The sequence below is a fragment of the Chamaea fasciata genome, unplaced genomic scaffold, assembly GCF_029207755.1.
Source record: "Chamaea fasciata isolate MVZ Bird 193981 ecotype frontalis unplaced genomic scaffold, bChaFas1.0.hap1 SCAF_11, whole genome shotgun sequence".
In the NCBI taxonomy this organism is placed as follows: domain Eukaryota; kingdom Metazoa; phylum Chordata; class Aves; order Passeriformes; family Sylviidae; genus Chamaea; species Chamaea fasciata.
Genome location: NW_027094096.1, coordinates 26,584,065 through 26,728,243, shown reverse-complemented (window position 1 = coordinate 26,728,243; position 144,179 = coordinate 26,584,065). Strand labels below are relative to the sequence as shown.

Below are 144,179 nucleotides of genomic sequence, written 5' to 3'. Positions count from 1 at the left end.
ACCTTTGATTTTGAGGCATCTCCGAGGGCCGTTGCTCTGGATTTAATTTCTGTGAGGGGAGGAGCGCCTTGGCTTTAATGCTGCCGACGGGTGATGTCCTCAGGCTGAAAGGGAGGGGATTTGGGGGTGGCCAGGACATCCCTGGCAACTGTGTGGGAGCTCCGGGAGGTGGGAATTGCTGTCTGAGCCCCTCTGCAGACAGCCCGAGCCGCCGTTCCCGGGCAATGCCAGCTGTTCCCCGGGGAGCTCTTGGGCTGTGGGTGCCTCTGTCCGGGCTGCAGCATCTCCCCGTGCCCGGCGGGAGCAGCCCCTGGCCGAGGAGCCGCGGCAGCCCCGGGGGCCGTGTCCGTGCCAGCCCCGAGCCCGGCCCCGGGCCCTGCGTTTGGCCGCCGCTGCCACGGGCGGGGCCCCGCAGGCACAGCTCCTCCCTGCACATCATCCCAGGGCTGCTGGCCCCGCTGGGGGCTGCCGGCCTCCTCCTCCTCCCTGCGCCTCCGGGCACCCGGGACACCTGCAGGAAACCCCGAGGGACACTGCAGGCGGCACGGGGGGGGCACCGAGGCCTCCGGCCAGAAAAAGCAGCCCCGGCCTCAGCAGCTGCCATCATTTTGGCCCGGCAACACTCACCTGCAGGAAACGCCCCCTGTGCGGGTGGGACCGGCCCTGCCTCTCTGCAGAGCTTTGGCCGTGGAAGAAGGGAAGCCTCAGGACTTGTCCTGCTCCTTTCCGCCCGGAAAGAGACTTTGTGTGAGTACTTTTACGGCAGCTGTTGGGTAAATCCTGGAAAGGACAGGAAATCAGCGTCACTGGAAGAGCTTTGTGCTGTCGTGAGCTGCCAGCCACTTCTGCCCTCGAGCCATTCCAGGGGCTGGTGTGTGAAGCAGCTTTGGCAGAGAAGGCGGCACTGCACTTACCTTAGTGGGGCCAAGCGTTGCCATCCTATGGAGGTCCATCCGCATAATGCAGAGACTGGTTCAGCTGCTTGGAGCAGAGTCCGGGTAATGCCAAGGTGCTGAGTTCGATTCTCAAACGGTCCGTCCGCTTGAGAGTCAGATTTTAGGATCCCTCTCAGCCTCAGTATATCCTGTGACCTGGAAATAAGAGGAAAATTCTCGGCTGAGTTTTAAATAAAACAGCTTTTGCCATTGCAGGGGTGTGAGCTGCACTCGGCGATTTTCGGCCGCGACCGAGCCCCACGGAGCCTTCCGCCCTTCCTTGCCGCCATCATGGTTGCGTCTGAGGCCACTTCCGGTCCCGCCGGCATCTTTTTTGCGGCACCTCTAAGGCCCCCGGCAGGTGTTTACACAGACGCCTGACTAAATCCGCGAATCCGAACGCAAGCGCGGCGCGGCTGAGGCACACGGCCCCGTGTCCCCACACCTGGAGACGCCGCGGAAAATTGCGCCCGGGCGGCGCCGTAGTCGGGATTTCGTTGCAGGCATCTGGCTAAACGCCTATAGGGTCCTTATTTTTTTCGCGCCATTTTGGCCGCCCTTTTTGGGAAGGTCGGGCGCCTCGCGCCTGGGCGCCATTTTGTGAGGGGCGTCGCGTGACTTCCGCTTTTGCTCGCCGCCATCTTGGCTGCGGCTGAGGCCACTTCCGTCCCGGCCGCCATGTTCTTGGCGGCTCGGCATAGGCCCCCGGCAGGTGTTTACACAGACGCCTGACTAAATCCACGAATTTAAAAGCAAGCGCGGGCGCGGCTGAGCACACGGCCCGTGTCCCCCACACCTGGAGACGTCGCGGAAAATTGCGCCCGGGGGCGCCGTAGTCGGGGTTTCGTGCAGGCATCTGGCTAAACGCCTATAGGGTCCTTAATTTTTCCCGCCCTTTTGGCCGCCCTTTTTGGAAGGTCGGGCGCCTCGCGCCTGGGCGCCATTTTGTGAGGGGCGTCGCGTGACTTCCGCTTTTGCTCGCCGCCATCTTGGCTGCGGCTGAGGCCACTTCCGTCCCGGCCGCCATGTTCTTGGCGGCTCGGCATAGGCCCCCGGCAGGTGTTTACACAGACGCCTGACTAAATCCCCGAATTTAAAAGCAAGCGCGGCGCGGCTGAGCACACGGCCCGTGTCCCCACACCTGGAGACGCCGCGGAAAATTGCGCCCGGGCGGCGCCGTAGTCGGGGTTTCGTGCAGGCATCTGCCTAAACGCCTATAGGGTCCTTAATTTTTCGCGCCCTTTTGGCCGCCCTTTTTGGAAGGGTCGGGCGCCTCGCGCCTGGGCGCCATTTTGTGAGGGGCGTCGCGTGACTTCCGCTTTTCCCCTGCCGCCATCTTTGTTGCGGCTGAGGCCACTTCCGTCCCGGCCGCCATGTTCTTTGCGGCTCGGCATAGGCCTCCGCCAGGTGTTTACACAGACGCCTGACTAAATCCGCGAATCCGAACGCAAGCGCGGCGCGGCTGAGCACACGACCGGTGTCCGCACACCTGGAAACGCCGCGGAAAATTGCGCCCGGGCGGCGCCGTAGTCGGGGTTTTTGTGCAGGCGTCTGGCTAAACGCCTATAGGGTCCTTATTTTTCCCGCCCTTTTGGCCGCCCTTTTTGGAAGGTCGGGCGCCTCGCGTCTCGCCGCCATCTTGGTAGTGGAACCCACTAAAACGCCCCCTCGGCTCCTCCCACAAGCGCCTGACTGAATGGACTGCAGCCCGCGGCGCCGCTGCGCCCCCATCCCGTGTCCGCACACCCGCAAACGCCGCGGAAAATCGCGCCCCGGACGGCTCCGGGGTCCGGGTGGCGCGCGCAGGCAGCCGGCTGCCACGCGCCCGGGCTCCTTGCCTTTTTCCCTCCCTTTCGGCCCCGAGCTGCGGGCGGGCGGGCGGCAGCGCCGCCCCCGAGCTCACAGTGCGGGGCTGCCACGTGCCTCGGGGACGGGCGGGGGGGACAGCTGCACTACCGCTCTTTGGCCACAGGGTGGCAGCATTGCCACACAGATCAGGCGGGACGGGCGGGGGGGGGACAGCTGCACTACCGCTCTTTGCCCACAGGGTGGCAGCATTGCCTCACAGATCATGACGGACGGGCACGGGGGACAGCTGCACTACCGCTGTTTGCCCACGTGGTGGCAGCACTGCCGCGCGGCGGCGCGGAGCGGAGCCATAAACGAACGTGCCCAGGAATGCCCTGGCGAACAGCCTCCGGAATAAATGGCCCAAAAGACCCCCGAGCACACCTGCGAGAGCCCCGCCAGCAACCAGACCGAAACAAAAAAGCCTTTCGTTCAGGCTCTATTTCAATATTTTTTATCTTTGTGATTCTGATATTTACATTCATCATTACAATTCATCTTTTATATTATGTACATTATACATCATGTATTATGTTTATTATACTATTATATTTATTATAGATATTAAATATAGAAAGTTATATATAAAATAATTTATTTATTATGTAATGTTATAAATAATAATACATTTCATTTAAATATGATTATGTACATTATAGATGTTTATATTATGTATATTAAATATATTTATAAAACGTGTAGTAAGTAATAATATATTGTGTATTTTTTATTGGTATTATTTTTCATATCCTATACTTTTTGTTATTTTTCTTTTTCATTATTTTTTTAATTTGTTTGTTTATATTTTAAACGATATTTTACACTAGATGAATTCATGAACCTAACACATCAGAAACACAATTAATTTGAATTAAATGAGCCTGGTTTTCTAAGGGGTAAAGTTTTAATCTTTATTTAGATAATATGGGCATATTTTCTCTATCTGTATGGGGTTTTTTTGGTGGGTTGCGGGGGATTTTATTTTGGGGGTTTTCTTTTTTTGTTCGCTTTGTTTTGGATTTCTTTGCTAATAAACAAGCAGGGTCGGAGAGTTCAAAATAAAACGTCTACTTTGTTTCTATTGCTCCCTCTGAAATACGCCTCGACAGCCTGGACAGCAGGCTGCTGCTGGTAACACTGTGCACGGGTAGGAGGAGACCTGGTCGGGGCTGGGAAGGAAAAAACGGCACCACGGTGGTCACAGCTTTCTCCCTTCAGGAGTTTTATGGAGCAGAAAATACAGAGCTTTTGCCAACTGCGCTCTCTATGACATCCCGACGTCCAGCGGGCACCGAGGTCATTTCTCATCTTTCTTGCCAACAGCCAAACCCCCAGGCGCCCGGGGGAAGAAAGAGTATGGGGAAAAAAAAAAAAGGAACAAAGAAAACATGAAAAAATAAACCAAAACTATAGAAAATAATAAATAAAATTAAAATACCAAAAGAAAAAAATTTCAAAGTAACAAAAAAGTGGAAAAAAAATTTAAACAAAAAATTAAAATAAAAAAACGAAAAGTAGTTTTAACAGGTAAATAAATAGCTAAAGAAAAAAAATAAAAATTAAAAAACTGAAGAAAAAGTCTTTGAAAAACCACAAAACGCAACATGAAAAACCACAACAAAAGAGCACAAAAATACAAAAATAACAAAAAATAAAATACAAAATTAAATAAACGCAGCTCTCACCTCCTGCCACTGCCTAAAAAAGCGCCATGGCTTTCCTCAATTATGCAGCAATAAGGGAAACAAACCCAGTGCCCCCCAGAACAGAAGGTTTTCTAGACAATTCCCACTTCTGCTTGGAAACAAATTCTATTGTAGTGGGAAGCTCATTTTGGACGAATATCCAAATGTGCCAAGGTAGGAAAGAACCAGCCCCTTGTGTCCAAGGAACAGCAGCTAGGCCTGGATTCAGGTTTTAATGGCATTTATGTAATTAAAAATGCAGTAAATTGAACTTTACAAAGAGACAAATCGTGGCAAATAAATACTTCAAAGTTTTTTTGGGAATTCACAGAATTTTGTGGAGATGGTGCTGGACAATTGCTGATTTACCAACATTAATTGGGTAAATTTCCTTAGAAATGTGCTCTACAAGGTACAAAAATTCCAATTAGGATGGAAAATTGGAATAAATAAATATTCCCTTACTAAAATCAGAGAGAAAATCAGAGTTATTCCTTCAATTAAAAGGAAGGAATAACATCCAAATCCAAGCCTGCCTGGAAAACAAGCTCAGGAATTTCTAACATTGAAAACTTTTGCAAGAGTCATGAAGTTGGTGAAAGTTCATGGAATGATGATTTAAAATCTGCTTCCTCTGCACTGATTTAAAGGGAAGTGGGAATTCAACAGGTCCAGTTACTCCCATCCAACCTTGGACTGGGATAAGGCCTTCCAGTGGCTTCACTTCCTACTGGCTCTCTCCTTTTCGCCAACTACCTGCAAGAGGAAAAGCAACAGGAATAAAGTCTCAAACAGGATGGCCTTGGTCCAGGCAGACTGAGGTGCAGCTCCCAGGGAGGGAGGCCAGGCTGTGCCTCGGGGAGCTCCGGGAATCTGGGATTGCCCGTGGGATTCAAGGGCTGGAAAAGCACACCCACCTGCCAGGTTCAGTGCTGGGACAGAGCAAGGCCGGGGCTCGGGGGCAGCAGTCAGAGCTGGGACTGCAGGAGAACACCCCAAACCCGGGTTAAACATCCGGCACGACACGCAGCACGCTCCGGGAGAAACTCGGGCGGGAGAAGCCCCGGGATGCTCCACGTTCCTTGCCCTTGGCAGCTGTGCCAGGGCCTCCCTCAGAATGCTGACCTCACCGTGCAGCTCCTACAAAATAGGAGAACTTATGGGAATCGCCCAGAATCCCTGGACTTCCAGTTATTAAGAACCACAGCTGCAGCGAAAGGTGTACAAACGCTACTGCAAACCAGTAGGGCTGAGGAGACGCAGGGATTTATTCCCGAGGGGACACAAGGATCCCTCAGCCAGCCAGGATTTCTCCCAGGCTCTTCCCACTGCTCTCTAAGGACACAAACAGCAGTTTTTCCCTCGAGTTCCCCTTTCCATCAATGCCAAGACTCGTGTTCTCCTCCAACCCCAGGTTCAGGAAGGAAAGTAGGAATATTATCACTGCACAGACTGTCCAGGAGGGTGTGACTGAGGCAGCAGCACCAGCTCCCACTCCACTGCTGCTCTGGATTCCTGAGCAGCTCCTTTCCATCCTGCCCTTCCCAGCACCATTCCCTGGGTGCCATGTCCACAGACACCTTCTCCATGCCGCTTAAAACCCACAGACACCAACAGAAAGGAGATCAAAAATCAATTCACATGTTGCTAGTCAGAGAGAATGGGAGAGGCCTAAAAATCTGCATTTATTTTAGAACACTAGAGCAATTTCTTCATGACCCTGACTATCAGTGATGGGCAGATAAACACCTTCTTTAACTTACTACCTGCAAAAACATCAAGTTTCAAGTTTAGTAAAGATAAAATTTTGCTGCAAAAATAAAAGAGGTGGGATGTTGGTGTTAGTGCTTTAACCTTCGGACATTAGCGGCTATTTGTAAAACAAATTCATTATTGAAGCAGCTAACTTGAAAATAAGGGGTTTTTACAATAAAGTTGACCAAAAAAGAGTCTCAAAATTAAGATATAGGCTGCACAAATATTTAAGAAAAAAAAAGTTGTCTTTCGTGCGTATAACCTGCCAGCCTCTCATGTTTTCAGTCCTTACCATTTATTTTTACCAAGGTGATGATTAAAACCTTGTCAAAAGCTCAAAAAAAAAAATTCCAGGACAAGGCAGGTGTTTTCCCAAGTACCCTCAGTGTGGAGCTGTGTCAGCCACAAGTGTTTGCTCCCGCAGCCCAGCCCGGAGCAGGCTCCAGCTGCTGCCCAGGGGGGTTACCAAGGGACTCACCTGTTTGAAGCTGTAAACGCAGGTGGCCTGCACTGGAGTGCCAATAAATGTGAAATGTGTGACTCTCACCTTGAATAGCGATCGATCTTCTCAGGGGAGCCCTCTCACCCAGGATGGGGGGCTCTGCCACGGATTTCATCTCTCTGCATCTGAAACAGAGTCAGGACAACAGTCAGAGTGCTGCAGGATACCTTGACAGCTCCAGACATCTTGTGGCAATCTAGGAATACCCTCTACAGTCTAACCACACCCCACATCACAAATTTCAAGCCCCCAGGACTATTACCCTCGTACCCCTACACCCAGACTGAGCAGCAAGGCAGAGCAGCTCCGGGCCAAACACACACCAACACCCGTGACACAGCACAGGACAAACGAGGGGACGCAACAGGGACAGAAAACTCTGGGCAAGAAGAATGACCCTGAGGGTCCAGAGAACTCGGAATGAGATGACCGAGGTGAGACGGAAGGTGAGCTGGCCAGGCTCAGAGAACCCTGCAGGAACAAGATGCCATCGGGATGACTTATCCCAAGAGACGCAGAGATGGATGCCCGAGAATCCTACGGTCAGAATCCTTGACCTGTCTTTGCATTCTCACAAGACCTAACCCGCCGGAATGGATCAGGGCGGTGCACGGCTGTCAGTACAGCTCAGAACAAGACCTGAAAAGGCATCGGACCGGATGCTTGTGAAGAGAGATGGATTCTGATGAGTGTCCGAGCAGCTGAGACAAAGGCACCTGGCTGAGGAGCACAGAGATCAGAAATGCTAAGACTGATGCCAGGGGTTTGGACAGGCCCCTGAAAGGACTAAAGGAAAAGACAAGACACCAAACAGACAGAGTGCACAACAGACAAGTGACACAACACACACCAGGACTGCTCTGCCCTGCACACCTCAGCACTGACATGAAAAATGAGACTTTCCCTTCATGTAGCCTAAGGGGTCACATCTTGGTGCCCCCAACTCCAAATCTGACTTAAAAAACCCCTCCCGGTGATCCCTGCCCTGGCATCCTGCTTTCATCCCCTCTGTGAGCCACAGCCCTCCACTTATCTCTCAGGCATCCAGGGAGGCAAATCCCTGCCAGGTCCAAAGAAGGCCGCCTCTGCCTCAGGAAAATTCCTGCTGTCGCCGGGCTGTTGTCTCTTAGTCAGCTACAACAAAGAAAACCAAACATGAATGCGTGATCTTAGCAGCCCATCACCCAAAACCCGACAATTCTGCTACTCACCGTCTCCTAAGCTTGCCTGTGTCCTCGGCCCCGCGCTTCAGCTGCGCTCAGAGGCCAACGCCGGCGTCGCAGGGTCTGCCTGGGTAAAGAGCAGACAAGGTGACGTGGCAGCGCTGGAACTTGAGGGGACCCTCCCTCCTCCTCCTTCTCCTCCCTGACTCACCTCAACTCCTCGGCCGTTATCCAAGCCTACCTGGATGGGGCCTTCCCAAGGAGAAGATCAAGGCTCCATCACAGACTCCTGGAATGCTCCCTGAGGGCTCACGGGTGAGGTGACCCGGGTCTGTCGTCCCGTTGGTGAGAGGGGAGCTCGGCCTCCTGCGAGTGGACTCCCTAAAACACACAAGAACGGAGGCTTAGAGTTGCACCAGCGAGTGAGGCTTGAACAATAGCAACGGCTTCTGTCCACCCGTCACTGCTCACCTCGCCCACGTCAGCTTGACTGCTGAGATCCGGCTTCACCACCTAAAAATAAAGACAAAGAACAGAGCTGTAACACAGCCATCATTTACACCTCCCCTGCAAACAGAAACAGGGACTGACCTTCTCAGGGGAGCCCCTCACCCAGGATGGGGGGCTCTGCCACAGATTTCATCTCTCTGCATCTGAAACAGAGTCAGGACAAAAGTCAGAGTGCTGCAGGATACCTTGACAGCTCCACACATCTTGTGGCAATCTAGGAATACCCTCTACAGTCTAACCACACCCCACATCACAAATTTCAAGCCCCCAGGACTATTACCCTCGTACCCCTACACCCAGACTGAGCAGCAAGGCAGAGCAGCTCCGGGCCAAACACACACCAACACCCGTGACACAGCACAGGACAAACGAGGGGACGCAACAGGGACAGAAAACTCTGGGCAAGAAGAATGACCCTGAGGGTCCAGAGAACTCGGAATGAGATGACCGAGGTAAGATGGAAGGTGAGCTGGCCAGGCTCAGAGAACCCTGCAGGAACAAGATGCCATCGGGATGACTTATCCCAAGAGACGCAGAGATGGATGCCCGAGAATCCTACGGTCAGAATCCTCCACCTGTCTTTGCATTCTCACAAGACCTAACCTGCCGGAATGGATCAGGGCGGTGCACGGCTGTCAGTACAGCTCAGAACAAGACCTGAAAAGGCATCGGACTGGATGCTTGTGAAGAGAGATGGATTCTGATGAGTGTCCGAGCAGCTGAGACAAAGGCACCTGGCTGAGGAGCACAGAGATCAGAAATGCTAAGACTGACGCCAGGGGTTTTGACAGGCCCCTGAAAGGACTAAAGGAAAAGACAAGACACCAAACAGACAGAGTGCACAAGAGACAAGTGACACAACACACACCAGGACTGCTCTGCCCTGCACACCTCAGCACTGACATGAAAAATGAGACTTTTCCTTCACGTAGCCTAAGGGGTCACATCTGGGACATCCCCATCTCCAAACCCGACTCGAAAAATCCCTCCCAGTGATCCCTGCCCTGGTACCCCACTTTCATCCCCTCCCTAGTTCCGAGCCCTCCACTTATCTCTCAGATGTCTGGGGAGGTGAATCCACGCTGGGCCCCAAAGAAGGCCGCCTATGCCTCTGGGAAATTCCTCCTGTCACTGGGCTGCTGTCTCCTAGTCAGCTACAATAAAGAAAACCAAATATCAAAGCATAATCTTAGCTGCACATCAGCCAAAACCCAGCAGCTCTGCTACTCACCGTCTCTTAAGCAGGACCGGGCCCTCAGGCCCCGTGCGTGCTTCAGCTGAGCTCGGAGGCCGACGCTCGCAGCGCCAAAGCCTTAGAGGCATTACTGGCACCGAGCCCACCCACCGTGGCCTCCATTAGGGCTGTGAGCATCCCCGGTTAGAGCAGGACAGGAACGCAGGGTGGACATCCCCGGTGAACCTCAACCCTGTGGACTCTGCCCCACCACGGTCACTTCCTGCCTGGCCCTAGCTTAGGGCTACTGCCTGCACCTCTCAGGACTTCTGGCCTTGTCTTGCGTTAGGATTGCTGCCGGCACCTGCTCTCAGGGAAACGGTGTTGGCAGCAGCGCTGTGAGGGCCGGGATGCCTGTACTCTGACTTGTATCCTAGGCTGTACCCCTGATTTTCACTGTGTGTTCTCTAGTCCTTGAGTCCTTTACCTCAGCCTCTGTGTGTATCACTGTAACCTCCCCCCTTCTGAACCCTGCTTCTTCAGAGCCCTAGACCTTGCAGCCGGGGACGCTCTGCACCGTTAGGGTCCCAAGAGCTGTCCCGCACGCAGGACAGGTACATCCACAGTTGTTCCCTGCCTACCCTAAGAAACGTGGCCCTGAGACAGGGCAGAGGCTGACAGAGCCGAACTCTTTGCGGTGGCAAAAGGCACGAAGCCTTACCAACCGCCGCCTCGAGAGGGAATCAGGAGCACTTCCACCGGCTGCGGAGAGACAGGGAATCCCAGGGTGGGTGGGGCGGGAAACCCCCGTTATCCCCAGCCCTGTTGGATCCTGCTCCCCACTATCGCTTCCTGCCTGGCCCTAGCCTGACAGTGTCTGCACAGGTCAGAGCTTCTGGTGTGTTCCTGCACTAGGGCTGCTGCCTGCACCTGCTCTCAGGGGAAGTGTGCTGGTAGCAGTGCTGTGAGGGCCGCTACACCTGTACTCTGACTTGTATCCTAGCCTGCTCCCCTGAGTTTCACCGTGTGTCCTCTAGTCCTTGAGTCCTTTACCTCAGCCTCTGTGTGTGTGGCTACACCTCCCCCCTTCTAAACCCAACTTCTTTAGAGCCCTGCACCTCGCAGCCAGGCCTTCTGGCATTGTCCTGCATAAGGGCTCCTGCCTGTACCTGCACTCAGGGAAACGGGCATGTCTTTAGGGCTACTCCTTCGGGTCTGGGGTAGGGGTGGGGTCGGGCTGGTACACCTGTACTCTCAATTGGCACATCTTGGACATCCCTATCTCCACACCTGACTCAAAAACCCCTCCTGACAAGTCCTGACCCAGCACTCCACTTTCATCCCCTCTGTGGCTCTGAACCCTCCACTTATCTCTTGGACGTCTGGGGATGAGAATCCACGCCGGGTGCCAAAGAAGGCCGCCTCTCCCTCAGGGAAACTCCTGCTGTCGCCGGGCTGTTGTCTCTTAGTCAGCTACAACAAAGAAAACCAAACATGAATGCGTGATCTTAGCAGCCCATCACCCAAAACCCGACAATTCTGCTACTCACCGTCTCCTAAGCTTGCCTGTGTCCTCGGCCCCGCGCTTCAGCTGCGCTCAGAGGCCAACGCCGGCGTCGCAGGGTCTGCCTGGGTAAAGAGCAGACAAGGTGACGTGGCAGCGCTGGAACTTGAGGGGACCCTCCCTCCTCCTCCTTCTCCTCCCTGACTCACCTCAACTCCTCGGCCGTTATCCAAGCCTACCTGGATGGGGCCTTCCCAAGGAGAAGATCAAGGCTCCATCACAGACTCCTGGAATGCTCCCTGAGGGCTCACGGGTGAGGTGACCCGGGTCTGTCGTCCCGTTGGTGAGAGGGGAGCTCGGCCTCCTGCGAGTGGACTCCCTAAAACACACAAGAACGGAGGCTTAGAGTTGCACCAGCGAGTGAGGCTTGAACAATAGCAACGGCTTCTGTCCACCCGTCACTGCTCACCTCGCCCACGTCAGCTTGACTGCTGAGATCCGGCTTCACCACCTAAAAATAAAGACAAAGAACAGAGCTGTAACACAGCCATCATTTACACCTCCCCTGCAAACAGAAACAGGGACTGACCTTCTCAGGGGAGCCCCCTCACCCAGGATGGGGGGCTCTGCCACACATTTCATCTCTCCGCATCTGAAACAGAGTCAGGACAAAAGTCAGAGTGCTGCAGGATACCTTGACAGCTCCACACATCTTGTGGCAATCTAGGAATACCCTCTACAGTCTAACCACACCCCACATCACAAATTTCAAGCCCCCAGGACTATTACCCTCGTACCCCTACACCCAGACTGAGCAGCAAGGCAGAGCAGCTCCGGGCCAAACACACACCAACACCCGTGACACAGCACAGGACAAACGAGGGGACGCAACAGGGACAGAAAACTCTGGGCAAGAAGAATGACCCTGAGGGTCCAGAGAACTCGGAATGAGATGACCGAGGTGAGACGGAAGGTGAGCTGGCCAGGCTCAGAGAACCCTGCAGGAACAAGATGCCATCGGGATGACTTATCCCAAGAGACGCAGAGATGGATGCCCGAGAATCCTACGGTCAGAATCCTTGACCTGTCTTTGCATTCTCACAAGACCTAACCCGCCGGAATGGATCAGGGCGGTGCACGGCTGTCAGTACAGCTCAGAACAAGACCTGAAAAGGCATCGGACCGGATGCTTGTGAAGAGAGATGGATTCTGATGAGTGTCCGAGCAGCTGAGACAAAGGCACCTGGCTGAGGAGCACAGAGATCAGAAATGCTAAGACTGATGCCAGGGGTTTGGACAGGCCCCTGAAAGGACTAAAGGAAAAGACAAGACACCAAACAGACAGAGTGCACAACAGACAAGTGACACAACACACACCAGGACTGCTCTGCCCTGCACACCTCAGCACTGACATGAAAAATGAGACTTTCCCTTCATGTAGCCTAAGGGGTCACATCTTGGTGCCCCCAACTCCAAATCTGACTTAAAAAACCCCTCCCGGTGATCCCTGCCCTGGCATCCTGCTTTCATCCCCTCTGTGAGCCACAGCCCTCCACTTATCTCTCAGGCATCCAGGGAGGCAAATCCCTGCCAGGTCCAAAGAAGGCCGCCTCTGCCTCAGGAAAATTCCTGCTGTCGCCGGGCTGTTGTCTCTTAGTCAGCTACAACAAAGAAAACCAAACATGAATGCGTGATCTTAGCAGCCCATCACCCAAAACCCGACAATTCTGCTACTCACCGTCTCCTAAGCTTGCCTGTGTCCTCGGCCCCGCGCTTCAGCTGCGCTCAGAGGCCAACGCCGGCGTCGCAGGGTCTGCCTGGGTAAAGAGCAGACAAGGTGACGTGGCAGCGCTGGAACTTGAGGGGACCCTCCCTCCTCCTCCTTCTCCTCCCTGACTCACCTCAACTCCTCGGCCGTTATCCAAGCCTACCTGGATGGGGCCTTCCCAAGGAGAAGATCAAGGCTCCATCACAGACTCCTGGAATGCTCCCTGAGGGCTCACGGGTGAGGTGACCCGGGTCTGTCGTCCCGTTGGTGAGAGGGGAGCTCGGCCTCCTGCGAGTGGACTCCCTAAAACACACAAGAACGGAGGCTTAGAGTTGCACCAGCGAGTGAGGCTTGAACAATAGCAACGGCTTCTGTCCACCCGTCACTGCTCACCTCGCCCACGTCAGCTTGACTGCTGAGATCCGGCTTCACCACCTAAAAATAAAGACAAAGAACAGAGCTGTAACACAGCCATCATTTACACCTCCCCTGCAAACAGAAACAGGGACTGACCTTCTCAGGGGAGCCCCTCACCCAGGATGGGGGGCTCTGCCACAGATTTCATCTCTCTGCATCTGAAACAGAGTCAGGACAAAAGTCAGAGTGCTGCAGGATACCTTGACAGCTCCACACATCTTGTGGCAATCTAGGAATACCCTCTACAGTCTAACCACACCCCACATCACAAATTTCAAGCCCCCAGGACTATTACCCTCGTACCCCTACACCCAGACTGAGCAGCAAGGCAGAGCAGCTCCGGGCCAAACACACACCAACACCCGTGACACAGCACAGGACAAACGAGGGGACGCAACAGGGACAGAAAACTCTGGGCAAGAAGAATGACCCTGAGGGTCCAGAGAACTCGGAATGAGATGACCGAGGTAAGATGGAAGGTGAGCTGGCCAGGCTCAGAGAACCCTGCAGGAACAAGATGCCATCGGGATGACTTATCCCAAGAGACGCAGAGATGGATGCCCGAGAATCCTACGGTCAGAATCCTCCACCTGTCTTTGCATTCTCACAAGACCTAACCCGCCGGAATGGATCAGGGCGGTGCACGGCTGTCAGTACAGCTCAGAACAAGACCTGAAAAGGCATCGGACTGGATGCTTGTGAAGAGAGATGGATTCTGATGAGTGTCCGAGCAGCTGAGACAAAGGCACCTGGCTGAGGAGCACAGAGATCAGAAATGCTAAGACTGACGCCAGGGGTTTTGACAGGCCCCTGAAAGGACTAAAGGAAAAGACAAGACACCAAACAGACAGAGTGCACAAGAGACAAGTGACACAACACACACCAGGACTGCTCTGCCCTGCACACCTCAGCACTGACATGAAAAATGAGACTTTTCCTTCACGTAGCCTAAGGGGTCACATCTGGGACATCCCCATCTCCAAACCCGACTCGAAAAATCCCTCCCAGTGATCCCTGCCCTGGTACCCCACTTTCATCCCCTCCCTAGTTCCGAGCCCTCCACTTATCTCTCAGATGTCTGGGGAGGTGAATCCACGCTGGGCCCCAAAGAAGGCCGCCTATGCCTCTGGGAAATTCCTCCTGTCACTGGGCTGCTGTCTCCTAGTCAGCTACAATAAAGAAAACCAAATATCAAAGCATAATCTTAGCTGCACATCAGCCAAAACCCAGCAGCTCTGCTACTCACCGTCTCTTAAGCAGGACCGGGCCCTCAGGCCCCGTGCGTGCTTCAGCTGAGCTCGGAGGCCGACGCTCGCAGCGCCAAAGCCTTAGAGGCATTACTGGCACCGAGCCCACCCACCGTGGCCTCCATTAGGGCTGTGAGCATCCCCGGTTAGAGCAGGACAGGAACGCAGGGTGGACATCCCCGGTGAACCTCAACCCTGTGGACTCTGCCCCACCACGGTCACTTCCTGCCTGGCCCTAGCTTAGGGCTACTGCCTGCACCTCTCAGGACTTCTGGCCTTGTCTTGCGTTAGGATTGCTGCCGGCACCTGCTCTCAGGGAAACGGTGTTGGCAGCAGCGCTGTGAGGGCCGGGATGCCTGTACTCTGACTTGTATCCTAGGCTGTACCCCTGATTTTCACTGTGTGTTCTCTAGTCCTTGAGTCCTTTACCTCAGCCTCTGTGTGTATCACTGTAACCTCCCCCCTTCTGAACCCTGCTTCTTCAGAGCCCTAGACCTTGCAGCCGGGGACGCTCTGCACCGTTAGGGTCCCAAGAGCTGTCCCGCACGCAGGACAGGTACATCCACAGTTGTTCCCTGCCTACCCTAAGAAACGTGGCCCTGAGACAGGGCAGAGGCTGACAGAGCCGAACTCTTTGCGGTGGCAAAAGGCACGAAGCCTTACCAACCGCCGCCTCGAGAGGGAATCAGGAGCACTTCCACCGGCTGCGGAGAGACAGGGAATCCCAGGGTGGGTGGGGCGGGAAACCCCCGTTATCCCCAGCCCTGTTGGATCCTGCTCCCCACTATCGCTTCCTGCCTGGCCCTAGCCTGACAGTGTCTGCACAGGTCAGAGCTTCTGGTGTGTTCCTGCACTAGGGCTGCTGCCTGCACCTGCTCTCAGGGGAAGTGTGCTGGTAGCAGTGCTGTGAGGGCCGCTACACCTGTACTCTGACTTGTATCCTAGCCTGCTCCCCTGAGTTTCACCGTGTGTCCTCTAGTCCTTGAGTCCTTTACCTCAGCCTCTGTGTGTGTGGCTACACCTCCCCCCTTCTAAACCCAACTTCTTTAGAGCCCTGCACCTCGCAGCCAGGCCTTCTGGCATTGTCCTGCATAAGGGCTCCTGCCTGTACCTGCACTCAGGGAAACGGGCATGTCTTTAGGGCTACTCCTTCGGGTCTGGGGTAGGGGTGGGGTCGGGCTGGTACACCTGTACTCTCAATTGGCACATCTTGGACATCCCTATCTCCACACCTGACTCAAAAACCCCTCCTGACAAGTCCTGACCCAGCACTCCACTTTCATCCCCTCTGTGGCTCTGAACCCTCCACTTATCTCTTGGACGTCTGGGGATGAGAATCCACGCCGGGTGCCAAAGAAGGCCGCCTCTCCCTCAGGGAAACTCCTGCTGTCGCCGGGCTGTTGTCTCTTAGTCAGCTACAACAAAGAAAACCAAACATGAATGCGTGATCTTAGCAGCCCATCACCCAAAACCCGACAATTCTGCTACTCACCGTCTCCTAAGCTTGCCTGTGTCCTCGGCCCCGCGCTTCAGCTGCGCTCAGAGGCCAACGCCGGCGTCGCAGGGTCTGCCTGGGTAAAGAGCAGACAAGGTGACGTGGCAGCGCTGGAACTTGAGGGGACCCTCCCTCCTCCTCCTTCTCCTCCCTGACTCACCTCAACTCCTCGGCCGTTATCCAAGCCTACCTGGATGGGGCCTTCCCAAGGAGAAGATCAAGGCTCCATCACAGACTCCTGGAATGCTCCCTGAGGGCTCACGGGTGAGGTGACCCGGGTCTGTCGTCCCGTTGGTGAGAGGGGAGCTCGGCCTCCTGCGAGTGGACTCCCTAAAACACACAAGAACGGAGGCTTAGAGTTGCACCAGCGAGTGAGGCTTGAACAATAGCAACGGCTTCTGTCCACCCGTCACTGCTCACCTCGCCCACGTCAGCTTGACTGCTGAGATCCGGCTTCACCACCTAAAAATAAAGACAAAGAACAGAGCTGTAACACAGCCATCATTTACACCTCCCCTGCAAACAGAAACAGGGACTGACCTTCTCAGGGGAGCCCCCTCACCCAGGATGGGGGGCTCTGCCACAGATTTCATCTCTCTGCATCTGAAACAGAGTCAGGACAAAAGTCAGAGTGCTGCAGGATACCTTGACAGCTCCACACATCTTGTGGCAATCTAGGAATACCCTCTACAGTCTAACCACACCCCACATCACAAATTTCAAGCCCCCAGGACTATTACCCTCGTACCCCTACACCCAGACTGAGCAGCAAGGCAGAGCAGCTCCGGGCCAAACACACACCAACACCCGTGACACAGCACAGGACAAACGAGGGGACGCAACAGGGACAGAAAACTCTGGGCAAGAAGAATGACCCTGAGGGTCCAGAGAACTCGGAATGAGATGACCGAGGTAAGATGGAAGGTGAGCTGGCCAGGCTCAGAGAACCCTGCAGGAACAAGATGCCATCGGGATGACTTATCCCAAGAGACGCAGAGATGGATGCCCGAGAATCCTACGGTCAGAATCCTCCACCTGTCTTTGCATTCTCACAAGACCTAACCCGCCGGAATGGATCAGGGCGGTGCACGGCTGTCAGTACAGCTCAGAACAAGACCTGAAAAGGCATCGGACTGGATGCTTGTGAAGAGAGATGGATTCTGATGAGTGTCCGAGCAGCTGAGACAAAGGCACCTGGCTGAGGAGCACAGAGATCAGAAATGCTAAGACTGACGCCAGGGGTTTTGACAGGCCCCTGAAAGGACTAAAGGAAAAGACAAGACACCAAACAGACAGAGTGCACAAGAGACAAGTGACACAACACACACCAGGACTGCTCTGCCCTGCACACCTCAGCACTGACATGAAAAATGAGACTTTTCCTTCACGTAGCCTAAGGGGTCACATCTGGGACATCCCCATCTCCAAACCCGACTCGAAAAATCCCTCCCAGTGATCCCTGCCCTGGTACCCCACTTTCATCCCCTCCCTAGTTCCGAGCCCTCCACTTATCTCTCAGATGTCTGGGGAGGTGAATCCACGCTGGGCCCCAAAGAAGGCCGCCTATGCCTCTGGGAAATTCCTCCTGTCACTGGGCTGCTGTCTCCTAGTCAGCTACAATAAAGAAAACCAAATATCAAAGCATAATCTTAGCTGCACATCAGCCAAAACCCAGCAGCTCTGCTACTCACCGTCTCTTAAGCAGGACCGGGCCCTCGGGCCCCGTGCGTGCTTCAGCTGAGCTCGGAGGCCGACGCTCGCAGCGCCAAAGCCTTAGAGGCGTTACTGGCACCGAGCCCACCCACCGTGGCCTCCATTAGGGCTGTGAGCATCCCCGGTTAGAGCAGGACAGGAACGCAGGGTGGACATCCCCGGTGAACCTCAACCCTGTGGACTCTGCCCCACCACTGTCACTTCCTGCCTGGCCCTAGCTTAGGGCTACTGCCTGCACCTCTCAGGACTTCTGGCCTTGTCTTGCGTTAGGATTGCTGCCGGCACCTGCTCTCAGGGAAACGGTGTTGGCAGCAGCGCTGTGAGGGCCGGGATGCCTGTACTCTGACTTGTATCCTAGGCTGTACCCCTGATTTTCACTGTGTGTTCTCTAGTCCTTGAGTCCTTTACCTCAGCCTCTGTGTGTATCACTGTAACCTCCCCCCTTCTGAACCCTGCTTCTTCAGAGCCCTAGACCTTGCAGCCGGGGACGCTCTGCACCGTTAGGGTCCCAAGAGCTGTCCCGCACGCAGGACAGGTACATCCACAGTTGTTCCCTGCCTACCCTAAGAAACGTGGCCCTGAGACAGGGCAGAGGCTGACAGAGCCGAACTCTTTGCGGTGGCAAAAGGCACGAAGCCTTACCAACCGCCGCCTCGAGAGGGAATCAGGAGCACTTCCACCGGCTGCGGAGAGACAGGGAATCCCAGGGTGGGTGGGGCGGGAAACCCCCGTTATCCCCAGCCCTGTTGGATCCTGCTCCCCACTATCGCTTCCTGCCTGGCCCTAGCCTGACTGTGTCTGCACAGGTCAGAGCTTCTGGTGTGTTCCTGCACTAGGGCTGCTGCCTGCACCTGCTCTCAGGGGAAGTGTGCTGGTAGCAGTGCTGTGAGGGCCGCTACACCTGTACTCTGACTTGTATCCTAGCCCGCTCCCCTGAGTTTCACCGTGTGTCCTCTAGTCCTTGAGTCCTTTACCTCAGCCTCTGTGTGTGTGGCTACACCTCCCCCCTTCTAAACCCAACTTCTTTAGAGCCCTGCACCTCGCAGCCAGGCCTTCTGGCATTGTCCTGCATAAGGGCTCCTGCCTGTACCTGCACTCAGGGAAACGGGCATGTCTTTAGGGCTACTCCTTCGGGTCTGGGGTAGGGGTGGGGTCGGGCTGGTACACCTGTACTCTCAATTGGCACATCTTGGACATCCCTATCTCCACACCTGACTCAAAAACCCCTCCTGACAAGTCCTGACCCAGCACTCCACTTTCATCCCCTCTGTGGCTCTGAACCCTCCACTTATCTCTTGGACGTCTGGGGATGAGAATCCACGCCGGGTGCCAAAGAAGGCCGCCTCTCCCTCAGGGAAACTCCTGCTGTCGCCGGGCTGTTGTCTCTTAGTCAGCTACAACAAAGAAAACCAAACATGAATGCGTGATCTTAGCAGCCCATCACCCAAAACCCGACAATTCTGCTACTCACTGTCTCCTAAGCTTGCCTGTGTCCTCGGCCCCGCGCTTCAGCTGCGCTCAGAGGCCAACGCCGGCGTCGCAGGGTCTGCCTGGGTAAAGAGCAGACAAGGTGACGTGGCAGCGCTGGAACTTGAGGGGACCCTCCCTCCTTCTCCTCCCTGACTCACCTCAACTCCTCGGCCGTTATCCAAGCCTACCTGGATGGGGCCTTCCCAAGGAGAAGATCAAGGCTCCATCACAGACTCCTGGAATGCTCCCGGAGGGCTCACGGGTGAGGTGACGCGGGTCTGTCGTCCCGTTGGTGAGAGGGGAGCTCGGCCTCCTGCGAGTGGACTCCCTAAAACGCACAATAACGGAGGCTTAGAGTTGCACCAGCGAGTGAGGCTTGAACAATAGCAACGGCTTCTGTCCACCCGTCACTGCTCACCTCGCCCACGTCAGCTTGACTGCTGAGATCCGGCTTCACCACCTAAAAATAAAGACAAAGAACAGAGCTGTAACACAGCCATCATTTACACCTCCCCTGCAAACAGAAACAGGGACTGACCTTCTCAGGGGAGCCCCCTCACCCAGGATGGGGGGCTCTGCCACAGATTTCATCTCTCTGCATCTGAAAGAGTCAGGACAAAAGTCAGAGTGCTGCAGGATACCTTGACAGCTCCACACATCTTGTGGCAATCTAGGAATACCCTCTACAGTCTAACCACACCCCACATCACAAATTTCAAGCCCCCAGGACTATTACCCTCGTACCCCTACACCCAGACTGAGCAGCAAGGCAGAGCAGCTCCGGGCCAAACACACACCAACACCCGTGACACAGCACAGGACAAACGAGGGGACGCAACAGGGACAGAAAACTCTGGGCAAGAAGAATGACCCTGAGGGTCCAGAGAACTCGGAATGAGATGACCGAGGTAAGATGGAAGGTGAGCTGGCCAGGCTCAGAGAACCCTGCAGGAACAAGATGCCATCGGGATGACTTATCCCAAGAGACGCAGAGATGGATGCCCGAGAATCCTACGGTCAGAATCCTCCACCTGTCTTTGCATTCTCACAAGACCTAACCCGCCGGAATGGATCAGGGCGGTGCACGGCTGTCAGTACAGCTCAGAACAAGACCTGAAAAGGCATCGGACTGGATGCTTGTGAAGAGAGATGGATTCTGATGAGTGTCCGAGCAGCTGAGACAAAGGCACCTGGCTGAGGAGCACAGAGATCAGAAATGCTAAGACTGACGCCAGGGGTTTTGACAGGCCCCTGAAAGGACTAAAGGAAAAGACAAGACACCAAACAGACAGAGTGCACAAGAGACAAGTGACACAACACACACCAGGACTGCTCTGCCCTGCACACCTCAGCACTGACATGAAAAATGAGACTTTTCCTTCACGTAGCCTAAGGGGTCACATCTGGGACATCCCCATCTCCAAACCCGACTCAAAAAAATCCCTCCCGCTGACCCCTGCCCTGGTACCCCGCTTTCATCCCCTCTGTGGCTCCAAGCCCTCCACTTATCTCTCAGATGTCTGGGGAGATGAATCCACGCTGGGCCCCAAAGAAGGCCGCCTATGCCTCTGGGAAATTCCTCCTGTCACTGGGCTGCTGTCTCCTAGTCAGCTACAATAAAGAAAACCAAATATCAAAGCATAATCTTAGCTGCACATCAGCCAAAACCCAGCAGCTCTGCTACTCACCGTCTCTTAAGCAGGACCGGGCCCTCGGGCCCCGTGCGTGCTTCAGCTGAGCTCGGAGGCCGACGCTCGCAGCGCCAAAGCCTTAGAGGCATTACTGGCACCGAGCCCACCCACCGTGGCCTCCATTAGGGCTGTGAGCATCCCTGGTTAGAGCAGGACAGGAACGCAGGGTGGACATCCCCGGTGAACCTCAACCCTGTGGACTCTGCCCCACCACTGTCACTTCCTGCCTGGCCCTAGCTTAGGGCTACTGCCTGCACCTCTCAGGACTTCTGGCCTTGTCTTGCGTTAGGATTGCTGCCGGCACCTGCTCTCAGGGAAACGGTGTTGGCAGCAGCGCTGTGAGGGCCGGGATGCCTGTACTCTGACTTGTATCCTAGGCTGTACCCCTGATTTTCACTGTGTGTTCTCTAGTCCTTGAGTCCTTTACCTCAGCCTCTGTGTGTATCACTGTAACCTCCCCCCTTCTGAACCCTGCTTCTTCAGAGCCCTAGACCTTGCAGCCGGGGACGCTCTGCACCGTTAGGGTCCCAAGAGCTGTCCCGCACGCAGGACAGGTACATCCACAGTTGTTCCCTGCCTACCCTAAGAAACGTGGCCCTGAGACAGGGCAGAGGCTGACAGAGCCGAACTCTTTGCGGTGGCAAAAGGCACGAAGCCTTACCAACCGCCGCCTCGAGAGGGAATCAGGAGCACTTCCACCGGCTGCGGAGAGACAGGGAATCCCAGGGTGGGTGGGGCGGGAAACCCCCGTTATCCCCAGCCCTGTTGGATCCTGCTCCCCACTATCGCTTCCTGCCTGGCCCTAGCCTGACTGTGTCTGCACAGGTCAGAGCTTCTGGTGTGTTCCTGCACTAGGGCTGCTGCCTGCACCTGCTCTCAGGGGAAGTGTGCTGGTAGCAGTGCTGTGAGGGCCGCTACACCTGTACTCTGACTTGTATCCTAGCCTGCTCCCCTGAGTTTCACCGTGTGTCCTCTAGTCCTCGAGTCCTTTACCTCAGCCTCTGTGTGTGTGGCTACACCTCCCCCCTTCTAAACCCAACTTCTTTAGAGCCCTGCACCTCGCAGCCAGGCCTTCTGGCATTGTCCTGCATAAGGGCTCCTGCCTGTACCTGCACTCAGGGAAACGGGCATGTCTTTAGGGCTACTCCTTCGGGTCTGGGGTAGGGGTGGGGTCGGGCTGGTACACCTGTACTCTCAATTGGCACATCTTGGACATCCCTATCTCCACACCTGACTCAAAAACCCCTCCTGACAAGTCCTGACCCAGCACTCCACTTTCATCCCCTCTGTGGCTCTGAACCCTCCACTTATCTCTTGGACGTCTGGGGATGAGAATCCACGCCGGGTGCCACAGAATGCCGCCTCGCTCTCTGGGAATTTCCTGCTGTCACCGGGCTGCTGTCTCTTATTCGGCTACAAGAAATAAAACAAACATCGATGTATGATCTCAGCAGATCTGTTGGCCAATCGGTCAGGGTGTAAGACAAGTAGACCACCTAAAACACACAAACAATAACATATGCTGAAGAGTTACATCAGAAACACCAGCACACTTAACTGCATAAATACATAAATTTTCAAACAGACAACCCCAAAAAAATTCCAGCAAAAAAAGCCAACTCTTATCACCCCTAGTCAAACTACTGAATATAATAAAAACAACACCATGTCCAAACCCCTTAATAATACTCCAGAACATATACTCAGAGCCCCCCCAAAGTTAAAGACTTCCCCCTAGCCAAATAAAAAGGAAAAAGCCCATGTCTTGCAACCCATATTAATTCATTAACTTAAAACTTTAAAAATAAACGTTAAAGTTTAAACCTTTAGACAACACTAGCACACCATAGACGCCAATCCCATCACTACATGCCAAACCAAAACTTATTTCAACCTTTTGTGCTGCTGCTGCTGCTCGGCACAAAGGTTTGTCCCTCAGCACCTCCTGAAGTAATGTTCCACGCCCAAGGCCTCCCCCAGCCCCTGTGAGATGAACTCACCATCCTTCCATGAGCCTCACCTGGGAGCCCAGCATAAACCCCTCTCCTCCCGCAGCTCCGTGCCAAACTCAGCTCGGGCTCCCCTCTTAAAGCAGTGCTGGCAGGACCCGCCCCCTCGTTATCCTTTACAGCTTCCACCTGTCCCCTCATCAGTGTGACAGCTCTCACCTGGGGCTGCTCTGTCCCCTCATCAGTGTGACAGCTCTCACCTGGGGCTGCTCTGTCCCCTCAATCATCCTGTGACAGCTCTCACCTGCAGCTGCTGCCAGTCCCTGCTGCTCATTTCCTGGACATTGCACTGTGTGCACTGACACGCTGGGGCACCGGGCTTTCCTTGCTGTGAATAAGGACCCCTCTGCTCCTGCACGTGCCCAAGGCTGAAACTGGGATTCCACCTCCTAAATTCCGTTTGTGTGAGGTTCACAATTCCTAAGGAAATTTCCCAGCAATCGTTACCCTTCATTTACATTTTCTCCTTTGGAATCATCACTACCTTGTCTTTCTGTGCAAGGGTTCCAAACGTTCATTGGGAGTTCAGTAGCCGGGTTGGCTTGTTTATAACTTAGCTGACAATCCCAGGCTAAATCCAAACACCCAGAGATACAGGGAAATATGGAGACAGTTTATAAATACTGCCCACCTCTGACCCTGAATTCTTCATCGCACATCCTCGGAGCAGATTTACTCCATCCTTTCATCCCAGCAGCACCCCTCCAGCACAACTCTCACTTCTCACACCTGTTTCTTCCCACAAACCAAACAGAAATCTACTACAGGGCGAGGCGGGGAGGGGCGAGGCCGGTCTCGGGGCAGAGCCCCCGGGCCCTCAGGGCGGGCCGGGGGGACCGGAGCAGAGCCCGGGCCGGGTTGGAGCCGGAGCCGGTCTGAGGGCGGAGGCCCCGGGCCCTCAGCGCGGGCCGGGGGGCGGGGGCGGTTCCCGGGGCCCGCTGTCCAATCAGCACTGCCGATGCCTCAGCGAGCCCGCCAATCGCGGGGATTCAAAAGGGTGGCGGAAGTAGCTGCTGCTCTATGGGCTCGGTGAGGAACGCCCCGGTGGGGTCCCGGCGCCGTGCACTTGGGACCCGCCCCGCGCCCCTGAAGCCGCGCCCCCGGTACTGCCCGGCCCCGGCTGCCTCCGGGCCCCGCCTCACAGAGCCCCGGCTCCGCCCCGAGCCCGCCCCGGCTCCGCCCCGAGCCCGCCCCGGCTCCGCCCCGAGCCCGCCCCGGCGCCCCGCGCTGCCCGGGATGGGGGCGGGACCATCGCCCGCGGCCCCGCCCCGCCCCTCACAGCTGAGCCGAGCCGAGGTTGCTCGCGGCCCTGCGCGGAGCCAGGCGGGGCCGGAAATGGGACCGGCCGTTCTGGTTCGGGTCCTGTCAGTGTCGGCTGCGGCTCCCGAGCGGTGCGGCCCCCCTCGGCGGGCGGGCTGTGGGTCTCGGGGCCGGAGGACCAGGGGGGCGTTGCGATCGGGATCGGGACCGGGATCGCTGCGGGCGGCAGGAGCCGCTCCTGCTCCGCCTGCAGCCGGAGCTGCGCTGGGGTCCTGGCGGGGCTCTGGGCACGGGAGGACGGCGGCGGCGATTTCCTCTGATAACCTCTGATATCGGCCCCCCCACAGCATCATTGATCCCCACCCGAGTGTCACTGACCCCCCCCAATGTCATTGATGCCCCCCCAATATTCCACTGATCTTCCCTCAGCGTCGCTGACCCCCCCAAAATTCCAGTGATCCCCCCCACTTGATCCCGCCCTTTTTCTCCCCTCACGTTTCCCGCCCTTTTTCTCCCCTCACGTTTCCCGCCCTTTTTCGTGGGGAACGATCCCTGAGGGGGCCTGTGGAGGGATTCTGGAGGTCCGAGGGGTGAATTTGGGGTTTGGAGGGAGGTTTTGGGGGGTCCCAGGGATGGATTTTGGGGTTTTTGGGGGTCCAAGGGATGGATTCGAGGGTCCCGGGGTAGATCTGGGGTCCTGGGGAGGTTTTGGGGGGTCCCAGGGGTGGATTTGGGGTTCATGGGGAGGGGTTTGGGGGTTTTATGGCGCCTCAGGGGTGAATTTAGGGTCCGGGGAGAGGTTTTGGGGGTTTTTCGGGGTCCCAGGGGTGAATTTGGGGTCTGGGGAGGGGTTTTTGGGGGTCCCTCACCTGCAGGGCGTCGCGGGGGTGGCAGGGGGAGGGGGCAGCGGGGGGGGCCCAGCGCCCACCCCCCCTTGGGCTTCAGGAGGGCGTCGATGAGACCGAAACAGCTCGGGCGGGGGGGTCAAAAACGGGGGGGGTCACGGGCTGGAACCCCCCAGTGCCCCCCAAACCACCCCCAGGGCCCTCCCCGACCTCCAGGAGCCCCCAAAACCCTCCTCAGGTTCCTTTGATGCCTCAAATGGGCCGCCCAAACCTCCCGAAGATCCCCCAAAAACACCCAAAGCAGCCCCCAGGACTCCCCCCAGACCCCCCACAACCCCCCAAACCCCTCCAGGACAACTCGGGACCCCCAGGACCCCCCAAATCCGCTCCCCCGTCCCCCTGAGGCCTCGTTTGACCCGCTCCACGTTGCGGACAGGCACCAGCTGATCAAGCCACAAGCACCAACACCTGCGGGACTGGGATGGACTGGGAGCACTGGGAGGGTGATCAGAGAGAACTGGGATGGACGGGGAGTGGACTGGGATGAACTGGCAGGTGTGTGGGGGTCCGTGGTGGGCACACGGTGCCTAACTGGTCTATACTGGGATGGGTCTAATGGCCCCAGGGGAGGGAGTGTGGCCACACTGGTCCAGACTGGGAGGGGTGTCACCGTGGCGCCGGAGGCGGAGTCGAGGATTCGGGCGAGGCAGGGACACCTAGGGGACAGCCAGGGCACTCCCAGGGACACCTAGGGGACACCAGGGCACCCCTGGGTACACCTAGGGGACAGCGAGGGTACCCCTGGGTACACCTAGGGGACAGCGAGGGCACTTTTGGGGACAGCCAGGGCCCCCCCAGGGACAGCCAGGGCACCCCCAGGGACACCTAGGGGACAGCCAGGGCACCCCCAGGGACACCTAGGGGACAGCCAGGGCACCCCCAGGGACACCTAGGGGACAGCCAGGGAACCCCCAGGGACACCTAAGGGACAGCCAGGGCACCCCCAGGGACGCTTAGGGGACAGTCAGGGCACCCCAGGGACAGCCAGGGAACCCCCAGGGACACCTAGGGGACAGCCAGGGAACCTCCAGGGACACCTAAAGGACAGCCAAGGCACTCCCAGGGACACGTAGGGGACAGCCAGGGCACCCCCAGGGACACCTAGGGGACAGCCAGGGTACCCCCAGGGACACCTAGGGGACAGCCAGGGAACCCCCAGGGACACCTAAGGGACAGCCAGGGCACCCCAGGGAGAGCCAGGGCCCCCACAGGGACACCTAGGGGACAGCCAGGGCATCCCCAGGGATAGCCAGGGCACTACCACGAACACCTAGGGGACAGCAAGGGCACCCCAGGGACAGCCACGGGACAGCCAGGGCGACCCCAGGGTCAGCCAGGGCCCCCCAGGGACACCTAGGGGACAGCCAGGGAACCTCCAGGGACACCTAAAGGACAGCCAAGGCACTCCCAGGGACACATAGGGGACAGCCAGGGCACCCCCAGGGACACCTAGGGGACAGCCCGGGGACCCCAAGGTGCACCTAGGGGACGGCAAGGGCACCCCAAGGGACAGCCGGGGCACCCCAAGGGACAGCTAGGGGACAGCCAGGGCACCCCAGGGACAGCCAGGGAACCCCCAGGGACACCTAGGGGACAGCCAGGGCACCCCTGGGGACACCTAGGGGACAGGGAGGGCACTTTCGGGGACAGCTGGGGCCCCCCCAGGGACACATACGGGACAGCCAGGGCCCCCCCAGGAACAGCCAGGGGACCCCCAGGGACCCCCAGGCACAGCCAGGGCACGCCCAGGGTCACCTAGGGGAGACCTAGGGCACCCCCAAGGACAGACAAGGCACCCCTAGGGACACCTAGAGGACAGCCAGGGCACCCCAGAAACAGCCAGGGGACCCCCAGGGACACTTAGGGGACAGCCAGGGCCCCCAAGGGACACCTAGGGGACAGCCAGGGCACCCCCAGGGGTTGAAGGGGCCCCCCCGCTCCAAACCCAGCACGGCCGCCTGCGTTGCGGCCCCCCAAAAACCCATGGCCGCCCCCCGAGCTGATATCGACCCCCCCACAGCATCATTGATCCCCACCCGAGTGTCACTGACCCCCCCCAATGTCATTGATGCCCCCCCAGTATTCCATTGATCTTCCCTCACCGTCGCTGACGCCCCCCAAAATTCCATTGATCCCTCCCACTTGATCCCGCCCTTTTTCTCCCCTCACGTTTCCCGCCCTTTTTCTCCCCTCACGTTTCCCGCCCTTTTTCTCCCCTCACGTTTCCCGCCCTTTTTCGTGGGGAACGACCCCTGAGGGGGCCTGTGGAGGGATTCTGGAGGTCCGAGGGGTGAATTTGGGGTTTGGAGGGAGGTTTTGGGGGGTCCCAGGGATGGATTTTGGGGTTTTTGGGGGTCCAAGGGATGGATTCGAGGGTCCCGGGGTGGATCTGGGGTCCTGGGGAGGTTTTGGGGGGTCCCAGGGGTGGATTTGGGGTTCATGGGGAGGGGTTTAGGGGTTTTATGGCGCCTCAGGGGTGAATTTGGGGTCCGGGGAGAGGTTTGGGGGGTTTTTTGGGGTCCCAGGGGTGAATCTAGGGTCTGGGGAGGGGTTTTTGGGGGTCCCTCACCTGCAGGGCGTCGCGGGGGTGGCAGGGGAGGGGGCAGCGGGGGGGGCCCAGCGCCCACCCCCCCTTGGGCTTCAGGAGGGCGTCGATGAGACCGAAACAGCTCGGGGGGGGGGGTCAAAAACGGGGGGGGGTCACGGGCTGGAACCCCCCAGTGCCCCCCAAACCACCCCCAGGGCCCCCCCCGACCTCCAGGAGCCCCCAAAACCCTCCTCAGGTTCCTTTGATGCCTCAAATGGGCCGCCCAAACCTCCCGAAGATCCCCCAAAAACACCCAAAGCAGCCCCCAGGACTCCCCCCAGACCCCCCACAACCCCCCAAACCCCTCCAGGACAACTCGGGACCCCCAGGACCCCCCAAATCCGCTCCCCCGTCCCCCTGAGGCCTCGTTTGACCCGCTCCACGTTGCGGACAGGCACCAGCTGATCAAGCCACAAGCACCAACACCTGCGGGACTGGGATGGACTGGGAGCACTGGGAGGGTGATCAGAGAGAACTGGGATGGACGGGGAGTGGACTGGGACGAACTGGCAGGCGTGTGGGGGTCCGTGGTGGGCACACGGTGCCTAACTGGTCTATACTGGGATGGGTCTAATGGCCCCAGGGGAGGGGGTGTGGCCACACTGGTCCAGACTGGGAGGGGTGTCACCATGGCGCCGGAGGCGGAGTCGAGGATTCGGGCGAGGAAGGGACACCTAGGGGACAGCCAGGGCACCCCCAGGGACACCTAGGGGACACCAGGGCACCCCTGGGTACACCTAGGGGACAGCGAGGGCACTTTTGGGGACAGCCAGGGCCCCCCCAGGGACAGCCAGGGCACCCCCAGGGACACCTAGGGGACAGCCAGGGCACCCCCAGGGACACCTAGGGGACAGCCAGGGAACCCCCAGGGACACCTAAGGGACAGCCAGGGCACCCCCAGGGACACCTAGGGGACAGCCAGGGAACCCCCAGGGACACCTAAGGGACAGCCAGGGCACCCCCAGGGACGCTTAGGGGACAGTCAGGGCACCCCAAGGACAGCCAGGGAACCCCCAGGGACACCTAGGGCCCCCCAGGGACACCTAGGGGACAGCAAGGGTACCCCTGGGTACACCTAGGGGACAGCGAGGGTACCCCTGGGTACACCTAGGGGACAGCGAGGGCACTTTTGGGGACAGCCAGGGCCACCCCAGGGACAGCCAGGGCACCCCCAGGGACACCTAGGGGACAGCCAGGGCACTCCCAGGGACACCTAGGGGACACCAGGGCACCCCTGGGTACACCTAGGGGACACCAGGGCACCCCTGGGTACACCTAGGGGACAGCGAGGGTACCCCTGGGTACACCTATGGGACAGCGAGGGCACTTTTGGGGACAGCCAGGGCCCCCCCAGGGACAGCCAGGGCACCCCCAGGGACACCTAGGGGACAGCCAGGGCACCCCCAGGGACACCTAGGGGACAGCCAGGGAACCCCCAGGGACACCTAAGGGACAGCCAGGGCACCCCCAGGGACGCTTAGGGGACAGTCAGGGCACCCCAAGGACAGCCAGGGAACCCCCAAGGACACCTAGGGGACAGCCAGGGAACCTCCAGGGACACCTAAGGGACAGCCAGGGGACCCCAGGGAGAGCCAGGGCCCCCACAGGGACACCTAAGGGACAGCCAGGGCATCCTCAGGGACACCTAAGGGAGAGCCAGGGCACCCCAGAGACAGCCCGGGAACCCCAGGGACACCTAGGGGACAGCTAGGGCATCCTCAGGGACACCTAAGGGAGAGCCAGGGCACCCCCAGGGACACCTAGGGGACAGCGAGGGCACTTTTGGGGACAGCCAGGGCCCCCCCAGGGACAGCCAGGGCACCCCCAGGGACACCTAGGGGACAGCCAGGGCACCCCCAGGGACAGACAGGGAACCCCCAGGGACACCTAGGGGACAGCCAGGGAACCCCCAGGGACACCTAAGGGACAGCCAGGGCACCCCAGGGAGAGCCAGGGTCCCCACAGGGACACCTAGGGGACAGCCAGGGCATCCCCAGGGACAGCCAGGGCACTACCCCGAAGACCTAGGGGACAGCAAGGGCACCCCAGGGACACCTAGGGGACAGCCAGGGAACCTCCAGGGACACCTAAAGGACAGCCAAGGCACTCCCAGGGACACATAGGGGACAGCCAGGGCACCCCCAGGGACACCTAGGGGACAGCCCGGGGACCCCAAGGTGCACCTAGGGGACGGCAAGGGCACCCCAAGGGACAGCCGGGGCACCCCAAGGGACAGCTAGGGGACAGCCAGGGCACCCCAGGGACAGCCAGGGAACCCCCAGGGACACCTAGGGGACAGCCAGGGCACCCCTGGGGACACCTAGGGGACAGGGAGGGCACTTTCGGGGACAGCCAGGACACCCCCAGGGACAGCCAGGGGACAGCTGGGGCCCCCCCAGGGACACATACGGGACAGCCAGGGCCCCCCCAGGAACAGCCAGGGGACCCCCAGGGACACTTAGGGGACAGCCAGGGCACCCCCAGGGGTTGAAGGGGCCCCCCCGCTCCAAACCCAGCACGGCCGCCTGCGTTGCGGCCCCCCAAAAACCCATGGCCGCCCCCCGAGCTGATATCGACCCCCCCACAGCATCACTGATCCCCACCCGAGTGTCACTGACCCCCCCCAATGTCATTGATGCCCCCCCAGTATTCCATTGATCTTCCCTCACCGTCGCTGACGCCCCCCAAAATTCCATTGATCCCTCCCACTTGATCCCGCCCTTTTTCTCCCCTCACGTTTCCCGCCCTTTTTCGTGGGGAACGATCCCTGAGGGGGCCTGTGGAGGGATTCTGGAGGTCCGAGGGGTGAATTTGGGGTTTGGAGGGAGGTTTTGGGGGGTCCCAGGGATGGATTTTGGGGTTTTTGGGGGTCCAAGGGATGGATTCGAGGGTCCCGGGGTGGATCTGGGGTCCTGGGGAGGTTTTGGGGGGTCCCAGGGGTGGATTTGGGGTTCATGGGGAGGGGTTTAGGGGTTTTATGGCGCCTCAGGGGTGAATTTGGGGTCTGGGGAGAGGTTTTGGGGGTTTTTTGGGGTCCCAGGGGTGAATCTGGGGTCTGGGGAGGGGTTTTTGGGGGTCCCTCACCTGCAGGGCGTCGCGGGGGTGGCAGGGGGAGGGGGCAGCGGGGGGGGCCCAGCGCCCACCCCCCCTTGGGCTTCAGGAGGGCGTCGATGAGACCGAAACAGCTCGGGGGGGGGGGGGGTCAAAAACGGGGGGGGGTCACGGGCTGGAACCCCCCAGTGCCCCCCAAACCACCCCCAGGGCCCCCCCCGACCTCCAGGAGCCCCCAAAACCCTCCTCAGGTTCCTTTGATGCCTCAAATGGGCCGCCCAAACCTCCCGAAGATCCCCCAAAAACACCCAAAGCAGCCCCCAGGACTCCCCCCAGACCCCCCAAAACCCCCCAAACCCCTCCAGGACAACTCGGGACCCCCAGGACCCCCCAAATCCGCTCCCCCGTCCCCCTGAGGCCTCGTTTGACCCGCTCCACGTTGCGGACAGGCAGCAGCTGATCAAGCCACAAGCACCAACACCTGCGGGACTGGGATGGACTGGGAGCACTGGGAGGGTGATCAGAGAGAACTGGGATGGACGGGGAGTGGACTGGGACGAACTGGCAGGCGTGTGGGGGTCCGTGGTGGGCACACGGTGCCTAACTGGTCTATACTGGGATGGGTCTAATGGCCCCAGGGGAGGGGGTGTGGCCACACTGGTCGAGACTGGGAGGGGTGTCACCATGGCGCCGGAGGCGGAGTCGAGGATTCGGGCGAGGCAGGGACACCTAGGGGACAGCCAGGGCACCCCCAGGGACACCTAGGGGACACCAGGGCACCCCTGGGTACACCTAGGGGACAGCGAGGGCACTTTTGGGGACAGCCAGGGCCCCCCCAGGGACAGCCAGGGCACCCCCAGGGACACCTAGGGGACAGCCAGGGCACCCCCAGGGACACCTAGGGGACAGCCAGGGAACCCCCAGGGACACCTAAGGGACAGCCAGGGCACCCCCAGGGACACCTAGGGGACAGCCAGGGAACCCCCAGGGACACCTAAGGGACAGCCAGGGCACCCCCAGGGACGCTTAGGGGACAGTCAGGGCACCCCAAGGACAGCCAGGGAACCCCCAGGGACACCTAGGGCCCCCCAGGGACACCTAGGGGACAGCCAGGGAACCTCCAGGGACACCTAAAGGACAGCCAAGGCACTCCCAGGGACACCTTCGGTACAGCCAAGGCACCTCAGGGACACATAGGGGACAGCCAGGGCACCCCTGGGGACACCTAGGGGACAGGGAGGGCACTTTCGGGGACAGCCAGGGCACCCCAGGGACAGTCAGGGCACCCCCAGGGACACCCAGGGCCCCCCAGGGACACCTAGGGGACAGCCAGGGAACCTCCAGGGACACCTAAAGGACAGCCAAGGCACTCCCAGGGACACGTAGGGGACAGCCAGGGCACCCCCAGGGACACCTAGGGGACAGCCAGGGCACTCCCAGGGACACCTAGGGTCAGCCAGGGCACCCCCAGGGACACCTAAGGGACAGCCAGGGCACCCCCAGGGACGCTTAGGGGACAGGCGGCACCCCAGGGACAGCCAGGGAACCCCCAGGGACACCTAGGGGACAGCCAGGGCACCCCAGGGACAGCCAGGGCACCCCCAGGGACACACAGGGCGCCCCAGGGACACCTAGGGGACAGCCAGGGAACCTCCAGGGACACCTAAAGGACAGCCAAGGCACCCCCAGGGACACCTAGGGGACAGCCAGGGCACCCTAGGGACAGTCAGGGCACCCCAAGAGACACCCAGGGCACCCCAGGGACACCTAAGGGACAGCCAGGGCACCCCAGGGAGAGCCAGGGCACCCCCAGGGACGCCTAGGGGACAGTCAGGGCACCCCAGGGACAGCCAGGGAACCCCCAGGGACACCTAGGGGACAGACAGGGCACCCCAGGGACACCTAGGGGACAGCCAGGGCACCCCCAGGGACGCCTAGGGGACAGTCAGGGCACCCCCAGGGACAGCCAGAGCACCCCCAGGGACAGCCACGGGACAGCCAGGGAACCCCCAGAAACACCTAGGGGACAGCCAGGGCATCCTCAGGGACACCTAGGGGACAGCCAGGGCACCCCCAGGGACACCTAGGGGACAGCCAGGGAACCCCCAGGGACGCCTAGGGGACAGTCAGGGCACCCCAGGGACAGCCAGGGAACCCCCAGGGACACCTAGGGGACAGTCAGGGCACCCCAGGGACAGTCAGGGCACCCCCAGGGACACCTAGAGGACAGCCATGGAACTCCCAGGGACACCTAGGGGACAGCCAGGGAACCCCCAGGCACACCTAAGGGACAGCCAGGGCACCCCAGGGAGAGCCAGGGCACTCCCATGGACACCTAGGGGACAGCCAGGGCACCCCAGGGACACATAGGGGACAGCCAGGGCGACCCCAAAGTGCACCCAGGGGACGGCAAGGGCACCGCAGAGACAGCCAGGGCACCCAGAGCTCCAAGGGCTATCCAAGGGATGCTCAAAACCCTTACCAACGATTGGCTTTAATAAAGCAACTCACACAAAGTCACCAACATCACGCGGACACAGCACCATTCTTTTGTTGGTCTGTAACGGCTGCAACAAAATACGCCCTCCTGGAAGCAGTTCAGCACTTACTGATCACTTCTTTGTTTTGGCACTTCCCAGCCAGGGCCTGCGGGGCCTCCTGCAGATGCAGGTCTTCGCTGACAAGGCTCCACTTGTGCAGCAGCAGCAGCAGGAGCAGCAGCAGCAGCAGCTCCCTGAAATTTTAGAAAATATTAGAAAAATACAGGCAAAAATCTCACCTCTGTCCTCCCCTAAGAACATCCCCAGGACATCATCCCAGTTTTTCCCAGCTAGGAGCTGCAAGGAATTCAGGCAGGGGAAATGACATCAGGGAACAGCTTTGTAAAGTCAAAGGCAGAAAGAGAAGATCCACCAGCAAAGGGCAGGAAAGGGGAAAGGTTTCTGAAAACATTTCTGCAGTCTAATTAATAATTATTTCCGCTTCCCCAGCGAGAAGAACACAGACTCACAGCCATTCAGGCCTGACAGTCCCCTGCAGCCAGAGCTCAGCACACATCCACAGAAGCAAGTCCAGCATCTGAAAGAAAAAAAAAAAAAAAACAAAAAACAAACACAACAATCAAACCAGTAGGAAAAGGTGATTTCTTTGGCTTCAAAGTTATTTCAAGTTCTTAAAGCCCAACACAGCTGCTAGGAGAAACAGAGTCAGGGCTCCTGGCAGACAGAGGGTGTTTTCCCCCCCAGGGGACTGCAGAGGAATTGTCTGGGACTTGGACTGTCCCTCGGGGTGACACCAGTTGCTGTGACTTCTATCATTCCATATGTTTGACTCCCAAAACTTCCCAGCCCAGGGGCTTGAGCTGACAGGGCAGCACAAAGATTGTTCTCTGTGTGGTGCCCAGATTTGGGGTTCACTGTCACCTTTGCTAGTTTAGATGAATTATACCCACGGCCCCGAATTCCCTGCTCAGTTCCCGCTGCAATAACCTCACAGTGCCTCACGGAGCACGGATATTCCCACGCAGAGCTGCTGCTTGAATGCCAGACGTGTCAGGAACCAGCAGAGCTTCCAAGGAAGCTCAGCAGGATGGGGACAGGATAGGTTTCTATTCCATAGATTTGGTTAATTATAACCCTCACCCCCTGGGGGTCACCTGTCAGATTTCCCTGGAATTCAGCCACCCCCCTGAGCTCGGGCTCCAGGTGATGTTTCAGAGCAGGAGAAGGCACTGGCCGGCCTGTGCTGAGGCAGCCCCTGTGCCCTCGGGAGGACACAGCTCCCTGCAGGAGCTCAGCTCCTTTCCGAGCCCCAGCAGTGGCCTCTGCAAGTGCCTTTCCCTCAGGCAAGGGACGCCCATCCCTGCCTTCAGCACACCTCCAGTGGGACCCACCTGCAAAAGCTTTCCATCGCTTCTGCACTCCGGCCGGCTCCCTGGAAAAGTCCAGACTTCATCCAAACGAAACTCCATCCCACTCAAACCTTTGATTTTGAGGCATCTCCGAGGGCCGTTGCTCTGGATTTAATTTCTGTGAGGGAGGAGCGCCTTGGCTTTAATGCTGCCGACGGGTGATGTCCTCAGGCTGAAAGGGAGGGGATTTGGGGTGGCCAGGACATCCCTGGCAACTGTGTGGGAGCTCCGGGAGGTGGGAATTGCTGTCTGAGCCCCTCTGCAGACAGCCCGAGCCGCCGTTCCCGGGCAATGCCAGCTGTTCCCTGGGGAGCTCTTGGGCTGTGGGTGCCTCTGTCCGGGCTGCAGCATCTCCCCGTGCCCGGCGGGAGCAGCCCCTGGCCGAGGAGCCGCGGCAGCCCCGGGGCCGTGTCCGTGCCAGCCCCGAGCCCGGCCCCGGGCCCTGCGTTTGGCCGCCGCTGCCACGGGCGGGGCCCCGCAGGCACAGCTCCTCCCTGCACATCATCCCAGGGCTGCTGGCCCCGCTGGGGCTGCCGGCCTCCTTCCTCCCTGCGCCTCCGGGCACCCGGGACACCTGCAGGAAACCCCGAGGGACACTGCAGGCGGCACGGGGGGGCACCGAGGCCTCCGGCCAGAAAAGCAGCCCCGGCCTCAGCAGCTGCCATCATTTTGGCCCGGCAACACTCACCTGCAGGAAACGCCCCTGTGCGGGTGGGACCGGCCCTGCCTCTCTGCAGAGCTTTGGCCGTGGAAGAAGGGAAGCCTCAGGACTCGTCCTGCTCCTTTCCGCCCGGAAAGAGACTTTGTGTGAGTACTTTTACGGCAGCTGTTGGGTAAATCCTGGAAAGGACAGGAAATCAGCGTCACTGGAAGAGCTTTGTGCTGTCGTGAGCTGCCAGCCACTTCTGCCCTCGAGCCATTCCAGGGGCTGCTGTGTGAAGCAGCTTTGGCAGAGAAGGCGGCACTGCACTTACCTTAGTGGGGCCAAGCGTTGCCATCCTATGGAGGTCCATCCCCATAATGCAGAGATTGGTTCAGCTGCTTGGAGCAGAGTCCGGGTAATGCCAAGGTGCTGAGTTCGATTCTCAAACGGTCCGTCCGCTTGAGAGTCAGATTTTAGGATCCCTCTCAGCCTCAGTATATCCTGTGACCTGGAAATAAGAGGAAAATTCTCGGCTGAGTTTTAATAAAACAGCTTTTGCCATTGCAGGGTGTGAGCTGCACTCGGCGATTTTCGGCCGCGACGAGCCCCACGAGCCTTCCGCCCTTCCTTGCCGCCATCATGGTTGCGTCTGAGGCCACTTCCGGTTCCGCCGGCATCTTTTTTGCGGCACCTCTAAGGCGCCCGGCAGGTGTTTACACAGACGCCTGACTAAATCCGCGAATCCGAACGCAAGCGCGGCGCGGCTGAGCACATGGCCGGTGTCCCCACACCTGGAAACGCCGCGGAAAATTGCGCCCGGGCGGCGCCGTAGTCGGGGTTTCGTGCAGGCATCTGGCTAAACGCCTATAGGGTCCTTTTTTTTTCGCGCCCTTTTGGCCGCCCTTTTTGGAAGGTCGGGCGCCTCGCGCCTGGGCGCCATTTTGTGAGGGGCGTCGCGTGACTTCCGCTTTTGCTCGCCGCCATCTTGGCTGCGGCTGAGGCCACTTCCGTCCCGGCCGCCATGTTCTTGGCGGCTCGGCATAGGCCCCCGGCAGGTGTTTACACAGACGCCTGACTAAATCCGCGAATCCGAACGCAAGCGCGGCGCGGCTGAGCACACGACCGGTGTCCCTACACCTGGAAACGCCGCGGAAAATTGCGCCCGGGCGGCGCCGTAGTCGGGGTTTTTGTGCAGGCGTCTGGCTAAACGCCTATAGGGTCCTTATTTTTCCCGCCCTTTTGGCCGCCCTTTTTGGAAGGTCGGGCGCCTCGCGTCTCGCCGCCATCTTGGTAGTGGAACCCACTAAAATGCCCCCTCGGCTCCTCCCACAAGCGCCTGACTGAATGGACTGCAGCCCGCGGCGCCGCTGCGCCCCCATCCCGTGTCCGCACACCCGCAAACGCCGCGGAAAATCGCGCCCGGACGGCTCCGGGGTCCGGGTGGCGCGCGCAGGCAGCCGGCTGCCACGCGCCCGGGCTCCTTGCCTTTTTCCCTCCCTTTCGGCCCCGAGCTGCGGGCGGGCGGGCGGCAGCGCCGCCCCCGAGCTCACAGTGCGGGGCTGCCACGTGCCTCGGGGACGGGCGGGGGGGACAGCTGCACTACCGCTCTTTGGCCACAGGGTGGCAGCATTGCCGCACAGATCAGGCGGGAGGGGCGGGACGGGACAGCTGCACTACCGCTCTCTGCCCACAGGGTGGCAGCACTGCCGCGCGGCGGCGCGGAGCGGAGCCATAAACGAACGTGCCCAGGAATGCCCTGGCGAACAGCCTCCGGAATAAATGGCCCAAAAGACCCCCGAGCACACCTGCGAGAGCCCTGCCAGCAACCAGACCGAAACAAAAAAGCCTTTCGTTCAGGCTCTATTTCAGTATTTTTTATCTTTGTGATTCTGATATTTACATTCATCATTACAATTCATCTTTTATATTATGTACATTATACATCATGTATTATGTTTATTATACTATTATATTTATTATAGATATTAAATATAGAAAGTTATATATAAAATAATTTATTTATTATGTAATGTTATAAATAATAATACATTTCATTTAAATATGATTATGTACATTATAGATGTTTATATTATGTATATTAAATATATTTATAAAACGTGTAGTAAGTAATAATATATTGTGTATTTATTATTGATATTATTTTTCATATCCTATACTTTTTGTTATTTTTCTTTTTCATTATTTTTTAAATTCGTTTGTTTATATTTTAAACGATATTTTACACTAGATGAATTCATGAACCTAACACATCAGAAACACAATTAATTTGAATTAAATGAGCCTGGTTTTCTAAGGGGTAAAGTTTTAATCTTTATTTAGATAATATGGGCATATTTTCTCTATCTGTATGGGGTTTTTTTGGTGGGTTGCGGGGGATTTTATTTTGGGGGTTTTCTTTTTTTGTTCGCTTTGTTTTGGATTTCTTTGCTAATAAACAAGCAGGGTCGGAGAGTTCAAAATAAAACGTCTACTTTGTTTCTATTGCTCCCTCTGAAATACGCCTCGACAGCCTGGACAGCAGGCTGCTGCTGGTAACACTGTGCACGGGTAGGAGGAGACCTGGTCGGGGCTGGAAAGGAAAAAACGGCACCACGGTGGTCACAGCTTTCTCCCTTCAGGAGTTTTATGGAGCAGAAAATACAGAGCTTTTGCCAACTGCGCTCTCTGTGACATCCGGACGTCCAGCGGGCACCGAGGTCATTTCTCATCTTTCTTGCCAACAGCCAAACCCCCAGGCGCCCGGGGGAAGAAAGAGTATGGGGAAAAAAAAAAAGGAACAAAGAAAACATGAAAAAATAAACCAAAACTATAGAAAATAATAAATAAAATTAAAATACCAAAAGAAAAAAATTTCAAAGTAACAAAAAAGTGGAAAAAAAATTTAAACAAAAAATTAAAATAAAAAACGAAAAGTAGTTTTAACAAGTAAATAAATAGCTAAAGAAAAAAAATAAAAATTAAAAAACTGAAGAAAAAGTCTTTGAAAAACCACAAAACGCAACATGAAAAACCACAACAAAAGAGCACAAAAATACAAAAATAACAAAAAATAAAAGACAAAATTAAATAAACGCAGCTCTCACCTCCTGCCACTGCCTAAAAAAGCGCCATGGCTTTCCTCAATTATGCAGCAATAAGGGAAACAAACCCAGTGCCCCCCAGAACAGAAGGTTTTCTAGACAATTCCCACTTCTGCTTGGAAACAAATTCTATTTTAGTGGGAAGCTCATTTTGGACAAACATCCAAATGTGCCAAGGTAGGAAAGAACCAGCCCCTTGTGTCCAAGGAACAGCAGCTAGGCCTGGATTCAGGTTTTAATGGCATTTATGTAATTAAAAATGCAGTAAATTGAACTTTACAAAGAGACGAATCGTGGCAAATAAATACTTCAAAGTTTTCTTGGGAAATCACAGAATTTTGTGGAGATGGTGCTGGACAATTGCTGATTTACCAACATTAATTGGGTAAATTTCCTTAGAAATGTGCTCTACAAGGTACAAAAATTCCAATTAGGATGGAAAATTGGAATAAATAAATATTCCCTTACTAAAATCAGAGAGAAAATCAGAGTTATTCCTTCAATTAAAAGGAAGGAATAACATCCAAATCCAAGCCTGCCTGGAAAACAAGCTCAGGAATTTCTAACATTGAAAACTTTTGCAAGAGTCATGAAGTTGGTGAAAGTTCATGGAATGATGATTTAAAATCTGCTTCCTCTGCACTGATTTAAAGGGAAGTGGGAATTCAACAGGTCCAGTTACTCCCATCCAACCTTGGACTGGGATAAGGCCTTCCAGTGGCTTCACTTCCTACTGGCTCTCTCCTTTTCGCCAACTACCTGCAAGAGGAAAAGCAACAGGAATAAAGTCTCAAACAGGATGGCCTTGGTCCAGGCAGACTGAGGTGCAGCTCCCAGGGAGGGAGGCCAGGCTGTGCCTCGGGGAGCTCCGGGAATCTGGGATTGCCCGTGGGATTCAAGGGCTGGAAAAGCACACCCACCTGCCAGGTTCAGTGCTGGGACCGAGCAAGGCCGGGGCTCGGGGGCAGCAGTTAGAGCTGGGACTGCAGGAGAACACCCCAAACCCGGGTTAAACATCCGGCATGACACGCAGCACGCTCCGGGAGAAACTCGGGCGGGAGAAGCCCCGGGATGCTCCACGTTCCTTGCCCTTGGCAGCTGTGCCAGGGCCTCCCTCAGAATGCTGACCTCACCGTGCAGCTCCTACAAAACAGGAGAACTTATGGGAATCGCCCAGCAATCCATGGACTTCCAGTTATTAAGAACCACAGCTGCAGCGAAAGGTGTACAAACGCTACTGCAAACCAGCAGGGCTGAGGAGACGCAGGGATTTATTCCCGAGGGGACACAAGGATCCCTCAGCCAGCCAGGATTTCTCCCAGGCTCTTCCCACTGCTCTCTAAGGACACAAACAGCAGTTTTTCCCTCGAGTTCCCCTTTCCATCAATGCCAAGACTCGTGTTCTCCTCCAACCCCAGGTTCAGGAAGGAAAGTAGGAATATTATCACTGCACAGACTGTCCAGGAGGGTGTGACTGAGGCAGCAGCACCAGCTCCCACTCCACTGCTGCTCTGGATTCCTGAGCAGCTCCTTTCCATCCTGCCCTTCCCAGCACCATTCCCTGGGTGCCATGTCCACAGACACCTTCTCCATGCCGCTTAAAACCCACAGACACCAACAGAAAGGAGATCAAAAATCAATTCACATGTTGCTAGTCAGAGAGAATGGGAGAGGCCTAAAAATCTGCATTTATTTTAGAACACTAGAGCAATTTCTTCATGACCCTGACTATCAGTGATGGGCAGATAAACACCTTCTTTAACTTACTACCCGCAAAAACATCAAGTTTCAAGTTTAGTAAAGATAAAATTTTGCTGCAAAAATAAAAGAGGTGGGATGTTGGTGTTAGTGCTTTAACCTTCGGACATTAGCGGGTATTTGTAAAACAAATTCATTATTGAAGCAGCTAACTTGAAAATAAGGGGTTTTTACAATAAAGTTGACCAAAAAAGAGTCTCAAAATTAAGATATAGGCTGCACAAATATTTAAGAAAAAAAAAGTTGTCTTTCGTGCGTATAACCTGCCAGCCTCTCATGTTTTCAGTCCTTACCATTTATTTTTACCAAGGTGATGATTAAAACCTTGTCAAAAGCTCAAAAAAAAAAATTCCAGGACAAGGCAGGTGTTTTCCCAAGTACCCTCAGTGTGGAGCTGTGTCAGCCACAAGTGTTTGCTCCCGCAGCCCAGCCCGGAGCAGGCTCCAGCTGCTGCCCAGGGGGGTTACCAAGGGACTCACCTGTTTGAAGCTGTAAACGCAGGTGGCCTGCACTGGAGTGCCAATAAATGTGAAATGTGTGACTCTCACCTTGAATAGCGATCGATCTTCTCAGGGGAGCCCCTCACCCAGGATGGGGGGCTCTGCCACACATTTCATCTCTCCGCATCTGAAACAAAGTCAGGACAAAAGTCAGAGTGCTGCAGGATACCTTGACAGCTCCAGACATCTTGTGGCAATCTAGGAATACCCTCTACAGTCTAACCACACCCCACATCACAAATTTCAAGCCCCCAGGACTATTACCCTCGTACCCCTACACCCAGACTGAGCAGCAAGGCAGAGCAGCTCCGGGCCAAACACACACCAACACCCGTGACACAGCAGGGACAGAAAACTCTGGCAAGAAGAATGACCCTGAGGGTCCAGAGAACTCGGAATGAGATGACCGAGGTAAGATGGAAGGTGAGCTGGCCAGGCTCAGAGAACCCTGCAGGAACAAGATGCCATCGGGATGACTTATCCCAAGAGACGCAGAGATGGATGCCCGAGAATCCTACGGTCAGAATCCTCCACCTGTCTTTGCATTCTCACAAGACCTAACCCGCCGGAATGGATCAGGGCGGTGCACGGCTGTCAGTACAGCTCAGAACAAGACCTGAAAAGGCATCGGACTGGATGCTTGTGAAGAGAGATGGATTCTGATGAGTGTCCGAGCAGCTGAGACAAAGGCACCTGGCTGAGGAGCACAGAGATCAGAAATGCTAAGACTGATGCCAGGGGTTTGGACAGGCCCCTGAAAGGACTAAAGGAAAAGACAAGACACCAAACAGACAGAGTGCACAACAGACAAGTGACACAACACACACCAGGACTGCTCTGCCCTGCACACCTCAGCACTGACATGAAAAATGAGACTTTCCCTTCACGTAGCCTAAGGGGTCACATCTTGGTGCCCCCAACTCCAAATCTGACTCGAAAAACCCCTCCCGGTGATCCCTGCCCTGGCATCCTGCTTTCATCCCCTCTGTGAGCCACAGCCCTCCACTTATCTCTCAGGCATCCAGGGAGGCAAATCCCTGCCAGGTCCAAAGAAGGCCGCCTCTGCCTCAGGAAAATTCCTGCTGTCGCCGGGCTGTCGTCTCTTAGTCAGCTACAACAAAAAAAACCAAACATGAATGCGTGATCTTAGCAGCCCATCACCCAAAACCCGACAATTCTGCTACTCACCGTCTCCTAAGCTTGCCTGTGTCCTCGGCCCCGCGCTTCAGCTGCGCTCAGAGGCCAACGCCGGCGTCGCAGGGTCTGCCTGGGTAAAGAGCAGACAAGGTGACGTGGCAGCGCTGGAACTTGAGGGGACCCTCCCTCCTTCTCCTCCCTGACTCACCTCAACTCCTCGGCCGTTATCCAAGCCTACCTGGATGGGGCCTTCACAAGGAGAAGATCAAGGCTCCATCACAGACTCCTGGAATGCTCCCGGAGGGCTCACGGGTGAGGTGACGCGGGTCTGTCGTCCCGTTGGTGAGAGGGGAGCTCGGCCTCCTGCGAGTGGACTCCCTAAAACACACAATAACGGAGGCTTAGAGTTGCACCAGCGAGTGAGGCTTGAACAATAGCAACGGCTTCTGTCCACCCGTCACTGCTCACCTCGCCCACGTCAGCTTGACTGCTGAGATCCGGCTTCACCACCTAAAAATAAAGACAAAGAACAGAGCTGTAACACAGCCATCATTTACACCTCCCCTGCAAACAGAAACAGGGACTGACCTTCTCAGGGGAGCCCCCTCACCCAGGATGGGGGGCTCTGCCACAGATTTCATCTCTCTGCATCTGAAACAGAGTCAGGACAAAAGTCAGAGTGCTGCAGGATACCTTGACAGCTCCACACATCTTGTGGCAATCTAGGAATACCCTCTACAGTCTAACCACACCCCACATCACAAATTTCAAGCCCCCAGGACTATTACCCTCGTACCCCTACACCCAGACTGAGCAGCAAGGCAGAGCAGCTCCGGGCCAAACACACACCAACACCCGTGACACAGCACAGGACAAACGAGGGGACGCAACAGGGACAGAAAACTCTGGGCAAGAAGAATGACCCTGAGGGTCCAGAGAACTCGGAATGAGATGACCGAGGTAAGATGGAAGGTGAGCTGGCCAGGCTCAGAGAACCCTGCAGGAACAAGATGCCATCGGGATGACTTATCCCAAGAGACGCAGAGATGGATGCCCGAGAATCCTACGGTCAGAATCCTCCACCTGTCTTTGCATTCTCACAAGACCTAACCCGCCGGAATGGATCAGGGCGGTGCACGGCTGTCAGTACAGCTCAGAACAAGACCTGAAAAGGCATCGGACTGGATGCTTGTGAAGAGAGATGGATTCTGATGAGTGTCCGAGCAGCTGAGACAAAGGCACCTGGCTGAGGAGCACAGAGATCAGAAATGCTAAGACTGACGCCAGGGGTTTTGACAGGCCCCTGAAAGGACTAAAGGAAAAGACAAGACACCAAACAGACAGAGTGCACATCAGACAAGTGACACAACACACACCAGGACTGCTCTGCCCTGCACACCTCAGCACTGACATGAAAAATGAGACTTTTCCTTCACGTAGCCTAAGGGGTCACATCTGGGACATCCCCATCTCCAAACCCGACTCAAAAAAATCCCTCCCGCTGACCCCTGCCCTGGTACCCCGCTTTCATCCCCTCTGTGGCTCCAAGCCCTCCACTTATCTCTCAAATGTCTGGGGAGGTGAATCCACGCCGGGCGCCAAAGAAGGCCGCCTCTCCCTCAGAAAAATTCCTCCCGTCACTGGGCTGCTGTCTCCTAGTCAGCTACGATAAAGAAAATCAAATATCAAAGCATAATCTTAGCTGCACATCAGCCAAAACCCAGCAGCTCTGCTACTCACCGTCTCTTAAGCAGGACCGGGCCCTCGGGCCCCGTGCGTGCTTCAGCTGAGCTCGGAGGCCGACGCTCGCAGCGCCAAAGCCTTAGAGGCATTACTGGCACCGAGCCCACCCACCGTGGCCTCCATTAGGGCTGTGAGCATCCCCGGTTAGAGCAGGACAGGAACGCAGGGTGGACATCCCCGGTGAACCTCAACCCTGTGGACTCTGCCCCACCACTGTCACTTCCTGCCTGGCCCTAGCTTAGGGCTACTGCCTGCACCTCTCAGGACTTCTGGCCTTGTCTTGCGTTAGGATTGCTGCCGGCACCTGCTCTCAGGGAAACGGTGTTGGCAGCAGCGCTGTGAGGGCCGGGATACCTGTACTCTGACTTGTATCCTAGGCTGTACCCCTGATTTTCACTGTGTGTTCTCTAGTCCTTGAGTCCTTTACCTCAGCCTCTGTGTGTATCACTGTAACCTCCCCCCTTCTGAACCCTGCTTCTTCAGAGCCCTAGACCTTGCAGCCGGGGACGCTCTGCACCGTTAGGGTCCCAAGAGCTGTCCCGCACGCAGGACAGGTACATCCACAGTTGTTCCCTGCCTACCCTAAGAAACGTGGCCCTGAGACAGGGCAGAGGCTGACAGAGCCGAACTCTTTGCGGTGGCAAAAGGCACGAAGCCTTACCAACCGCCGCCTCGAGAGGGAATCAGGAGCACTTCCACCGGCTGCGGAGAGACAGGGAATCCCAGGGTGGGTGGGGCGGGAAACCCCCGTTATCCCCAGCCCTGTTGGATCCTGCTCCCCACTATCGCTTCCTGCCTGGCCCTAGCCTGACAGTGTCTGCACAGGTCAGAGCTTCTGGTGTGTTCCTGCACTAGGGCTGCTGCCTGCACCTGCTCTCAGGGGAAGTGTGCTGGTAGCAGTGCTGTGAGGGCCGCTACACCTGTACTCTGACTTGTATCCTAGCCTGCTCCCCTGAGTTTCACCGTGTGTCCTCTAGTCCTTGAGTCCTTTACCTCAGCCTCTGTGTGTGTGGCTACACCTCCCCCCTTCTAAACCCAACTTCTTTAGAGCCCTACACCTCGCAGCCAGGCCTTCTGGCATTGTCCTGCATAAGGGCTCCTGCCTGTACCTGCACTCAGGGAAACGGGCATGTCTTTAGGGCTACTCCTTCGGGTCTGGGGTAGGGGTGGGGTCGGGCTGGTACACCTGTACTCTCAATTGGCACATCTTGGACATCCCTATCTCCACACCTGACTCAAAAACCCCTCCTGACAAGTCCTGACCCAGCACTCCACTTTCATCCCCTCTGTGGCTCTGAACCCTCCACTTATCTCTTGGACGTCTGGGGATGAGAATCCACGCCGGGTGCCAAAGAAGGCCGCCTCTCCCTCAGGGAAACTCCTGCTGTCGCCGGGCTGTTGTCTCTTAGTCAGCTACAACAAAGAAAACCAAACATGAATGCGTGATCTTAGCAGCCCATCACCCAAAACCCGACAATTCTGCTACTCACCGTCTCCTAAGCTTGCCTGTGTCCTCGGCCCCGCGCTTCAGCTGCGCTCAGAGGCCAACGCCGGCGTCGCAGGGTCTGCCTGGGTAAAGAGCAGACAAGGTGACGTGGCAGCGCTGGAACTTGAGGGGACCCTCCCTCCTCCTCCTTCTCCTCCCTGACTCACCTCAACTCCTCGGCCGTTATCCAAGCCTACCTGGATGGGGCCTTCACAAGGAGAAGATCAAGGCTCCATCACAGACTCCTGGAATGCTCCCGGAGGGCTCACGGGTGAGGTGACGCGGGTCTGTCGTCCCGTTGGTGAGAGGGGAGCTCGGCCTCCTGCGAGTGGACTCCCTAAAACGCACAAGAACGGAGGCTTAGAGTTGCACCAGCGAGTGAGGCTTGAACAATAGCAACGGCTTCTGTCCACCCGTCACTGCTCACCTCGCCCACGTCAGCTTGACTGCTGAGATCCGGCTTCACCACCTAAAAATAAAGACAAAGAACAGAGCTGTAACACAGCCATCATTTACACCTCCCCTGCAAACAGAAACAGGGACTGACCTTCTCAGGGGAGCCCCCTCACCCAGGATGGGGGGCTCTGCCACAGATTTCATCTCTCTGCATCTGAAACAGAGTCAGGACAAAAGTCAGAGTGCTGCAGGATACCTTGACAGCTCCACACATCTTGTGGCAATCTAGGAATACCCTCTACAGTCTAACCACACCCCACATCACAAATTTCAAGCCCCCGGCACTATTACCCTCGTACCCCTACACCCAGACTGAGCAGCAAGGCAGAGCAGCTCCGGGCCAAACACACACCAACACCCGTGACACAGCACAGGACAAACGAGGGGACGCAACAGGGACAGAAAACTCTGGGCAAGAAGAATGACCCTGAGGGTCCAGAGAACTCGGAATGAGATGACCGAGGTGAGACGGAAGGTGAGCTGGCCAGGCTCAGAGAACCCTGCAGGAACAAGATGCCATCGGGATGACTTATCCCAAGAGACGCAGAGATGGATGCCCGAGAATCCTACGGTCAGAATCCTCCACCTGTCTTTGCATTCTCACAAGACCTAACCCGCCGGAATGGATCAGGGCGGTGCACGGCTGTCAGTACAGCTCAGAACAAGACCTGAAAAGGCATCGGACTGGATGCTTGTGAAGAGAGATGGATTCTGATGAGTGTCCGAGCAGCTGAGACAAAGGCACCTGGCTGAGGAGCACAGAGATCAGAAATGCTAAGACTGATGCCAGGGGTTTTGACAGGCCCCTGAAAGGACTAAAGGAAAAGACAACACACCCAAAAGACACAGTGCACATCAGACAAGTGACACAACACACACCAGGACTGCTCTGCCCTGCACACCTCAGCACTGAGATGAAAAATGAGACTTTTCCTTCATGTAGCCTAAGGGGTCACATCTGGGACATCCCCATCTCCAAACCCGACTCAAAAAATCCCTCCCGCTGACCCCTGCCCTGGTACCCCGCTTTCATCCCCTCTGTGGCTCCAAGCCCTCCACTTATCTCTCAAATGTCTGGGGAGGTGAATCCACGCCGGGTGCCAAAGAAGGCTGCCTCTCCCTCAGAGAAATTCCTCCCGTCACTGGGCTGCTGTCTCCTAGTCAGCTACAATAAAGAAAACCAAATATCAAAGCATAATCTTAGCTGCACATCAGCCAAAACCCAGCAGCTCTGCTACTCACCGTCTCTTAAGCAGGACCGGGTCCTCGGGCCCCGTGCGTGCGTCAGCTGAGCTCGGAGGCCGACGCTCGCAGCGCCAAAGCCTTAGAGGCATTACTGGCACCGAGCCCACCCACCGTGGCCTCCATTAGGGCTGTGAGCATCCCCGGTTAGAGCAGGACAGGAACGCAGGGTGGACATCCCCGGTGAACCTCAACCCTGTGGACTCTGCCCCACCACTGTCACTTCCTGCCTGGCCCTAGCTTAGGGCTACTGCCTGCACCTCTCAGGACTTCTGGCCTTGTCTTGCGTTAGGATTGCTGCCGGCACCTGCTCTCAGGGAAACAGTGTCGGCAGCAGCGCTGTGAGGGCTGGGATGCCTGTACTCTGACTTGTATCCTAGGCTGTACCCCTGATTTTCACTGTGTGTTCTCTAGTCCTTGAGTCCTTTACCTCAGCCTCTGTGTGTATCACTGTAACCTCCCCCCTTCTGAACCCTGCTTCTTCAGAGCCCTAGACCTTGCAGCCGGGGACGCTCTGCACCGTTAGGGTCCCAAGAGCTGTCCCGCACGCAGGACAGGTACATCCACAGTTGTTCCCTGCCTACCCTAAGAAACGTGGCCCTGAGACAGGGCAGAGGCTGACAGAGCCGAACTCTTTGCGGTGGCAAAAGGCACGAAGCCTTACCAACCGCCGCCTCGAGAGGGAATCAGGAGCACTTCCACCGGCTGCGGAGAGACAGGGAATCCCAGGGTGGGTGGGGCGGGAAACCCCCGTTATCCCCAGCCCTGTTGGATCCTGCTCCCCACTATCGCTTCCTGCCTGGCCCTAGCCTGACAGTGTCTGCACAGGTCAGAGCTTCTGGTGTGTTCCTGCACTAGGGCTGCTGCCTGCACCTGCTCTCAGGGGAAGTGTGCTGGTAGCAGTGCTGTGAGGGCCACTACACCTGTACTCTGACTTGTATCCTAGCCTGTTCCCCTGAGTTTCACCGTGTGTCCTCTAGTCCTTGAGTCCTTTACCTCAGCCTCTGTGTGTGTGGCTACACCTCCCCCCTTCTAAACCCAACTTCTTTAGAGCCCTACACCTCGCAGCCAGGCCTTCTGGCATTGTCCTGCATAAGGGCTCCTGCCTGTACCTGCACTCAGGGAAACGGGCATGTCTTTAGGGCTACTCCTTCGGGTCTGGGGTAGGGGTGGGGTCGGGCTGGTACACCTGTACTCTCAATTGGCACATCTTGGACATCCCTATCTCCACACCTGACTCAAAAACCGCTCCTGACAAGTCCTGACCCAGCACTCCACTTTCATCCCCTCTGTGGCTCTGAACCCTCCACTTATCTCTTGGACGTCTGGGGACGAGAATCCACGTCGGGTGCCAAAGAAGGCCGCCTCGCCCTCTGGGAATTTCCTGCTGTCACCGGGCTGCTGTCTCTTATTCGGCTACAAGAAATAAAACAAACATCAGTCTATGATCTCAGAAGATCTGTTGGCCAATCGGTCAGGGCGTCTTGGTGTAATATAAGTGGACCACCTAAAACACGCAAATAGTAACAGATGCTTAGACTTGCACCAGAAACACCACTACACCAACTGCATGAATATATAAATTTTCAAACAGACAACCCACAAAAAATTTCAGAAAAAAAAGCCACCTCTTATTGCCCCTAGTCAAATTACCAAATATAATAAAAATAACCCCATGTCCAATCCCCTTAATAATACTCCATTATATGTACCCAGAACCCCCCCAAAGTTAACAAGACCTGCCACTATCTAAATAAAAAGGAAAAAGCCCATATCTTGCGACCTATATTAATTCATTAACTTAACACTTTAAAAATTTAAATATAAACATAAAAGTTTAAATCTTTAGACAACACTAGCACACCATAGACACCAATCCCATCACTACATGCCAAACCAAAACTTATTTCAGCCCTTTGTACCGCTCAGCACAAAGGTTTGTCCCTCAGCGCCTCCTGAAGTAATGTTCCACGTCCAAGGCCTCCCCCAGCCCCTGTGAGATGAGCTCACCATCCTTCCATGAGCCTCACCTGGGAGCCCAGCACAAGCTCCTCACCTCCCACAGCTCCGTGCCAAACTGAGCTCAGGCTCCCCTCTTAAAGCAGTGCTGGCAGGACCCGCCCCCTCGTTATCCTTTACAGCTTCCACCTGCAGCTGCTGTCCCCTCATTGTAACAGCTCTCACCTGCGGCTGCTGCCACTCCGAGTGTGAGGGCAGGGGCAGAGGGGACCTGCTGCTCATCCCCCGGACAGTGCATTGTCTGCTCCTGACATGCCAGGGCACTGGGCTTTCCTTGCTATGGATAAGAACCCCTCTTTTCCTGCAGGTGCCCAAGGCTGAAACTGGGATTCCACCTCCGAAAATCCGTATGCCCGAGACCCATAAGGTTCCCGGGGTCCGCTGTCCAATCAGCGCTGCCGATGCCTCAGCGAGCCCGCCAATCGCGAGCCGGGCTGGGATTCAAACGGGTGCCGGAAGTAGCTGCTGCTCTATGGACTCGGTGACGAATACGGTGGGGTCCCGGGGCCGTGTACCTGAGCCGGGCCCGGGACCCGGCCCCGGCCCCAGCCCCGCCTCACAGAGCCCCGGCTCCGCCCCGGCTCCGCCCCGGCTCCGCCCCGGCTCCGCCCCGAGCCCGCCCCGGCTCCGCCCCGAGCCCGCCCCGGCTCCACCCCGGCTCCGCCCCGAGCCCGCCCCGAGCCCGCCCCGAGCCCGCCCCGGCGCCCCGCGCTGCCCGGGATGGGGGCGGGACCATCGCCCGCGGCCCCGCCCCGCCCCTCACAGCTGAGCCGAGCCGAGGTTGCTCGCGGCCCTGCGCGGAGCCAGGCGGGGCCGGGAATGGGACCGGCCGTTCTGGTTCGGGTCCTGTCAGTGTCGGCTGCGGCTCCCGAGCGGTGCGGCCTCCCCCGGCGGGCGGGCTGTGGGTCTCGGGGTCTGAGGACCGGGGTGGCGTTGCGGTCGGGATCGGGACCGGGATCGCTGCGGGCGGCAGGAGCCGCTCCTGCTCCGCCTGCAGCCGGAGCTGCGCTGGGGTCCTGCCGGGGCTCTGGGCACGGGAGGACGGCGGCGGCGATTTCCTCGTGCTGAGCGGGACCGGCCGGGGCGCGGGGAGCCCCAAACCCCGCCGCTCCCCGCGGTGCCGGGGAGTTCTTTTCCAGCGTAGGCAGAAAATAGTTTATGAGAAAACTCAAAAGTCAAGGAAATCGGGTCTAAGGGGAGAGGAGAGATTCTGGTATAAATTCAAAACGCATTGGGAAAAACAAATCTATAGAACAGCTCACTTCCTCTCCCAGACTGGCTTCTGTGTGATCGTCTGTGATTCCAACTGCTACGATGGGCTTTTCGACCTGTGCGGCTACAATGACCTGCCAGGTTCTAAGCACGACAGAAAATAACGGGAGAGCTCTCTGGATCAGGCAGTGGAGCCTCTCAGTAATGTCCCAAAGGTCCAGCAGTGCCCAGCATCTCTGACTGGACTCTGAGAGGTCCCAGCACGGCCCCTCTGTAGTGTTCCTCTGGAGCTGACACTCCAGCATCCGTGACCAGGGTTTGGGGTTCCCAGCACAGGTCCCTCGGCACATCCTGCTGCTTCTCCAAGTCCCGTTTAACCAGGATGGTTTTTTGGGGGTAGGAGTGCCCAAAGCCAGCAGAACTGGCCTTAATCACTTTCTGGAGGAATCTGTCTTCTTCCTCACCAAATCCCCACTGCCAAAACCACGCCCGAGGCTCAGCTCCCCATCCCCTCAATCTCTCCAAGGAACTGGGCTTGGATTTCCCAATCCAGGAGGGCAGAAATGCTGTTGTCCTTATTGTATATCCTAATTGCACTGATTGCTTAAGAAATAATTGATAGACATTAAAGGAATGAAGAGAAATTCAATAAGAGCTGCCAGCTCCAAGGGCCATCCAAGGGGTGCTCAAACCCCTTACCTGTGATTTGCTTTAAACAACCAACTCAAACAGAGTAATTAACAGCACATTTATACAGTATAATTGTTTTTAATTGAGTTATAGATAAATATTGGAGAATGTAAAATCCTTCTAAACCCGGAAACTCTTTTAAGATACAGCACACAGCTGCAGACAGAGTCTTGGAATTCAAGGGAAAAACCCAAAGTTTTCAGTCTTTAGCATCCTCCACTATGTAATTGTTGACAACAAACACGGCTTCAGCCTCAGGAAGACAGACTCAGAGATTTTGCAGATCCTGGTCTCACCTCAGCCTTTCAGCAGGTACAGTATGCCAGGAGAGAGAAGAAGATGGGTCAGAATGAACAGCCTACTTCCAGAAAATCATAATCATTCATAAAGCATTAAGTACCGCTGGAAGAACTTTCCCAAAGGTCCGCTTCCCTGCCGACTGGGGGTTCCAAGGTGAAGCGCAGGCTGGACCTGCCATGGGCAGACTATGGAAAACCCAGAAGTAAAAGCTGCTCGGCCAGTTCCATAAAGCATTCCAAAATCAGGCTCCTGGGTTGCGACCACCTCTTCTCTCACCTTCAAACATCCAGAATTAGGTCTATTGCTGTTGAGAAGTATTTGTTAGATTTGTTAGAGCTGAAACTGCCTCACAAATTACACTGGAGGAATGTAAGCTCCTCTGGCTTGCAGGTATGTCAATAACAAAATGTTATAGTTACCTGACCAGAAAAGTATCTGAGACCATCACTACAGGCTAAACTGGAGCACTACTTCAAAACAGGGCAGTGAAGATGGAGGGGAGAAGCTTTTCTAAGAGATACAGTGCCTACCAGTGAGGCAGAATGGGGAAATTCATTCCGAGTTTTTGGAGAAAACTTTAAAACCCACAGTAGAAAAGCTGAGTAATGTTGGGTTACAAAAAAAAACAAAAACAAAAACAAAAAACAAAAAACCACAAACAAACAAAAAACCAACCAAACAAGAAAAACCCACCAAAAAACAAAACCCCAAACCAAAAACAACAACCAAAAAACCCCCAAAAAAACAACAACCAAAAAAAAACCTAACCCAAAAAAACCCCAAAAAACAAACACAAAAAACACCAACAACAAAAAACCAAAGAAACCCCTCCACCAAAACCCAAAACAACCAACCAACCAACCAAACAAAAAAAAACCCAAAAGAAAACAAAAAAACCCCAAACCACTTTTTGAGATTATTCTTGCTTTATACCACCACTGCTTGCTTTTATTTTAAAACACTAGGTGGAACACTCATACTGTATGAGAAACACTGACAATTAGTCGAATGCACAGAAAAGCAAATGCAATAAAAAAGCAGCATTAACATAAAAAAATTGCTGAAATAATTGCTCAAATACATACCGAGCCTTGCTTAAAGGAGTGTGGCCATCACCCTGGTTTGCTTTGCCGCCCTTTGAAGTTGTAAAACAACTGATCTTCAACACCTCATGCAAAAGCATTTATCTAATGCTGCAAAAAACCCTTTTCTTAGATCATATTTTAGCCCTGAACTGGCAAAAACCCCCCACCAAACTAACAAGTCACCACATACAGTTCTTGAGTCATTCCTGTCTTTGAGCACATGTCAAGCTTAAGCTATGGAGACAAGAAAAAGAAAAGTGACTTAATGCTGCTCCTTTGCAAATTACAGAATCACAGGGAGGTTTCTCATCAGCTTAGGAAAATGCACGCCCAGTTCAGTAGCTATTGAATAGCAGGGAAGTCAGGAGATAAAACGCTTTGCTTTCAGAGACAAAAATTTAAATAAATACTTCCATTAAACCAGAAGTCTACAGATTGACTGCTAAGAAGTCTTTATTAAGAACAAAACCCCTGGGGTATCCTCTTAAGGGACGCAAGAGGAGCTCCTTGGCTGGGACGCAGCCTCGGTCAGTGCTGCTCCCCCACGGCACAGGTCACCCATGGCTTTCAGCTCTTTCATGGCCCTTGCAACGTTCCCACAGATGCCAGAGGATTACAGGGCCAAGTTTCACGTTCGCCATTCTCCCGCAGTTCAGCAGGTGTTTCCTCTCAGACCTGCCCATGCAGAGCAACTCAAGAGTGATCAGTCTTGTCTCCAGAGCTTGAAGTATCGTATCTACCTGCAAAACAACCAAGGGAACTACTGTACTTGGTTACACACAGAAATTGACAACACAAAGAGCATGTGTGGATGTCAGAAAGGGCTCAAATCTGATCTCACGTCACCAATGCTTTTCATTTGATTCCTTCCTTGTTACTTTCATACTTTGAAAGCTCAGCCGAGTCTAACATTCATTGTCCACACAGGAACTCTTTCCAGCCTCGCTAGGTGTCACAGCCACACACTCAGCTTTTGCTGGACAACCTTCAGCTTCCACACTCAACTTTCTTATGCTATTTGCTCCCAACTCCTCCTACCTGCCAAAGTAGTCACAAGACTTTAGTAGAGCAAAACATCAGCTTGATTTATCAGGATTAGTTTATGATTGATATTTCAATACAAAGTTACAGCAAAAGCATTAAGTCCATTTGCACAAAAGGCAGAAGAAAGGTGACTCAAAATTAAGTCAAGATCTGCTGAAGTGAATTGGAACTAACTAGGAATAACGTATCAAATTACTGGGACATAAATAGGAACCTAATGCTGTGCTTGACAAACACAAAATGCTTATTACCACGAAAACTGAAGGAAAAGTTGCTGAAGATCTTGCATAACACAAGATACCGATTACATGAAGCGGTCCAGTGCATGTTACAATGCACTGAATTGCTCTGGGTGAAATCAGTTGTTCTGTAGACACTGTTGAAGCCTATTAAAGTTTCACAGAGGTGATTTCAAAAAAAGAATGATATAAGGTTACATCTCACCCTTTGCAGCGCCTCTTGCAAGACAGCTCGACTTTCAAGAATTAGCGGTTCCTCATGAATAAGAGCTTGCCGATTCCGGAGTTCCTAGAATAGAGCTGACATGCCACAGCTCAGATCATGCACTTCCCACTTTAAGGCCAAAAATCCAAATACAGCACTCCTTCAGAACACTGAGGGACAGCCATGGATTCTGAGGCTACAGGATACAGTGAAAAATTGCACCAAGACACCAAGAACAGTGCAGCAATGGCTGGAAGAAGGAGCATTACTCTCTCTGAGAAAATGCCATTCTGCAGCCAACTTAGTGCTTTAGAGAATTTTACTCCCAAGGAAAAAAAAAATAGTATTATAGCTGTGGAATGAAGAAAAAATTCCGCAAACCACTGTCCAGAGTACGAGGCTGAACATCCACGGCAACATAGCAAAATAAATGGGAACTTCAGAAAAAAACAGAGACATTAAAACCAGTTCAGATGAACAACCACCGTCTATTAGAACAGTGCCGGCACAAAACAACTTTGGCGTGGACCCTTAATTCAGGATACAGTTATTGAAGAATATTTGAGGACCACTTTTAAGTGCTATACACCAAACTAAACCCAAGTACGCTTCTATTTTCTAGACAGATTCTCAGACGGCTGAGTGAGAGTCTCAAGCACACACTCAGTTGTCAGATTTGCCTTTGTCCACCTTAGCAAGGACAGAGCACATGTGGCCAGTGCAGGTCAGACCCAGCCCAAGCCCTGCCTGAGCCCCTCTGGCCACCCTTCCCGCTGCTAATGCTGACCCCTAACAGGCTCCAGCCAGGCCCGTTTGGTGCTTGGTTTGTGCACTCTTCCCATCAAATGGGAAGGAACCCTCCTGTGCCCTGGGCCCGGTGATATTTTCTTGGCTGGAATGCAATTTCTCATACAAAAGGCAGACCCGGTTGTTTTGTTTGGGGTTTTTTCCTAGGATTTGCCTTACACAGATGATGTTCCTCACAACCGAGCACTACAATGCCAACAGCAGCAATACAGAAAACCACTCTGGGACAGAGCAGCAGAAAAAGCCACCTCCAGCCTTGCCAGAGATCTAACGCAAGCACCCTCTGTGCCATGCCTGCTGAGTGAAGTGGAGCTGATCCATCGGCATTCTGCGTTTACCTTTCAACAGAGACAATAGGGAAACAGAACAAATCTCTCTTGGAGTGGAGATGCCTGGAGGTGCACCTGGAGATGCTGCCAAGTGTCCTTCAGCACCAGAGGAGAATAGGGTTTCTACCGTGCTGTAAGTAAGGAATGACATTTGTTCAGAAGAAAATACAAGGAAGCACCTCTCTCCATATTTTTTTTCAGAAAAGGTATCATGCATTAGAAATTTTTTAAGCATTCATTCTTGCTTTACACAGTGTAAATTATAAGCACTCATCTTTCAGCCTGAATTTGCAACAGCTCATCAGGCTGACTGACCAAAAAGTACATGTGAATGGAAAAAAACAGAGGGGAGAAGAGGGCAAGAAAAAGAAAGAGAAGAAAAATGCCAATACAAGTGTCTAATTTAAATGCAGTAAAATTCAATTCACAGTGTTTCTTTCCTACTAAGACTCTTGTAAAAGGCAACAACCTGAAGGTCACCACTTATCCCATAATTACGAATTACCAGAACTACAATAACCAAACTGTAACTAGTAAGGAATTTTGTTATCCACTGCAGATAACACTTCTGTGGTCTAAACAACTCTGTGCTGGCAAGGAGGATTGCACTCATTAGCTCTGAGTTGATCTAATGGGAGGGGAGAGAAAGAGGGGAAGCACCTACTTTCAATATCTTCCATATGTGCCTGAAGAGTTCTCGCAGGGTTAACATACCAGAAACAAGGCAGAGAGAAAAGCAGTTAAAAAGTTGCAAAGTTATCTACAGAAATTTGCTACAAGTTAGCACAGTTTTCTTCACTTTTTAGGTACCAAAGCTTCATGACAGATCTTGGTTACCCTAACCCATTTGCCCAACATAAAAAAAAAAAAAAATTGCAAAATTTAATATAAATCCCTATACATTAGACTTCAAATTGCTATTGCACAGTTATCTCAGCCGTGGAATGTTTCTGGTAGCAGTTTGTGACATCATCTTCATGTGCTACAGTCTGTAAAACACATCACTTTTGAAAGCAGAAAACATAAACAAGTGTCAGTTTAATGAAAATCATTCCTAAAAATTGTAATGCAGAAAATCATAATCATGGTAAGGACTTGGATTGGTTAAATCCATCCATTTAATTCACAACTAATATGACAAAACAGAGCCCTTTGACTGAATGTGGTTCACGAAAAATACGTAAGTACAGCTAAAGCTTTTGTTACACTTAAAATCTCAAGACCAGGATTACTATTAGGCTATGGCGGTGGTTTAATGTTAGAAGCGTGTGGTATCAAAACCCAAAGCCAAAATTCCTAGGAATAAAAGGTCTCAACCAAGTGGTTTTCTTTTGTCACTGCCAGTCTGCATCACTGCTTCAGTTGAAAGTCCAGATATTGAGACAGAGGAGATAAAATGAATTTCCACAGTTTTCTCATATGCTTGATATCAAACACCAGCATTGGTGCCCTCACCGGTGTAAAATGCAGCATCACACATAAAAGCATGTAATGCCTCCTCTGATGGGAAACCAGTAAAAACATCTTCTTCAATACACTCAAGCTAACAACCTGCGCTGGACGCTGGCTATGATTAGATCATGCATCTTTTATACCTCTACACTTGTAGCAGAGAGACCGGACCATGGACCATAAGCCCTACATTAGAAGTGTACAGAAAAGAGGCCACTGTTCTAATACATTAAGAGATCAGATAGAGCACAGGCCTGTCTCTTCCCCAAAGATCTCGTACCTGCTACCTTTCAACCACCCCCATACGCATTGAATAAGCTTAATACTGTCTCTTCCTTGTATGTAAGAAAAAACCTAAAAACAATTGGCTTTTCAGGAGCTCAGTTGACTAAGAGCACTGATTAATTATCTAGTATCAAATAAACATGTAGAATATTGGATTTATGAGTGAATTACTATGCAGAAAGAACTCTGTGTGCTGATCTCTTACTGGTTAAAGGTGTACTTTCTGCAGTTATAAGCCAGGCCTTTCAAGTGATGAGACTGCAATCAAATGCAACTAATAAGAGTTTGGACTCATGCCAGAGAAATCATACTACAGCTATACGCTGTTGCAGAATGTTAATATTCAAGTACACGTTTAGCGGTACTCCGGTAGATGAGCACTGCAAGTTCTAGACCTTTACGGTATAGACTTGCATAACAAGAAAAATTAAACAGATCAGATAGTCCAGCACTCTTAACTGCATGTTTGGCACAGAGAGATGTTTACCTTCCAATTTTGCATAAGCATGCACTGACATCCTGCTCCAGAGACTGCCTTCTGCCGCACACCTCCTGGTTGTCCATGTCCACAGGGCCAACTGCACAGCCTGCCTGGGGCTGCTCCTGGGAGGAGCCAGAGCCTTAAAATCAGGACAAGGGGTGGGAAAGTCAGGTCTGCTCACACCCCCGCAGTGAGCAGGCTGGGCCAAGATCCTGCCCAGAGCCCGCACCTCCACCTCAGGCAGCCACAGGAGTGACTTTCTCACCTGATTGGTGTCCCTGACCCTTATTTGTCCCTTCACAAGGAAAGGGGCCCTGCACTCTGCCGTGCCTTTCTCAGGCACTGCGCATGCACTGGGCACTGTCACAACCCATCAGTAGGGGCCAAGATGTTTACTATAAATTCTCATCAGGTTGAACAAAGACAGAAGACACGTGTCAGGGAATTCTCATGCTTTTATTGTACAGTCACCATTACTCTGCCAATCAGCTCACTGCTTAGACTCAAAAGATGTGGCTAACAAACCCTCGAATTCGTACAGCTCACTTCAATTAGTTCTCAACTCCCACTCCCAAAGATGCTGGCTCAAAAGCCACACCACTAATACCCAAAGGTGCTGACTAGCAAGCCACAACACACCATTAAGCAAAGGTGCTGTCTCACAAACCACAACATGCTTCCACAAGCTCCCCACTCGAACAACAGTGTTCAGTGCAGCATAGAATATGATAGCTGTGATGATTTTGCTATGATTTTGCTCATATGCAAAGCAAAAGCATGGGAACAAAACGAAGAATTTCATCAGCCCTTAGACCCTACGGTGCTCCTGCTCTGTGAATAGTCCGAAGCTGGAGTCCTATTGCAAGACTAAGGAAGTGAAAGCAAAGGAACGGGGAAAAAAGTGCCAAGAGGAGCAAGCGGGCCTGACCTCCTCCCTTTTATAGTTAACATGGTGAACGCCTCTTAGGCAAAATACATTTTTCATGCGATTCTCACATGCGCAGCCAGCCTTTTGAGGCTCACACCAGGGAGTGAGGCGGGTGAGGGGACGGGACTGACCATGCGTCTCAAGGTGGAGCAGGAAGTTGGCTCAGAACACGCTGGCCCGCCTCTGCAGGAGCCTCTCCTCTGATTGTCTTTCCTGTAGCAATACTGAGAATGTTTGAGGCAAAACATGTTAAGGTCTGGTCCCCTATAGCCACGAATCAAGGAGAAGAGCAAGTTCCTGGGCATGGTGGGGTAAATTGAGACCTGAGTCCTCTTTTTTTTTCCTTTATCATACAAGATTTCTGGAGGGTTAAGGCCGCCTCCTCTCTCTTCTGCTTGTCAATCTGAATACAGCACATGCAACATAACTGCATAAACTGTGAAGTTTGAGAAATGCATTACTGTGAATTGAGTTACATTTCCCCCCCCCAAATCTTAAAAGTATGCACAGAAAGCCAAGAACTGAAAATACACAACAGCATATGGTTTAAACACAGCTACTCTTCTGTGCAATATTTTAACCAAATCTAGCATCCTTAAGTTGTATCAAATACCTTAACCAAATCTTGCACAATAAACAAATGACAGTGGTCAGTATTTAAAAGAAAAGCAAGACGAGCTGAATGCTTTTCAAGGCAAAAGGAGAATCTTTTCCTCATGAAAACATCACACAGCCACATAGCAAGAAAGGTTACAAAGATATTTCATCTCCATTAACAGTGCTTTCTCCATCTGTTCTTAAGCATAGCTGCACTCAAATCTCTGGTCATTGAAATAAGATTTATGAGGATAGATTGACAGCTCAGCATCAAAATCTTGCAGGGGATTCAAGACAAATGAAGCTTTGACAACCCATATCATCTGAACTCAGCTAACGGAATCTCAACATTACACACCAAATCCAATACACAAGGAATAAAGTCAAAGAAAAGAGTCAAATTCCAAATTTCTCAAAGCACATGCTTCAATTCTTACAAGGAGCAATCTTGAGCGAGTCAGATGTGCTGTGGAGATTTGGATCGCCTCCTTTACCTCCACAGGGATGGACAGAAGTTACTCCTCTATATGGGATACATTTTATACCCTGTGTGTAACTACAGGGTGGTTTGAAAGCACTTTTTTTCTTGAATTCTTATAGTTCTGCAGACCGCGCTGTTACTGATACAGGATGGCCTCTTTACCAAAATGAAAAAGGAAAAGGAAAGATTCAGTCCTCAGTAAAAGTACGATTTTAAAAGTGACTACGTCTCTGCATGTCAACCATAGCTTGGCTGAGCAAATGAACACTTAGGAAAATCTAAGAAGAATTTTCAGATGTTTAAAAATTTATTTAGAGACAGATAAGAGGGATACTTATTTCCTGTTATTTCAGCCATTAGCACAAGAAGGGTAATGCTATCTAAGTACTGAGGGTTTTTACAATCATCCTAAAAGCAAGTGCAATGTAAGACGTGCTGCATATAGACCCACCAAGAACCGTTTCAGCTAATTCCATTCCTTTATTGGAAAATTAACAGAAAAGTAGCTCTCTTAAGGAAAGATGGAGCAGAAAAATCTAATTGAAGCAAAGTGGGATGTAAAGTATCGTGCAGCATTAGCAGCTGTATGCCAGTCCAAGTGAAACTGCTGACTGTAACTCGCTCTTACATATTGCAGTCCAATGGGTTCCTAGCAAGGTCTTGCTATAAAGGGGCTTGGCTAGTGCCCTTCTCATTTTACACAAGCCTTTCAGGGCAGGTTTCAAGAAATACTGCCAAATACCTGTACCTAAAAAAGCACTCTAACATGTCTTCAGACTTATCTCCCAAATAATTCTTTAACTTTCTTATTTTATTAGTCTCAGCACTGAAGCCTTTTAAAAATCTCTCACTTACTGTCCCTGATTTTCAGCCAAATTCCCCGATTTTCTCTCCCTGCTTCACTAGATCATTGTCATCTCCTTGCCAAGAACCCAGAAGAAATATTATTTTTATTTTTGCAGGTTTCTGCCAATTCTAAAAACTTCTCAGAGCTGAAATTCTTTTCAGCCTTTTATGTCTTTCAATTTCACTTATTCTCATTTATGCTACACCCTCTTCCTTTTTTCTTTCAAGCTTTCCTTTCCGTTATGGCTTTTGCTGCATTCTCCCTCACTATGTAGATGCAGAGAGAATGGGTTTTACCCCATCGCAAGTCCAGCAACCGAGTCTCAGCCCATCTAGTTCAGGTCAGCTCCATCGTTATTTGGTCTGGCTACTCTCTTCCATTCCATAATAAAAGAAGTCAGGGAGCTAGGTCACAGCCTACATCAGCTATTATCTGCTGGTTTTGTTCTCCAGCTTTTCTGAAAAGCAACACTGAGAAATCTAAATAAAGAATTTCAGCTGGAACTGTAACAGCAAAAGGTAGAGGGAGATCTGTGTCTCTCTGTGATTAAAACTGGGGCCACCTTTAAAACAGTAATAAAAAATTTCCTGGTGCAATGTCCTAACATCCTGAGTCATTCAAAGACTGCAACACAGCAATACAACAGATTCTGAGAGGCCTCAAAATAATCAAACACTTCTGGTCTGATAACATAAAAGACACATTTATCATTGCGTTTGTCACCGAATGTATTCTTAGCAGACTCAGCTGAGTGAATGAATTTTCAAAGAACTACAAGTCCTGCAGTGGAGTCCCAACAGAAAGTGGAGAAACACAGATGGAAGAAAAACAACATTGGAAATCTATGTGACTTATGCCTTATGCCCACTTTACTGGTTTAATCTGACATGAAAGGTCTGGCAACAAAGAAGGGCTGGGAACAACCTTGGTGGGGGCCCTCACATGAGCGTGTGTGTTTACTTGTCCAGATTCATTCATAACGTACCTGAGAACTGAACTAGGGTCACCTAGCTGCTGCCAGGGGTTGGTAACAAATGATCTGTACAAATACTGAAAACCTGCCTGGTCAAATGGGATAAAGGTTTGTTGTCTTACAGGAGGTTTACTCCTACAAACAGTGTAACTGAATAAAAAGTACTTAGCTTTAGAAAGCTTGGAACGGTCAATAACTTTGTTGCCACAAAGGGGAGAAGCACAGCTGTAGAAATTGCACTAATTACTCCTCTTACATCCCAGAACATTTCAGAAGACTGCATGCTGGAAGGCAAAAAATACAAGTTTCTGTCCCACCAAACTCAGCAGCATACAGCTGAAGGTCTAAGTATCAACAAATATGCGTAAGGAGACAACAAAAGGGTGAGAAATGAACTTGCACCAGAAAGTGGTACCAAGATCTGTCACAAAAGCTACGTGGCCCTGGAAAAGTTTCTGTCTTCATAATGTGCAGAGTAAGACATTCCTATATTAGGGGTTTTGAAGATCAGCATTTCTGGCCTGCTCCCTTATATGGCAAGGAATTGTAAGGCCTTGAAGATAAAGGTAAAATATAATAGCTCTCAAATCAGTAAAACTTATGTCAGTGGTCTTTTCAGTACGGTGGATCCAGTATGCATTCAAGTTTTTCTTCATTCATGTTCTCATCTCTCAAAAATTAATCATTACATTTGCAGAAAATCATAGAATGGCTTGGGTAGAAGGGATCTGAAAGATCATCTGGTTCCAACCCGTGCCTTGCTTCCACCATGACCAGGGATGTCAACCACTAGAATGGGTTGCTTAGGGCCCTATACAGCCTGGCCTGGAACACTTACAGGGCTGGGGCAAGAGGTATTACGCTGCATCAAACTAGTAGCTGCCAAAAACAAAACCAAAACAAATAAAAAAACCCCGAAAACATTGGGGAACCCCCCCCCCCCCAACCAACAAAAAAATCCCAACAAAAACAACAACAAAAAACAAACACCCCCCCCCCCCAAAAAAAAAAAAAAAAAACCAAAACAACAACCAAACCCAAAACACCAAAACAAAATCACCAAGCTTTTAAAAATATTCAGAGGTCTTCACTGGGTCCAAAAATGATGTGGCAGACCTAAATAAAATTAGCTGACCTATATACATCTTGAAGGCAATTGCTCAGAGTTTAGCTAGGTATATATCAGCTAGATCATCTCTGAAAGAAAAGAGAGCAGACAACTTTGAAGTAAAAGAGAAGTTAGTAAGGGAATCATACTGGATAAAGTATTAGGGAAGAGAAACAGGTAGTTTGGCTCATTAACAGAGAAGCTGAGGAGGAGGTTTATTGTGATATGCCATAAAATGAGTAAGGCTACTACTGAGTCCACAGTTTTATTTGAGACTAAAGAATGTCTCGTGTCCAAAAGCTTGTCTACTTTCTTCTACTAAGTCAGCTGATCTAGTAAGGACCTCTACCTGTGATTTCTGTTTCTTATGACCTGCTGTATTGTCCACAGTCACTTTTCAATGTCACAGACATCATACTGAAGTAAGGGGAATCCCACAGATTGCTCCCCCGCACGGTGCAACCGGCACTAAAACTCTCTTTGTACCGGCCATGATTAGCTGTGAAGATAAACTTGAACACAGGTCTTTGAAGGATGTGATGAGCACAAGAACTATAGAGATCTCCCTATCAGAGTTGTATAATATAAGCAGCTCATAAAAAGCTAGATTAAAAATTGGAAGACCCCTACTTCAATATACAGTTTATGGTCCTGTCCATTTCTGTTTATCATCTTAATCACTTAATGGCCACATTCTCCAACACGACTCTGCAGTGCATAAGAGCACTCTTACTGATTATCTGACATCTCCCAATCCTACCACATATCACAGATGTCCCAAATTGCTACTCCTGCTGATGCCTCGTTTCTTGCTCTTTTGCTCTTTTTTCACTTCTCATCTGGATCAACACACAGCTTTGATCTGTCTTAACTCTCCAAGTGCAATTAAGAAGCAACACAAACAGAAGAACAGTGTATAAATAGTAACTATTAGGAAAATGCTTTTCCCTTCATTGCTATTACTTCAGAACAAAACTCTGTCATCTCTAATACAAGTAATCACAAAGGGGTGTCATTACAAGTTTCCATATAATATTTGAAGACTGCCAGTAGTTCTACATATACCTAAGAAGCTAGAAAGAAGAAACCCATTGTTTTAAGTGAAGTTATAGACATTAAATGTGCCGAGGATGAAGATGATAATGGAACCAAAACATTTTCTACTATGCCATTCATAATTGTTACCGGCTACATAAAGAAAGGCTTACTCTTTGCTGTACCTTTTTCTCAATTAAAACACATTTCCTCAACATATATTGACATAAATGATTCTGTGCTTTATCAAAATGGGCTTCTTGAACATAACCTTTATCGGTGTTAAGTGCTTAATAACTACAAGCTAAATGCAATGGTCGCTCAGCTGGACCATTATACCCATTAAATCTCTGAATAAAGCAATTTTGAACTTATGTACAAAGTGGGATGATTGTAGATTTTTTTTTTTTAAGCAAGAATCATGCCAAAAATAATTCTGTGCTATAGCTTTCTTAAAAAGCTAAAAAAAACCCAAAAAACAAAAAAAAAAACCTGTTTAAAAGAAAAATGCTGGCTGGGAATTTCAACCTCCAAAATTTTTATTCCTTTTATAATAGATAGTACAGGAAAAAAAATCCAGAAACTTCATAGCAGTCACCCCTATGGGATCTAAAATATTCAGAACATCTCTTGATAATGTCTATTAGAAGAATATATGGGATCCCTTAAATAACAACAAAAAAAAAGCCTTAAACTTTTCCTGAAACACTAAAACTTTCACTTCAAGCAGGGCTTCTCCAGAAGATACTGCAGAATACAGAATGCAAAAGCTCTGTGGCCTTGATTAAGTGCTGACAAAATGTTGAAGTTAACCAATGAAGTTCACTTCATACCTAAGATGCTATAGTCAGAAGCATCGCAGGGCTTCTAAAAAATTTAAATAATCATGGAAAATACAAATTCAGCCACAAAAACAGTACTGAAAAATTCTAAGGTTCAAAATGCACTCAAATCCACCCACTTCATACCTTAAGTGTCAACCACAAGAGCTATATCAGTATAAACTGCTATACCAAACTGATCTTCATAGGCAATAGGCTGCATCAAAATATAAATAGTCACTAGCAAAAGTGTCAGAAAAAAGCAGACAGAGCTTAGGCCTTCTTACTGTGTCAGTCATGGATTTTAAAACAACCAACCAAGCATCCTCCCATCCTCAGTTAGTACTAGCTATTAAATTTATTTTCCTATGAGCAACTAATGTAAAGAATGCAGGGCATGGGTAACGTGATTGCTGTTGCCCAGCCCAGTGAACAGAACTGCTGCATCTGCATTGTGAACAATCTGGAAGCTGTGGGGAAACATTGATGAAAATCCTGATAAAAGACAATGAAAAAATAAACGGACTGTACAGTGAGAAAAGCATGAGTGTTGTTTCAATGTTTGCTCAGGATAAATAATGCTACAGCCTGTATGAACTATGCAGCTGGAAAATCATTGAGCCATACCTGATAGACATGGACCAATTACAAAGAGAAGGCATCGTCAAGCTACTTATGTCCAGCTTCCTAATATAGTCCCAAAATATTTTTAAGAAACCCATTTCATACAGCATATAGTGCAAGGCAGCTATATTTGACAGCTATTGTAACTATGAGAGAGTGTAAAATTAAGGATTAACCTTTTAACATGTGGACATTTTCTTGGAACAATACACTTGAGATAGCAAACTTACCCAGCACAGCCAACATGACAGAGCAAGAAGCTGTTTTCTCCAGACTTTAAAAGTTCTTTATCTCTTAAGCGAAATTTACAGCCTCAGCAGTGTGATTGAGGCACTCATAAGACTGAGTCAGCACTCCTTTAGCAGTTCACCAGATACATTTTTTCATGCCCAACCTAAGTATTTTTTAGTACTGTGACAAGACTTCTGTCCTTCAGCACTTTTGACATCAGATTTAGCAGAGATGGGATTCATGCCTACAGAGCATTTTGTGCTATGATGGTTCTCACAACAAGGACTTCTAGTCATCATCTTATAACCTAGTCTAATGACCTTTTGCTGATGCAAACCCGCATATCCTAAGATAAAACTCCACTTAAAGAAGACCTTACTAATTAGCCCTTGAGCACAGTGGCCAAGAACTTGGGCCAAGAATCCAGGAATGTGTACTTCGAGGTTCACATCATTCAGCCCTGAGGTCAGGTGTGGAACTTGTTACACCACAGATCTATACTGCTGACGTTCTGTGGAGTCCTAAGGAAATAGTGCGAGAAAGACCAGTGTTGTCTGAACTGATGGGGTCATGCTGAAACAATTTCTTTGAGGTCAATTAAAATGACCTCCCAAGCAATGCTGCTGTTGCTACATGATAGCGGAAACTGCAGATTATCTGCCCATTTAATCTAAATGAGTCCTATGATCACTTCACTAAAATGAATGTAGTAATGTTTAAAAGCTCAGAGATGGGGAATTAAAGCTTATGTAGATTTTTGACAACTATAATTGATGAGTATTATTGTTAGTGCATCATCTCTACAGTAATAGTCTAGTCCTACACAAAGACTCTGGTTTTGTCTAGTTCGAAGAGGAGGCTGAGGGGCAACCTCATTGCTCCCTGCAAGTTCCTGAGGAGGGGGTGTGGAGGGGACGGTGCTGGGCTCTTCTCCCTGGGAATGCCTGAGAATGGGTCAAAGCTTTTCCAGGGGAGATTCAGACTGGACATTATTAGGGAGCATTTCTTTACCAAGAGAGTGGTGAAACACTGGAACTGGCCTCCTAAAAGATGGTTGATGCCCCAGGTATGTTGGTGTTTGGAGGCATAACAATATGTTTTTACAACGTTTCAGCCCTGCAGTGGTCAGGCAATTGAGCTAGATGATCAGTGTTGATCCTTTCCAAATGAACTATTCTATTCTATTCTATTCTATTCTATTCTATTCTATTCTATTCTATTCTATTCTATTCTATTCTATTCTATTCTATTCTATTCTATTCTATTCTATTCTATTCTATTCTATTCTATTCTATTCTATTCCATTCCATTCCATTCCATTCCATTCCATTCCATTCCATTCCATTCCATTCCATTCCATTCCATTCCATTCCATTCCATTCCATTCCTGATGCTATTATACTTCTTCAGCTAGGGAAGATGTTAAAGCATCTCAACCTGGTGATACTAAGATTTTTCCAAAGAGAGTAACTCTATTCACTTAATATTAATTATAAATGCTATTCCCAGTATATCACCCTGATTTTTTAATTTTTTTTTTTTTTTTTTGCATGTGATTAACCCTAAAGTTAATGACTTGGCCTAGCCTGGAGGAAGTATTAGCTTGAAATTCAACAAAAATCTAGCATGGAACAGAAGAATTACTGTAAGTCTAAGTAACTTGGTGGAAGTATTGCCACTGCGTCTTCTCAAATCCCTGCTAAAATTTCTCAAGAACTTTGCATCTCCAGGAATTTTTTCATGCGCTAGTTCTTCAAGCATTAAGAGTTTTAGCACTTCCTGTAGTAAGGAAGAACATGCATGTTCTGGTGAGATACTAGAATTTTTCTATTTTGAGACAGTTTAAAACTCTGGTCTGTGGAGACAAGAAATTATAAGACTTATTGGTACCTACTGAGGTAGAAATACAACTAGAATTTGGATACATGACTGGGATTCCCCTGTACAAATATAGAGCAAGAGAGTGTTTCTCTGTTTCAAGTCAAGTGGTGAAGAGAGGAGAAATACCTGGCTGTCCTGCCTGTACTTATCACCATGGCAAATGATGAGTGGAACTCGTAACAAATCCCTGCTTTCTGTTCTCAGCCACATGTCCTGACCAGTAGGTCTTGTAGCCTCCCATCCCAAAGAATCACTAGAAAAGGGGAGCAGGCAAAGATGAATCACAGGGCAAGTTAGGAGAAAAACACACATACATCTGCTTTGTTTAGCCTATTTCCCAGAGGAAAGGAGGCTTATAAATCAGTTGTATGTGGTTCTGTGTTCTTCAGTGATAATTAAACCTTTTCATTAGGTGTAAGAGAGTGGCGGGAGGTCTCAGCATTAGAACTTTTTAACAGTCTAGTAAAGACTGGTGAGAGAGGTAACTATTTCTCCAATGAGAAATAAAGGTTCACCACCAATTTTCTTCTTAATAGATGCCAAGTTAATCATGCAACCAGGAGAACAGCTTCTACTGTAGATTGCTTGCATTGCAGATCACTGAAAATCAACCCAAAAGACAATACCAGAGAAACTGAGACCTAATCAGTTCCCTGCTTAGAGGAATGTTTATCGTGCTAGCTAGAAGAAATTATAAGAATTCCTCAATCCACTAAACATCTGCCCAGTGCACTGTGTTAAGTAACATGAACCAAGCAAATGATAAAGCCTAGCTTTTTAGAAGACTATCACATTTACATAGCAGATGTTTTTGTTTTTGTTTTTTTTTTTTAAGAAAACAAGGCCAGAACTATAATTGGCTCTGGGATGGACAAAGAGAATATCCGTTAGGAAAGGAGAATGTGAAATGCTGAAATAAGCTGGAGTGACAACACAATATTTTGATTATTCAAATAGAAACATGAAAGCCTTTTCAGTCCTATTGGAGTAAGTAACATTACATTGAAATCCTAGCACTAGGAAAAAATTGTGCCAAATTTTTAAATTCTATGCAGACTACTCTAAGTATTCAAAAACTGTTCAGTCTAGCTTCACAGTAAGGTCAAGGTGAGAAAGACTTCAAAAAGAGGAGGGGATGACCCAGAACAGTTTTTGTCATCAGGGAAGTTTGTGACAACTTCAGGGCAAGACAGAGATGGCTGGACAAAAATGAAATCTAATCTCTCAATACAGTCTTGAATTGGACTACATTCTTTTCAACTATCTATGCACTTCACACCATTGAGACCTCTTTCCTGACCAGACACATTAACATTTTGATGTTGTAAAAACTGAATTCCAGTCCACTTCAAACTTGGACTGGATACATCAAATCGACTCTGCTGGGTAGCTTTCTAAAACTATATCCCCCTGGATTTTGCAGAGGCAGAAACAATGTTTAATTCTGAAACCTTCTCTACAATGTTTTATTAACTTAATGGTTGGACTCACCGGGCACATTGGCAATATTAAGTGTAATTAATTTATGTGGCTAATCTTAGAAATTTAAAACTTTGGAAATTTACTCTAAACAATCCTGTTACAGGGATGGCAGTTTCTGTTACTGCTATGCAAATCCTACCTATATTTCAAAGCTACTCCCTAGTACTTGGTGCTTTGAAAATGCCTTTTTAGTTACATTATAAACAAGTTCCTACTAAAATAACAGTATTAGTCATTAAAAAGAGGATGTTCTACAATGTATACGGGTAACTGGATTTCTGTGACACGCATGGTGATGGAATTTTTTTCAATTGCATGATGACAGGATCACTTTCCATAGGACTTGCACCTTGTTCAGTGTGCCAGTATTCACCTAATGAGCTGCTGTGCAGCACTCTCTCCATTCTTTCTGAATGCTGTCTCTTTATCCAGCAAAATCTCTTTCTTCTCCCTCCTCACTAGGTTTTTTTCAAGGCTTATTGTATGCTGACAAGTAAATTTCCCTGGTTAGTTCCCATCCTCATATCTTATCTTTTACATAGTCTTAAATTTATTCCCTTCCATAAAAACTGAGGCCTAGCTGGCCTATCCTAGGCTTAGATGCTTTCCTTATCCTTGTCCTAGTCCTTTCCTATCCTAATCCTCAGCTCACGAGAGCTTTTCCTGAGCATTCTTCTCTTTTCTGTGGACTTTTTTCCTTCTATCTCCATGTCAATTGATCTTTTCTTCCATTTCTACCAGAAGCCAACGGGATACTTGTTTCTCTCTCAGGTTCTTCGTGTGACTTTTCCCTTCAGGTTATAGAGAAAGAAGTGTAAACTGTCAGTACAAAGACACAGATGTACATGCAATCAAGTCACACAAGGGAACCATAATATTTACAGCCTGTTCAACCACAAACATCAGAAAAATCTCAAACATGCATGTGCAAACAAGTGTTAGCATAGGGCTAGATGTGCCAGTCCTCTGTCACACTTTCAAGCTGAATACTGGCAATCCTAGGGTTTGTTTTTTTTTTTTCTATTTAATGTGGAAACCAGAAGGAATTATGCTCTTTTGCTCCACTCTAACATAACACAAAGGAACCAAGGGAAGGGGGGAGGGCAGTCACCAACAGCAGCTATTCTATTGTTTTCTCTCAAAAACTTGGCAAAGCAACAAACTAGACACAGCTGAAATGTGCTGGCTAAAAATTTCTCAAAACTTTCATCTGAGACAGAAACAAACCATGCCTAATAACATCACAGAGAGAGTTTGTCAAAGCCGCAGATACCTGAAAAAAGGGTTGCATACCAAAAAATATTAGTAATCCCTATATATATACAACATTACCAGCATTGCCTACCATTCTGATTCACACACTTTTATGCATCTGATGCCTGAATTATAAATTAATGGTATGCTCTAAATGCACAGTTTGTTTTGGGGTTGTTATTTTGTGGTTAATCAAGGAACACTTCCTTGATTTTGGTATCTTTAGAAGTAATTAATTTCAAAACAGGTCTACAAAAATTGTCTCGCCTCAAACATGATCTTCCATACTGGGGAAATTAGGAGTTGGAGTGTTCTTTGTGCATGAGTTTGCATTTGAGATTTTGTTTATTTTTTAAATCCTTTCATGGCTCATTTGCGATTTCAAATCAGAAAGAAATCCCCTTCCTAACAGACTTCCCTCAGTTTATTGTGATCAAAAGGCAGTTATATTTCATCGTCTTGAGGAAGATAACAGAGCACAGGAAAGGATCTGAGCATCCTGGGGAACACAAAACTAAACACGAGCCAAAAACGTCCCCTTGCTGAAAAGGTGAATGGTATCCTGGGTTGCACCAGGCAGATGGAGGGAGGGGGATCCCTGCCCTCTGCCCAGCACTGCTGAGGCCACACCTGCAGGGCTGCGCTGAGTTCTCCGGTGCTGGGCTCCCCAGAGTATAGAAGACATGAACACAATGGAGAGAGGGCAACAAAGGGCCATAAGGATGATGAAGGGACAAGAAAGTATCTCTCCAAGGAAAAAAGGCTGAGGGAGCTGTGCTGACCCTTCAGCCTCGGAGAAGAGGCAGATCGGCGGATCTCATCCACCGGCACTAACATCTGCAGGGAGAGTGCCAAGAGGACGGAGCCCGGCTCTTCCCAGTGGTTTTAGTCCTTTTTCCCGAAGGGCCACAGGAGCCACGCTCCTCGTGCGTAGCACCGCCGCTCCCAGCCTAAGCGACAGCACCCTGACACGGTCCTACCCTCGACTCGCGCAGCGGAGTCCCGTGAAGCATTCCCAAGCCCCGCTTTCCCCGAAAGGCCCAGGAGCGGGCGCGCGGGGGTCGCGGCCCCCGGCGAGGGCGCGGCGCCGGCCCCGGAAGCAGGGGGGTGACGTGCCGCCGCCGCAGGCGGCCATGGCGGGGGCTCCGCCCGCGGCGCCGCGGGGATTGCTGCGGGCGGGGCCTCCTCTCGCTGCCACGGCCGTGCCGCTGCTGGCCCCGCCCCTATATAAGGGGCGGCCTCAGCGTGGCCCCGACCGCGGCCGTCGCGTCTCCCGCAGCCGACCTGCGCTCGGGCACCATGGCAGGTCAGTGTGCGCCCGCCTGGCTGGCGCCGCCCTTCGCCAGGGCCGCGGGCCGTGCCCGCGGGGCCGCCCCGCGCTCCCGGCCGCGGGATCGCGGCGCCCGCCGCTGCGCCTATTTTTAGGCACCCGTCCCGGCGGCGAGCGGGCTCCGGCCGGTGCGGGGGGGGGGGGGGCAGGGGCTGCCCGCGGGGGCTCGGAGCCGTCCCGCCGGGCACCGCTGTGCGGTTTGAGAGGACGCGCCCTGTGCCGGCTCTCTCCGCGTCTACCTCGATGCTCTGCCCCAGGTTCCGTCCCCTAACGGGACGGATGTAGGCGGCGTGGTGGGGAGCAGGATGGGCCGGAGGCGCCACTGTAGGACTACAGCGGCTCAGAGGGGAAAACCCAGCCCTCTCCTGAGACGCCGGATTTCTCTGATTTTGATACTTTGCAGTGAGCAGGTCCTTACCGGCTCTCCACGTACGTGTTGCTTCGTTCTTCCGGGTTTGTTTTGGTGTTTTTTTGTGTTTTGTTTTGTTTTGTTTTTGTTTTGTTGGTTTGGTTTTTTCCACCGATTTTCACCTGAAATTGTCAGCAGAGTGGGTTTCATTTCCAGGTCTGAAAGCCTGCAGGAAGTTTGTCCCCCGATGCATGTCTTGATAAGATGCTCCCGTCTCTCTAGGAATCCCGTACTCAAAAAAAAAATTCAGATATGCTAGTAGCTAACTCAGAGAATAGGGGGAAAGGCCAGCACCTGTGAACTGTGGCTATGCCTACGAATAATCTTCCAGGGGAATTTTTAAATGATCTGGGCCAAGCACTCCAGTAACCTCCGGCATACCATCAAATAAAAGATCGCGTCTAGCTCAGACTTCCAGGATGCTTGTGGGTGTGTAAGGGCTAGCATAAAAAACTCTTGCAAAGAGATATTGTAGCCTGTGAACTTGGGCATCTAAAGAGGTCTCTGAAGTAGCATGGTTTTGTCTGGGTAAGTCAATTAGGAAGCTGTGCAACTGCCTCTCATTCTACGTGGTGTTGAAGACATACTGTCACACGTACTGTGAGTTCACTGTGTTTTGGGCCTAACAGTGGCTGCTGTGTAACCATAAAATTCTGTGGAGAAAGTGTTTACAGAGAAAGGGAAAAGGATGAGAAGGGCGACGCGCACAGCTGAAATACCTGCTGTTTAGGTAGAATGGACTAGTCTTTTGCAGATATAACTTCCATAATAAGCACCAACTGATCTTGCTCAAATTGTAGCATGGGTTCATGTACTTACACATGTACATAGTAGAATATGTAGAACATAGTTCATTCAAAACCTTGGGAAGTTATGCTGACTTAGGTGACCTCCAAGTTGGCGATATTCACCTCCTGTCAAGCAGTTGTAAAGTTTCCTCCTAGAGCTGGGATGCAGTAGGGGGCTTCTTAGCCTTTACTCCATCATGAAATTGACGTTATTTCTCTAAAGACCTTTGTGAGTGAATATTCAGTTTCAAGACAAGATGGAGTAGAAGTATACCTGCTAACAGGTCAATGAAGAAAAGACCTGTCTTTCAGTGGCAAGGTCACTTTAAGAATTAGTCTCACACTGCTGGGGTAAAAAAAAAAAAGTAACATTCAGATGAATGTTGGGCACAATCCCACTTTGTCTGCACTGGATTTTTAGTGAGCTGTCTGAGAGCATAGTGACAGACTTCCATGTATTGCATAGCAACATGCAAATTACCCAGTGAAAAACCCTGCCCTGTTAGGAGGACATTTAGACAACTTAAAATGTTACACACTTGCCCTTTCAAAAAAACATAAAGTTGTTCTGCAGACTTGCTGAATATGAACTAGTAGGGATAGGCAGCTAAAAGTGAATTGAAACAAAATATCTTTACTCCCAGCATTACAGAAGCTTTTTTTGATCTTTGTGATTGACTACTATAATCTAAATCCCTTGGGACTAGTTGGTTTTGCAGCTAAGCAAAATAGAAGGTTTTGTAGCTGGTCTATAGATCTTGCAGACCAGGTTTGCAGAGCTTATTGTAATTATGGTACATGATTGTCTGTCGTCAACTGTTAAGGGGGTATTAAGTGAAAAAGATATTGATGATGACTCCTTCATGAACTTAGGTGTTGTGCCAGACAACAATTTTTCTGAAAGGAGTCAGTACTTTAACCTCACTACTAGGCTTGACAGTAAGCCTTTGAGTGTCCAGAACTCTCACTCTGATCTAACCTTTTTAACACCTTCTGTAAAGAAAAGAAATCAAAGTTGCTAAAATATATTTGACACTTGAAATTCTTAGGAAGAAACTGTTTGGTTTATAGAGTGAAAAATGGATTGGTAGAAAAGAGCACATATCACTTTGTAAAGTGATATAATTTTGAAAGGAGGTCTACATGAAAATAGTTAACAGTGAACTGAAGAACTTCTATAAGTTACTTGTTTTCTTTCATCAGTCCCACTCTGGCCCTTTGAAGAAATGTGAAAGAATGCAAAGCTTGTATAATATGGCTTCAATAAGTACTATATGGCAAAACAATCTGTCTTAAGCTATATTTAAGACACGGCTGGAGCAGAAGATTATAGTACCTCTTTTTGCTTGGAGCAAAAATTGTTCCTGCAGTTTTAAATTGCTTTTTGTATTACTAGTTACTTCCCATTTAAATCTTGCGTTTTTGTGACAGAGCTGTGAGCATGGGCTGCAGAACAACTGATCTGCAAAATCCTGAGCTAGCAAAACTTAAAACTATTGTCTAAGACATAATTCAATGCTTACTTTCATTTGAAAATTAAATGAAAGTTTTACACTGCTTTAGCTTCTGGGTTGAGAGCTGAACACAGAGAAACTCTACAAAACCCTACTAACTTTAGGCTAAAAGCAAGCCCACAGACTCCAAACACTTTTTAGATAACAGCATTTTAGTGGCCAAAGTAAGGCTCTTCAGAATTTTGGATTGTCTCTACATTTGGCATGACTTATTTAACTTGTGGGCAAATTTGAACTGGTGTTCTCTTGCAGCCGTCTTGATTTTGTGGGTCATTTTACTGCATTTTGGCAGGTGTCAAGTTACCAATAGCAAGTAATCTGCTTCATTGAGTCACGTAGGAAAGCCCTATACAAAGAATTAAAGGGCACATCGTAGAGGTCTCACAGCATGACTATCTAACAATGCTAGGGGTCTAATGTATCTGTGTCAGAATGAAGTAGTGGATCATGCTAACTTGACCAAGTTCATTTCTTCCAGACCAGTCTTTTGTGACTCTAGCCACAAATGACTCATATGTGAAAGGAGCACTGGTACTTGGTTCATCTTTACAGCAGTACCGAACAACAAGGAAGCTGACTGCACTCATTACTCCTCAGGTCTCAGATCTTATGAGGTAAGGTCACTTACATACTTCAGACTGCAACAGTTCCTGCTGATGTGCAGGTTGAAAAATGGAAGTTAAATTCCTTAATAGTAACCTTTCGAAACTCTGTAAGCTAAACAGCTAATTTCAGCAGAACTCATCTATACTATCTGGAGTTCTGCAGGTTCTTCAGACATGAAACTGTGTTTTTTTTTTCATCCTGACTATGAGTTAAACAAATAGTCTGCATTTAGAGCTCTAAACCATGACTCGATAATGATATTTCCTCTGGATCTTTGCTCTTTTGTAGTCCTACTTAGAATTGTCCAACAATGTGATATTGCCTGTGCATTTGTTAATGCTGTGTGTATGCATGTGGAGGTGGGAGCAGGGAATTGGTATTTATTTGTTTTGCAGAAGTATTCCTGATTGAGATAATATAACACAAGCTCTTTTGAAATCTAGCAGACACTTCAAATTTTATCATGGGAGAAGAAAGCGAGCAGAACTAAAGTAGCACCTGAATCAGCAGCTGAACAGAGCCATCTAACAAGGTCACCACAGTACATCAAATGAAATTAATAGGCAACTGCTTCCTACAGCCTCCTTAGAATAGTCTCACTATGGAGTGGACTGGATTCTCTTTCCACATGTAAGAGGGTAAAAAAAAAAAGAGACAAACAATGAAACAGTTATTAACTATGGGAACTACAGATGATAGGTCAAGATTCTCTGCATAGGGAAAAAATTCTGAAAAGAGTTATCAATATATAGATACAATAGAGAGGTAAGTCAGTAAAAAAATGCAGTGACTCTCCCTGGAGTCTCCTGGCAGCTAAACGGTCTTATCAATATTAAGATGTTGCATATAGGAACACCCATTCCAGCCTACTAGGTGAGTGTGCTGTTCTAAGATGAACGCTAAATGTACCTATGTGCTAGTGCAAGCCAGCTAGTACTATGCCCATAGACCAGTGATACCTGCGTACCTTGTGGTGTAATTGGAGCTTGCATTTCTCACCCTGTCTCTGCTAACAAAGTATACCTGAAGTTCAGAGGCACTGTCCACACCAAACTGTCAGTACAAAGACTGCTTTGCAAGGCAGAGTTCCAAAACCCATTTACAAGCTCTGTGGCTCAAATTGTACTGGTAACTGCTGAGCATTCAAGATATGCTGTAGGACAGTAAGAATTTACTGATGTTCATGCTGTTTTAAGCAGCATGAACACCTTAATCTCTTGAACTAATGGTAATGCTCTATTGATGGTAAAGCACGGGTTGGATATGTGCCAAAAAATTTCACTACACTGCCTGGAAGTTTGTTACTCTTTAGCGAATATGGTAATGGCTCAAAGCATTTCTGTACCCCCAGCCATGACTAAGTCAGTCTTGAAAAGACTTTATGAGATAAAGTTTTAGCAACTGGGTCTAGTCAGATGTCTCAAAAGTCCCAGATGTCACAAATCCAGAACAGAGTAAATATTGCATAAAATTTTGTCTCAGCTGTTTGGGATTCAGCTAGTGTCCTGCTCAAGCTAGTCTAACAGCTTCCCATTTCTTAATTGCCTGCTCAGAGTAGACCGTTAAGTTGACAGAAATCAGAGTCTGGATTAAAAAAAAAAGGTTTGTGGAAAGTTTGTACTACATAGCTGTGACTTACTGGACTTGATAGCAATGCCAACTAAAACTATGTGGAAGAAAAAAAAACCCCAAGGGTCTTCTCTGTTCCCCGGTATGTGCACATTACGAACTTCGTGGCAGACAGGTGTACTTGTGCATTCCAATATATGCAGTCAACTCTTACTTCTTTTCAACAAGAAATGTTGCCAGGTTCTCTGTCATTGCACTTCTCTTTACAGAATCTGTCACGTGGTCTGTTGCTGGAGTAACACTAGAACTAAATCTTGCCAATTGACTCTTCCCCAGGAGAGTGCTGGAAAAAGTCTTTGATGAAGTCATATTGGTAAATGTCTTGGATAGTGGGGATTCAGCACACTTGGCACTAATGAAAAGACCTGAGTTGGGCATCACACTAACAAAGCTTCACTGCTGGGAGCTGACGCAGTTTTCAAAATGTGTTTTCATGGATGCAGACACAATGGTAAGTGGCTGTCTCATGGTTCCTCTTGAAGACCTAGTATCAGGGTTGTTAGATTTTTTCTGTGTTTTTTTTTTTTTTTTTTTTTAAGAGTAGGGGTAATAGAAGCCTTTTACTAGATGGACAGTAAGAATGTGTGCACCTTTTAAACTAAATTAACTGTCATGAAGTCTGTGGGGACTATTTCTGTAAAGTATTGTCTTCCGTAAGATGAACACTAATACAGGAACTTTCTTTCATGTCTTAATGTTGATGCCAAAGTCCATTAAAACATTCCTAACCTAAAAGCATTTTTTTAAACTCCTTTGCAATTAGGTTTTGTCAAATATAGATGAGCTTTTTGAGAGAGAAGAGTTGTCTGCAGCACCAGATCCAGGCTGGCCTGACTGTTTTAATTCAGGAGTTTTTGTTTACCGACCATCCATTGAAACATACAGTCAGCTGTTACAGTTTGCCACAGAGAAAGGCAGCTTTGATGGTATGTATTAATTTGTGTTTTGGTGTAAGTTAGACCAAAATGGTGACAGTAGTTGGGATGGCTCAGTAACTACATACATCTCATGGGGACTCTGTGTGATAGAATTCTCTATGTAACTATGCAAAAATTGTATCCTTCTCAGAAATAGAGGCTATTATTACAATATGTAGTAAAACTACTTTTTTCAGACTTCATAAAATAAAAACTGAATTTGGCCTCCAGACTAACAAGTGCAGAATCATATAACAAGAAATGAAACTCCAGTATTATGCTTCAGACGTTCCTAACACTCAAGGCTTTGGATGTTCTATTCTAACTCAAGCTGCTATAAAAAAAATATAGTACTGGTCAACTTGAGCACAGCTTCAGAGAATCAAACATTTGAAGATACAGCTTTCTCTTCATATGCTATGGGAAGGCTTCCTGTCATTATAGGCTGGTGACTGTCTCTTTCCCAACATCAATTGCATGTAGTAGCCTTGGCTGCTTCCCACTATAGGTTACTTGGGGATTGGCCACTGTATCAGGTTTAAGCTTGAGAAGCCAAGTTCTGCTGTCCTGTAAGTCTACTAAATCTGTTACTGTTGCAGTAAAAGTGTATGTCGCTTGGAGACAAAGGCTTCTGAGTATCACTGTCTCCTGTCGCTTAGTTTCATTATGTAACTACTGTGGTACAAAACAGAATCTAACTTTAAAAGCTATAAAAAAATATGTAAGTTAAAGACCATTAAATGGAACTCTCAGAAGGTAATGAGTTAGTCTGTTGACTTACCTGTCAGTACTTTGTGCAAAGTAAGATATCCAGATGTCACTCCTCGTCTGTAGAATAATCCTTGTTACTGTAGGGACTCTTATGTGTGGCCTTCTGAAGGACATTAGTCACAGTTGCAGGCTCAATGCTACCCAATGAAAATGAGTACTGCCATGTAATAAAGGTCTGTACCTCGCTGTGCAGATTGATCACCTGCTATGGCAAAATCTAGAGCATAATTCTGAACCATTGCGTTGAAACAAACAAACAAACAAAACCCCCCAAAACCAACCAACCAAAGAAACCAAACACCTCCCATCCTACCCTCCACAAAGAAACCCCCAACCCCCATAAAAAGCGAACAAGCAACCAAAAACACCCCGATTGAATTGAATTGCTTTTACAGTATGCTTTCTGACTTGAAAGCTAAAGCCACGGGATAATGAAACTTCCTCTGTCCTAAACGCAAAGCAATTGTTGCAGCATTTAATGATTGTTGCAGCAAAAATAGTGGGCTAATTGTTTAGGTATCAAATTTCTAGAACTGTAATTTGTACTTCCGCTTCAAAATTTACTTAGTTCTTATTAAATGGTAGCACTGAACTGAATAATGAGACCGTGGAGACCTAGACCATCTGTATAAGCTACTGCTGAGCTCAGGACCTTGGTAGGGAGAAAGGGAATTGAAAATTAAATTGACCAAGAAAGAAATAAAACGATCTAGGAAACTTAGTAACAGAAACCTGTGAAGGGTCACTGCTTTTAACAGGACACAGGGATGCAAATTTAACAACCTAATGAACTATGTGTCGTTGAAGTCAAGCTGCAAGTACCTTGTCTGCAGTAGGAGTATCTAGGGAATGGAATACCTTCCAGAGAATTTCTTGCATGTAACAGCAGACAGGTGTCTCCTATGTACTGCTGTTGTCCAGAAATGGCAGAATGATGGCTGCTTATGTAGACATCTACTCTGTCTAAACTTCACCTTTCTAGATAATAAAGAACACATCATGCAACTACTCTAGATATGATCTAAAAGTAGTGGATGGGAAAGAAAAGTTTGGTTTCAGAAGAAATCTGGTAGTACTGCTACCTTAAGAATGTTGCTATTGCTTAGACAATAGCTTGGGATCCAAAATAGTTGCTTTTACAGTCTTGCTGTATTGTACCTTCATGTGTATCTGTAAATATGTAGTTAATATAAGTACTGCTTGATTTTTCACCTTATGTCTGAGATCCTGTTTATATAACACTCCTGCTGAAGTCTGAATTAGGGCACCTAGATGCCGCTTTCATTGCCTGCTTTGGCACAAATGCATGCAATCTGAAAAAAAGCCTAGTATGTAAAACAATCTGAGCAAGAGAAACTCTTGTAGAGTAAGTTAAATACACTGTTGCTGCCCCTTAGATTCTCTTATGGATACAAGTTCTTCAAAAGTGCTTTCTTTCCCTTATGGATTGAGAGGCAGATCAGAGGTTTGAAATTACTGGACTGAGTCTCCAGGCTGTTTCTCACTCTGCAATCTGCGTGTATGCTGACAGCTGTAACAGGATACCTAGCATTTATATTTGTCAGTGTACTGTCTGTACATCTAAGTTTATGCCCAACATCTAGATACTTCAGCTGCAAAAAGCAAATCCTGCACAAACAGCACTGAGGGTATAAACCTTAATACTGCCCTAAATCGAATCACAGGCCAATAAAAACCTTTTCCTGAGTCAGCAGAGACTGAGTGCTTGAGGAAACAAAAGATTAAAATGAAACATTGTCTACTATGTTTACCTACTCTTTAGTAATGCTACTTCTAAATGCCGTGATAGATGGAAGAATACAGCAAGCAAAAGTTGGAGGACTCCCTTCAATCTTCTTGAAAGAGGAATTATTACCATTTAAAGACTAATCTTATTCATTGTGATAAAGAATGAATGGATATGGATAAATAGGTTTTTACTTCTCAGTCGCTACTTATAAGCTAGTCTGCTCTGGGCTGAAGGGTTTGTTTTTGTTTTTGTTTTTTTTAGCCAATCTACTACTGAGGTACCAAACAACTTCAGATTCACTTAACCTTGTAACAACCTCTACTTGCAAACTAAGAGGTCACCCCTCTGAACGCAGATTGTTATCCTCATTTAGTGGTTAGTCAGGAGCTTTTTAATACAGAACTAAGAACACCTATTGTCTGTTTAGGAATTTGATGGAGATTTACTAGAGTTGTCACTAAGATTATGTGTGCCTTTCTTATCAGATCACTGTGGAGGTAGATGCATCTGGGACTGCAGGTCTAACAAGCCCCTGACACCCTAACTCTGTCAGTGAGATGATATTGGTCATGCATCTGTAAGCATAAGTAATAAAACTAATTGTTGCCATTTGATCTTCTGAGCTACAGTTTTCCTGAAGCTGAACAGTGCTCAGTTGTACTGTTTTATTGTGGGGTATTTTTTGCTGCCTTATACAGATTGAACTTAAGGTGTAAAAGAAAATGAATGGCAGAGTTTGTGAGCAGCTTCCTATCTTTTAACAAAAGTAACCCCATACATACTATTTCATTCTCTGCATTTTTGGAATATTCAAAGGCTGCAGGATTTACAGGGTTGTTTACAAATAGAGCTGTAGTGCTCTGTGCCAGACTTCTACAGAACATGATAACTGCATTACCAACTCTTACTTAGTAAGGTGGCTGAAAAAGATCCTCGAACAGCTGTCTGATGCTTGTAGCCTATTAATGCTCTCTCTTTTAGGTGCAGATCAGGGGTTATTAAACACCTTCTTCAGCAGCTGGGCAACAACAGACATGAGCAAACATCTACCGTTTATTTATAATTTGAGCAGCACTTCTGTATATTCCTACCTTCCAGCATTTAAAGCGTAAGTTGAAAACTTCAAGACGACTTTCAGAGCTTACATATTCTTAATTTCTTGTAACAGAATGAAGAGGCATGATGTGTGAGCTTACACAGGTTTTCTAGAAGGAGACTGTTCCTGTCACTCAAAATATCAAAATTTCTTCTCTTAAAAGAAAAAAAGGTTGAATTGATGAAAGTCAAATGAATCATGTCAAGATAAATGCAGAGAGACAGCTGTACCTGTAGCTTAAATGACTCATCCCTGGTGATAACACTGAAATTGATTTAGAGTAAGAACATTTGACAGGTCACTTGCAAAAGGAAAAAACACTCCTCCACTATAGCATACGGTCTAGTACAGTTCTAACCAATGGAATCAGCTCGAGCTGAACTTCAGCATGTCACTGGTAGTATCCTTCCCACTTAGATAACTTGCCCTTTTTTCACTCCAGTTATTTAGGGTATTTAACAACCAGCAGTTACGGTTTCATCTAATCAGCCTATACCATTCAAATATAAATGTGGTGAACGAAGATTTGTATCAAGCTAGAATTCTCTCCTAACAGTCTTTCTAGGACTGTCACTTCCTTAAGTAACAGCAAGATGGAACAAAGAATACAGCCAACCACATATCATTGCATGTTTCCTCTGTGACAAAACCTGTATCCTCCCTAGCTAGCAGCATTATTTTGGCATGTGAGTAAACTGTATGTCAGAGGCAGGGTCGCTCAAAGTGTTACAACAATCCAGGAGACAGGGGGCGGGGGAAAAGAAGGGAAACTGAAGTGTTACACAGAAACTCTTTATCTGTTATGAGCTGCAGAAGTTGGAGGCAAGGGAGAGGGAAAGTGCCAAGTGCATGAAAACAGTCTGATCTCTGAATGACATCAGGTTACTAGTGTCTAAAGCAGCAGCTGGCATAAGCAGGGCTTGCTGGCTCAAGATCAAACTATGTCTTGTGACCAGAATGCTATTTGGAATCTTGTCCTGCTAAAAGTGGAACATTTATTTAAAGAAATAAATGCAAGCCTCAGAGGGACTAAGTAGCTGGATAGCATTTGATAAACTAACATCTATTGTGAAGTATGCCCTCTTTCCATGGCTGGCTGTTAGTCACATGGTCTTCATTTTACAAATTACTTTGTTGCCACAAAAGACTAATTGGATCTGGGAGCTCCTGACAAAAATTCTCTTTAACTGAATCAGTTGGTTAACTGAATTCATCAGACCTTCAAAAATAGAATGCTGGAAGTGCAGCCCTTGTAAGTAACATTCCCTGCTCAATAGGTGGAACAAGTTCCCTCAGTTAGATCAGCAGCTACACTCCTGATAATCAGCAGTTGGAATATAGTGAAATTTAAATCTACTGACAGCAATAGCTAAGTTTTTTTGCAGCTTTGTACAGCGAGACTAGATTTCACAGCAGTCTCAGTAATCCTTTTTCCAAAGGAAAATGCCAATTCATGACAAATGCTCTCTGACTTCAAAACATTGATGAAGGACTTTTCTGGGAGATGTGGAAAGACAGATTAGTTGCTGAGGCCAGTGTGGACATAAAGCTTCCTAACAGTTGAGCTTAAATGTCGAAATAAAGTATTGCAGGTCCAGAAAGTATCTAGAAGGCAGATGCTGAAAACATAAAATAGTATGAAACCCACAACCCCATCCAAATACTTGGTTTTAATATTCTATGGCTTTTGAAACACACCTGTGTTGTCTCCATACATAAAACTCTTTAACGTCTGAGTCCTGGTTGAAATGATCAGCATCTGCTTATAAAATGTTAGACAAGCTACTTGATATTACTCTCCATTACAGACGTACTATGTTGACAAGAAAGCCTAATGTGACACCAAGTGAACTAGGCGAGATAGTCACTGTTAGCAGAGAGACTAGTATTGCTTGTTCACCAAACTGAATCAAGCTGAAACCTAGTTCTGGAACTGTAGGAGAATGACATGAATGTTGTCTCTTTCAGCATTAAGTTCTTTACTTGAGAAGAGATGCATCTCTTCTGTACTTTTAATACAGAAGAACATACTGATAACAGTTGGGACAAAGCTAGAAGTCCATACTGAAAATAGAGTTAAAATGGTTTCAAAAAGAAACAAAAACAACCCACTACCAAAACAAAAACTACCCACTACCCACGCAGGGCTGCCCTAAGGTTATTTAGGAAGTAAGGGTTGTCTAACAAGCTCCTGCTGTGCCGAGATCAGGAGTCCTCTGAAATGCCTTGGTTATACAAAGTTATTATTTTGCAAGGACATGGTCTCCTTGCAGCAGAGCCATCCAGTGATCCATTTCTAAAGGGCTATAAACTGAAAGGGTAACTCTTAACAGTGATGCTTCTCCACGTAATACTTGTAATGCTTAACTCTGTGGGTTGCTGACTTTGGAGTAGAATCTTTTTCACTTTTAAAACCAGTTCCGATTGCCACGGCTGCTTGAGACTGCTCTCTCCTGAGCTATGGACATCACCCTAAAGACTTGAGTTGTCTGTAAGTATTTAAATAGCCCAGACCATTAGGTTTTGGCTGTATTCTGACTAGTGTAATGTAGAATTCAGTTTGCATTTTTTCTGTTGCATTGCAATGCTTTCAGTCCCAATAGGCATTGGCAGTTTGATCATTTAGCATTTAGCCTCCTAAATATATTCATATTTCTGTTTTCTGGACAAATACAGAAATAGCAGGTTAAAAAAAGTTATGTCTACCAGTCAAAACTCATTTTCTAGACACAAATACAAACTGACCTTTAAAATTTTTCTGCCCAACAGGTTTGGTGCAAATACTAAGGTGGTGCATTTCCTGGGAAGTACAAAGCCATGGAACTATACATATGACTCCAGAACAAAAAGCATAAAGGGCAACATGGATGACCCTAAAATAGTTCACCCAGAATTCCTCAACATGTGGTGGGATACTTACATAGCTGATGTTTTACCATTACTAGAGCAGCATGGAATTGTTAAAGAAAATACTACAGGGGTAAATATGGTACGTGCTCTAATGAATTTGTATATCCATACCAAAGTATGGATGACAGGTTATTTAAATTGCATCAATTTCCCTTCCCTCTGCCCATCTCAAAGCATGGGTGTGGTTTAGTTTGTGGGATGCAGGGTATTTTAGTTTTGTCCTTTTAAGCCTGGAATAAGTAACACTGCAAAAGAGAAGCATACTAGACAGCTCTTGGACATAACTGTATGCTTGCCTAAAACAAACTATGTATGTAGTTAATGTTGCACCAGGTCTTATACTGTAGTAACTTCTTTCATGTAGTGATTTCTTTAACGTACACAGAGAAGGGCCTAACTCTTAATGTGTTGCAGCTAATAAGGTTCTAAAGCAGAAGAACCCCAGTTCAGTATGCAAATATGTATGTACAGATCTTGCATGGTAAATCACATTTAGGTAAGCCTAGGATACCTTGAGAATCCATACTTATATCGACAGGCAGTGATGAATACCAATACAGATTAAAACTAAAGTAATGCTTCTAACTCTAGTTCTCATTCACAGAGTTTAGTAGCCTGCATCTGACTGCAGACTTCTTAGTCTCAGCTTAGAACATGGACCAGTTTAAGTTCTCAGCCTTTCTAAGACCAAAGTTACTGATCTCTTAAGATGTGCTTCTCTTGGTAATCTTGCATCTTTCTAACAAACTATTTGCAGCTATCTGGCTTGGTCTATACTCTGGCTTTCTCTTGTGGCTTCTGTAGAGAGGTATGAAGAACTTAAACTTTACTTTTTTTTTCTTCTTATTTTCCCTTGCTAACTTCTATAACTCTGCTTTGCCATTTTGCTAGGAAAGCTGCACAATCCCTACCCACTGGCAATGCTTGCTACTGTGCATGATAACATCTACTTTGTTGGCCCATTCTATGGCCTGTTGTTTGCTTTAGCTGTACAAAGTATTTCTATATTTTTACTCTGCCTTTCCTTTTAGGCAGAAGTTACAGAGGCAGTGTCCCACGTATCAGTATCACCACTATTACCAACTGAATCTTCGGAAGAACGCAAGGAACGGTGGGAACAGGGCCAAGCTGACTATATGGGAGTGGATTCCTTTGACAACATCAAAAAGAAACTTGATACCTACCTTCAGTAGAAGTGCCTGTCTCAAACAGTGGTGATGCAGGGACTTGTTCCAGAACTAACAGCTAGAAAGGTATAGATGGTGGTCAGTTACACTTGCTAGTAGCTTGAGGAAAAACTTGGCTGAAGGCCTCTGCAGTGCTACAGATGAAGACTGGGCAAAAGCTAGGAAGCAGAATCCTTGGGCCACCTATTACTGCCCAATATCCAAGTCTCCCTACTAGATAAAACCAGGTATTTTCAGCCTAAAATTTCTTCTGTTTTGATCAATTGGCTCAACATATTTAAACTGGGTTTTGTTACCTCACCTCATTAAGATGATTAGCATTGATTCCTTTGCTTGCTGTTCTAGATGTAAAATCTAATTCATGGGATTACTCATACACTGGAGTGGTAGCCATTCTGCTTTACCATAAATGTATTGTTGATACTGGGATACATACAGTTGTAACAGTAATAGCACTGCTTTGCTCTTCCAGTCACAATTGCACTGAAATTTTGACCAGGTTCTTACGCACAGTGCCTGCAGCATGGCAGAATGCGTTTTTCAGTTCTGTATACTATGGGACTAGTAAACTGAGTTTTATCTGTTCCTTGCAATGTTGCACTTGATACAAAAATAAAAAGTTGTCATGCATTTCTGTCTTCCCTAAACTCTTGAGCAGTTAAAAAAAAGGAGCTCCAAAGCAGTCTAACTAAAATATTCAACAGGTATAAATACCCCTTAAGCTTTGCTCATGCTACTCAAGCTCTCATTAGCAAATGTCCAGCTTTTAGTTTGTAATTATTTAGAAGTTTACTAGTTTACTAGACAAATGACTTAGTCAGTTGCCAGGGAGATGTTTAGGGCAAATCCCCATATTAGCTTGCCATAAATATAGGACAGGGCACTGGAGGAAGTACCTGCTGAAGCTGCTTACACTGAAGTTTGGAAAGAAGGCATCTTTCTTTCAAGTGACTAAAGAAACATCATCCCTAATGTAAGCCCTGTATGCTGAACTTTGTCTTAAACACAACTGTGATACTACTTTGGGAAAGAAAGGTTACGTAGCTGCTTAAGTAAGTGTACCTACCCTGGTAAGGAAAACTACTCTTTCCGTGTGTAAAGTCAGTGGAAGAAAGTGCTTTTTTTTGCCACACTCAGGCTGCATGTACTTACATAGAAAAACAGTAAAAATAAAGCATGCTGATGACAGACACAGATTGGCTGTCATCTGTACTAAGGCTTAGATCTATTCTTTAGTCAAAAGTCTAAACAGAACAAAATCAGTATTCTTTGATATCTGTACCTTGTACTGATCCAGAAACACTAAGAAAACATTGCTTCATTATTTCCTTGTAAAGGAGGATTTTGGCTGGAATCTAGTGATGGTGCTAAACCTTTAACCTAGAGTTAAAATAAACAATCAACAAGCTCTCGCTAGTTGCTGGTAAAGCAGAAGACATAATACAAGTATAAGGGTTGGTCTGTTTTAACTTGTTTTCACTACTTAATTGGTCTATGATTTAGTTGGTCACCATTTAGGAAAAATGCTAAAGGATGAGGTTCAAACCAAAGTAGCTTGTAGCTACTTAGAAGAACATAGTATCTGAACTCCCAGTTGTAACTAGCCCTTTCCTCTATGGGTTTTCCTTTTGCTGTGTTTTTTGGGGGTTTTTTGGGGTTTTTAAAATTATTTTTAAATTTTTTTAACAGATAAATTTGAAGTTGTGTGAAAGCAGGAGGGATTACTAGTTACAGTCTGTAATGACAAAAGTATACTTTATCAAACAAATATTGGAGAGTTCTGCATACTCAAAGACTACTCTATGGAAGGTGGTAAAATAGTCTTTTTAAGCTAAACAATCTAAAATTTCCTCCCCTTATCTGTATTCATGCTTGAGAATAGGCACATTACTTCTTTTTAAGCTTAGTAGGAGAGAACCAAGAAAGTATAAAAGTATGATACTCATTAGCTGCCTGAAAATTTGGTTTAGCATGTAAGTTTTGTTACATTAATACAGTAAGATAAGGAGAGATACTTAATAAGATGAAAACCAGCATGTTTAACAAATACGGTTAGTGAAGAAACATAACCTGTGAAAATAATTGTTGTAGCCTCTGTAACTCATACTCTGATCAAGTGCTTACCACAGCCTCAGGAAAGGGATGACATTTATACTAAATTCTATGCGGCTTATTTTCAGTAAAATGACCTGTATGTCATTATTTGCCACTATTTCCTTCACAATTGCTGCAGGCAGCTTTTGCAGAAAAGCAGAGCTCCCTTTTTATTCCTTGAAATAGCATCACTTGATACATCAAGCAGTTTTCTGCTCTAATCGGAAGGTACTCAAAACAGCACTATACTCTAAACATCATTATTCAGAAGAATCACAGCATTGCTTAGATTGCAACTCAAATAGTGGAACTTCATTTGCCATTATGAAGCCTATAATCTAAGATGCTCCTTAAACGGTGACAACTCAGAGTGACTCTTAAAAGATTAAGAAGCATTTTTTCCATACACATCTTTATTTTATGTATAGGGTAAAAAAAAAAGAAAAAACAAACAAACAAAACCCCAAAACCAACAACAACCCCCCCCCCCCCCCCCCGCCAACAAGCAAGCAAAACCCAACCATGCCCAGAATGATAGACTAGTAACTCAATCTTGGAATTAGAAACAATTCCAAAAGCTTACTTCTAGAACATGCTGTTCAAACTCCACAAAAGGGAATGCCAAAAGCCAAAGACTACTTACAGATCATGAAAAGCAGGAAAAAAAAGCCCTGACAGCCAGAACACCAAGGTGTTTAACCACCTGCTTACTGAACAGCTCTATCAAAATCAGACAGGACTTTTCTGTGCTCAGCTTTTACCTCTTTTCTCTCAGATACATTAATGGCTTTCTTGGGAGAGATCATAAAGCTTAGTACTACCTTCGGTAAGTTATATGTGGCTTTGCAACATGAAAATCATAATTTAATTGACAAAAAAAATACTAGTAATTGTTTTCATTTGTTTTCATAATTGCACTAAACCATTTTGCAAAATGTCAGCAGATTTCCACATAAGTAATGATGTAGCTTGACTAGCCATAGAAATGCTTCTCTTGCCTGTGAAATTTTTACTTGGAAAATGGACATAAAAAGCCAAGTCCCCCTTTCATAATTGCAAGTTATTTTTCCAGCTTATCTCTAAATATCAAAATCTGAACCAGAAAAACCCAAAGTTTAACTTCCATAAACTCTATGAAAAAAAAAAGGCAAAAAACCCCCTCAAACAAACAAACAAAAACACCCACCCCCAAAAACTAACCCAAAAAAGCCCCACTCAAACCCCAACTTCAATCAGATTTAGTTCTGTTCTCTTGTTCTTTGTCAGCTTTTCAGTGACAATCAGATACTGGGGTTCATGCTGTCTTCGTTTGTGTCCTTGTATTTCTTTCTCTAACAGACTTAAAGTATGCCTCTCTTCATAGTTAAGGTGCTGGCTCTCCAAAAACTGCATCAGTTTGCTTGTTTTTAATTCCTTTCTCAGTTCTTTCATTAGCTCACTTGCTCCAAATAGTAGACATCTTCCTTTCATTTCTCAGTCCTTTTCCATTTCTTATGTTTGCAATTCATCTTATAATCAGCTGGCTGGTATCTTCAGACGTAAGAGGTGAAAGGCTTTACAAGCTTTACAGACTCCATTGCTCTGCTGCCAAGTACACTTCCCAAATCTAAACAGGACCTAGATACAGCAATCTCTGCCTCCAATTCACAGTCTGTGCATCACAGTGAAGGGAGCAGAATGTTAGGTAAACACGCATCGGAAGACAAGAATCAAATGGAAAGAAAGGAACAGACATAAATATTCAACTAATACTCAACTGAGATTCTTCAGTGGTGTTTTTTACTCTGTGGTACATGAACAGGTGTGGTTTACCAAATTCTTCCTCCATAAGTCAAGGGGCATGCAGATGAGAATTTCATTAAGACATACGTACAGAAGTGAAAAAATGTCATTTTTCCACTACAAGAGGAAAAGCAGTACAGGAAAACTGCAAGAAAGCTGGCAGCTATAAATAATTTATTTGTTTTAATTTATTTTGCAAGGACTAACTCATTCACTGACACGAGTGGATTAGATTCTGCTTTGCATATAGCATGGTCTTATCGTTCAAAGTGTCTGTTGAAATTACTAGATAGCATGCTGTCAGTACATGCCTATGATTCTAGCATTTTATCCAAAGAAACTTTACTTTTACAAAAATCATTGGAGTTCTGTTAAGTAAAATATTAAAAGACAGTGTTTTACAAATTTAAATATTTCCTTTTTACTAACTCCGGGGAAGTAATCATCAGAGGAACTCCCTCCTGCACCTGTGTATTATTCAGAAGTAGTAAAAAATACTTTAAAATTTTGAATTAAATACCATCTTTGGACATAGCCTGCAAAAGTAAAAATTCTTTATGAAGTGTCACTGACCACCTTCTCTGAAACAATCGGTCCAGATGATCTGTTTGTTTATCAGGCAATAGTAAGATAGAAACATGAAACGAATTCATTTATAGACGGTTTTGTCTGAAGGAGAAGACACATTGTTTACCTTTTATTACCTTTTTTACCTCTAAACTGAGATGAAATGCTTGCAGGTTAGAATGCATGAATACGCATGCATTGAGGGGGGTTTTTGTGCTCTTAACCATTAAACTAACAAGCAACCTTTTGAAGAAATGAACACTGGAAAAATTTCAGGCATTTGTGTACTTCTAAATTAAGATTTAGGAGCAAATTAGTTTTTATAATTTATCTGAAACATTTATATTTTAAGCACAAAGATGGCAAAACTGAAAGTTAGCATAGGACATGTAACTTGAAGAGAAGTATTATCCCAAATATTAAATATGTTATTTATGCAAAATACCACAGGGTCAAGCTATAAATCAATCAGAACCTTAATTTCGTTAAATATTTTTTGTTTTAATTGACTTGTTGAAGGCTTTTTGGTAGCAGAGGCTCCTACTGCAAGTTCCCTCTTCTTGTTCTGAATTTTCAGGATATTTTCTTCTACTGAATCCTTCACAATGAATCAAAATACAAAAAAAAGAAAAAAAAAAAAGAAAACAAAAAAGAAAACCCAAAAAACCCCAAAACACTGAAATGGAGATGTTATATTTCTCTAAATAAAAGTTTAGGATGAGATGTTTAGGTATCCCAGGTAAAAAAAATGCTAGGGAGCTATGTATCCTAAGTACAGTTACATTATTTAGCTATTACTTTGTAAACACAGAGAAAAGGGTTGTACAGCAGTCGGAGGAAAAAGTGAGATATTTTAATTTTTTTGCGCTTTTTTTGTTTTAAACACTTATTGGAAGGATATCTATCTCTTCTTTGCTACTTTAATTAGAAGAGAACCTGGCTTCAATTTTCCTAGTAATATTTTTGTGATGGAATATTAACGAGGCAGGCTAGCTGCTCTTCCACAGCTAAACAAGCTGCTGACAATGACAATGACAAAAGTGTTCTACAGACCTTCAAGATAATGAACTGTAATAGCCAGGCTAACCAACAGCTATACTACCCCATTTGAGTCACTCCAAATAGCTCAACAGAGACATTTGATTTCTAATATTAAAATCTTACCATCAAAGCACACTTCAACAGTCACTCCACAATTTAGTTTTACTGGTGAGACTGTGATAGCCCAATTTTTAAAATACTGTAAAGCTTCTTCGAAAAATAATTTTTTATTCATAACCAGAAAACTGTTGGGATCATGTTTCAACTCGCCATAGTAATAACAGCATTATGCTTCTGACCCAGCATGTGACACCTGTCAAAACACTGGTGTTTTGCAGTGGGATTCCAAGCTATTAGTAGCAGCAATGAACAAGTTAAATAACCTGCCTTCAAAACATAGTAGTATGCACGTGGCATCACAAAACAGATACTGTGCCATCACCTCTTGAACAAATATTGCCTGCAGATGAATTACTCCCTGCCTAATATCTTACTCTTTAAGTATCCTGCTATAAAGAAAGCTTTGAGAACTTCTGGTTACATGTTCATAACAAGCAGAAACTTCAGGTAAACGCTTTAAAAACAGAAATTGTCAGGAGTCTAGGAGACATCAAAACAATCCTGTTATTTTAATTCTGAAACAAACACTGCATATACTAACTGACTCAGTACCCGATGGCAAAATCTGAATCAGCTGGACACAGGCAGTGAAAGAGTAAACTAGACTGTTAAGAAAGCCCTACCCCAAGCCCACGTGTGCTCTCATTAGTATATACAATAATCATCATGTTAGGTAAATAAGAAATTTTGCTGGACACAAAACAATAGTGTAGCTGTTACTACTTATTTTTTGCATGTAACATTAAATGTAAGGATCTGTGAAATGCCAAGTCTGTGCTCTGCATTTTCCCAGCACATTTTATCTATCTAGAGGTACAGTACTACTAGTTCTCAGAGAATAGATACTTAAATCTACATCAACTGTAATAATGTTCTGTCTCTGATAAGCAAGTCTCATGCAATGGGCTCGCCTTTCATGTCACCCACATGCCTCAAGTTGTCAAAGAATTTTTCTTAATGACTTGTTCTAGATTCTAAGAACCTCTGATGCCTATGCACACTCAGAGACACCAAGCTGCAAGATAAAAGCCAAACAAGTCTTGTTTCTCCAATCTGTGCAGTAAGCAAAAAAAACCCAAATTATGTCTTTGTCACTGCAAGATGAACATTCCTGGCAAGCTATATATGGCAAACTGTTCCATTATTAATCTCACAGTATAAGAACAACATAATGTCTGGAGGAAAGACCTAGCTCAATCATGCAGAAGTATGTTCCATTCTATTTTTGGTATAGTCAAGAAAGACTGAAGTGCACTGCTTTCATTCTTCTCTCATCAGTCCAGCACAGGAAAAGTGAATTGCAGAACTTCTATATCTTTCTGCAGTATCTCCTACAAAGGATACTGTATTTTACATATTTTAAAACCTGAGCCTTAGAGAAGTATCTGTATACTTGTGATACTCTCACATTAAAGGTTCATATTTCTTCCTAAAGGTGAGAATTCTGCATCTATAATTGTATTTAAACAAACAATTTTAAAAGGAGGGGGGAGGGAGGGAGAAGGTAATCTATAGTTGGATAAATATTCCTCCCTTGCACTGTGGTAGTACATCTCTCAGAGAAGGAATGCAGACCTTCAAGCTACATTTCTACAGTAAGTCCACAGAATTTGAAAAACTGGTTACTCCACTGGTATTTCTGCTTCTTAAATCCTGTTATTGCTGCTAGTATACTTCAAGGAATGCTAATGCATGAATGAATCTCATTTGGCACTGATTATTCAAAAGCGGGGTCATAAAGGATCATGTGAACCCACTGCTCCTCCATCACCCACTGCCACTTGGGATGGTTACCATCACAGGATGGTTACCAGCAAGATGGGAAGTTGCTGTTCAGTGGTGTATAAAGGCAGCAATTATATTTGGCCCTGGGTTGTTAGGTATACCTACAGACTATAGATGACTTGGTGTTAGCAATGCTTAACTTATTTTCTTACAGCTGCTTGCCACAATACGATGAATTCATTATACCTCATTCGTTATCTTCACAGAAGTTAAAATTCTCTTGCAGTTTCCACAAGTATTCAGAGAATTGTTGGGGGGGAAAAAAAAAAAAGCAGCAATCAGATTCAATGGCAATATGATAGTGTAGGTCCCTTCCAACTAAACAGACCAATGCAGTCCATACACAGACAATATTTGTGAAGACACATTGTGATACATGAAAAAATTCTTTCATGGCAACTTCTCCATACTCTTATTCATACTAATTTCTTTCATTTATTAAATAAATAGCTTTTGTCTTCATACTGTTACTGTCACTGACCTGATGTCCAAGCTACTAGTTTCTCTTTACTATTGGCGGTGACATGTGCCCAAGTCCAAAGCTAAACTATTGTTTTAATTTACTCTTTTTTTTTCAAGTGCAGATTTTGTTTCAGTTTCCAACTGCCAAAAAACTTGGGAATAACAGCAGAGGAGTGAACAGGGGAAAGGCAGGAAGTGAATAGAAAGCCCTTAATCTGGTACAATGACACAACACATGAACCAATTTTTCTACGAATACCATTTTGCTGTCAATAAAGGTAATTTACATTTTTATTCCTTACAAATCATTTTGCATTTCTGAGTGCTTTAATGAAAGGAAAAAAACTTCCTAAAGGTAGGTATTACCAGTCTCCCATGACCACAAAATGGAACCTCAGACTAATGCCTTAATTTATAAATAAATTCTCAATAACAACAGAAGAGACTAGAGCGGACAAGCACTACATTAAATTTATACTGTTCCTGAAACTGCACTTTATGGCTTTTGCAGTTCATAAACAACAAATAGAAAAACTCATTCAAAAGTATCAGAAAGAAAGAGAGATGTGAAGAACAAACAGATAACATATGCTACACTACAAGGTGTCACGCCACTCTGTTAGTAGTACTACTAGCATTCTTTCTACTTACAGTAAATAAATGGACAGCACAAAAATACAATGGTAAGACAAAAAAATGCTAGGGAGACAAATGAAGAAAAGTCCTATTTCCTATTTGTCTTTTAAACAGATACTCATCAGTGTCATTCTTTCTCAGACAGGCTTTCCTTCTGCCTCTTAGGAAAACACCAAAGAAGCTTCACCTAGGTTAGGCCATATCATTATGAACAACCCATTACTCACAGGATCCATTAAAAACACTAGGAAAGCTGCTGTCACATTTAATCCAACTCCACCCACTTTGAGACAAAAGCATTATAGTTCAGACCCTGCTTGGTTGCTTTGGAAACGACAAATTGCTTTCATTCTTTTCTTCTGTGCCATTGACCCATCCAAATGAGTAAAGGCAAACCCTGATTCTCTAAAGAGAAAGTAAAAATGTTCAATTTAACAATCTATTTTCGGTGACAACAGGAAATAAATACACTAAAATTCTGACCTCTGCTTTGAAATGTGCATTTAAAATTCTGTTTTCTTTGTGAGATCTTTCTAAAACACCATAAAAGCACATGTTTATTAAAAATAACATCAGTCCTACTGACTTCAAATGGTTTTCTATCAGGGACAAGAAAGTTGTGAACTGAGAAACAACCAGACATTTAGCAGCTGGACTTATCCCTCCATAGTTCTACTAAAGCATGCATAAGAGCATTTATCTGAAATCATATAACGTATTTATTTGAAATGAAAGGAACTTATTCTGACTTGTTTAGAGTCCATTCCTATGGACGGCTTTGATAAAGTTCACATCAATTGAGAGAAATCACTGTTCAGTAATACCTTTTAAATGAACTAATCTTGAATTCTGTGGGTAGGCTTTCTTCTAATTTCCATAGGAAGCTAAGGGTTCAGCATATTTAACAGTCACAAACTACAGGGTGATTGAGAATGCTTTGGGAAGGAGGATTCACAACCCATTTTTCAGACATACTTCACATTGTCAAAAGTTTGCAAGTCCCCAATCTCCAGAGTATATGGAAATAGGAACGAAGTAGTGGAACTTCAGAGAATAAGGCTCAAGCAATGGACAGCCCCAAGGCAAGTGATCTACCCTAGCAATGCTCAAGAGGAGAGAAAGGCTTCCCCCAGAAACACTGAGGCAAATAAGGAATGCAAGACCCTTGGCTAGGTATGGCACGGGATAAGGAGGCACCAGAAGCTCTCTTGGAACCAACATGAGAACAAAAAGAACAAGGAATTGGATCTGATGCAGAACACTGCTAGTTTTCTCAGTAAGTTTATCTGTGATGACGTAAAGAACCACTAACTAGAGAATGAAAGTAACTGCACCAGCTAAAAAAAATGAATAAAAATCTTGATTTATTCTAGAGCATAATGTCTGAAATTAGTTCTTAGGTCTCCACAAAAAGATTTTTAGGGAATACATTTGTAACCAGCATTTGAAAGAACAATTTCTTCATTAAAAGTTAAAAACTTAATGTTTTAGAAAAGCAATCTCAAAATGAAAAGGTCGAAGTAGGAGCCGGAAGATACAATTTCTGGCAGCAAATGAGACTGAGGTAAAGAAGAATAATGTGGCAGACCTTGAGAAACAAGTCTAAAAAGTAGAGTAACAATATTGCAATGTTGTTTCTGACAAGTGTTGTATTGAACATATGCCCATTTAGTTTTCCCCTCTAGAGCAGAATACATATTGTTTAAATAAGATTTAAGAAAGAAGGATTTATTTAGATTTTGTTTCCAAAAGTAAATTAAGATTTGAATAAGTTTCAGTAGTTATAAAACTGCTTTATCTTCAGAAAATGAAACAAAAGGCAAAGCTCTTAACTGGAAGCTTTATTCAATTAACGCACATCTATGTACCGAACAATGACCAGCATCAAATTACAACAAAAGGTGTTCCTTTTGTCTTGTTTCCCTGCTGCAAAATTTGTTTTTGTGTGATTTTAGTATGCATTTTCTTCTGTACTGGCTAGATATGCTGGACCGACTTCTAAATAATAACTTGAAGTATGTTATCCACATGTATAATAAGTTCAGTATATTTACATAATTATAAAGTATGCGCTACAAAACCATAATGAAAGCTAAATGAAACACAATATAATGCACCTTTGAGCTAGATATCCACTCCTCATCAGGCCTCTTTCCATTACTGGTGTCTATTTCCTCTTCTAGGGGACCATTCCACCAAGTTATCTACTTGAACCTCATTCCTACAGAGATGGCATTTGGCTGTGCAAAAGCCCAAACAACATTAAAAGAAATCTATTAAATCTAGTTATTTACAATGAATGCTAAATACCACCTTTACAAAGCACCTTTTATGCATTTACTATATTGATGTTCATGTAAAAAAATCCTTACGGATTCTTTCTTGTAACACACTTTGTCATTTCTGATGTGACAGTTAAAATATTTTATTTGCAAGAAGATGAATATGCAAGAACATAAACACTGCACATTTTATAAATACTCAGCCTTCCTTAAAAGTAAAGTGATCTTTCTGAGCATATTTATATTGAAATAAGTAGCTCAAGGTTTTAAAGCAAGGATATATTTGGGCTATGAGAGTAAGATAATTAAAAAATATGAGAAAAATAAACCATCTTTCAAAGACAATATCATTCTTAGTTGCAAACAAAAGAATGACCTTTTACCCTTTTTCTTCAAAGCCTGCACAGAAATAACAGCAGTCTGATGAAATATGCTTTGTCAGGACCAGACACCGGGTATGTCCTTTTTTTTCCCAACAGATTAAATAAGACATAATTTGACACCAAAAGCCTTTTTCTCTGAAGTACATTCTAGATGAAGCAAAATTTATACAATAGCACTTTCATAGGAATACTCAGAAAAATTTAATAATAGACTGTGTGCACTATACAAATGGACAACTTTGTGAAGCAAAAATGACAGACATGAAAAACTTCTGCCTAATGGAGCAAGCCTTTAAAATTAGCTAACTCTGTTTGTATAGAAATCTGACCACAGAACCAAGGCATCTTTAGAGAGGCTGCAAAGCACATGAATACTGGGGACAGCTAATCTGGAATAAATCGCTAGCCAACTAAAGAGACTGGCAGTCACAGTTTGATACATTAATTTATTGCAGCAATAAAGACATCCTTTCAACAGACAGACTCTATAACACAAACAAATTTGAAATAACAGTTTTCCAAACATAGTGAATGCCATTCCTGACTTGGCAGCAAACCAAAAATCCTCCAGTGACAAGAAAAAAAAAAAGGATTCTATTAAATCTGAAAAACAGTTTCTGGGGAAAAAACCCCCCCTCCTTACAGTGCTCATAAAGACTTTTTTTTTTCTTTTTTCTTTTTTTTCTTTTTTCTTTTTTCTTTTTTCTTTTTTTTTAATGAAAAGCTCACATCTTTCTGCATCCCTTCTCCACTTCAGTACTGTAATTATAAAAAACCCACAAAAGTCAGCTGAACATTGCCAACACAGATACTGAAGACTTACAGTAAAAGCATATGAAAATGACAAAAAACCAAAAGTCTCACAATGAACAGCTAGAAGAAAAAAAAAAGTGTTTGAATGCATATCTGGCAAGATTTTATAAGAATGCAGTTGATACACAAAGACACTAGATTAGTATAGAGATCTTAAAACTTTATTGTGGCTTCTGCATAGGATCTTTACTTACTTGAACAACTCTAAATTTAGTCTCAACAGAAGACTGAAATGAAGGTAGTATTAATTCTCAAGCTGTTAACTACCAAGAAGTTTCCCCAATTTCAGTAAATGCTTTTGGGTTAACATTACAAAGATAAAACAATTTCCAAGTTTGTAATACCAGGACAGACCAAACTTTTCACTCAGCAGTTTTGTGTTTGCAGCTTCACATCTCATTTCTCACTGATGATTTAATGCTGTCATTTGTATCAATAATGAAAACCATTACCTTGCCTGGAAGAATTCTGCTTGAATCCAAGCTGCCTTGGGGAGAGGGTATAGTGTTTGTTGGTCTCCTTTGTTTTCGAGGTGATACTTTAAGTGCTTTCCCATGTTATTTACTATGAGAGAATTGCATTGTAAGCACTCAGGCACAGAAACTACACAGCTCAGATGCAGTACTAGTACAAATACCTATAACGTGGAAACAGTGAATTCTCCAACTTTGGGATTTAGGTGCATGTCAGAGTTTTGGCTAAAAGCTGCAAAAACTTCCCTGGCAACTGATTGAAATCAGGAATCATTTATGAAAGTAAGAAAGCTTATTCACTCACTGTTTTAGAAACTTATGACAGTTCAAAAGAGCAGAATCCACACCCACCTCTATGAAAACAATGCAGTTTATTTCTCTGCATGTTACAAGTACCAGAAGGTTCAGTAGGAGCACTGACTGCTGCAGACACGTTAAGAACCTCTGCACTGGAAAAAGGCCTCTGCAAGTGCTCTTTCCTTCACTAGGTTCCCTGAAATTTCTCAGAAACTCTATAGAGTGGGGTAGCTGCATCAGAATTTTGTGTATCTGGCAAATGATCAATGTCAGTCCAGAAGCCAGAGAGACCGCACTTCCCACTTCTGTCTTCTTAGGTTGACTGACTGTGCACAAGAACAAGTTTGTTCCTATTAAAGAACACCACCCAGGTTTGTGCAACATTTGCAGCTCTATTCTGGCTGAGAGGGACTCAGAACAACTCCCAAGAGTAAGTGGAGCAGCACTGGATGCAGATGGTGAGACCACCATGCCATTATATTGCCTGGGAAAGAAAAGGGCAAACAAAAAGTAAAAATATCTCTTAGAAGCACAGAAGAAAAATAAATACTATGGTTTTCAAAAGAGCAATCCAAGGATACTCATCCACAAGCTTTTTCTGGCTAGAGTCCAGAGAAGGGACATAAAGACGGCCCTTTAGCAACACAGCTATTTCCCTGTCAAAGTTTATCAGCTTGGAAAAAGGAGTGTATACATGATTTTAATCCAACAGTCAACATCCAATACACAGCTTTGGTCTCTCTTAAGCATAATAATATTTATGAGCATCACCTACAAGCAGTGAAGAGGCGCCCCGCCAAATGGAGGCATACAATGCTGCACTCTTTTACCCCAGGGAAAAAGTAAGTTAAGAACTACAGAATAAACTTTTAAAAATACTGATGGACCTTACCACTGTTCAGCTTGACAGCTATTCTCTCCATAGATTGACTTCAGGCCAAAATACAGATGATACCTAGGTTTACACTCTTCACAGTTTAAACGAACAACAGCTAGTTAGCCTTCTGGTGATAGCAGTTCATTGCTTTTGAATAGCTATTACAATTACTTTTAACCATAGAAAAACCAACCCGTTCATTTCCGAGGACTTCAAAAGTACATGTTTTACAAAACACATGTGCACAGTGTGTTCTCACAGGAAGAGTCAGTGATTCCAAGCAAACTGTGCATTCCTCATCTGAACCAGAGCTCAGAACCAACTTAATTTTACTCAGTAATGTCTCATGCAATTCTTCAGGAGCTTTATAATTTGCAAATACAGAAACACGCTTAAACCCAGAGATTTCCATACACAAAACATTCTGATCTCTCATGCTTCAAAACAGTTCCATTGATCAAAATGCAATCAGAACACTTGATACACAATGAAGAATATAGCCTACAGTACATAAAAACACAAGTTGCCCCGTACTACAGAAAATTCTGGCCTACTGTTTCAAAATATACTAAGAGTAATCCTACTCGGAAAAACAGCAATTAGAACTTAAAGTTCCTGAACTGTATGCTCAGTGATTAGTAAGTATGCAACACAATGCCTAGTGGGAATAAGCAATTTTCATGTGGCAGCTGTTCAAGTGGCAACAATATTACGGATGTGACATTACTTAAAGTTAAGATTGCTTTATATTTTAAATAAAGAAATTCAAGCCATACTTAGTTAATAATTAAGCTCTAAAGAATTACTGAACAATTTTCAAATGATTTTTCCATCTTGTACTCTTCAGGAAAATAAACAACAACCTTCTAAAAAGGATTCTGATCATATCTCTCATTGGTCTTCCAGTACCCTGAAAAATCAAGGGTGTCCTCCTTGTTGTCTTACAAAAACTGTAAATAACACATTCAAAGGGGTGTAATGTTCAAAGGGGAAGATGTTACATTTTGACCTATTTCCTCAGAATACCCTAGTATTCTTACATTTCGAGAGCAATAAATTTCTTTATTTGGCACTTTGACATTCTCAGTAATATTTCATTCTCAGCATGTAAGCAAAAAGGCACCTATCTCCTCTGCCTTCCTCAGCCGGTTTGAAGATTTAATCACACAATCTCCAGAAGTGCCAAAGTGAATCTGCCTAGTCAAAAGCAGGGAATGGGAAGTGTGCTCACAACTCATAGAGTGGCACTGTAATTACAATACCACTCGTTTTGTATTTCTATCAAATGTATCTCCCTTGGGAAAGGAGATTTGTATCCTTTTACTATTGGGAGAGAACACAGGAAGCAGTACTTCTGTAATATCAAACCCAGTATAGATCACGCTGACATATGAAGGCAGCTTAGCACTACGGACCCACCCCACAGCCACCGCAGGCCTCGGCACCGACGCCACCAACGCCGGGGCCGCTTCCCGCCTCGAATGGACAGCACGCGCGCGCCGCCGCGCCCCGCCCCGGGCCGCTCAAGCCCCGCCCCCGGACACGCCCCTGTCTTGGGGCAGTCCCCCCCATCGCCGGGGAAAGAGCGCCCTCGGCCAATCAGAGGCCTTTCCTCGCGCCCACTCCGGGCGGGTAATGGCCAATGGGGAGCCAGCACCTGAGGCGAGGGGTTCCCGACGGTTAACGGTCGGCAGTTGGTGCTGGTCGGTGGCGGCGGCGGCGGCCGTATTGTAGCGCAGTCGGAGTTCGTCACCTCAGCGAGGCACTATGGTGGGAGACGGGATCCTTGCGGCTGCGGGGGGAGAAAGGGCGTTTGGGACCGCTTCTGTTGCGGCGCTTCAGGGGAGTTCGTGACTCACGTCCTGCGGCAGCACTAGCAGGCAGTCTCTGCTTGAAGTCCCCGCGGCAGCTCTGTGGCAGAAGGGTTGGGGAGAAGGAGAGAAATTAGTGTGAGAGCTTATTAACTTTAGGGGAGGCGAGACATAGAAACCGGCCAATAGCTAGCAAGACTAGGTATGTGCAAGGGAAGTCTGTTCGGAGTAGGCACCTCCCGCGCGACGAGGCGAGGGATTAACTGAAACCTCCGTCCAGGCGGCGGGGGAGATAGCGGGACAGAGCGTGGTGGCCGCCGGCCGGATCTGTATGCCGGTTTTGGGCCGCCTTGGCCCGTGAAGCCGTAGAGGGCGCAGCGCGTGCTCGAGGGACGGCGGCGGTGAGGGACGAGGCGGGCGGCGCGCGCGCCCTAAGCCGCTCCCGGGGTGTAGCCAATCAGAGGAGGGGGTGCGGCCGGCGGCCGCGAGGGGCAGGGCGGGCGGCGCGTGCCGCGGGCAGCTCGCTGGGGGTAGCCAATCAGAGGAGGGGGTGTGGCCGGCGGCCGTGAGGGGCCCGGCGAGCGGCGCGAGGCTCGTGGCGGAGCTGCGGGGGTGGAGCGGAAACTGCGGAATTGGATGAAGCTACCGAGGAAGCGGGAAAGAGCAGCCCAGACCTTTTCTTTTTCTTTTCCACCTCTGCATTCTTCTAGAAACACTCTAATAGTAAACTAGAAAATCAGCTTATTTTCATCTCGTGTAAGGCAGTTGAGGTATTGGGAGATTAAACATACGTGGTGCAGTTGTTTAGAATCGAAGGATCTAGCTTAAAGGGGGCAGATTACATGTGATTGGGACTCTAAGAAAATTTCACTTAGGAATATATATGAAAAAAAATGTCCTAATTGCTAGGGCCTAAATACTGGTATGCTTATTATAAAGGAAAATGTACTGAATGGTCCTGTGCAGGAAAGATTCTTGCAACAGTTACCCAGTACATGGTCTGGTAACAAGTCAAGGAAAGGGGGGGGACATTATATATAAAGAGGTCTTCCAAAAACTAAGAGAAGGTGAAAAAGAGACTAGGCTGAATATTAAAAATGGAAAATATATGCCACATTGTAAGGGATAACGAATTGGTATTCACCCATGTGTTCACAGAGACTATATTGTCTTTAGGATCTTCCAGTATTCACAAAGTCAGTGCGGGTCAGCAAAGGCAAGTAGTGTCTTGCCAGCAGCAGCCAACTTGTTCTCCTAAATTGTCACTTAAGAGCAATCAGGGAATATTGCAGCAGAGACGCATCATGGAGAGTACAACCCATGGGCAGATAGCTCCATGTCTCATTATCCTTCTCTTTTTACTTTGCAGCGTGAATGCATATCCATCCACGTTGGCCAGGCTGGTGTTCAGATTGGCAATGCATGTTGGGAATTGTATTGTCTTGAGCACGGAATCCAGCCTGATGGTCAAGTGCCTAGTGATAATACTATGGGACGTGGAGATGATTCATTTAACACTTTCTTCGGTGAGACGGGAGCTGGTAAACATGTTCCGAGAGCAGTGTTTGTAGACCTAGAGCCAACCGTAGTTGGTATGTACCCAACATTAAAGGTCTTAAATGAAAAAGTGAGGATCCTTGATGGATTCCCTACTGTCGTTTTTTGTTTGTCTAGAACACTATAGGTTTTAAAATGTGTGTCTTGATGCTGTTTTGACATTTGTGGGCATTGTTATTTGAAAGAAATTAACTCATGGTCTACAGGCAACAATCTCTGGAAAACAAGAGAACTTTTTTACAATCTGGATGGTCTTTCCAGACTGCTGCACTGCACACAGAGTTTTGTTTGAGTGCTGTCCAGTATCATGTCTGTACCTGTAATGTAGTTTTCTGAGCGATCTCTGTGTTCCTTGAGTAGAAATACTGCTTTGTGTGTGCCTGATGTGTACCCTGAAACAAAGAGGCAGAAGTTGTGCCAACTTCTCAGACTAGTCAGACAAGCTGTGTGTAGTCAGAGATGCTGTCTACATTCTTTAGACATGTGTGCTTCATGTGTAGTCACTGGGCAGCACACACAGAGCTGAACAGATCAAATTTATGATGTAGGGGGTTTTTTGTAGATGAAGTACGTACAGGCACATATAGGCAGTTATTCCATCCTGAGCAGCTCATTACTGGGAAAGAAGATGCAGCCAATAATTATGCCAGAGGCCGTTATACCATTGGAAAAGAGATTGTTGATCTAGTGCTAGACCGCATTCGCAAACTGATAAGGATTCATGCTGCAAGGTAATATTTAAAATAATTGATACAGCTCTATAGCTGGCTAAATTGATGGTTTGCTATTTTTTCACTAATAATTTTGTGCATAGTTAATTTTTCAAAACAAAATAAACCTTTTATTTTCTGGCCTGCTCTGTCCCCCCTTTAAATAAAAATTCAAACAGTTAAACCAGGACTTTTCCAGAACACTCACTTTTTTTATAATAACAATGTAAAACTAGCAAACTAGCAAACTTACGACACAAATGCTTTTGAATGATTATTTTAATACTTCTTCCTCCAAAACCGTCCATAACATTTTTCTCCCATTTTTTTCCACCTTGTTATAGGCTGATCTGTGCACAGGGCTGCAAGGGTTCCTCATCTTCCATAGTTTTGGAGGAGGCACTGGTTCAGGGTTTGCATCGCTGCTCATGGAAAGGCTGTCTGTTGACTATGGCAAGAAATCTAAACTGGAGTTTGCCATTTATCCAGCACCACAAGTTTCCACTGCTGCAGTGGAACCCTCCAACTCAATTCTAACTACCCACACAACATTAGAGCATTCAGACTGTGCCTTTATTGTAGATAATGAAGCCATTTATGATATATGTCGTCGTAATCTGGACATTGGCCGTCCTACTTACACCAATTTAAACCGATTAATTGGCCAAGTTGTTTCGTCCATCACAGGCCAGTGTGTTTCTCATTCCACTGGTAGGAGCTTGGTGAGTAAAGATGCTTCACATTGTCAAGTGGTGTCCATGATTTTGTACACCTCAGTCAAGCTCCTCCCAGTGCAGTATAGAGTACATTTTATTTATTTAATTGGTGTTACAGGCTGTGGTATCACAGTTGACTAGATGATAGATGTTGTGCTTTTCAGCAGCTCTTACATTAATGCACTGTTTGGAAGTGAGGATCTGGCAGAGCTGGGCAGCAGGATCTAAAGCTTAAAAGTGGTATTGCTAAAAGACTTGTTGGTTAGCAAAGTGTTCCTTAAGGAAGAGCCTCAGCAGGGAAAATTCAGCCTGGCAGGGAAAACTGGCTGCTTAGTGGCTCATGAAAACCATGACAAATTTATATAGTGAAATTTGGTGAGTTGGTGTCTGATCAGGCTGTTAAAGATTTGCTCCTTCATTCGTACCTGAAAGGAGGTTGTAGCCAGGTGGGCATCAGACACTTCTCCCAGGACACCAGCAACAGAGCAAGAGTGCATAACCTCCAGCTGCCCCAGGGAAGATTCAGGTTGGTCACCAGGAGGAATTTCTTCACTGAAAGGGTGGACCAGCACTCCAGGGGAGTGGTGGAGTCACCATTCCCAGAGGTGTTCAAGAAATGATGTAACAGTGCAATGGTTCAGTTGACAAGGTGGGATCAGTCAAAGGTTGGACTTGGTGATTTTGTAGTTCTTTTCCAGCCTTAGAGATTCTGTGATTCTGAACCCTTTCCCTTCCTTTTCTGCTCTGTCCTTGGCACACCACATTTCTCTCTGCAGAAACCCCTTGGGGCACTATTTTCCGTGCCATTGCCAGCCAGTACAAAATTTCTCTCCAATGGCACAAAGGACAATAGGTGAAATGGAAATTAATGAAATAAATAGTTTGGTAACAGTCAGAATAGTGTTATAAAATAAGAGCTTGTTGTTCTTCAAAAGCTTTCTTTAAGCTGAACACAATTCTGCAGTGCTTGGAAAGGCAGAGAAGTGGTGAAAACCAATAGTAATGAAAGGACACATAATGATGGATGATTTTTTTTTTTTTTTTTTTTTTTTTTTTTTTTTTTTTTTTTTTTTTTTTGTTGTTGTTGCACAGAAGTTCTCCATCTGCAGCTCACAGACCACCTGTGAAATGTAGGAGGTTTCTGCTGGGTTGCAGCCAGAAGCTCTTGTGTGCTTATGATGTACAATACGCCCACTCCTAAAATTGTCTCAAAATCAGTGTCACAAAAAATTCAAGGGGAAATGGAAAAGCAGTGAAGCCTCCTGGGTTGCATTTATCCAGCGACAGAATGCTATCCAAATGGGATTCCTCTCCGTGCATCCCACAGCACAGGCAACATGAGAAGGAGTCATCACAGTGAATTCAAAGGGATGGGGCAGGGATTGAGAGCAGAGGAAGGGAGCTCTGGGCAGGAGTGGCTACAGAGGTGATCTGACGCCAAAGTAAAAGGCAGAAGTGAGAAGCCAATTCTTTGGAGTGGCACTGGGGTCAGATGAGGGATTAAAGGGAAAAGACGGACAAGGAGGGGGCAAAAGTAGAACAGGTATTGATCTGGTAAATGTTTGGGTACAGGACAGGGAACCTGGAAGGGACTGAGCCAAAGATGGAAACAAGGTATTAGGCTGGGTCTATGGGGAAAAAACTGAGTAATGTCCTGGGATAGTGTTTGGGATGTGAAGACAGAGGGGAGGGATAGATAGTGTGTGGGTTTGGAAATTTATGTTATTTGATCATGACATTTGAAATAGGCTTTAAAATCCTAAAGAGAGGAACTGAGGACCAGGAAGAGGCAGAGACGTGAAAAGTGAGGCACAAAAGGGTCCTTTCAAACCTTTGAGGGAGCTCAAGGGAACCAAGTTCGTTGTTTCTTTTTTTTTTGCAAGTGTCTGTGAAATCTAAAAGCAAAGTTTGTCTCTCATCCCCTTTTGAGAGTTACTTCCAAAGAATTAAAAATTTATAAATAATTCTAGTAAACAGTGACAGATGATCATTGAAGTTGCAGATGTCACAGAATGCCAAATTAATGTCCATCCTCATATAGATATTAGGGTACTATTATGAGCAAAACTATTATTTTTTTTTTAACCTTTGTACCTTTTTTCCCTTTTTCTAGCTCTCTGTAAAGTGTGAGGTGACAGGCAATATTTTATCTAAGGTCTCATCCCTTAAAACTTGATTTCTATTGAAACAAAGTAGAAGATACTCAATTCATTGTCCTGTCACACAAGGGACTGACTCCTTATGTGTGGATGGAGCTGAGAGGAGAGTACCTCTCATCTGCTGATGCTCATACCCCTGGATCTGCAGCAGGAAGTGCTCTTTCACTGGGATTTAACAACCACAGGTAGTGAAGAGAACCTCTTGGTTATATTTATGTCTTATGCATGTGTCATGCCTGCTCTAATAAGTACAGATCTTTCTTGTGCTGCCAGCTCCTACTTATGTGCTTTTATAAAGTCAAATAACTCTTGACCTCCCAATCAACCTGCTACCTGCAGAAATAAATGGGTGTGTTGCCTTATGGAAAAAAAAAAAAAGGTGGAAAATCACATGGAAAGTAATTGAAAGAATCAAGTCATTTCAAATGGATGTCATTGGGTGTGGGGTGGAGTTTTTACAGCCTTTAGATATTTGTAGGTTTTGTGAACTAATGAGGTGTTTGTGGTTGGAGAAGGGATGCCACTTGGGAGCAGTCCTTGGGAGTCAGCCTGGGTGATTGATCCATCTATTTTCCTTTCCAAGAGCATCATGCACACACTAATGAGGGAAAATGTGCATCAAACTCTGCAGTTTCAGTTGGACTGTGGAAGCAAAATGGAGGTACATAGAGGGAAAATATCAAGGGTTTTCTATGATTTTATATTTTTATTAACTATATTAAGCCTCTTTTTAAATTTTATTTTTATTTTTTAATAAATTCTTCTGAGGATTTCATAGTTTAACCCTGCATGAAATCTAGAAGAACCTCCCCCTTCCCATGATAAAATTTTAAAGTGGCGTGTGTACAGAAACCATGGAGAATAGTGATGGGTGGAAGTAAAATGAAATTTCTTTTGACAAGAAGATGACAAGAGATGGGACTGGAGAGATTTGTGCATACTTTGGGATTAAAAACCTAAACTGATACATCTCATAGCTGTCTTGGGATGAGGCATTCACTCTCTATTTGCAGTGAAAAGTTGCTTTAATGATTTTAACATTTACCCAGTAAATTTTTCTCGCTGATATATAATTCAAAATGCCGTATCAACTCCTTGAAGGCTAGACACGGTTTCGTTTTCATGTGGAAATGGATCACCAGGTTGTTGCATCGCTGTGCTCGTCTCCGGGCTGGATGGAAGGTTTTAGTCAGGGCCAACCTTCTGTGGCAAAAAGATTTGTGCCAAGTCAGTGCTGGTGGAAGATATTTAAAATAGTGGTTTCTGATGCTGAGTCACAGTGCTGTCACAGCACTCTTAATAATAAACTGGGAGAACATTTGTCTTGCCATATGGGATGGAAGTGGTCCAATGTCTGCCTTTGGTACTGGATGGCATTATATAATGTTGCAGCATGAGGCATATACATTTTCTATTCCCTCCAATCCCTCCTTAAATGCACAAGACAGATTTCAACTGTCTTAAGGAACGAAGTGTTGTTAGAGAGAGTTGTCTCGATTTCTTTTGGGAGCTGTGGCAATTGTCAAGGATTCCTTCCCTGCCTCAGTCGCTCATAAAGAGATTTAGTTAAACTGTGTTAAATTCGGTGCCCACGTTCATAGTCAGAAATAAAATGTCCTCAGTTTAATTTGATTTAACTTAAATTACTTAGGATGGTAAAGAAAATTTAATCAAGGCATTTTCAACTCTTAATACAAAAATCTAATGCAATTTGGCTGAACTGCTTTACAAATTCATTCAGATTAACCCCTTTGCTCCCATGCTGACAGACTTAGTGTGCCATGAACACTTTTTAATATGGATAAATAACAGGCCAATTATCAAGAATTTGGAAGAATTTTGGCACTAATCATGAATTCAGAATAGGTATTCAGGTGAAATTTTCTCTCTATGCCTCTGTGTCAGGGTTTCAAACCAGTGAAATCTTTGACTGGTAGGCCAGGGAAGAGCATGAATCTGAGCTCCTAGGATGGGTTTTCTGAAGAAGCTACACAAAAAATAGAAGTTTTGCTGGGCCCCACAAGCCCAGTCTAAGCTGCCCCTGCAGTACTCAGTGGCTCTCACTGTAAGACACGTCTTATTGGGTTCAATTTAGGTTTCAATTCCCCCCAAAAGCTCAAATTGGCCATTTAATGTGTCTTTCTTGATTAATGCCCCTGAGCTCACTGTGTCCAACACCACCTTTTTACAGGAGAAAACAGGGTTCCTGTGTTGCTTTATATCTTCAGATGTGTCATCCTCTTCCTCCAGTAGGTGTGATCACTTTCCCTCTCACCTCCTTCCATGCCTCCATCCTTCGTGTCACTTTTTTTCCATGTGTCACCTTTCCCTAAGGAATACTTAGTCTTTCTCTTTTCTCCTCAAATTTCTAACATTGTTCTTCTCAGTAATACATTGGTGCCAAATATATTTCATACTATTTCCATCCCAAGTCATTTGGCAGCTATTTTAAAAACGAGATTAGCAAAGTCAACTATCTGTAAATATTGAAGATGACTTAACTAATGGGGAAGATGTAAGGCAACACAGTGAGTAAAGCAAATATTTAAAATAGAAAAGCAGTGGAATAGAGTTGCTTTCTGTCTCAATCAAATAAAATTCTTAAACAGCTATCCCGGTAAAATTAAAATAATCAGTTTATTCTTATGGAGAGAGAAGATGTGGGTGATAGATTTTAAGCTGCAACGTTTACTATCATGCTTTAAACTATCACTCTCTCCTTTATGTTAATATTGTAGATATCTTTGCACAGCATAGTTCAGACACTGCCTGTTTAGGTGATGACTAAAGAACCATGTTATTGCCAGACACTGATAAATCCAGCTTCCATGTCTGCTTAAAAACTCTACTGGGAAAGCCATTAAAATAAGGAAAAGTGAATTAGGATTTTATGATGTTTGAGAAAGCTGCAAACCTGAGATAAAGAATTCACTTTTTCTTTTTTTTTTTTGAATAGGCACCACATGCATCCCAGGATAAGCCTGTGTTTGCTTCACTGAAATGTGGTTTGAAATGAAGGTGGATGGGAAATGGAAAACATCTCCATTTCTAATCATGCTGCTGTCTCATTAAAGATAGACAACATCCTGATTCCAACTAAGAAACTATTCTTTTTCTGTGGCAGGAACCTCAGGCTGGCTGAATGAAATGTTCCTTATAAGAGTACTTCAGTGCTAATGACAATAACAATAAGGAAACCAGCAATTCAATGCTGGAGGATGCTGCTGAGGAAACACTGACATGAGGGCAGATAATTAGTGCTGCTGCTTCTATTAAAATTAGGGGGAGGAAAAAATCAAAATGGAGTCAGTGGAGCAAAGGGGTTATTAAACTGAAAAAAAAAATCTTATTTACACTCTGAATCCAGCTGAACTAAATAAACTAATAAATATGATGGGCAAATTCTATTAACAGTAGAAAAAACTTGAATGAATAATTAAAGTATAACAAAGTAGAGGAAATATTTGGAGGACAGGAGTAAACCTGACAGAGCCTGAGCAGGTCAGTGTGGTGGAGTTGCTGCTTTTCAACTTTTCTCCGACTCTCTAATCAAAGACATAATTCTGCATATTATCCCTGTCAGTGGTTTTATTCTTACCAAAAAGAGATGGCACATATGTGCGGGGAGGAAGAAGAGAAAAGTGGATCTGTTTGAACAGCAAATAGAATTTGACTCAGCCAAAGTTGGAAGAAAGCTTCATGTCAGGCTTTTGCAGATAGTTGATTAATAATTCTGATAGAAAATGAACCTCTGTGGCCTGGGTTTCTTTTTGATGTAGCATCAATGACGCTCAGCACCTTAGAGCAATTATGAGTTTGGCACAGACTCTTCAGTGGATACAAATGGAACTAGCCAACTGGTAGTTCTTTTCCCAAATCCCAGGCAGATTTTCTAGCCACAGAATGATGTTGCATTTTTTTCCTAGCTTTACAAGCAACAGAATTCTTCCTTTCAACTTTGAAAGATGTTATTTGGTTTAAGGGACAATTTGGAACCTCTTGCAGGTCAGGGATGGGCTGTTTTTATATAGTTCCTAGAATAATGACTTCTCGATCTTGATTGGAGCCTTTCAGGGCTTCAAATAAATGGAATCATTTTTCTCACTTATGCTTTTGCCCTTGTGTCTGGGGGTTTGGGAGGGGGATTGGAACTGGTTTGGGTGTAGTGACCTCCATGCTGGGCAAAAGAAAAATGAATGAGGGTTAATAGGTTTGGTAAAAAACAGAGACTTTCCTACAGAATTATCTGTTGCAGAAAAAAAAATCTATTTTGTTCCATCTGCCCTTTTTTTTTTTTTCCTTGCCGCAGTCAAATAAAATGCAGGGTTTAGTTTTGTGTCAATATGAAAATTAATTAGCATAAATTGTAAACCTGCTGTCTTTCTGAGGGCGCTGTTTCCTTGTTATTTCCTTTTAAATGGAATCCTAAAGGGGGAAAAATCAGATACCATGTTATAAATATTGCATTATCTTTAACTGATCTATATTTATAAAGCTAATTCCACTTCTTAAAGCATTCAAACATGGAAAATGCTTCTCTGTTAAGGCTGGTTTACAAGTTGGATCAGGCATGCTGATGCAGTCAAAATGAACTGGGTGTTCTTGCCTGATTGTCTCATTTTTTACATGGCGTCTTCTCATTTTCTCGTTATTTTCCTCAGTTTAGTAATATACTCAAGTGAATTTCTTTGCTAAGAAAATAACTTTGTGCAAAATACACATTTGAGGTGACAGCATCTTCTGACCTTCGTGCATATTATATGGTAGCTCTGGTCAGCTCAGAGCTCTGGCACATTGGAAATTTAGGCCTTGACATTGTCCCTGTGTGGAGCTCAGGACACGTGAAAATTGGAGGGCTGTGACACAATTGGCTGTCACGGTGCTGATCCTGCACAGGTGCTGGGTAATGTCACAGCAGGTCAGCTGTATTTCCTGATACTGTGTGAGGTGCCTCAGCTTACAGCAGGGATTAATGAGGCCCTCCAAGAGGCCAGTTTTTATTGTGCCTTTTATTCAAAAGGGGAGTTGGTTGTTAGTTTCTAGAGATTAAAATACGAGAATCTTTAACTGAGGTCTCTGGTATGCCCAGCTCTTGCTGAGTATGGGTTACCATTAACAGCATTAAGAGGTTTTGTGAGCCAGAGATTTGAAGTTCTCCCCAGGCAGGAGGGAGGTAGGAGCTGGTTGGACCAACTTCATCTTAAATGCCTCAAAGTCAGGACAGGAAATCGTAAATATAAAGTATGAACTCAGAATAGTCTGTAATTGATTGCAGTTTGCAGCAGAGCAGGGAAATACAGGTGAGGTCTGTTATCTGGCATAGGACCTGTGACTCTGGGCTGTTTTTTCCACAGGATGAGTTCAAATTGCAGTTCCGGGTACCCAGACAAGTCACTCAGATGATTATTCTGTAAATGTAGATTTTGCTGTGTGGTGAAGGAGATGGATTAGAGTGAGAACTCTGGAAATTTTCCTTACAAGACCAGCCTAAGGCTGAACATTGCTGCTCTTGTCTGGCACAGAGAAAGAATGGGTCTTTTTTGTCTCTGAAATTACACTTCCTACACTTAAAATAGTGAAATCACCCACCTTGAAGGCTGCTGAGGGGACTAACATTTCTAGAGAACTGACATTGATTAGACAGAAAACTGCACAGTTGTGCAATGCTTTGCTATCAAAGGAAAATGGATAAACGTAAATCTTCTGAAACAAACACAGAGCAATCTTTTAAACTGCAGTACCTGGGGTCTTGCTGGAGCCTCTTCCTTCCACCCATAGTCATACAGCTAAAAGAGGACAGGGTTAGATGGGATATTGGGAAGAAATTCTTCCCTGTGAGGGTGGGGAGGCCCTGGCACAGGATGCCCAGAGGAGCTGTGGCTGCCACATTCCTGGAAGTGTTCAGGGCCAGGTTGGACAGGGCTTGGAGCAATCTGGGCTAGTGGAAGGTGTCCCTGCCCATGGCAGAAGGTGGAATGAGATGGTCTTGTTTCCTTCCAACCCAAACCATTCTGTGATTCTGTGACACTACTCTGCCCCTCTGCTGCTGCTGCTTTAGTCTGTGATAGAACTTCACCTTGTTCATCCATGATAAGGCAGGACCACGTAGAAGCTGTGAATATGCAAAAAGCCTCCATGAGAATTAGTTCCATTACTTTTGTTAAATTGTGGTGTCTCTGAATGGGTGTAAATCAAATGTTTTCACCGGGCCAGCACGGGTTCTTGTGTGCTGGCTGCAGAGGTGTACCTGGGCATCTCTGTGGACGAACTTCATTCTGCTGAAGGTGTTCATGTACAGTGGTGTAGTTCTCAGGCAGAGAACAAAGGAAAGGTGAGCACAAGTGTGCCCTAGATTAGTGCTGCTGAAGTGTCGGAAGGCAGACAGGGACCATCTGTCACAGAGCAGGTTCTGTTCCCCACAGGCACAAAAATAAAGTTTTCCTTTGGCTCACTGTTTTAGATTCCCTAGGGTTCCTGTTTAGGACTGCCCTTTTGCTCATCGGCTGAGGATGTATTTGATCCTAGCAAGAGCAATCAAGTCTAAAGAATTTGTTGTTTCTGCCCTTTAATTAACCCCTCTCTTTTCAAAAATGCAGTTGGATACCACATCATTTTCCTAGATGAGTTTTTTTAGCCACTTATTTATTTAATAATTCTGTGATATGACCTATACAACATCTCATGTTGGATAATTAATTTTCCTCTGCCACTGAAAGCCATTAGTCTTAACTATTTATTCAGTAACATTTTTGTTCTATTTAATGGTGTCCAATTCATCTCTGGGATTAGCAGTGTGAATACCAACCAAGCTTCTGCAATTTTTTCCCACAGGTCCAGCAGAAGTTCGTATTTTATGTAAAATATAAATTGTAGAACATAATATGTTTTACAATTCTAATGCAGAGTTATTCACCGCCTATTCAAGAACAGCCATTTATCACATCCCTGACCACAGTAATTTCCCCATATCCCAGCCTAACTGCCCAAGGTTACAGTGGGCACAAAATCATTATTCTGCTTCCCTGTTGTGACTTACAAGCAGTTGAATTGGGATCAGGGCAGAGGCATCAACACATTGGCAAGGACATCTCGCTGCCTCTACCTCACCAGGATTGTGTGATCTCCATGGGCTTCACGTGATCGCCTCTGCGCTGAATCACGGCAGCCAGCGTCTGCAGGCCACCATTTGGGTAAAAATTTGCACCCTTTTACATGCTGGGTTGAACTGGTGATGTGTGCAAGGATCAGCCTCATTTCTTGTGCTGACCTTTCCTCCCTGCTGCGAGTCATTAAAACCCATGCAGCAGACGTGTGCTCTGCCTATGCCCTGAAGTGCTGCATCTTCCCCTCATCTCCTGATGCCAGAAACCCCTCCCCAACCTCACAGACCTGCCACTTGCCAGGGGGACGCCTCACCACTCCAGTGCCACCACTGCCTGTCACCTCTGGCTGCGTTTCCACTGCCTGAGCTTCCCTAGGGAACTGAAAGTGTAAATATCTTTGTTGCCTCTTTTTTTTTTTTTTTTTTTAATAGCTTTAATTTTCCTCCCCTCCCTTCTGTCTTATAATCGTTGATTTTATAACTGCCATACTTCTGTGAAGCATTTTGGCTTCTAGAATGTGTAGATGTACAGTCTTTTAACAGAGTTATTTTAAAAACTGGAAAAATTTCTAAAGACCAGAAATTACTGTCTTCTGCAAATAATTTCAAAATTCTAAGATATATCAGGTGCAATAAATATACTCAGACATGGAAGTTCATGCACAAATAATTTTTAGGCAACTTGTGATTCTCAAGAAGTATGTAAACCGTAAATATTTTAATCAAAATAAACCTGAAATGCAATTCTGTGTTCTATCAACTTTTCTAGTAGTAAGGCATTGATATGTTATACAGGACAATAAAGTGGTCCTGAAAATACTCAAAGTGCATTCTCAAGACACTAATTCATTATTATTTTAATTTATTTCTAATTCAGTAACAGCAGGGCCTCACTGAGGGAGGAGAGCACTGTCACCACCACACTCTCAAGATATCATGATCTGGGTGACTGCTGTGGTTGTCTAAGGAGTCACGCCTAGAGAGTTAGTGGCTTCTTTTCGTGTCGCCAGTCAGGTGGTTCCTGGCAGTATCTTGGTCACAGCAGCCGCAGTGACAAATCTCAGCCCTGCTGGAGCTCCCAGGACTCCACACTCTGGGGATGCTCTGCAAACGTCTGTCAATTCCTGGCCACGGCAGAGATAAAGAGTTTCTTCTGCCTCTTCCCCAGAAACCTGCAGTGTTGTATCAGCTGCTTGCAGCAATATAGAGTCAGCTGGAGCAAGTTAAATGGCAGGTTAACTTATAAATCTGTGTCCTCAACAGTACTGGGACAGAGGCTGTCTGCTTGCAGCTCCACTGCTGGCTTCAAGAATTAAACAACTTCAGCTCAGTCAACTCCCTTAACCATCTTAATATCCTACTGCTGACATCCCCCTGAAAACAGCTTTAGAACCATCCTTAAGCATGGGAGACCAACAGTTTTGAAGCAGCAGTAAATCAGCTTTTTCTGTCATCGATTTATCTCAACTAGGCCAGTGTGAAGTTGCCAGAAGAGAAACCTGAAACCAGAATGTGACTCTGCATGTAGCAAAATTACTCCTTCTTCCCTGTTCTGCTCCAGAAATGTGTCTTCTGGATTAAGAGTGTCTAGATAGAGTTGTGAATGTAATTGATTTTCTAGTTTGGCTGGTGAATTGAGAAATGAAAAAAAACGTTCAGCTTGGGTCAGTGTGATTTGTTTGTTTGCTTGAGTGGTTTTTTCAACTGGATGTCAAGTTTTTTCCTAGGTAAATTAAGGAATTCATCTAGTGGTTTCCAAGTAGAAAGCCATCCCCGTGCACTAATGTACAAGTCTTTGACTCGTCTGCACACACAGAAAGTCTCCATCTCAAATTTGAGACCCTGTCTCTTTTATTGCTGCTGGTTCTTTTCGCCTCTGATTAACTTTTTCCTTGAATTCTCAAAAATGAAAATATCTTGCAGCATTCTGTCTTCCCTGAATTAAAGTAAATAACCACTTTTTCTGACATCAAAGATCACACTTTCAATCAGATTATTTCATTCAGGTTGCCTCCTATGAGCTCCCTAGTTTTCCCCACTTATTCATCACTATTTAATTCTGGTTTTCGTCTCTGTCCCACTAAGGGATTTCAGTGAGTCAGCCCTAATTCAGTGCTCCTACATAAAATATCACCCTGCTTGTGGTGTTTCTTGGGGTACTTGGTCAGCTGACATAGCATTTCAGTCCTGAATACATTTTTTCATTACGAGGATGCTAATAGTTGTGAAACTGTCTTTAGAGTTTGCTCTAGAAGACTGATATCTCTAAATGAATTGATGCCATATTGAAAGTCACAAATATTCTGTTTTTAAGAAAGGATTAAAATTAAGCAGCTGTCGTAAATTAAGCTCTTGCATACGTGCCTTTTTGGTTCTCTGGGCAGTATATTTAGTGCTTGTGAAGGGATATCCAATATCTAGCCGGGTGAAAAATTACTTGCATTGCATAAATCCTTTTACGAAGCTGAGACGAAAGATAGATGCTGAGAAAGACTTCTCTGAATCATCTGTAGAACAGAACATCATAAAATTTTTGTATGGCAGTATGAGAACCTTACATATCAACTAATGGTGAGTAACAAAATCAGAAACCCCTTGTCCTTAATAAGTGTTTCTTTTTGTCCTAATGTATTATTCAACCAGATTAATGCCAATCTCTTAGCTTAATGACGTGCCAGACAGTAGGTTAATATACTGCTTTTGTTGGTGAGCCATACTATTACTGGCTAATTTTTAAAATGGCAGTTTGTCAGGCTGATCAAACAGGGCTAATTTTGGACACTTACATTTTCACCTTCAGTGGTTCCTAGTCCGTGATTGTAAAATTAGTCTCCAAGTAAGGGAAAGCTTCCTGTAGATGGCAGTGTTACACTGCGATAAAAACGAGTGGAAATCCTACATCTCAATAGCTTCACTCTATTAATCAGTGAAGAAAGGCATTAATGGCAATTCGAGATACAGCTGCTGAAGCTGCTGCAGAGGTAAATATCTACAAACACATCATTAGCAGTAAAAGGATTGGATCACTGTTGTTTGCTCTTACGGGGACTCATTGAGGAATCCTACTTGCTAGGGGCTTTTACCACAATATTTTATCTGGTTCAACAACAGCTAATTTGCCCAAATTCTTACCTGGTTTAAATAGATGACATCCATTTGATTGACCTCATCATCACCATCTAGGAGAGCTGCTATTGTTCCAGTTAAAAGCCTGGCAATGTGTTCGACCAGCTCTGAATCTCTCCTGACAATAACAGTAAAATCTATGTCAGCTTTTGCCTGCTTTGTGGGTACTTTTTAGTCAATTTGTTTGCTTTTTCTAAATGTTTTGTTGAGTCTTAATTTGCTTAGCATATATTTTCATCAATCCCTTAGTATACAGGTTTCATTCCCATTAAATGCTTAATATATCTACATAAATATCTGAATTTTCATAGTTCCAGGTAGACTATTCAAAAATTGAAAGTTGCACGTACCTTTAAGGAGTTTTGTTTTAAACCAGACACTTTCCCCTCACTTTTTTGAAGATCCTGTGTGGTTTGGGAAAATATTTAGTTATTTGACATGGAAAAAAAAGTGAGTTGGGAATCCAGCCCATGTGCTATGTGAGTTAAAAATCCAGTCACAGAGGCTGCATAGCAAGTATTCAGAGCACTATCCAGGACAGAGTGTTTATGAGCAATCATTATGCAGAAATATATGTGAACAAACCATCTGTTCTGCAACTTCAAATAATGCACAAAGTGGCCAAAGAAGTCAGCACAAAAAAATTTTGTAAACTAGGGATGGCCCTAAATTAATCAAGTAAATTATTCATTGTGAAATGCTCATCCAGCTTAACAAGCATAGAACTGAAAATAGATTTCTTGAGGCCAGGTCTTAAAAAGCTTCGTGCCACAGACCACTGCAGTTCTGCATCGTCACGTTGTAACTTAATTTGCCATCAGTAAAACAGCTCTGGAACTGAGTGTTTTATTTGGTGGCCTGACTAACTGCCTGCAAGTCATGTAGCTGGATGTGGTTATTTCGTTTCCTGGGTGTCAAATGACTGTTCATTTGCGGGTGATTGTGCACAGAAAATTATAATCATTTGTTTTGACTCTGAATTGAAGTTTTTCTCTGAAAAGGTAGCCCACAGAAAATATACACTGTGGAGAAACCTGTACTTCAGCTGGGAATCCGTTTTGTCTTAAGTGACCTTTTGCAAGGATCCCATGAGTCTTTACTGCAGTTTTGTTTGACCTTTTGTTAAAAACCAAGCTCTTCTACAACTGATATTTGGCAGAGTGATTACTTGAGCAGAGGTTCATTGGAAAAGACTTCCAAAGGCACCAAAAGGAGCAGGGCAGTGGATAACCAGCAGTAGGACACAAAGATGAGCTACATCATGACTCAACACACATGCTGTACATTAATTAGGTTTTTCCCTGACTGACCAAAACAAGTCAGTTTCATGGTCAGAAAAGTGGATGGATTAGAGAACCTCACACTCCCAGTCACCCCAGTCAATCTGCAGTAAGAAACTTAAGAAGTCTACATGAAGCAGTGAGGCACACCTTGTATGTGAAACAGCTCAGGTCTGGTAAGCCTTGTTTTGGACACTCGTATTTTCTATAATTTTTTTTTTGTTTTAACCCTTCTAATGATAACAACACAAATGCCTCTAAGACATCTGGCCAAACTTGTGCTTTTGTGACTACAAATCACATTGACTACAAATCACATACCTGACACAATCACGCTTTTGTTTTGGCGCTGTGCATTTTTTACAAGATGGACCAAACATTCAGAGTTTTCTTCTGTTTGCCAGGTTCCAGACCAATTCTTCTACAATGGTGTCAAGTTTTAATTTTTTTTATCTCCAAGTTTTAATTTTTTGTATCAAAGAATTTGCATGAACAGTAACATGAAGTGAATCAGTTCCTTCCTTTGTTTTTGTCTGAATGCTTTCTTGTGTTCATGGAAATATGCTGGAGCATCACTGGAAATATGGAATAACTAGAAAGTGATATTTCTGCTCGGCATAATTGGAGTTTCTTTCTTGTTCTTGACTGTATTCCATAGTTTCCTTACCTGAAGTGGACTGACTGGTTAAGACGTGAAGCTCGCTACCAAACCCAAATTTTTCTAAAACTGTTTCCCAGCTATGATCTGGTTGTGGGCAGGGGCTGAAGGCAGAACCCACCACATGATGTGTGGAAGTTGAACACAACTAGTGGGGATGGGGGATATTTTCTGGAAAAAGGGCCGGCTTGTTTTTATTTCAAGCTCAAGTAACCTTGAGGTTCTAGTTTGCTACATTTTGATAAAACAGTAAAAAAAAAAAAGAGCTTTTTGCAAAATTGTTATTCCATTTTTTCAGTGTACTTAAACCTTGACATTTTTGATGGATGCCATAGCACTAGTGAGTCATTAAATTAATTTTTAGCCTAATCAGCAAATGTGTTTCCTCCCTTCGGCATTAGGGGCTGAGTTAGAATTGAGCCCCCAAGGCCAGCACATGAATAGTCTCCAGAGCCTCCTCACTACCAAGCACATTTTTGGACCACTCTCGTACCCTTAGTGCCAGTGATGTACAATGATATAAGGGAAATTAGAAGCTAACTGGTCATAAGATTAGATATTATGTGTTTATTATATGCCTCAAGGCTTAAATAAATAAGAGAGAGGATTTTCTTCGTCATCAGTGAGTTTTAACTTGGGAAATAACTATGAAACCAGGTAGAGCTGAGAAATCCATAACTAACAGCCTCTTGATCCTTTGTCTGAAATTTGAAATCAATCTCCTTATTTCTTTCTAGAATAATGTGATTAATTTATCTCTTGGAGCTGAGCCACTAATTCAGGGAACAAGCGATGAATTTAGCTTTCTGTTTATGGATGGTCCTTTGAGATGAGATAATGCTTTCACACAGCTTATCACTTTTTTTGAGTGTTGTTTTATTTTTTTTCCCCATTTATTTCGCTCTTTTCCCAGTGAATGGCTTGTTGTGATTATTTGGTAGTCAATATTTAACATGCAAGTCTTGTGGGTTCATTGTGATAAGTCACACAATGCTGCAACTGTCTCTGTGTTGAATAAACACGGCACAGGAGAAGAGTCTGAGGCTGTCCCCAGGACTGTGAGAGTCTTAAGGAGAAACAGCAGCTTTGAAAAGAGAAAGGGGCAGATAGACAATGTTGAAACTATTATCTTGGCTTCACCAGACAGGCCTTGCCTAAAGCCTAATTCCTTGAAAACTTCCCCCTGTAAAGTTCATTGGGAAGGTGCAGAGCTCATCTATCATATTCACTGATGTATTCTGTGCAGGAACTGCTCTGGGAGTGAGATCCTCATGGATGTACAGCAGTCAGGTTGAGACCTGGATCATTTCTGGCCTGAGCTTTTAGGAGCAGTGTACCCACAACCCTTTCCTGAAGCTGAATGTGTTTGGTGTGTCCAACCACCCCTGAAGAAAAAGGGAAGCTGGGAATGGATGCCGTGTTGTGGTGGTCTCAGTTCTGTGGTCTTGTCCAAATAACCCTTAGGAGCGAGAAAGGAATGCATTTAGCTTGTCATGAAGACACCTTTGGCATTTAACACAGTTGATAGAAGTCACATTCCTAAATGATTGTGGAACATCATCCCTTTCCCCTGTGCATGAATATTGTTGCAAAGGGCATTGTGCCAAACGGCAGCCGTTGGACTGTTTTATGCTTTGTGTAGCCAGGATGGCTTGAATGTTACCATCTTTTCAATGAGAACAAAATTGCACCGTAAAAATTAAACACAATATCATTCCTGATTTGCCACAAATGATTGAAGGATCCCTGTTCTGAAAGCATAAGTGTACTGCCTTCTCCATTCTCATCCTCCCAGAAATTAAGAAATTACTCTGAATCACTGGAAGTTTTTTCAACACTGGGCCAATTTGTAGATGTTTGTAAAAACTCCCTGCCAAACCAAAGAAGCCATTTCAAAACTCAGGGTGGCTTAAAAGTAGCAAACTGACTTGATAAAATTAAAAAATACTCAGTTTTGTTGTGTGTCCTTTGTGACTGGTTGAAAAATACCAAATCCCTGTTTGTAATCACAGGCAGTGTACAAGAGTATTTTAAAAAGGAGTGGATGTTGGCAGCCGGGCTTAATTACAGCTTTGTGTAAGAAAAATCTCTATCCTAATTGCAGTGTCATTGTTATAGAACAGGTACATCCATGAAGTCCAGGATACTTTCCCCCCCCACCCTTCAGGAGTGTTAAGTGTGTAATACAGGGAAAATAGGTGAGGAAATATCTTCAGTGAGTCATCTACTCATTTCCAATCTTCCTGAATTACCATTTCTTTTCAAACACAGCAGCACCCTACAGGGACAGGCTTCTTTACATGAATACTAAATAGAACTAAGAAAAAAGAAGTAATATTTTAAGACACACCACCAGGCTTCCCACAATGTGATGTGATTTTTGGCACTGGAATAGGGGAATTATAATGATGAAAATTTTTAATTTGGTCAATAAACAATAATCTTGGTAAACACTTTTTTTTTTTTAATGGGGAAAAAATGGCATTCTTCTAAGCCAACTCTATGGGTTTACATGGTATGTAAAAGTACAGTGAAAAATGTGATGATAATAATAATAACAACAAGTAGAAAACTCCACTTTTATTGTGTGATACAATTGACTGAATAGTCATTATATCAAACACATTCATCTGGCCTGATGTTAAGCTTTAGCATTGTGTAAGAGAAGTATGATTTTTCTTAAAAGAAAACATGAATTTTCTTGTACTACCATAAAAAAACCCTATCTCATAAACCTTTAAATGCTAGTGATCTTTGTATGTCTCACTGCTCTGTGGTTTGGGTGCATCTTCTTCCGTTGTCTATTCAGATTATGTCTCTAGGGGCTTATTTTTGTCTTCCGTGTGTAAACAAAACCCAAAAATTCCCCTCCTCCACTTATCACAATACAGAGATATAAATAATAATGCTGGTCTCCTTTAGAGGATACCTGAGATAAACAATTCTGTGCCAAAATTTCTCTTCCTACTTGGTCTCATGTGTTTAGCACACAAAGGCTGCCCTTTTGCAAATTTAAGCCTATATCTGAGACATGAGGGCATATAGGTAGCTCTATATTAATATGTGCACACATGTATCTACAAATGTGTATTTATAGATATGTATATGAATATATATGATTTTAGAAATGACAAGGGAACGACAACATCAGGAATGTCACCTCAACCGTGCGTGGGACTAACACTTCTTGGGTGACCTTGGCTTAATTCATGTTTTGTCTTTTGAATGCCTAATTTCACAGCTTTGACTGACTTTCTCTGTCCCAAATTTAGCTGCCTGTTTATTAAAAAATATGCCTAGTTTCATTTTTAGATTAAGGCTCTTGTCTTTTCAAAGGGATGGGGGTAGAATTCAAAGTTAACATTGATTATGGTCTCTTAAGAACTTGTATGTGTCAGATTAATTTTAGCAAATTTTGTTAAATCATATGTTTTAGAGCTGAACCTCATCTCTCAGCTTTCTTTCTGTACTTTTGAACACACTGAGTTTCTTTTGAACATTTGACTTTTTGATCAGGTTTTCAGCTCTGTGTAAGTTCTTAATTTTACCTAAACCTTTCAAAAGTCATTTCTGTCCAAATCCACTCTTTCATTGACAACTAATTGAATTTTCAGGATAAGATTACAGACATTTGAGATCTACAGATCTGAAGGGCCACAGACGGTTTTATTTCTGGATGTGTGGTAAGCTTGATGTGAAACATTTGGTGGTTTTGCTGCTTCTCTGATCTGCATTTCTGCCTAATAATATAGCACTAGGCCTTTTTCAGTTTAAAAATTCTAGTTAATTATTTCTATGGACATGTGAATTTCAATAATACTCCTGGATTTGTTTTACTAACTGCAGTATGGACTAGAGAACTTGAAAAGCACCAACCCATTCAGTCACTCGGGGTTACATACAAGGAGATTTGGGCAACTCTGAAATAGTTTCTGTGGATCTGAGCCTTCATAGACAAAAACAGTGTATGTTTTGAGAAAGATATTTAAGTAATTAGAATAGCCCCTATATTAAAGGTGAGTTTTGTCTCAAATAATAAGAAAAAATGTTTAATATTCTCCCAGTGATCCAGGAGAAGTTGTGATTGCAAGCAGAGCCCACTTTGTGTGAGGCTACTGAGGATTCAGAATCCCTTCTCGCATGCTCCAGCCTTTTTCATTCTGAACAAGATGTGTGAATATTTAATAAGCTGTAGACTCGAGATCATAAATGGTTTGCAACAAATTATTCATGCAACAAACTCAGACTCTTCTGCTTCCTGAATCTCTGTGAAGGGGTGGCCTTTTACTTGTGTAGAAATCCACGGAATCTTTTACGCTTTTTTTTGGGTTGTTGTTAATATTGGTGGCACAGTGTATCTCACAGGGCAAGGTGGTCCAATTATCATTCTGCTGCTAAAACTCCGTAAATTCTCTTACTGAATTTGACACAGTGACAGTATCATTAACAGCAGTCAACTTGATTTCAGCAGTTTACTGAAAGCAGTTTTTGTGGTTTGCTTGTCATGTGTGACATTTGAATAATATACAGAATCACTTGGCATTCTTAATAATAATATTGCAATACATTTTTTGTAACGGCTGTTGCTAAAATATGTGCATTGGCAGCTCTCACTGGTACCTACTCTATTCTCATCTCCCTGAAATAAAGTGTTTTATTTATTTGCAACACCTGGAGAGCTGTGAGAAGGATATTGTAAAAGTCCATCTGGACAAGTGAGCCCTGGTAACATAAATTACAGTGCTCAAAGGCCATATGCACAAAGTAAAAGTGGAGGAGCTTTCGGGTATCTGGTCATATATTTTCTAAAGTTGCCTGCCTTGAAACAATAATGTTGCCAGGTTGGTTATAAATGATACGGTTCAGAAATGCGGTTCCGGACATTTTTCTTTTGTTGTTACGCTCAAACTTTTTTTTCTACAGATGCTTTGAGTCTGCTGTTAACAAAAGGTAGGCATTGACTCTCAAATTTTTGTGGATGACTTTAGGTAGGTGGAAATTTACCTACACCATAAACATTCAGATAACACCTTGCTGATGTCTTGATCCTCATGTAGTAAGGTCAGGTCCTTCCTCTGCCTCTCTTCCTTGGCTTCTCATTCCTCAAGGTCTTCTCATTTCCTGCTTATCTGGCAGCAGAAACAACTGTGGTTTTTGCTCCTCAACTCAATGGTAACACTTTTTTTCCCTGAGAATTCTGGTTTGAATTCAAGTTAACTAGTTGAGTTTTATACCCTAAGTCCACATGGTTCCATCAAACCCGTTTTTTATTACGTTTTTGTCTGGATTTTAGGATTTTTACTGGGGTTTGAGGATGGTCTCTGGGTAATACTGGCAAATCCTTCTTATGAAGTGTTTGGTTTTTTCAATCCATTTCTGCTCTTGTCTTTTCCTGTTTTCCAGCTGGCAAACTTTCTAAATCCTGGGTGAATACTGAAGGCAGGCAGGATGATCGTGTTTACGTGATTTTTCAAACATGGAACAGTCTCAGAAATTACATTGTCAAGCTCCCTGCTCCTGTGTAGAAAGCTGTACTTCCATAAAGGTCTGTGAGGAGAAATCAGTAAAAGGAATGGAGGGTACTTCAAAACAGTCAAGGCTTTATCAATATTTAAGTCCAAAAAGCAACAGCAGTAATTATCCATGTACCCAGCACAGAACTTGAAAGCATGGTAACCTTGGGAATTATAAATTCTAGAAGAATGAAATTGGCAAAGAAACCTACTGTCAGCAGGAAAGAAGATTCTTTGAATGCCAAAAGAAAGAAAGAAAGAAAAAAATTCCTAGTTGAACCTTAAGATATTCTTAAGTTTCTCCTTTTAACTGCAGCTGTATCTTCCTGCTACACAGAGGAGAGGGTATTTTCTTTTTCCTCTGTAAGAAAAAAAAAAAAAAAAATCTCCCACATGAGCTTTTTAATTTTATAATCTGCCTAAGAATACCTTGCTTCCTGCTGTAATTTTTCAGCTGATTAGAATCTAAGCCATGTGTTCTTAGCAGCATTCAGGATTTGTATTAATGGAAATAGCAGCAGATCCTCTTGTAATGAAGGAACGCAGAGGTGTAGAAATATTTTTGGGATAATTTCACTGCTTTAAGAGTCAGATAGATGAAAGTGGCAGCCAAGGCCAACCACCACAAAACTACCACAGCTCATAAAATGTCACATCAACACACTGAGTTTCTTTAACTACGTGACACTCCAAATTTCTGTGCCAGAAGTAACATTATCTTCATGTTTCTGTCCCCCAGAAGGTTTTGTCTCCAGTTCTCCGTTCTTGTCACTGCTCGACAGGATGTTGAATGTAGATCTGCTTCTTTGGGTGTGTTCAAATAAGAATGTGCCTACACTACACTTTGAGAATATTTCGGACTTCTTGAAGAAACTGTAAGTTCGTTTTTCCTTCGTGTGCTTTTCCCTTGCAAGGTTCATTTTGCAGTTGCCCATTCTTTGGTGTACATTGTGTCAAGGTTGTTGTGTTTCTTTCAGTTCCTTCAGCACCTGCATTTTAAATAATGGTGTTAAGAATCTGAAGCAGCTTGGTTTCTTACACTCCGTGTTTCAGAGTTCTTTTGAGCCAAAGTCTGCTGAAAGCTGAGTTTTGCTTTTAGGAGCTGTAGTCATGAAGTCACTGTCCTAAACTAAGGACTTTGTATATTACCTGGACAGTAATTCTTCCTTTTCTTCTACTTTGTGTACCATCCAGAGTCCCATCTGTCTGTCTTTTACTCAAGAGCACACCCAAAATCTCAGATCATTGAGAACTGAAAATTCAAACAGGTCATCACTAAAAAAAGCAGATAAATAATTTGTGAAATGTGTCACTTGCAAAAACCTACTTTAGGGTTTGCTGAATTTAATAAAAGATTTAGATAGTTATTTTGGTTAGTGCAGGGCCTTTTGCTTTTACATCACTAACTGCTTGGTTAGATTTCTAACAGCTTTAACAGAAAATAAAAGTCCTTTTTTTACTACCTCTGTGTTTGAGGCCATTAAAGGGATAAGGTTCTATGGTTCCTGTGCTATGCTGACTGCATACATTTTCACTCAGCAAATTGGCACAGATTTCTTTGCATTTTTTACTTCTCCTCTCCCTGTCCCAACTGAGTGAGCTCTGCAGCCACGACGTTTGCAGGTATATCAAGACCAATAGAATGTGAATTCTGTATTGCTAGGAGCATTCAGTGTGTAATCACATTGCCTTGGCTTGGCACTCTCAGCCACGGCAGTGCTGATTTCAGTGCCAGCCAGCTACCTAAATATTTGCTCTGCTTTCCTGAAGGGTTTTGCAGTCTGGACTGAGCTTTGTTCATTTTTTCCCTGCTGCTATACTGCTCTCAGCTACTGAGCTGAAGGCTGAGGCGGGTATACCTAGCCAGGGTCTCAGCAGAGATTGTGAATCTGCAGTTGTGTCATTTGACCGCTGTCGGGTTAAGTCCAAAACCAGTTCCTTCCTTAGTTCACAGAAGTCTAAATGCAGCTACTTCTGAACTCTCACATTACTTAGAAGAAGGTGTTGTCGAAAAATTCTCATTGACCCTTGGGAGCCTTTTCCACTCATTTTCTAATATGGCTTTTGAAAATTCCTTTCGGTGGTCCTAGAACAATGATAATAAACGAGATGACATTTTCATCTTGATTTTTCCTTCAGTGCCTGTTTGTTTCTTCACTGCAATCCCGTGGAACTCCTGCCTTGCTCTGCTGCTTTCTGCAAAACCAGGAGGGGAAATGTCAGTGTGAGTGCCTAGCCTCAGAGCATGCCATGGCAAGGTGTTTGCCATCAGCAAAGCAGGGAAATGAGCAGAGATGGTCACATTTGTGAACACTTTGCCAAAAAGAGAAGGAGGAGATGTTGAAAAAATGCAGATCTTCACATTTTTTGTTGTCTTCTGGGTATGTCTGAACTAATCAGAAGGAAATGAAATTTCAAGTTGGCAGTTTTCCCTTAAAAATGCTCTGTGCATTAGTGCTGAATGTGAATAGCATTATCTTTCTTTCTCTTCTTTTTTTCTTTTAAAAGAGAAATATCTATTAATAGATCTCTGTAACAACATTTGCTTACTGGTTTATGCTTATGGCTTATCACAAAACTATTCAGGAGGACTTGTGGTAAAAACTGTGAAGTTTATATAATTGCAACCAAAGGCAAAGCTTTGCTCCAGGGTCTGCTACACTATCAAACTCTGCAAGAGCTGAAAATAATGATGCAATTCCAGTGACTTCTTCTAAGGGGCCATGTGAGCTTATTTGACCCAACAAGACACTGGCTTTGGCAAGTAGAATGCTTTTGATTCAGAGCTCCTTCTGATTAAAACAGCTCTCACTGGTCTATATTGTAACTGTCTATTGATCTTAGTCATGTATTTTCAGTGGGATGTGATAATTACATTAAAATGAAATATTTTACCTCCTTTTTTTTTTTTTTTTTTTTTGTGTGTGTGTTCTCTGCAGTTATATTTGTGCAAGTGTTTCAGTGTAGTATCATGGAAAATTACCACAGTGACAGAACTGCAAACATCCCATATTATTACCTTGTGCCATGGGATTTCGAGTAAACTAGAACTCTTTACAGTCTAGGAGAGCTGCCAGTCCCCCTGAAATTACCATTTTAATTGAATTGATCATAAACACTTTGCTCTGGCTGTAATACTAGACTGAGAAGATTAAATCAATTTAGCCATAGTTTGGGGAAAGGGTGACCTTTCAGCCAGTTTTGTTAGAATTGAAAGGTTACTAATTTTTCTGACTGGAGCTTGATTCAAGGGAATGTGATGTCAAATTTTAATATTAGAAATACTACTTTTGTTCAAATATGTAGGTGTAGGCAGTAAATACATATTTATCTATTTTGTCTCACTTTTGTAATTGCTATCTAAATTTGAAATTATTATAATTTATTTTAAATCGACCAATTTAGAATTTTTATTGGGAATATTGAGGAAAATACAAATGGCTGATGCACCCATACACAAAATAAACTTATTTTGAAAGGAATAAAGTGTCATGCCTTAAAATAGCAAGTGTCTTCTGGCCTCAAAATTTCCACAGCCAATTCTTTCTTTTCCTCTGAATTCTTTTGTCTTAAAATTGCCAGCAGCCTAAACATTATGTTAGACCTTTTCGTCCTGCTGGCAAGCCCCTCTCCTTTCACTGTGCTCTTTGCTGCCCCTGGTCTCTGTCAGCCCCAGCACACTGGAGAGCCCAAGCTGTTCCCTTCAATCCAATTAACCCCAGACCATCACAGCCATGTTTGGTGTCACACTGGCAACTTTTTTTATTCTTTTGCTATTTAAATGAGCAACTTGATTTCCAGCGTCTTCCTCATATTGGTTCTCTCAGGTAATTGGTCATTCTAACAACTTACTTTCAAATATTTTCCCTTTTGAGGTCAACCCGTTGCAGAAAGGTAAAGGATTTCTGTACTTTTAACCTGCCATTTTAATAAATTTAATCTAATAGTCTTTTGCCTGGGTGCAAAGACAAATTGAATTGCAGAATGTGATTGTAATATCTTCAGCATCCTTCTAGGTACAAACATACTAGAAGCTTAAGCAGTTGTAAATAGGGAAAAAATAATGCTCTGCTACCTCAACAGCTTTCTCAGGTGAGTTGATTTTGCAGGTATGCCTGTAAACAGTTGCAGTGATTTGACAGTTCCAGACTACTTTAGTCATTGCTCCTTTTAATAGCAATCTTGTAGTGTGTGCCTTTTTCTTCAGGTGAAAAGGTTTTTGATGGAAAATACAGCTCTTCAAAGATTTCTAGTATTGACAGAGGTGTATGAGAGGAGTAAAGCATGCACAAATTGTCTGGGTTCTTCGAATTCAAGTACTGTGCTCCCCTTTCTAAATTTCCTTTCTTTCCTCTGAAATACAATGCAAGTCAGCAATTCTTCATTGGCATTGAAGCTCAGACCATAACTTGGGCTGTGTGGGCATCATAATTGTGATTGATCTTGTGCTCCAGCCAGCTCTCTACTCAGACTAGAATTTGGACTCACAAAGAGTAAATACAACCCTCTTTACTCAACAAAACCTAGTGCAGAGACCTGGGAAGGAGAGTATCAGAAATGCCCATCCCATTACTCCTCAGGTATTTCTTCTGCACTTCTGTATTACCAGCAAGAGGTTTCAGGACTGTGTGGTGACTTTATGGATGCATGTGAGGGAAACAATCCTTCTGGGTGCACAGCTGTCAAAATGGATTGCCATCAAGGCTTCTAAAAGTAATTCAATATTATGTCTGAAATGAGCAGATTGGAGCAGAGAGGGTTAAGTGTATCTTCCCAAAACTTATACAATATCTGGAAAAAAAATATTGGGCGAGTTCCCTCTGATTGTTAATTGCATACAGTATGAAGACATCATTTTCTTTCTTTTCTCATTTGGTCTCTGCTTCAAGGTAAAAGATGGGACACGGGATTATGACAAATTCTCCTCTGGGATCTATGCAGTGGGGCTTGTCTTTGATCTTCCTTTTCTCCTGCCCTTGGAGACCAAATGTGTTTTTGCAAATGGCAAATGCATAGAACTGTGGGGCTCAGAACTGCCGTGCTGATCAGAGAGAATTTCCCTGAAAGGTCTGTGCTCTGCATTATTGAAACATTAAAGAGTGTAGTGCAAGCTGTTTGGGGCTTGAATTGGATGTGGCTCTGTGTCCTGCCCTGGAAGCTGTGGTCTGGCATGAGATGCAGGGTCAGATGGCCCCAAGTTCAGATATGACCTGTGCTGAGGCATGAGACAGTTGGATTTTTCCCCCCTTTTTATTTTGTATTTGCTGCCATGAACTGGTGGTTAATATAGGAGTTCCCTGTAATTTTTGTGACCTGTGTTCTCCTGATAACAGTTACAATGTATGGTAAGGGATTAAGGCTATAGTGGTCATATATTTCAAATAGGTTTACATTAGAGAAGCCAATCCTGTCAATCAAGTAGCTGATAGCTAAAACTGGATATTGAGGACCTCAGCTTACAGATATGGGGTCTCCCTAAAGCTAAGTCTGGATCAGGCTGTGCTGGGTCAACAGCAAAAAACAGCAGCACTGAGCTGTGTGCAGTGAAGATAAAATAAAAATAGGGCTCTTCTGCAGTACCGTCAGTTTACTGACACTGCTGTGTGCTGGGTGTCTTGGAGCTGCTAAATTTAGCATATTTTGTGAAAGGTGTGTCAGAACCCTTTGAGAGCTCTGCCCTCGTGGAAGAGCTTGGCAGGATGGTGCTGAGTGAAATACAGAAATAGGAGTGGGAAATGTGGGAGGTAACTGGAGATGGACACCGTACATACGTGGGCATCAAAAATACAGGGCTTGTTCCACCACAAAGTGACCTGAAGTTGTACTCATTGTTTATCTTAAAGGCTTCTTGCACAACTGATTGAATGAGGGTATGTTTGGGAAAGACAGGACTTTACTTTCAGCTGAAAACTTGTTCCGTGGGAATTTCTTCATTTCCCTGAACCAGTGTACTTCCTTTTTTTCTTCTTTTCTTTCTTCCTTTTTTTTTTTTTTTTCTTTTTTAAAATTTATTTTATTTTGGTTTTATTTTTTTGTTCTTTACTTGGGTAAAGGAAGGAAAAGATGACCTTTTTTTAAAGATGACTGAGGCTTTTATTAGACTTTCATTAAATGCATTACATCTAAGCAATGAGACCTTGTATTCACTGAAACTTGTGGGTGCAGTCATGATGGAAATAAACCCTATAGTATTGTTTGTGATAGCCAACAAATAGATGGCATTTTAAAATTTTCCAGTTTGCTTCTGAAGAAGGCTCAATAATTGAACAGGCTTTGTTGCAGAGAAAGCAACTACTGATGCCTCTTCTGGTCGATTTCTTTTTCATTTTCCATCTTTTTCTCTCCACAACATATTTAATTTTTGCCCTTATGTTGCCTTCATTTGGAGGCTTGGAGTGCTAGTGTGTTTTTCCATGAGGAATGACCTCTTACAATCATGAATATCACCTTTCAATACAGTTCACATAGACCCTCAAATGTAAACATTTTTTCTTACAAAAGAGTGGAAGAAGCAAGTTGTTTTAAAAAGCCTGTATGTTCTTCTAAGAAAAGGACATGAACACATGAGCTATTCTGCCTGTTCTCCCAAACCCCCATTATCAATATATTATAAAACTTCTTAGACCAAACAGGTTCATAGGGATACATGCTTTTCAATGAACATGTCGCTCCCTGATTCAATTATTACTGCATTTTTCAGAGGAAAAATTAATTAGCAGTTTGTCACTGTCCTTCTGACTCCTGGAGTTCCAGTAATGACTTGATTTTTATAGAACTGAGCTTATTACATGCAATAGACAAGTCTGGACAAAACAACTTACATGGTGCAGCTTCTGAAATCCTACTGCTATTATCAGCATCCTCACTGTGACTTCAGAGCTGACAGATTTTAGGACTTAGAACAAGATGCATAATATACCTCATTATTTGGAAAAAGGTCTTAGATTTTTCACCCATCTCCAGCAATTATTGTACTACCAAAAAACGTGATGCACATATTTCTGGTTCAGGAAAAGTTAGCAATCAGAAGTCTACACTTGAAGGACATGTAGTGGTAAAATTTAATTTTCAAATCTGACAGTTTAGTTCTGCAGGGGAGCATTCAGCTCTTCATATGTTAAGAGAAGTACCATAAGGATTTTTTTTTTTTTCTGTAGTTACACAATAACCTCATGTATGGGTTTAGCAGTGCTTTCTCTGTCTAAATATTGCAGATTTTTCTCCTTTTCAGTGTGTATCAGTATCCGATCTTTTCCCTGAGGTTAAAAATGTACAATTTGCCCAGTACTTCTATTTTCCAGTCTTTTTGCTGCCTCTGCAGCAAAGCTGAAAGTTCCACATCTGCAGACTTCTGCCCTCTTCCAACCCTCTTCACCTCTGAAGAGGTTCACACCTCTTCAAAATATTATGTTTCCCAGCATATGAGGACTTTTGGAAGGCACATGACATGTGAGCCATCAATAGTTTACTTGTCTGACCCCGCATATTCAGAGTGTGGGCATAGTGGAGACAGACTTCATCTGAGGTGAAGTGAGCAAACCTCTGAGCAGGAGAAATTAAGAGCAGGAGACCAACAATCCTTAAGCAAAAAGTAAATGTTCTTCACCAGCCTCCCATCACTGGGGGTTCTCTGTTCAAATTCCTCCCACCACATCTTTCTAGGCATCTAATATCCTCAAACACCTTTGGGAATTGAATATCTTTGATATTCAGATGGGAATGGAATCCTTTGTACAAATGATACATAGAGAATAATTTATACAAGATGTTTTACTTTTCTGGTTTTGTGACTTTGACCTTGATTTTCTAGGTATTCAGTCATAATTAAGAGTTTTCTCTTTCCAGACTGGCAATGGTTATTTGCAAAAAGTTGAAGTTTGGTAAATTTTGTGTAAATATTCCCAAAAGGAAAGACAAAAGTATGACAACATGAGAATGATTTTGCCACAAAGCTAAGAACTGTTTTCTCACATCTATTTGCAACTTCTAGTAGAAAGTATCATTTGAAAAACAAGGAATTCCTTCGAAAACATTAGGGGAAATTACTCTGGTTAGTCATCCTAGTATCAAATATAGGCTGCTTTGGACATTTCATACCAGAGATGCAGATCCCATTGTACTGCCTGTTTAAAAATCGCTCCTCATTCATGTGCTGAGGCTTCTAATTCAGCTTCCTGAATGAGCATTGTACTTAAAAAGGCCTTTTTCTAGACAATATTCACTTGGGCTTCTCTGAGGAGTCTGTGTTCTTCTTTTGGCCATGCTGAGCCCTAACACTGATCCACTGTCCAGGAACTGGACATTTATTTCAATGAATTCTCTTTAGTCTTTGGTAGCATAAGGTATGTGTTACATAAAGCTATTGCAAAATGTTTGGAAACCCACAAGACATCCAGACACATTCAGTGAGTGCAAATAAATGAAATAAATGCAGGAAAATAAAAACAGTGAACACTTTAACTTTGGCTAAATCTTTAGATGCGGTATTTTGTTAAGTGCATGTGTGAAGTAGTATTTTTATTGCTCCATGCAATAATCCAGGACAACAATATGTTATTTTTGTCAGTTGCTGGGTGAAAAATAGCCATACACCACAGAAGAATGATGGCAACTATACATTATTTCTTCTTTTGTTTTATTAGTTATATTCATCAACAGAAGTTATCTGTGAATTTATCACCTGATACAATTAGCAGCATGAATAAATGGATCTGTGGCTTACAGTTTGATTCAATATGGGTGTATCTAAGGAAACTCACTCTCTTATGCCTCGTTTAATGCAATATGTTGTGTACTTTCTGTTCATCATGAGCGCAGGGTTCACTTACCTGGCACACAGCATTTCATTTTCACGTCACTTTGGCAGTGGATGGCCGTGTTTCAGCTAAAGCAGGACCACAGATGGTTGCGGAGGTGTGGGATTACAATTTTCTCCATGGTAATGCTTTGAACTTTCGCTGCCCTACAACTTTCTCAGTTCTAAATATAGTGACACTCACATGTGATTTAGTCACTTGAAGGTAATCATGTGTCCTTTTTTCGGTGCTGCACTGTATCTCACAGGATCTGCTGCTGCTGGTCCAGAAGGGCAGAGATCTACCCGCAGACATCCCCGCTGGCTATATGCAGGTGTCTCAGGTGCTCCACAGCTCCTAAAATCACCCTGGACTCCTACCTTCAAACAATTTAAATCCTGTCCTGGAAGCATGCACACACACACACACGTACACAGGATCTCACTCTCACACCCTGGAGGCTGAGTCCACACAGTTAATCTTGGAAAGTGCAGATTCAAATATTTTGTTATGATTTACTCAGGTCTGGAATTCATTTACTATTTTTATTGGAATTATTCATTGTTAGAAATCACCATTATTGCATAAAAAAATTTAACATTGGTTTCTAGTTTCTTGACACCAATGTGGTGCTCTTGTGTGTGAGAGCTTTGCATACAACATTTCCTGGGGAAGGATAAAGGAAACTTTAAAATCTCTTTTTGCTCTTACCTTAACAAGCTTGTCAGAAACTCCTTGCACCATAAAATCTATTTGTTCGTGTCCTGACATCTTTTAAGGATTCCTTTTTCAGCATCTTGTCCTGAAATTAGTTTTCCAGCTCAGCTACCCTAAACTAAATTATTTTGAAGATGCTGATCAAATACAGAGAAGGGATATCCTCAAACTCACAGTTAGGAAATCAGGTATCTTTCGTGTTTGGTTTCTGTGACACTGTTACAATTCTCTAGGATTCTTTGGGCCCTGGCCTGTCAGAGTATTGCTGCTTTAATAGGTGGCTTGAACTCAAAGCCTTTCCACCACCCAAGCATCCTAGGGCAAATACTACTTTTAGTCTTTACACAGCAGTAACCACTTTTCAATTTTCACATCCTCCTGTGACATTTTTCACTCATTTTCTCATTGGATTTTTTATGCCAGTGGTGGCAACATTCCTACTAATTGCAATTTAAAAAATATAAATAGGCCTACTTTTCTTTGTCCTCTGATTTCTAATTCTTGCAGAAGGATTTCTCTTTTCTTTTCTGCTGAGGAATGTAGAGATGGATTATGAGCTCTGTGAGAATGTGCTCTAATGTGCTGCCATATATATATATAATGTGTAATGTGCTTTGGACAGAAGTCTTTGCAAATTCATTCTTTAATCTTAAAGCAGTTATTAATGCATATTTTGTATGTGTTTGTAAGGCAAACCTGTAGACAGCTTGGCAGTGCCAAATTTGCAGTGGGAAAGGATTATTGTACTGTCTCTCTTGTAGAGACAGTGACTGATACAAATATCAACTCCCACTGATGACACTTCCACATCTCCAGTGATGCTGATCCTCAGTGTTTGCTTTTCCATACCTCATGCTTTTACTTATCTTGTCTTTTATGCTTGACAGGAATTTACATTAGCTATGCATTCACTCCTCTCACTTATTGTCATCTTTTACAGGGATGTTTGGGCTTGGGTTTTTTGTCAGGGAGAACTTGGATAACTGAATTTTTTAGTTTTGAAATAAAAAATAGCTCACTAGGATGATCAGATGTATGTAATTCTCGAAAAAAAAACCTGGGAAGTCTGACGTGAAAGAAAGTAAACTTTCTTGACGATAACTTGAAGTCATTAGGTACTGGCTACCTAATCATTTTTGGAGTGGTATTAGAGTCAAAGCAAATTATCATAGCTGTGGAGGACAGATAGCAGTAACAGTGACTTGTTTACATGTTGGAATCTGGCATTCCACATGTCGAGTTATATCTAACCCCCTTCAGCACCTGTCAAAAGTAATATTCATCACTCTTCCATAAAGGCCTAAAGTGACTTAATCAGCTGAAGTTTTCCTCTTTTTCAGCTGCCTGCTCCTATTTGAAGCAAGGAGAGCCTTTCTGGCTGCACAGAGGTGTTGCATGTCTCCGTTAAACTGATACACAACCTTTCTGTTCACTGCCTCTCCTTTTACATCCCATCATCTTCCTGCTCCCTCCTGGCTCTCAATAAATAAAACAAGCTCAGACCAGACAAAGCTGATAAGCTGCAGCCAGGCAGAGAAGGATGGAAGCTGTGTTTGGAGTCATGAGCTGGGCTTCCACTGATGTGACAGCACTGAAGGCAGTCAAGACAGAGGAAGAGATCAAATACTGAGCTTTTGAGTCCTCTTGTTTCCCAAATGCACCAAACAAAAGTGCTGGTATGTTACCTGGAGTAAAAGACAAGTCAACAATAAAGAGATAAAGTGAAGTAATAAGGAGAGGAGGGATTGATGGACATTGCAGTAGCTCATCTTACATCTATATTTAATGTTGGTGGAAAGTGTGGATAGGAACTAATGAATTGCAGGCGTGTGTGTGTTGTGTGCCCAGTAAAAGGAACTGCTTAAATTATGCAGGACGTGTCATCCTGTTTCCAAATATTTAACACCATTTTGACACAAAAGAGACAGCTCAGGGGATCCTTATTTAAACATTAGTAATCAAATCCTTCTCTTATCATGGCAAACTCTTTTGCATAATTTGTGCCTGCCACATCTAGAACTCACTCACAAATAGGTGACCCGGTGTTGGTTGACAAAACTTAGTGCTTCAATGACAATTTGTGCTGTTCTATAACTGTCTAAGTGAGTAAAAATAAGCCTGTCTGGATCCCCATTTGCTGATTATAATTGTTGTCTGTGTCTCTATATTTTACAGTGACTTATGATCATTTTCTGCCCTGGGATTGAGAAAGAATGTCTTTACCTCCAAAAATTGCCCATTCTGACTCAAAAAGAAAAATGTTGGAAATGCAAATATTTTCCACAAATTGAAAGTCACGCTGGGCTCTCCATATCTCTTCTGAAAGTAATGCTTTCAGCAGAAACTGGGTGATCTGCCTAATGGGTACAAATTGTTCCTGCCTGAAATGAATTTTATTTAAACTTCAGTATCTTTCAAAATTTATGGTTACCAGTCTGTGGGGGTTTCTCTGCTTCTGTAATATGCACAAAGAGAACTAACCCAGTGCAACATGTCCTCATATGAGTTATTACATTTTCTTATCATGCATTCATGGAATAGTTTGGGTTGAGAGGGACCTTAAAGATCATGTAGTTCCAGCACCCTGCCATGGGCAGGGATAACTTCCTCTATCCCAGGCTGCTCCAAGCACCATCCAACCTGGCCTTGGACACTTCCAGGGATGGGGCGGCCACAACTGCTCTGGGCAACATGTGCCTCAACACACAGTAAAACATTTCTTCCTCATATCCCATCTAATCCTTCCCTCTGTCAGTTTAAAGCCATTCCCCTTGTCTCATCTCTCCATATCATTCCCCAAAGTCCCTCTCCAGCTCTCTTGGAGCCCCTTTAGGTACTGGAAGGTGATACAAGCTCTCCCCAGAACCTTCTCTCCTCCAGGCTGAGCAGCCCCAACTCTCCCAACGTGTCTCCAGCCCTCTGAGCATCACTGTGGCCTCCCCTGGACTTCCTCTGTTGGGTTCATATCCTTCTTGTGTTGAGGGTCCCTGAACTGGAGTCCAGGTGGGGCCTATCAAGAACAAAATAGAGAGGGAGAATCAATTCCTCAGCCTGCTGGTCACGTTTCTTGTGGTGCATCCCAGGACAGGGCTGGCGTTCTGGGCTGTGAACACACATTGCTGGGTCATGTTGAGCTCCTTGTCAGTCAACACGCCCAAGTTCTTCTCCTCCCAGTGGGGCTGCTCTCAGTCATTCTCCACCCAGCCTGTACTTATATTTATCACTTCTCTTTTATCTTGGTCCCATTTTGATTTCCTAAGAAGTTGTGCTGTGCTGACCCCTCTATGCTTCACCCAACTGAGTGCACTTGGGTGCTGATGACTTAATAAGCATAGGAAAAGAAAAAAAGGGAAGAACAGCAGTGAAAACCTTAGGCAGCCAGTAGCTTTGATAGTAGATGAAGTTCCAGTGGGAATTACAAATGAGGAGAAAGAGCAGAATTTGTAATAAAGAAGCATGATGCTGTGCAAGTAACTGAACTTCCACCTACATATTTCAAACTTATTTCCTCAGTGCTTGAAATTCCATAATATTAATACTAACCTTTTATATGCAGGAGCATTTGGGAAAGGAAGATGTGTCTTGCTATATTGTGAAAGCAAGAAATTTAAAAAAGAGTGTGAGAGTATGATTAGTAACTAATTAGTAACCTCCATAAGGTCTGCTGTGTTTGATAGACGAGTTACAAGATTGGATCCCAAATTTAAACCACTACAAAATTTTAATGTGCTGTTAATACTATTTTGTTAAAACTTGGAATAGAAATAACTGAGATTACAATGTGAATTTACAGGTAAATAGTCTTGGAGTAGTTTCATGTGTCTTGAAGATTTTTAGACTTAGAAGTTCTGGAGAGGAAATATGTAGCATAGACAAAAAAAGCAACCCAAAGTCCAAAAACGTTACTGCAGGCAAATCTGTCTCTGAAGTAGTAAAATCCAAATTCTCACATCTGATTCTTTTAGTAGAGAGTTTCTGGTTACTCCAAAAGCAGAAGCTCTCAGTGGACTTCATGTTGGTTGCTGATACAGAGCAGTATAGAGAACACATTGCTGTGCATCTTATGAAACATTACATAATGCTTAGAGAACATATGCTATTAAGATAAAAACATATAGAGCAGTCTTCTCCCAGGATCTAACCTTCTGGTTTCTGACCATTTTGCTCCAAGGATTGCCTGAGCCAATGGCAGCAATAGCAGCTTGGTGATTCTGTTTGTCTTCCATTAATCGGAATAAATTTTTTTTTGGTTCTTTTCAAGATTTTCACATTCTAGCTATTCATAACTCCCTGGAATTTTAAAATTTTAATGTTATTCCAATTTTCTTTTCCATTTTGAACTTCAGGCCTCATGTCACTTTACTTTCTTTCCTCAATATTTCTGCTCTTGTCTAGATACCTCACTTGTTTTGTTTTCTGGAGGGCATCTACATATATATATATATATATATATATATATATATATATATATATGTATGTATGTATATGTATATATGTATATATATGTATATATTTATGTATATGTATATGTATATGTATATACATATATACATATATATATATATATATATATATATATATATATATATATATATATAAATGAAATGCTCTTTATTAGCTTTGAAACAATTGGCTTTGGGTCTGTTGCTCTCCTTTTCTGTCAGTTCTCCCATCTTCTCCTTCCCACGTTGTGCCTGACATATTACTCCTTCTTGTCTGCTTCATGCACCTCATTCTTCGTAGCTGTTTTTCCTTGCTCTCATAATTTTCCAATCTTTGCTTTGGTCTCTTATTTTCTTCCTTTTCATTCTGTTCATTTTGGCAACTGTACTGTTGCCTTACCATAGTTCCGCACTTAGCTCATTTCATGTTTGAAAAAGAAAAATCAAGCTTTTTAAGTCTCATTTGCCAATACATTGCCTCTAATTTGCTTCAGAAGCAGTGACTGCTCCTTTTTCCTCCAGAACTTTCCTCTTTTGTCCGTCTCCTTTGCCGTTCTTCCAACCCTGCATGTTAAGGCTGGTGCTTGCACAAAAGCCTGGTGAATGAGGTGGATGTTTGGCACCTTGACACCTTGACTCTTGGTGCCTTGGTGGTGAAACACCAAATAATCAATTTACTGAACTCCCAGCTGTGTAAAAATCTGAAAAGCAGTGGTTTGAGGAGTAGCCTTTCCTGCCATTAGACGTTTTGGTTTTACTTGATATTTATCCAACTTTTAGCTGTAAGGCACCATCTGTGGCAACGCTGCATGGAAAACAAGCCAGGTAAATGAGAGAAGCTGTCTGAGGTCCAGCAGAAGGGCTTTGAAACCAAAAAAAAAGTGCTTTTCCAAGGATTTTCTTGTCCTGCATTCAGTTAAAAATTTGATCCAGTCAAAAGGGACTAATTTGGGTCTGCAAATTGCAATGACAATACAGCACCAGTGGCTGTCCTCCAGCAGCAAAAACAGAGATAAATCTCCCAGTGATTTGCACATTATTTCTTAATCTAACCTGAATACAACCAGTGATCTCTGGAATACTTTATCATTCTTTCTTCAGGGAGAGAAAGTATTACAGGATGAAACCTGAGCTCCAACTGTGCAATAAAATAGCTTTGACTTACTGGTAATGAAAGCGGAATTAAGTCCATTCTATCTAGTGGGTGTGAAATTAAGTCATTTGGTGTGACACTATTGCATTTTCTTGAGAGCATAACAAAAGACCTTGTTGAGAACGACTATGAAATGATCAATAGATGGTTTCTTGAACCCAAATAAACTAGATTTCTATGTGAACAATGAGCAGGACATCACAATACCGACTGAAGTATAGCTTTTATTGGTCCTTGACTTGAAACTAAACTGTTAGTTTATGTAATGTGGTGTTGATAGAAGTTTGAAGAGGAGAGGTGAATGGAGCCTTTCAGTTTAATCACCACTCCTTTTCCTTCTGCTCTTATCTTTAATAGTGAACCTTAAATACTTCCTAGAACCTCTCTTTCCACCTTTTTTGTTTAAATATTTATATGTCAAATTAGATAAAATAATTTCAGCAGCTCTACGTTGGCTACTTAATTGACATGGCAAGCGAATCAGGCTGAGATTGAACTCACCTGCAACTAGCCAGATTGTAACAAATCTCTACTTTTAGAAAGAGATTAAGACATACCAAGATATGAATATAAGGATATTTCCAGTCTATTTTCCCCTACAATACTGCATTTTTCTATATCTATACCCTGCTTCAGTGGCAAACACCATGTTAAAACAAGCAGCATATTGTCTTCATATCAGCTTTTCTTGTAAACTCAGGAATAAGAGATATCAAATGGGAGAAAAATCTTTGGGAGAGCCTTGACCGGAGTGTAAATTAACCTATATACAAGTACAAAGCTCTGGGAATGAGCTGCTGATGTTGTCTGGGTTGCCTAACTACAAGCTGATATTTCTATCAGAAGGGGAATAGAAAAAGTATTTATATATGCAGAAATCTTGCACAGGCAGACAGTACTTTACTCAAATGGTATGAGAACTTCCTCTCTGTTACCAGCTCTACATGGGATAAAATTATGCAGCTGGCTTTCAGGATCATTGTGTGTGTGTTCAAATCTGTGTTATTTTCATTTGTCTCCTGAATTCCTTCTGAGTTCTGAGTTTTTGAGTTACAGTGAGGTAATTTTCAAGCTTTCCCTCTCCTTTGCAGAATATAAAAGTACTTTTTTTCTCTAGTGGAAGTTGAGATTCTCTACTGTGAATCTGCTCAGTAGATAAGCCCTTAAAAGAAACAGTAGTATTAATGAGCTGATGATGACGATTTCAGCTCTTCGCAGCTTTTCTTAGCCCACAAAATCAACTCCTTTTTAGATTCGTTTGAGGATCAGTTTACATGTGGATTTACAGGCAAGGTAAATTTGGGATTTTCTCCTCACGTATCCTGTGGAGGAATGAAGTACTTGTGGGGAAAAAACCCCAAAGCAAATATATGTACCTAGAAAGACTTCTTTCCTGTATTCTCTTCTGCCATCAGACACTTCCATAATGAATTTTGAGAAATAAGAATACCCTCAGGACTGAAGTGCAGTGCTGACTTACAGGGGATATTTGTGAGTTGCCTTCCTTCTGTTCTTACCTGGGAAATCTGGTGAGACAGACCTGGATCTCACATGCTCTGGATCTTCACCTGCCTGTGCTTTTGGTGCTGGGGGCTGTAGTTTTACCTGCAGATGCTCATCTGCAACAGACCATCAACAACTCCCCTTAAAATGTAATGCATCGGGACCCGAAGGATTTGCAAAATAGGAGGGAGTGGGAAAATCCCTCCTTTTTCCCAAAATTCCGTATTCCTTCACGTCTGACGAATGTTTTGCTGTCCTCCCAAATGCTGTAGTATTTTCAAACAGGACTTTGGTACTTGCTTTAATAGAGCAGTCTTCTATGTAAGTGCAGGGAAATTACCTGCACTTGAGGAGAAGCTGTAAGCCATTAGAGCAAGTAAGATTGGTCATCACTATGCCCTAACAACCCTGTTTGAAGAAAAAAAAGAAAATGTGCATGTGGATTGGTATCCATGGGATATTTTTGTTGTGTTCTGATAGTCAGTCATGACTCAAATAATTTTCTGCACAGGTATTTCTACCATTTAGACCAATAAGTATCTATTCCTCAACCTGTCATATTTAGTTTTGAAATGATATATTACTGCTGACATGCCTGGGAGTATGAGCAGCAGAAGTATTACATTCTATTTAATTATGTGCATACATACATATTGTACATTTCACCCCAAACCTGGGCATGTATCAGCCATCAGGAAAGGCAAGAATATCTGTTTATCAAAGACAGTGCTGAGGCAAAAGTGCCTGTTAAATTCAATGAGTCATTGTCTTTAAAGAGTCTGCTGTGGCTGTGCCTTTCTTTAAACTTGGGTATTTTTTAATCATGGATGTATTACTTCATTATGCAAGTGGTCTGAATTACTTTGGCTTTCTGAATAGTGCTTAATGCAGTGAGATTTTTTGGACCTGTGACCATAACTTACACTCTGCAATCACTTTTTCACCAGAAAGATGACAGAAATCTGAAATATTGCTTTGAATGTCTTTTGAGCACATATTGCTCATTCAGCTAAAAAACCAATTATTTTGTATTTTGGAAAAACCCCTAAAACCTCCAACTCCTAAGGTTCTGCTACACAGAAGGGACACAGGTGTTTGATGGCCTCTGTACTTCCATGTTACCAAGATGCTCTACCAAGGACACGGAGTGAAGGACTCCTGGATGTTTTGGGGCACGTTGCTAAGGAAACCTGCATTTCTGATGAAATGTGCTGGAAACAGCTGGCTTTGGAGAGTTTGTCTCTCCACGGTCAGCACTGCCAAAAGGGAAGCAGAAGCCCTTAATAGCTGTTTTAGAATCTTTACATATATGTGTGTGTCAAGGGACCCCTGGCGCCCTCATGCTTGTGAGGGTTTGTGCTCTTTTGTTGGCCAAGCCCACAGCTCACATCCTCACTGGATTTGCTTAAAATCTGTTCTGAGTTTACAAAGAGTAAAAAGACACTTTGAATTTTGAGATAAAAATGCTTGTAGGATTTTATGTGACCCTTCCACTTAATTCCAGATTAAAGAATGGAATGACAGAAAGATCTGGACTGAAAGGGAAACTAAAGATCATCTCATTCCAGCTCCTGTGCTGTGGGCAGAAACACCTTCCACTAGACCACACTCCCAGGGATGAGGCATCCACAACTTCTCTGGGCAACCTCTTCCAGTGCCTCACCACCCCTCGATGTTTGCCTCAGACTCAAGTATTTGCCTCAGATTTAATCTGTTGAGAATATTTCCCTCTGCTCTTGTTTCTTCACATCGAGAGTGCTGCTCACAGTGTGTGTGTGTGTAATGTGAAGAGCACTGCTGAAGCTCAATGAATTCCAAAAGTTTTCTATGTGAATTTTCAAAATATAAAGAATCTACTAAACGTTCTGTAAGGTCTCCAAAGACCTTATGCATATGAAAAATGGATGTGCAAAATGCCTTCAATCACACAGGATCTCATAGCGCTTCTCATTGTATCATGGCTAAAGTCTTGGGGTCGAAATTCTTCCCCTAGAGTGACGTAGGTAAGGTGCAAAAATAAGCCATGACTAAGGTGTGTGTGTGCAGCAGTAGAATTCTTTCTCTAAAGCAAAAACTGGTTTTTGGGGCAGCATAACTTCAAATCAAAGCAAAGACATTTTATTGTAGTACATCTGTGAACAGGACATTAAATGTTTGACATGTTTATTAAAAAACCCGAGCACTTCACATTATCCATCTGCTGTGATTATTGTACAGGTAGGCAGCTGGGACTGTGAATGTAAAAATCTGTGGGCTCCTGTGCAGCCCACCACTGCTGCTGCCCAAAGCCCTCAATAATATATCTTCATGGTGAGGCTTCTAGTGTACTTCAAGGTGTTGTTGGCATTTCCCTCCTTCTTAATTAAACGGAACCATTTGACATCTTGGCTGAACCCGTTCGGTGAAGTTACTTGTGTCTATCAGATTTTGTGTTTTGGAATATAAATTTTTGTGAAGATTCATAGCATGTGAGCTTATTTGTGCAGGGAAGCTGTACCTGACTTTCAGGAGTGGAATTTAGCTGATGGCTTGAGTGGTTCAACCAAATATTTTTGTTTGGTGGACTTCAAGATTGAGTTCTCCTAATTTCTAGAAATATTAAATTTCAGAATGGAAGTGCTCACTAGAAGTATTGGTTGCCTTGCCCTGCCCAGTGTTGATCCCACAAAATCTGAAAATATAAGAGCTGAATTCCACCATTCGCCCTGCCCTGTTTCATCCTGTCATGCCAGATGTTTTTAGTTGGTTCACTGACTTCAGACTGTTTAGTAAAGCTAAACCCAGAACTGGAAGTGTTCCAGTTCAAAGGTTTTTTCTATAGTTTAGGTTTTGTTTCTGTTAAGTGCTGTGTTGTTATCCTCTTGCTGCACAGTAAAACTGTTCGTTGAAGCAGCAAACTAACATTGCACAGACCCTTTTGCAATTGTCTTAACACCCGTTGCATCCAACTGGAGTTATTCAATATCAAAAATTCGAGAAAAAACATCCAAAAATTCTCAGGTTTTATGTAGCTACAGCTAAAGAAGTAAAAGGTAAAAGCTGCAAGAAGATTAATTAGATTACTTATTTAGTAGTCCAGAATGCAAAAAGTATTCCTCAGACTATCATCCATCATTTCTGTTGCCTCAGGCAAAGAGGATGCATCAAGCTTGCTTCTAACTTTACTGAGTATATTCAGTTTCCTGTGTAGCTTAAGATCATTACTTGTTTCATTAATTCAAAATGACTAAATGTGACTAAAAAGTAAAAATCATAAAAAATTAAAACTTTGTTTTCAGCTATGGGACTGCATCTCATAGCAGTTGAACTGTCACTCAGTTTTTCTGGGCTTTTTTTGGTCTTGTTCGTATGCAGCTATGAAGAAAGTTGATATTTTCTTCTAATTTATATCTGCAAGTTTTTTATTACCTTCAAATATTGTTACTTTTTCTTTGATCTTTCCTAGACAAAAATGTTCTCCTGTGATTTTTTTAATCCATATTTATCTTCAATCTTTCTTTTCCCTCTAATTACATTCTGTAAAAAGCGAAAATGTTGATAGCAAAGTTAGGCTAAATCATAGTATCCCCATGCTGGTTGTCCACAGGAGTCTCAGCTTCATATTTCTATTGGTTACATGGCAGTAAATTAGATAGATGCTCTTTGTCACACCCAATTTTGCAGGTGAGATCCCAAGACAGTCATGGCAGCGTTGAGTAATTGCAGCCAGCATCGTGGGAAAATGCACTGGGAGAGTCAAGAGGAGAGCGGGGTGTGAATCACACACACGACTTTTCCATCTCAGCCCTAACCCACAGCCCTGTCACAGCAGAGTAATAGAACCAAAGAGTGAAAGGTTTGCTCCAGGTTGTTTTTATTTGTTTTCGTTGGGTTTTTTCACTCTCACACAGATGTTCTGCATACCAACAGAGCCATGGCTTAATGATTTTCTCCCTTAGCTGCCACAGTACTAGTCTTTATTAAAATACTACATCAAACTCCACAGTCCTCTATTAAGACAGAATCTTCATTTTTCAGAGATCCTTATAAAGTTGTCTTTCTCTCTAAAAATATCAAATTAAGTTTATGACATTGCTCTAATCCAATAACAGTTATTATGTGCCCAAACAGAAAAAAGTGTTTTTACAAGTTAACTAACATAAAGCATTTGTAGATTCTGCAAATCAGTTTGAACTGGAAATTATATTAGTAAGGACTCATGTTAGGAAATATGAAGGAATGAAACTGCAGTCCTATCCACCGAGCTGCCTAAATATTTACTCACTGTACTTCAAAGAAATTTTTTGTTAGAAATTATGATGGAATGCTTTTCACTGCAATCTCCCAAGGGTCTTAATATTAAAAGTAGAGACTTCATCTCTTTGATGAATTACAGAAAGTGGTCCATTTTATCTGAGGAATCCTAATGCCTGTTTCTGTAAAAGTAGATGAAAATAGGGATCTGATGAAAATAAGCTGGATGACACTATTAAAGAGGGAAAAGCTGGGTTGGGAAACTTCCTTTTAGATTTTCAACCAGACCATATTCCATTTGCTGGTTCTAACATGGTTGTTCAGAATTTATTTCTCTCTTCATAAGGTTTAAGAATTTTACTCACTGCTCTGGATAGCTCTTCATAACAGCAGTAATACAATGAATTCCTAGTAGAATTAAAAGATCAGTTTGATAGGTACTTATCTTCCCACAAACCTTCCTTTCTGCTCCTTCAGCATGTGGAATGAAACATTTAATACTATTTAATATCAGTGGCTCCAAAGTGAGGAGTTAGACTTTATCTGAAATTCATTCACACCTCATACAGTTAAAAAGCTGCTAGAATAATTGGGAAATTGCTTTTGTGGCATGTATAGAATGATTTAGTGGATTAGCATGTCACAAAAGAGTGGCTTCAGAAAGCACCCACAGTTATTGGTGCATACACAAATAATTTACATCTCTTGGACTTGGAAAAATCTCCTGTTATGTTGTATAAACTAGTGTATGTGTTTGTGGAGGCTTATACAGAAAGAAAGACTGTTGCATTTTTGAATGCTGTTGCAGTTCGTGATTTATCCTCTCACTGTCTTTTGGGGACAATCTGTGGGATTGGTAGACTCTTTCAAAATGGTTCCTGTATTTCATTCTACACGACAATATAACTTACTTTGGTGTCTCTCCTCATATCTGAGTCTCTTTAAATGTTTTGAAAACAAGGTCTCAATTTTTGGACAGTGCAGGTACTGTGCAGGTGTGGTGAGAGATCACAGAATGGGTGGGTGGCACACAGGGTTGGCACTTTATTCTGTGTTCTACCATTAGATGTAATCTTTTTAAAAATCCACCATGCCCACAGGAAAGAAGTA

The 144,179-nt window shown here is 45.6% G+C and overlaps 2 protein-coding genes and 3 long non-coding RNA genes across 10 annotated transcripts; 2 read left to right on the top strand and 3 right to left on the bottom strand.

The window, feature by feature from the left end:
• Positions 1-33,167: 33,167 nt before the first annotated feature.
• On the bottom strand, positions 33,168-33,787 carry LOC136295421 (uncharacterized). Its single transcript, XR_010722669.1, has 2 exons — positions 33,700-33,787; positions 33,168-33,423 (listed from the first exon to the last, which is right to left on the bottom strand). It is a non-coding gene; the product is annotated as an uncharacterized lncRNA (long non-coding RNA).
• A 3,596-nt stretch (positions 33,788-37,383) lies between these two features.
• LOC136295419 (uncharacterized) lies at positions 37,384-41,150 on the bottom strand. Its single transcript, XR_010722667.1, has 4 exons — positions 40,650-41,150; positions 39,264-39,486; positions 39,037-39,102; positions 37,384-37,971 (listed from the first exon to the last, which is right to left on the bottom strand). It is a non-coding gene; the product is annotated as an uncharacterized lncRNA (long non-coding RNA).
• Positions 41,151-50,645: 9,495 nt separating this feature from the next.
• LOC136295272 (uncharacterized) lies at positions 50,646-70,241 on the bottom strand. 2 transcript variants are annotated; one of them, XR_010722616.1, is made up of 5 exons: positions 70,056-70,241; positions 54,605-54,726; positions 53,460-53,554; positions 50,987-52,711; positions 50,646-50,888 (listed from the first exon to the last, which is right to left on the bottom strand). It is a non-coding gene; the product is annotated as an uncharacterized lncRNA (long non-coding RNA). The 2 variants fall into 2 exon arrangements; XR_010722617.1 differs by having other exon boundaries at positions 50,646-51,190; positions 51,972-52,711; positions 70,056-70,237.
• A 33-nt stretch (positions 70,242-70,274) lies between these two features.
• On the top strand, positions 70,275-93,054 carry GYG1 (glycogenin 1). 5 transcript variants are annotated; one of them, XM_066193763.1, is made up of 8 exons: positions 70,275-70,381; positions 73,595-73,730; positions 75,628-75,802; positions 76,115-76,277; positions 79,771-79,897; positions 82,655-82,874; positions 83,553-83,603; positions 83,827-85,170. In XM_066193763.1, exons 1-8 carry the CDS (start codon positions 70,375-70,377, stop codon positions 83,986-83,988), a joined length of 1,041 nt encoding a protein of 346 aa, XP_066049860.1. In that variant the 5' UTR covers positions 70,275-70,374; the 3' UTR covers positions 83,989-85,170. The 5 variants fall into 5 exon arrangements, with proteins under 5 accessions (XP_066049860.1, XP_066049861.1, XP_066049858.1 ...); XM_066193761.1 differs by lacking the exon at positions 70,275-70,381 and adding an exon at positions 70,632-70,834; XM_066193765.1 differs by lacking the exon at positions 70,275-70,381 and adding an exon at positions 74,166-74,352 and having other exon boundaries at positions 73,645-73,730.
• Positions 93,055-99,229: 6,175 nt separating this feature from the next.
• On the top strand, positions 99,230-106,484 carry LOC136295050 (tubulin alpha-3 chain-like). Its single transcript, XM_066193285.1, has 5 exons — positions 99,230-99,319; positions 100,775-100,997; positions 101,525-101,674; positions 102,018-102,383; positions 106,453-106,484. The coding sequence occupies exons 1-5, from the start codon at positions 99,230-99,232 to the stop codon at positions 106,482-106,484; spliced, it is 861 nt and encodes a 286-aa protein (XP_066049382.1).
• The last annotated feature ends 37,695 nt before the right edge of the window (positions 106,485-144,179 follow it).

Bases quoted from the DNA above. Each gene is read 5' to 3' on its own strand.
- LOC136295050 (XM_066193285.1), top strand. From the start codon at position 99,230: ATGGCCAATGGGGAGCCAGCACCTGAGGCGAGGGGTTCCCGACGGTTA. The intron at 101,675-102,017 runs TAAGGATTCATG...CCTTGTTATAGG, and splicing joins AGACCGCATTCGCAAACTGA to CTGATCTGTGCACAGGGCTG. The intron at 102,384-106,452 runs GTAGGAGCTTGG...CCTCTGTGTCAG, and splicing joins GTGTGTTTCTCATTCCACTG to GGTTTCAAACCAGTGAAATC.
- GYG1 (XM_066193761.1), top strand. From the start codon at position 70,711: ATGGGCCGGAGGCGCCACTGTAGGACTACAGCGGCTCAGAGGGGAAAA. The intron at 70,835-73,594 runs GTACGTGTTGCT...CATTTCTTCCAG, and splicing joins GGTCCTTACCGGCTCTCCAC to ACCAGTCTTTTGTGACTCTA. The intron at 82,875-83,552 runs GTACGTGCTCTA...AACTATTTGCAG, and splicing joins ATACTACAGGGGTAAATATG to CTATCTGGCTTGGTCTATAC.